General features: G+C 40.0%; 1 protein-coding gene across 1 annotated transcript; it reads left to right on the forward strand.

The window, feature by feature from the left end:
• Positions 1 to 4,764: 4,764 nt before the first annotated feature.
• LOC126420874 (zinc finger protein 585A-like) lies at positions 4,765 to 89,772 on the forward strand. The gene is made up of 7 exons (XM_050087233.1): positions 4,765 to 5,318; positions 11,408 to 11,601; positions 42,144 to 42,345; positions 45,346 to 45,507; positions 56,850 to 56,992; positions 81,364 to 82,944; positions 88,427 to 89,772. The coding sequence occupies exons 2-7, from the start codon at positions 11,594 to 11,596 to the stop codon at positions 89,622 to 89,624; spliced, it is 3,294 nt and encodes a 1,097-aa protein (XP_049943190.1). The 5' UTR covers positions 4,765 to 5,318; positions 11,408 to 11,593; the 3' UTR covers positions 89,625 to 89,772.
• The last annotated feature ends 17,205 nt before the right edge of the window (positions 89,773 to 106,977 follow it).

Below are 106,977 nucleotides of genomic sequence, written 5' to 3' on the forward strand. Positions count from 1 at the left end.
TTTAAGTAGTTCTAGGTTCTAGGGGACTGATGAGCTCAGAAGTTAAGTCCCATAGTGCTCAGAGCCATTTGAACCATTTGTGAGTGAATATTCAAAACATGTTGTTTAATAGGTAAAAACAAACTACCGCACATTGTCAGAGCAAAATGCAAAGAAAGGACTGACACATGCGAGAAAGAGTTAGCAGGTGACTTAGTTTTACTATGAGCCACCTATAAAGTATAAAAGGATATTTACAAGCTCGAAATTACAGAAGATTTACTTGCCAAACAAGAATATCTTCAAGAAAAGCAAATATGCAGACAAAATATTTTCTGGTACTCGTGCAGGCGTATTCCCGCTGATATTTTTTCTAATTGTTTCAGTTACTTTCAAGAGAAAAGGAGGAATTTACTTTCATGGCAGTAATTTTTCGCCGTCCATATTAACCGAAAATTTTTAAAAACAAGACGAAACCTGATAGCCCAAGCGCGTTTCAAAACCGGTAGCGCCTACGTGGTAACGAAAATCGATTGCGCAATTGAAAACCGGCAACCAGAAGCAGATTTCAAAACACGATTTTGGACCGTTTATATCGCAGTGTAACATAACAGTCGCGTATCTCACTACTGCGAAAGTTGTTGCCATTTTACAGCTGAAGCGACACTAGCTCTCCAATCGGCGACAAACAAGAACTTCAGATGCGTCGTAAGCATAGTGTTTGTTTTACATCATTTTACTATGTGATTTACAAAATATTGGATTTATTTTTTTCCTCCAAAAGTTTGTGTAATATCAGAAGACAGATGTTCCCAAAATGATTCTAAAATAAGTACAAGTAGAGATAAAACTCTTGAATCCAGTGGCGAGTTACAATACGTTCGTGAAGAAACACTTATGTCATTGGATAGAACTGTAGCTTATCACGTTGATATCAATGGAATATAAAAACATAGATTCACACATAAGAAGCACAGATATATACCTCTACATTCAAAAGGAATCGACTTTCCATTTGGTGTTCCATAGACCTACTGTATTTTAGTCATTGTCACCTGTTGCCACGAGTACGACCTAAATATTTGTATTATTCTAAGTGGGACAAGCAAGTGCTGTATAGTGGGAGAAATATACTGTGAGTGTAAACCCCAAGTCCTCAAAGTCAATAACATTGTCAGAAGTGCTGTCATATGTTAAATTCGCCATTAGAGACTTTTCATCCACTGACATATACACTAGTTTATCAGTATCAGAGAAGTGGAACATATTGTCACCTATCCCACATTTTATTTGTATGCCTTCCACATACCTCTGTAATGTACACACTGATGGAAACATAAAACATTCTGACAAAACGTGTATGCCTGAGTGCTGTAATATAATAACTTTAGAGCAAACAGCTTAGTTTGGTCTTTCCATCTTGCAGATGGCATGCTAATCTGGTTTAACAACAAGTCAAGAGCACCTTTTCTTAAATGTTGGGATGCAAAAGTCTTCAAAATTTATTTGTCCTTCTTCACTTGATCCTTCTGATAGTTTCTGTTGATATCTGTACTTAAAGTGATAGGCACTTTCCTTGTCCCATAACAGTTTTGCATGAAGTATAGCAATCTGCACATTCTGATAATCCACACACTTTTTCTAAACACGAGTAACTGCACTTAATTTTCCCACTTCATCGTCAAAGCAGGTCTGTATTGACGATTCAGATGAATCTGGCACTGATATATAGAGAGTTGAACTGGCTGCTTTTGTGCTGTAGGAGTGTTTTACAGCTTTAGACGGATTGTCCAGCCTTTGTGGCAGCTCCTCATCATTGTCAGTTGAGGTGGTGTATTTGGGTATTTGGAATGTAAAACAATGTGGTTAGCTGTATTCCACACTAGTTTATTATTGTCTGCATCCATGAACTGGTTTTCTTCGATGTATAATGAACAAAACTTAACATTATTATAAAGGTAAACAGGGTGTTTTTTCATAAGATCTTCTCGTCTGCTATTCACTAGCCATTTTCTACTCCTAAAACAAAACATTTATCATCAATATACATATAATTTGCAAGCGAATCTTGACGATGCAATTTAGTAATATGATGGTGTATACCGGTACCTCTCAGGGTACTTGTTGTTGTTGTTGTTGTTGTGGTCTTCAGTCCTGAGACTGGTTTGATGCAGCTCTCCATGCTACTCTATCCTGTGCCAGCTTCTTCATCTCCCAGTACCTACTGCAACCTACATCCTTCTGAATCTGCTTAGTGTATTCATCTCTTGGTCTCCCTCTGCGATTTGTACCCTCCACGCCACCCTCCAATACTAAATTGGTGATCCCTTGATGACTAAGAACATGTCCTACCTACCGATCCCTTCTTCTGGTCAAGTTGTGCCACAAACTTCTCTTCTCCCCAATCCTATTCAATACTTCCTCATTAGTTATGTGATCCACCCATCTAATCTTCAGCATTCTTCTGTTGTACCACATTTCGAAAGCTTCTATTCTCTTCTTGTCCGAACTATTTATCGTCCACGTTTCACTTCCATACATGGCTACGCTCCATACAAATACTTTCAGAAATGACTTCCTGACACTTAAATCTATACTCGATGTTAACAAATTTCTCTTCTATAGAAACACTTTCCTTGCCATTGCCAGTCTACATTTTATATCCTCTCTACTTCGACCATCATCAGTTATTTTGCTCCCCAAATAGCAAAACTCCTTTACTACTTTAAGCGTCTCATTTGCTAATCTAATTCCCTCAGCATCACCCGACTTAATTCGACTACATTCCATTATCCTCGTTTTGCTTTTGTTGATGTTCATCTTATATCCTCCTTTCAAGACACTGTCCATTCCATTCAGGGTACTTAGGAAACCTAAAATAAGACAGAAGTGGTACCTTCTTCTTCTTGTTGCTGCAATTTATTGCGCTACGCTACGCTCCTATTTGTAAAAACAATTGTGCAAACAACCAAACAACTACTATCTGCTTTCGCTTTCACAAGCGCCGAATTCAACAGTTTAACTTAGTGGCCACTTGGCGCACTGCTAGCGCATTAGGAAACAAATTGAGGCGAAGTGTCGCGACTATTTTGTTAGACTGTGCTTAACATCAAGGAGGTTCAAGAAACGATTTTGCATTGTTTTCATCAAGGAAGTTAGAACACCTCCTTTGTTTAGATGACCATCCAGAACCAGTTCTGAGAAAGTGGTTTAAGGGGCCCACACACGTTCAATATTTATTGAACGATACTGGTTTGTTGGAATCTTCAAAGTATTGAATCGGCCTCACACTATGAATAACGTTGACAAAACTTGGCAGTTGAAAGCGCAATTTTAGGTTAAGGTGTAAATGTCATGTTACTAGGGCCTCCCGTCGTGTACACCGTTCGCCAGGCGCAAGTCTTTCCATTTTTGGCCACTTAGGCGACTTGCGCGTCGATGGGGATGAAATGATGGTGATTAGGACAACACAACACGCAGTCCTTGAGTGGAGAAAATCTCTGACCCAGCCGGGAATAGAACCTGGGCCCTTCGGATTGACATTCTGTCGTGCTGCCCACTTTTTTTTCACATGACATCCGTTAAAGTTCGTTTGTTGAGCCTTCCACTCAGTTTCTTATCTCAGTTTCTTATTACAGTGGGCAACCAAATCTCTGACTGAACACGGTGACCTACCGTGCCAGCTACTACTCAGCTACCGGGGGCGGGCAGGTTAAGATGTCGAGCACCCAAAGAAAAGCGTGTGCTGCAATTACATTATGTACAGCTTGCAACCAGTAGAAAACAAAAGAGGAAATGGGTCCGACAATAGTTTAAAAAAGGAGCGAACAGTCACATGTTAATTTATTGACTGAAATCAGAATCACAGACCCGAAAGATTTCATAAATAACTTTCCGATGAGTTCTGCTTTCTACAACAAGTTACTAGTGTCGAAGCGACATAAAATAGAGAAGTACAATATATTAATGAGGGAGGCAGTCGCGTTCGTCAAGAGATGAGGAGTAACTCTGAGGTGTCTGACGACAGATAGGTCATTCTAATGCTCGAAGTTCTGTAATATCAGCTAGCACAATTAGTAAAATTGTACAGAAATCTGTGAAGCAATTGTGTCTGCCTGGCTAGGACTGTACACGCAATTAATATAAAACTTTTTTTTTACGCTTTGTGGTTATTCGATGGAATTGACATGCATTTCGTAAACCTCTTAGTAGTCATTGTAAATATACAATGCATTTTTCCAAATGGGAGTGGTTTTGAAAGGTATTGTGTAACAACAATCTGCACTATATTTTCAAATTAATGAAGTAAAAAAAGTCATAGAGAATTCTCCGAAACAATCCTGAAGGGCCATAAACAATAATTACCCTTGCGTAGGCCTATTAAAATTTTTTTATGTAGCTAAAAATTGAACCTGAGTTATGATATACACATCGGCGAATTGAAAAAAAAAAAAAAAAAAAATCCTGCACACTAGCGTGGTGTGGCTGGTTCCCGAAGGTCTGTCAACATCTGAATGGAGAATATTGTCAAACTGTTAATATTTGGTCACACATGTTCAGTGTGTGTTGACAATACCGAGAATATTTTGAGGTCTATCAGTGCTGTTCATCAATATTTCTAGTATTAACAGTATGTCAATACGCGCCCTCAGACGGTCAATATATTGACAATTTAATAATATTATTGAACGTGTAAGGTCCCCGTTACTAAATCCGATTTTGGGAACCACATGTAAACGGGGTGAGTGATATCTTTGCCCAAGTAACACTTTGGAACAACTGAAGTGTCAAAAGTAAGAGGGCAGCGGTATGCTCTTAGAACTGTTAGCTCCTTTGTAAACAACTACATGTTTTTGTTGATATGCGGATGTAGTTTGTGACAATGCACTTACCAACATCAAACGTACTTCCACGAATATTATAGTGGCTCCTGGAGAAATTGTGCCGGCAGTAATTCGCATAGTACCCGATGATAATTATTGAATAATTATTTAAATGTACTAAAGAAAATTGAGACTATATCGTATGAGAGAAAATTAAGACGCAAGTAATAGTTTTGTGCAGACTTTTTTTTGAAGATGTTTGGCACCATTTCAGCACTACGGCATTGCAACAAACCGTAACCTAAATTGTACTATTAAGACCGCTCACTTCTGTGCTACACGACAAGAGACGAAAACTCTCTTGTTAACTCTAAGCATTATAATGAAATTAAACACACAAATATCTCTGGTACAAATTCATCGGAGGCGGCGTCAGCAGGCGGCGAATATCTGCAGTAGAATTTTACAGCCGCGACTTTGAACTGTGTGAAGAGAGACCTCGGTAAAGAAATTCTGGTATGCGTTTATTTTATCTGTCAGTATCTAATTAAGAATTCTTAGAAAATCTCTTAACAATTGTCTGATTAACTGAAATCTGTAGTCAGTAAATTATGTGCATAAGTAAATAAATTAAGTGTTGTTTAAAAAGAAATTGACCTGCAGTTAGTTTCTAGTGAAACCAGAGTAATGCAAGATGTTTTATGCAATAATGAAGTAAATTCCTAAAACTAAGCATGAACCGCCTGTCTAGTTTAATGCGACGAAGTTTCCTTATTAATGCAAATGTTTTTGGATTCTTGCTAACTCTTTCTTTTGCTGTAGTGTGTGGTTGATGTTTTGAATCATGACAGAAAGACTCAGAAGCCATATCTAGATTCTGTAGTATCAAAACATGTTTGCATCAGAGCTCCTTGTTTATCTCTAATATGTTCCATGGATACAATGAGAATTGAAACTTCCTGGCAGATTAAAACTGTGTGCCTGACCGAGACTCGAACTCGGGACCTTTGCCTTTCGCGGGCAAGTGCTTCTGTAAAGTTTGGAAGGTAGGAGACGATGTACTGGCAGAAGTAAAGCTGTGAGTACCGGGCGTGAGTCATGCTTCGGTAGCTCAGTTGGTAGAGCACTTGCCCGCGAAAGGCAAAGGTCCCGAGTGCGAGTCTCGGTCGGGCACACAGTTTTAATCTGCCAGGAAGTTTCATATCAGCGCACACTCTGCTGCAGAGTGAAAATCTCATTCTGGACAATGAGAATTGATTAAAGCAGTGTAATGTGTCACCTACCAGTGTCCATCATTGATTGTAACAGCGTCGTAAACAATTAAAGAGAAACATGGCTTTAGAGAACAATAATATGAATGTAATAATAATCGCAATTGAAGTATTTATTGAAATACTTTCAGTGTAAGTTATCGTCAGAATAATGTAGCTGATTGGAATCATTAGTGTGGAATCATTTCATGTGAAGTATTTGGCAGGGAGGGGAGACATTCCTTTTAACCATATTGCATGCTGTCTTGGGCTAAATTCCAAACCACTTTGTAATGTGTGGCGCACGCACACACACACACACACACACACACACACACACACACACACACACACACACACCAGCCCTAAAGTAGCTGTAGGGCATAGCTACATATTCTAATGTGTCCAGGAACTACTATAAATTAGGCAGAACACTTGAATTTGAGTTAATACTTGAGAATATATGTTGCAGTAAACAATTGAAAAAGTTACATTTGATGCCAAGATTAAAAGTTTGCTGGTAAATTTTTGTCTGTTGATATTTTTTTATGCAAGCTCTTCTGCCGAATAATGTTGGAGACAAATCATCCGCTTTGACTAGTGGCATAGGAAACATGCGACAAATGCCGTAAACAATGTGGTGACTAGTATGTGATGTTATTGGCAACTCTTTCATGTAGACTGTGACAGATCAGCCTGTCACCACAATCAGGTTTTATGGTATCACATTCATTGGGTTTGCAAACTCTCAACCACACCGTCACATTCCCAGACCTTGGGCATAGCTACAGATCAGTCTGTCACCACAGCCAGGGTTTTTTAGTATCCCATTCATTGGCTTCACCAATTAACAACAAAACTATAAATATATACACTAAAAGGTGATGTGACAGAAGCCATTAAAATTAAGCCACTGGCCAAAGCCGATGACTTATATCAAGCATTCTTCTTGGCCTGTTTCAGCCTTAGGTAACAAAAATTCGGCAAAGACCAAGAAAGTTGCCTGTTTGTTTAAAAAATGTGTATAGTGGCTGAGGGTGCTAACTATTTTGTGTGAAACTGGATTCTCGTGTCACATCAGATTTGTTACAAATTCCATACATCATTTGGATGATTCCTTTATCTAAATGATATGGAATGATGAGTAAATTTACAGGATACGTACAAAATGTTTGAATTATTCAGCACAACATTTTGCAGTCTCTTTGTTAAGTATGACTCAAACCAGAGCAGTAGGGAAGTGTCCAATGCCACCCATCTGCTTTGACCTGTGATGTCATCAAGATGGCAGGTGCCCCTACTTCCCAGTTTATTTGAAATGGCAACCATAAAGTCACTAAATGCACCCATGAACAAAGGTATTAACCATGCAAAATTTTTAACATCAGCAATAAAATGAAACTAATGGTGCAGAAAGTAGAAACCGAAGCGTCCAATCCCGCTCGTCTGCTTTGACCCATGACGTCATAAATATGGCGGAAACGACCATAAACCACGATTCCAATATTGTGCATATAAAGTCAAATAGTTCAAATGGCTCTGAGCACTATGCGACTTTACTTCTGAGGTCATCAGTCACCTAGAACTTAGAACTAATTAAACCTAACTAACCTAAGGACATCACACACATCCATGCCCAAGGCAGGATTCGAACCTGCGACCGTAGCGGTCGCCCGGTTCCAGACTGTAGCGCCTAGAACCGCACGGCCCATATAAAGTCGTTACGTACACATTATGAAGACAAAAATACTTCCAAAAAACAAACACACACACGTTCCACAAAAAGCCTAATGACACTAACGGGACAGGTGCGGGAAATGGGGTTTTTTGGGTGGGGACAAACTAAATATAAACAAAAGCGCTGGCAGGTCGATAGAAAAACAAACAGACACATACATACACACAAAGTTCAAGCTTTCGCAACAAACTGTTGCCTCATCAGGAAAGAGGGAAGGAGAGGGAAAGACGAAAGGAAGTGGGTTTTAAGGGAGAGGGTAAGGAGTCATTCCAATCCCGGGAGCGGAAAGACTTACCTTAGGGGGAAAAAAGTATGGGTATACACTCGCGCACACACACACACACACACACACACACACACACACACACACACACACACACACACACACATATCCATCCACACATGCGAGTGTATACCCGTCCTTTTTTCCCCCTAAGGTAAGTCTTTCCACTCCCGGGATTGGAATGACTCCTTACCCTCTCCCTTAAAACCCACTTCCTTTCGTCTTTCCCTCTCCTTCCCTCTTTCCTGATGAGGCAACAGTTTGTTGCGAAAGCTTGAATTTTGTGTGTATGTATGTGTCTGTTTGTTTTTCTGTCGACCTGCCAGTGCTTTCGTATGGTAAGTCACATCATCTTTGTTTTTAAATATATTTTTCCCGCATGGAATGTTTCCCTCTATTATATAAATATAAACAAATTTAGACACCCACCCCCATACAAAACCACGCAAAACGACGAAAAAAAACCGACATCACAAAACTCCTCAAATACCACTAAACACATCATCTGGAATCGGACACTTCCCTAAACCTATATAGCTCAACAGTAGCTCCCAATCTCATAAATTGGGATTGAACACTTCCCTTGACTTATATAGCTCAACAGCAGCTCCCGATTCCGTACATTAGGACCTAACATTTCCCCGGACCTATATAGCTCAAAAACATCTCCCGATACCAATACCAACATTCACAGCCACACGTTGGGATCGAACACTTCCCTTGACGTGTTATCCTTACAACATCTCCACATACAGCCATCCATGGTCCAAGATGCCAGAATTTTAAGTAAGCCTCATTTCTTCACGACTTCATCCAAAAATCCGAATAGTTGAAGAAATTTTAGTAGAGACGATGCACTGTTCCCCATCATAGCCGACAACCGAAAACTGTTGACACACCACCAGAGAGCACCGATGATTGCATCAAAACAACACCTAGAAACACGCCACTCTCACAAACTAAATACCGCGGCGTCGTGACGTCACACACCGCAACAGCCTTACGTCACGGGTCAAAGCCGACGAATGGGATCGGATGCTTCGGTTGACCCTCCTCTAGATTAAACCAAATAAAAGACACTTCCCCCCCCCCCCCCTTTTCCACCCACACACACCAAAATAACCACTGCGGAAACCCACTGAAAATGTTGCCGCATACACTTGTGTGTGGATTGAGAAGCAGAGACTTGGCTCAGTGTCATAATTTCCACGCACTGCTGACACTGCACATTCCACCAAGTGGCCATATAACTGGAGAACTTTAATTGGGTACGCCATATTGTCAGCTATAACAGCAACCAACCAATGACTAGTAAACTTCATTGTAACATTCATAGATATAACAAAAAAAAGGTTAACAACACAATAAACTATAAGTTTCAAAACCATAAATAAATTGGTAGGCAATAACTAAAGATTTTGAAATAACATTCTGCCAAGGCAGCAAAAGATCAAACTCCCACAACATTGAGTAACAAGCAGCACTAAGGCCAATACCTCACTAACATCACCCACAAAAAATTTAGAAACAAACACTACACACTAGAGTGCACCACCAGTTACCCCAACACTCCCCTTTCACAAAATCCATTTCTAACATGTTATGCCTCAATGATGTCACACAACACAATTACATCATGAACCGAAGCAGACGGGTGGAATCGTACCCTTCCATTGACATGAAACCAATTGTGTGTAGACCCGTCAATACAATAAATCTTAAGTATCATGATCTGCACAATCAAACACATGGTATATGAATATATAAATTGCATTGTCAGTGAAGCAACCCTCCTGGAATCCAAACTGTGATATTCTAAGAAAATTGTTTCTGCTTAAATGTGAGACTATTCTTGACTACACTACTTTTTCAAATATTATGGAAAATATGTCAGCCAGGAAACTAGAACATAATTATTTAAGTGTTTCTTGTTACCTTTCTTATAAATATGTGTAACAAGCTCATACTTTAACCTGTCTGGAAAAAATCTCTGTGCCAGTGATGCATTACGTATATCTTTAAGGCTGTTACTTATTAAGTTAGAGCAACTTTTTATAATTATGTTTGAAATTCCATGACCACCATATGAGCTTTTGCTCAGTATTTTTTGTAGTATGTAAGTAATGTTGGATCTCAACTTATTCTGGCCCTTATATAAACTTCCTGCTGCTTCCATGAGGTTTTAATTCCCTTGGTTACCCATTACTTGCTTTTTAAGGAGTAGCTGGATAACTTTTTAGAAAATATGTGAGGCATGTTCAGAAAGTAAGTACTGTTTTGGAAAAAACTCATAAAAACATTTTTAAACAAAAGTATATTTTCACGGGAAGGAACATTTCTTAAACTATTTTTCTATGTAATTGCTACCATTGTTCAGACATTTGTTATAGCAAGAAACCAACTTTTCTATGCCCTCTTCATATGAAAATGCTGTCAGGTAAGACAGCTACTGCAGAACACCATTTTTTGTGTCATCGTTGCTGTCATAGCATCTTCTTCCAGAATCAGGCTTCAAGTTCACGAACGAGTGGTAGTCAGAAGATGAGAGATTGGGGCTGTATGGCAGGTGATCAAACTGCTCCCAACCAAATTACTGAAAAATTTTTGAATGACACCAGCAAATTTGGGACGTGCATTGTCATGAAGGAACACAATACCTTGACTGAGCATTCCATGGCTTTTGTTTTGAGTGGCACGCCAAAGTTTTCTCAGTGTTTCACAGTATCGTACCGCATTGATGATTTCACCTCTGGGAAGGAACTCAGCAAGCAGAATGCCCAGTCTGTCCTAGAACACAATGTGCACATGATTTTTTTGTACTCAAACATTGTTTTGAATCTTTGTTTTTTGGGGATCGTGGGTGCCTCCATTCCATCGACTTTTGTTTTGATTCTGGGGCAACAAGATAAACCCAAGTTACATCACCAGTCCCAATTCTGTTTAAGAATTCATCTCCCTCATAACTGTATTGAGTAAGAAATGTCAAAGCACTGTCAAGTCACTTCATTTTGTGGATATCCATAAGCATTTTTGAAACCCAGTGGGAACACAATTTATGAAGACTTAAGCAGTTTTTGGCATTTTCATGCAAAACAGTTTTCAAAATTTATGGAAACTCTTTACAAAGCATTCGTATCATGAGCCACCTGTTTCCATCAATTTTCTCAACCAGACAATCATTGACAATTGAAAGCTGCCCACTGTGTTTCATCATGAAAGTTGATTCGTACATCATTGAATTATCTCACCCATTTCCTCATCAGTCATTACATTTTAACCATAAACCACTACAAGTTGTTGATGAGTTTCAGCTGGATTATCTTCTTTTTTTCAGAAACCATTTTTCAGAATGTTCTTCACTCTCGTTTGGCTGAGAGATTGCCTTGAACATTTTGAACAACCACCAACAAATGTAAAAACAGCAGAATCTGGCTATAATGATGTTAGAGGAAAGACAACGAATCAGAGAGATGAGGGCAAATGTGCAGAACTGTGGCACAAGTGCTGTTGATGGTGATAGATGAAATGGTACTTACTTTCTGGCCACATCTTCTATTTTTAAATATTGACACAAATTCACTATGGAATAAATTGAATTTGGCATTAGCACTTCTTTCTGTATATACCTCATCCTGTTTCAGTTCTGTTAAATTACACTTAAACCATTGTATCCTGTTCTTGTTAGTAAGCCTCACTGCTCTGCATGAACCTGCCTTACCACTGTGAGATGCTAAATTTTTTATTTCCATTAATTGTGCATCATGACTGTGTAGTCCATTAACAATTGTGTACACATTGTTTCAGCATGAGTGCTGTTTGTAAATATATTAACAATCAGGTTCCTGTTATCTTAATGCCCATTAGTTGGAAAATTAGCCACTGAAATAAGATTGAAACACCCAAATGATTCCAGTTCATTTATCCTGTATGTACATTTTAAGAAATCTGCACTAGCTCAATAATGCATCTAGATTTTTCATAAGTACGTGAAAGTTTCCTAGAGGGGTTCTGTAGCATGTTAAAATTACCAGAGAAGTGTTCTGGAACAATAACTCACAATCTCGTGTCACTGAGTTCTGATCAACACAAAAACTGTCTTTTTTTTTTCCCCAATATTTCCGACTTTGTGTCCAACTCTTACTGATGTTGGAATCCTTTTTTCTATGTTAACTCTACACAAAAATTATACTGTTCTACAGGGTGTTACAAAAAGGTACGGCCAAACTTTCAGGAAACATTCCTCACACACAAATAAAGAAAAGATGTTATGTGGACATGCGTCCGGAAACGCTTAATTTCCATGTTAGAGCTCATTTTAGTTTCGTCAGTATGTACTGTACTTCCTCGATTCACCACCAGTTGGCCCAGTTGAAGGAAGGTAATGTTGACTTCGGTGCTTGTGTTGACATGCGACTCATTGCTCTACAGTACTAGCATCAAGCACATCAGTACGTAGCATCAACAGGTTAGTGTTCATCACGGACGTGGTTTTGCAGTCAGTGCAATGTTTACAAATGCGGAGTTGGCAGATGTCCATTTGATGTATGGATTAGCACGGGGCAATAGCCATGGCGCGGTACGTTTGTATCGAGACAGATTTCCAGAATGAAGGTGTCCCGACAGGAAGACATTCGAAGCAATTGATCGGCGTCTTAGGGAGCACGGAACATTCCAGCCTATGACCCGCGACTGGGGAAGACCTAGAACGATGAGGACACCTGCAATGGACAAGGCAATTCTTCGTGCAGTTGACGATAACCCTAATGTCAGCGTCAGAGAAGTTGCTACTGTACAAGGTAACGTTGGCCACGTCACTGTATGGAGAGTGCTACGGGAGAACCAGTTGTTTCCGTACCATGTACAGCGTGTGCAGGCACTAGCAGCAGCTGATTGACCTCCATGGGTAAACTTCTGCAAATGGTTCATCCAACAATGTGTCAATCCTCATTTCAGTGCAAATGTTCTCTTTACGGATGAGGCTTTATTCCAACGTGATCAAATTGTAAATTTTCACAATCAATATGTGTGGGCAGACGAGAATCCGCACGCAATTGTGCAATTACATCATCAACACAGATTTTCTGTGAACGTTTGGGCAGGCATTGTTGGTGATGTCTTGATTGGGCCCCATGTTCTTCCACCTACGCTCAATGGAGCACGTTATCATGTTTTCATACGGAATACTCTACCTGTGCTGCTAGAACATGTGCCTTTACAAGTACGACACAACATGTGGTTCATGCACGATGGAGCTCCTGCACAATTCAGTCTAAGTGTTCGTACGCTTCTCAACAACAGATTCAGTGACCGATGGATTGGTAGAGGCGGACCAATTCCATGGCTTCCATGCTCTCCTGACCTCAACCCTCATGACTTTCATTTATGGGGGCATTTGAAGGCTCTTATCTACACAACCCCGGTACCAAATGTAGACACTCTTCGTGCTCGTATTGTGGATGGCTGTGATACAATACGCCATTCTCCACGGCTGCATCAGCGCATCAGGGATTCCATGCGACGGAGGGTGGATGCATGTATCCTCGCTAACGGAGGACATTTTGAACATTTCCTGTAACAAAGTGTTTGAAGTCACACTGGTACGTTCTGATGCTGTGTGTTTACATTCCATGATTAATGTGATTTGAAGAGAAGTAATAAAATGAGCTCTAACATGGAAAGTAAGCGTTTCCGGACACATGTCCACATAACATATTTTCTTTCTTTGTGTGTGAGGAATGTTTCCTGAAAGTTTGGCCATACCTTTTTGTAACACCCTGTATAATACCTGATATTTAACTTTTCCACCCCTGTTGTTTCGTGGTGTTCAGAGAGCCACAGAATGTGTGTCACTTCAGAACTTTCCACATCTAGCTGTAGGAAAAGCTCATCTATCTTGTTTTTCGGCCCCATAACCTGACAAAACAAATTAGTTTTAGTTTTCTGGAAACTATTACATATATTGTGATCCTGTTCTGATATACTTTCTTTCAAGACTGTCTGTCCATAACCTGACCAATCTAAAAATTGTGCCTCTCTGGCTCCAGTAATCATTGGGACTTTCTCTTGTGTGCATGTACTGACGCCTCCCCCTTTTACGCTTTCTGCAAGATGCTCAGCTATTCCTAGTCAGGAAAGGCCATGATTTGTGTATACCCATCTCTTGTAGCAACAGGTACAGCACAGAAATGAGACTTTGTTTCAGTCAAAAGCAACCTACTCAGCTCCTTGTTTACACAGCTTACAGCTGCGTTAACCCATGGCTGGTCATGTCACTGCCAAACTTCAACAAACCCCACGAGTGTTTGCTGTTGCTGCACTTGTTTCTTCCAGGTCAGCTTTGATACTATACTCTATCTTACAAGCCAGGCTGTTTCCTACTTCTCATATGGGAAGTACCTGATCCTCTTCTGATTTGATCCATTATAAATGGTTTTTGAAAGCCTGTGACTGTAGAAACAATAGGTTTGTTTATAAATAAATAAATCTTCTGCTACCAGTCACAATTTTTCTTTATTTTACTTTTCGCACGGCGCGTTTCTAGAAATAATTCCCATTTTCAAGTGCATTTTTTGTGTGTATTAAGCCATTTCTTTTGATGTTGTCTGTGTGTGTGAGTGCTTCATTTCGTTGACTTTTACTGCAATACATAAGAAACACACGGCTTTTTAGTTGGGTATCAATTCTTTTTGTGAAGTTAGTGGCAAAATATAAAAGAATTTATACTTACAGTTTCCTAATGGTCCATTTGTGCAGAACCTCACACACACTAAACATCACACACAACTTGTTGTACACTTTACACATCGAAAATATCTTATATAAACAAAACAGTTACAAAGATCTTCTTACAGGTAGTCTACAGACTACCCTTGAGTGTTGTGGGTCAGTGATCTTCATGTCAGGATCCCGGGGAATGAACTTGCTGATAGTCTGGTCAAACTGGCTACCAGTAAACCAACCCTTGAGATCAGTGTTTTGGAAACAGACCTCTGATCCACAGGTAGTGCTGCAGCAAGCAACATCGAACCCACACTTTATGACACCATTTTCAGGCACATCCAAGACATAGTCAACAAGGAGTACTTGACCATTTGCAACACACATAACAAGAAACTACAGACGTTGACATCCAAACAAAATAAGAGATCCAACCTTGAAATAACTGACAAAAGCACACACACATTTTACAGTAGAGTGGTGAACAACACAGACATAAAGTTCAACCAAAGAGAGAACGATCTACTCCAAAAAGGACTAAAATACAATGTAAAACCTAACCTCAACAACCATACACTGAAAAGGTTATAGCTGCAACTAAAAGTGCAGCAGATGCTTCAAAATTAAATTCAAATACAAAAGCAGCAATAGGTCACAAAGTAAGCAGGCTTCTTGAGAAAGAAATGAATAAAGATAAGTTTAGATCTAAATTACAATAAATGATACAAAAACTTTAAAATCTATAAATAATAAACTGAAAAACAACCAATGCATAGTTGTAAAGTCAGACAAAAGCAATCCATTTGATGTGATGAAAGAAAAAGAATACATACACAAAACAAATGAATTTTTTGCTGCTAATAATATTCAGCACATTGAAAAAGACCCAACTAAACAATTTCAAAGTAAAATTAAGGAACAATTAAAGAACACACATTTCCTGTTGACAGAAACTGAAAAGAAATAGGCTACCTTACATGGATGAATCCAAAAGCACCACACCTAAGAGCACAGCCAAAAATACACAAAAATGGAAACCCGATACGTCCCGTGGTCATTTCTATAAATAGCCCAGCATACAAACTGTCACAAAAACTGAATAACATACTGATGAAAAATTGTACATATGAAACAACATATTCCATAAAAAACAGCATGCTTCTAGCTAAAGAACTAAGAACCAGATAGCTCCCCCAAGATGCATAGTTTATATCACTTGACATCACCAACCTTTATTCTAACATACCCATACAAGAAGCTCCAACAGTAATGCAACACAAGAATCTTTCATACACAGAGATTGTCAAATTTATGGAACTCCTTCAGCTAACCCTAAATTAGAACTACTTTACCTTTAATGACAACACTTATAAACAACCAGATGGTCTAGCAATGGGATCATGTATATCCGGTACCATAGCTGACATATACATAAATCACTTAGAATAAAAATCATTTGACAGCCAAGAACCTTGCCTAAAGGAAATAGAATTTTATAGGAGATACGCAGATGACACACTACTGTTAGTGAAAGGGGATACCAAAGACATCACAGACATCTAAATCATTTCAGTTATCTAAATGAGAAAATCAAATTTACAGTGGAACATGAACAAAATAAAAGCATCAACTTTCTGGACTGTGAATGTAGAAGAGGGTATCAGTGATCATAAGTCAGTGGTTGCATCAATGACTACAAGTGTAATAAGAAATGCCAAGAAAGGAAGGAAAATATATTTGCTTAACAAGAGTGATAGGGCACAAATCGCAGAATATCTGAGTGACCACCATCAAACGTTCATTTCTGAGGAAGAGGATGTGGAACAAAAATGGAAAAAATTCAGAAACATCGTCCAGTACGCCTTAGATAAGTTCGTACCGACTAAGGTCCAAAGCGAGGGGAAAGATCCACCGTGGTATAACAATCATGTACGAAAGGTACTACGGAAACAAAGAAAGCTTCATCATAGGTTTAAGAGTAGTCGAATCATAGCTGATAAGGAAAAGCTGAACGAAGCGAAAAAGAGCGTAAAGAGAGCAATGAGAGAAGCATTCAACGAATTCGAACATAAAACATTGGCAAACAATCTAAACAAGAACCCTAAAAAGTTTTGGTCATATGTAAAATCGGTAAGCGGATCTAAATCCCCTATTCAGTCACTCGTTGACCACGATGGCACCGAAACAGAGGACGACCGAAGAAAGGCAGAAATACTGAATTCAGTGTTCCGAAACTGTTTCACTGCGGAAAATCGTAACACGGTCCCTGACTTCAGCCGTCGCACGGACGCCAAAATGGAAAATATTGAAATAAACGATATCGGAATTGAAAAACAACTGCTATCACTTAGTAGCGGAAAAGCATCCGGACCAGACGAGATACCCTTAAGATTCTACAGTGATTATGCTAAAGAACTTGCCCCCTTTCTATCAGCAATTTATCGTAGATCGCTGGAAGAACGTAAAGTACCTAGCGACTGGAAGAAAGCGCAGGTCGTTCCCATTTTCAAGAAGGGTCATAAATCAGATGTGAACAATTATAGGCCTATTTCGCTTACGTCAATCTGTTGTAGAATAATGGAACATGTTTTGTGTTCTCGTATTATGACGTTCTTAGATAATACAAATCTCCTTCATCATAACCAACATGGATTCCGCAAACAGAGATCATGTGAAACTCAGCACGCCCTATTTGCCCAAGAAATTCACAGTGCCGTAGACACTGGCGAGCAGATTGATGCCGTATTCCTGGACTTCAGGAAGGCATTTGATATGGTTCCGCACTTATGTTTAGTGAAAAAAATACGAGCTTACGGAATATCGGACCAGGTTTGTGATTGGATTCAGGATTTCCTAGAAGAAAGAACACAACATGTCATTCTTAACGGTTCAAAATCTGCAGATGTAGAGGTAATTTCGGGAGTACCGCAGGGAAGCATGATAGGACCTTTATTGTTTACAATATACATAAATGACTTAGTTGACAACATCGGTAGCTCCGTGAGGCTATTTGCAGATGACACGGTTGTCTACAAGAAAGTAGCAACATCAGAAGACTCGTACGTACTCCAGGAGGACCTGCAGAGGATTAATGCATGGTGCGACAGCTGGCAGCTTTCCCTAAACGTAGATAAATGTAATATAATGCGCATACATAGGGGCAGAAATCCATTCCAGTACGATTATGCCATAGGTGGTAAATCATTGGAAGCGGTAACGACCGTAAAATACTTAGGAGTTACTATCCGGAGCGATCTGAAGTGGAATGATCACATAAAACAAATAGTGGGAAAAGCAGGCGCCAGGTTGAGATTCATAGGAAGAATTCTAAGAAAATGTGACTCATCGATGAAAGAAGTAGCTTACAAAACGCTTGTTCGTCCCATTCTTGAGTATTGCTCATCAGTATGGGACCCTTACCAGGTTGGATTAATAGAAGAGATAGACATGATCCAGCAAAAAGCAGCGCGATTCGTCATGGGGACATTTAGTCAGCGCGAGAGCGTTACGGAGATGCTGAACAAGCTCCAGTGGCGGACACTTCAAGAAAGGCGTTACGCAATACGGAGAGGTTTATTATCGAAATTACGAGAGAGCACATTCCGGGAAGAGATGGGCAACATATTACTACCGCCCACATATATCTCGCATAATGATCACAACGAAAAGATCCGAGAAATTAGAGCAAATACGGAGACTTACAAGCAGTCGTTCTTCCCACGCACAATTCGTGAATGGAACAGGGAAGGGGGGATCAGATAGTGGTACAATAAGTACCCTCCGCCACACACCGTAAGGTGGCTCGCGGAGTATAGATGTAGATGTAGATGTAAATATTACAAGACACAACAACACATGCACATTCAAAATTTATAGGAAAAACACAATGACTGACACCACAATCCCTGCAACCTCATGTCATCCAAGTATCCATAAACGGGCAGCATACAGATCAATGCTGCATAAGGGCAACAAAAATACCATTGAACCAAGAAAATATGGTTGACACAATCATAGACAAAGTGAAGAAAAACCCAGAAATACAAGCTGTACCACAGAAGAAAAAGAGAAAAACAAATTTATATCTAGTGTTCCATACATAGGCAATGTTTCACAGAATATTGCAAATATTTTCAAAAAACACAGAGTAAAAATTGGGTTTTTTACATCTAATAAGCTACAGCAAAAACTAATACACAATATAAAGTGTAATGATGATCCATATTCAGTCTCTGGAATATACAAGGTAACATGCCAGGAATGCTCCAAGTTCTACTTAGGACAAACAGGCCAAAATTCCAACACCAGGTACACAGAGCACATTAGAGCATACACACACAACATACACACTACATCAGCAATAGCAACACACACACACAATACTGGACACCCATTTGAAAAAATAGAGCAAAATGTCAAAGTACTCCACTAACTAAATAAAGGACATAAAATGGATTTGCTTGAAGAAGTGGAGATATATTCACATTACAGAAAATAGGAAGATAAAATATTAGATGACAAACCTGTAAGTGCATCAGTGAATTTCTTCAGATGTTTCAATAATATACATAAATAAAAATTGTAAAGCATAGAAATCAGCACAATTGTAAAATCAATATAAGTAATTTATGAGCCAAATTGTTAAGATAAATAATCTCTGTTCCAAAGCATGTCATAATCTGTGGAAGGCCTATAATGTTCTCTCTGTGGACTACCTGTAAGAAGATCTTTGTAACTGTTTTGTTTATATAAGATATTTTCAATGTGTAAAGTGTACAACAAGTTGTGTGTGATGGTTAGTGTGTGTGTGGTTCTACACAAACTGACTGTTAGAAAACTGTAAGTACAAATGAATTGATACCCAACTAAAAAATTGCATGTTTCTTATGTATTGCAGTAAAAGTCAATGAAATGAAGCAGACTCACACACACTGACAACATCAAAAGAAATGGCTTAATACACACAAAAAATGCACTTGAAAATGGGAATTATTTCTCGAAACAGGTCGTGCGAAAAGTAAAATAAAGAAAAATTGTGACTAGTAGCAGAAGATTTATTTTTTTATGAACAAACCTACTGACCCTCTTCATGCAAATCCCTGCACAAAGCTCCTGCATTCCCTGTTACCTGGATAACCCTGGCAATAGGTTTCACAATGCCTATGACCTGGTATTCTGCACCTAGCTTTTAATGTAACACTTGGCCTACATCCCTCCTGTTAATACTACCTAGCAGCAGGACTCTCTTCTTTGTTTTAAAGTTATTTCTATGAATCTGCTGCACCCTGCTGTGCTCAAACCTCTTAAGGAATTGAACTAATTGCAAACTGGAATCTGAAATGTGATTCCTGAGTGTCGTGTCCCCCCCCCCCCCCCCCCCCCCCCCCCGCCCCCTTACTTATCACTTGTCACCTTTTCCCAGCTCCTGCTGTCTCTTTCTTCCTTCAGCCCATCTAATTTAGAATATGCCATTTCTGGTTCTGCATGAAGAGCGCAAATCCTTCTTCCCCGTTCCATGATTCCCTTGTGTCAACTACATAATCTACAGTCCCATGGGAGAGCCTCATCTGTCATCTGACACTCTCTTGGCTTCCCAGCTACAATTACCACAACAAAATACCAACCTGCAGTCCTCTCCCACACTAACTAATTATGGCACAACATCACATTAATTGTTGCACACTGACAGTGGCTCAGAACAGTCACATAAACTGATTAAAACTATTCAAATATTACATTGCCATTGGTAATTTTATTAAACAACAAACATATTGTATATGAGAAGTAGCATTGGGATTTAAATGTTTACTTTCAAACTTCATTAACTGAAAGCAGCTACAATTGAAGGTAACTATCTATCTTAAGAGAAAGCTTCGTGACTACAATAGTGTCGCCTAGTGAATGAGCTAACAAAAAACACTCAAAGAACCCTGTAACTGATGTACACTATCACAATAATCAGATGTTGAACAAAGCTGATTATGTATTAATTAATAAGTAACAGGTAATGTATAAATATATGCAAATAATTATTTCTTTCAAATCTGTTCCTGTAACATCTTCAATGCCTTATAGTTAACTTTTGAGGTTTCACAGTAGTACTATTGAAATGGAGCTAGATTTGAATTCTAGACCAGCTATCTTGGTGTATTTGTGTTTTGTTTTCAGGAAGTTGCTCCACATTACTGCTGGAAATGTTTGTTCAGTGTTGGAGCAACTAGACTTCCCCTCATTGTTGAAAAAGTAGAAAACAATCTGCAGTCAGGAACCACCCTCTTGACAGGATGTAATGAATTTTAATCCTATTTTAATCAGTGAAAACAAGAAAGAACAACATGAATGAGTGGAAGAAAGTAATTATTTTTTGAGGAGTGTAGCACCTGCTTGATTCAGAGATTTTTTCATCATCAGTAGTTTGTTGTTACATTGTAAATGTTGACCCATAACAGATATTTTGTGGTAAACAGAAAGCATATACTGATTCCAAACCACAAGCTGATATAGAAATAAAATTGAAATAATGAAGTTGTAAGCATGGCGATTCATAAATACATTGAATTGAATTCCATTCTGGCATAAAATCCATACAGTTTTGAATTTCGTGCTTCTACTTACTTGACTACAAGTGCCATTTGTGGACTCGAATGTGCACTTTAACACTTTATTGCAAGATGATCATATATGCCATAACAAATCATTACAGATATTTAGTTTGAAACTGATGAGATTACTGCAGAACTGGAGAAAGTTCACATTGGTGCTATGTAATAAAGTCTGTGAAACAATTCAAAACCACTATAATCTACATGATAATTATAATTCTCATTATTGTTCCATGTCAGTTGCACATTTTTAATTAGATTACATGTTTTGATCACCCTGGATCATCTTCAGATGCAAAACAAAATAAAACTAAATGTGTACCATCTAATATTTTACAATAAGTATAAAAGGCAAGATTTGTAAATAAACATAGAATTTACCTAGGTAGTCATGTCAGCAACCAATCTTGTCTACTCAGAACCACATATCAGAGAACTGTGTTTTGAAGTTGCAGCCACTGTTTCAAATAGGTATATGTTGGAGGTAGGGTGGTGGGGGGAAGGGAAAATGGACTGAGGCTAATTGGGAGAGGGGAAAGAAAGCAGGGAGGGGCTGGTGGAGTTAAACAAGAGAGTTCATGCTAAAACTATAGAATGTATAATTATGTAAAAATACTCATTGAAATATTAATCATGTAGACCAATGGGTATGTAAAATGTAAACAGCATAAAATGATGATATTATGAAATTGGAGTGAGGGGAGCAGATTGAGAGTGGGCAGAGAAGGCAAGGGTTGGGGGAGGGAAGGATGGTCGCAGAGATGCTAATGGTTTTTGTACTAAAATTGCAAAAAGTTAATAATATAAATAAGTTTCTGTTGAGATATCAGAATGACTGTGTAAAATGAAATTAAAATTTGTATACAATTTTATTTTTATAATAAGAAAGTATGACTTTATACTTTCAGAGGTTCACACTTTGAATATCTTCGGATACTAATTCAATTTTCGCTACTTTATCTCCACTTTTATAATCTACTATTTTATCCCCCTTTTACAGTTTTACACAACCATTCTGGTATTGTAACAAGATTTTTTACATTATTGACTTTTTGTGATTTAAGTATAAGACGCTCTCTTGTTAAACACATAGCATCGCTGCCACTATCCCTCCCTCCCCCACCCTTCTTCCTTTGCCTTCTTTGCCCACTGTCAATGCCCAGATTTTGTTCCATTTCATAATTTAACTATTTTATGCTGTTTATATTTTATATACCCATTGTTCTACACTGTTAGTGCAGCAAAACACAGTGCTCTGATATATGGTTCTGAGTAATCAAGGTGGAGTGCTGGCACAATTACTTAGGTAAATTATACATTTTTCTACAGATCTTGTCTTTTCTACTTATTGTAAAATATTAGACTGTACATATTTAGTTTTAAAAATGAGCAACTGATGCAGAACAATAAATGAGAATTATTGTAACAATTCAAAATACTGATACAGATAAATGGCCATGAGCAATATAACAAATGATACAGTATGTGAAAGACAAACCCTCAAAAGTGTTTTACAATTACAGATTTTCTGTGTCCACTCTTCATCACATGATACACATCTAATGGTAATCCAGTTATGCTCATACCTGACCTATCATACAGGAGTAACAGAAAGAACAGCTGCTGCAGTGTGGTGTCACAAGTCTTCAAAGTTCTGTAGTAGAGGTGGACTTCGTGACGTCTCATTCAGGTAACCTTTTACACAGCTGGGAGAATGTAGAGTGACATCATCATGTTGAATGATGAAATCCCTTGTATCAATTTCAAGTTGTGGCTTGAGCCACAATTGCAGTGTATCAGGAGAGGTGAGACCAGTGACAGTTCTGACAGTAAAGGGAAAGGGCCCATGTACTTTCCTGTTGGGCCCACACAGAACATATTAACTTTCTCAGAATCTGAGGTGTGTTGAATAGCTACATATGGATGCTTTGTCCCCCATATACATGTGTTGTGTTTGTTGACTTTTTCCAAAAATTAAAAGTTGCTTTGTCACTGAAGATTAATTTACTTGTGAAGTCATTTTCGAGAACATTTTGCAATACAGATGGAGTATTTGGTTGCCATGGCTTACAGCTTGTAGGAGCTGCAGTTTGTACAGCTTCATCTGAATAACTTACATGGAAATTTCTACATTGTTTGTTGCTGGATAATCAGACTTTCCTCCTCATCCCATCCCGTCTGTCTCAAGTTTTCAAATCTCATCTGGTGCAGTTCCCTACAGCCAGTCTTTCATTTTCATTCCATAAGGTAAGTCTCTCCTGACCTGGGATTGTGGATGACAATTTCTAAACTCTCCCCATTTCCTAAATCTCACCAGTCCTTTTCCTTCACCGTTCTTCCTGGACTTCAACTCTTCTGTCAGAAGAAAGTGCCAGTGTCTCTGAAAATGCAGATTTCAATCCCCTTATATGTTTGTTCTTCTGCTGCCACTTGGTGAGTAGATTTTCATCCATTGAGTTGCTTTATAGTTTTTTAAAAAAATATTTTTTTTGTTGATACATTTATCTATACTGATTTTTTAAAAATGTTCCATTTATTTTATAATTACCATGTAGACATTGATATGAGGAGCACCATTCCTCTACATTCAGATGGTTTTCTTGGTGCAGACCCTCCTTGGACCTGATTTATGATTGGCACTCAAGTTTCCATTTCTGGTGTTCTCTACAATGTTTCATTAAATGAACACATGGTCTCCAATGTTGGGTTTCACCTGCCATTAATTTTCAAACTTCTCCATAAGTGTGGACCATGAAGGGAGGTTTTCCATGCAGTGTACACTCCATCTCTATGCCTTTCCATCTTTGCACCCTTCCCTTTAATAAATTAATATATCTCAAACCAGCATTGTAGCCATCCTGTTGTGAGACGGTCGTCAAGTACTTGCCAGTGGTAGCCCTTCGACCAAGCAGAGATTGCATTGTTGGTGCCTGAGCTGAAAACTCCTCATGTACGCAAGGAGAATATGCCCATCATGAGTGGGGCATAGGGACTCCAACCAAAGGATTACTGGCCAGGTAGTCATTACTGAGGCTGGGTGACACACATGAGGAGAGGCCCTGTTTGGAGTGGATGACACCATGGTGGTTGAGCTGCAAATGAAGTAGATGAAGTTATTTCCCACTGGTGGTCAGATGACCCCAGCAGTCTCTGTGGAAGGAAAGTCCTCTTTTAATGCAGTTAATGCTATTATGACACTGCCCACTTTGATGACGGTACTCCCACCTGTTACACCACCTACAGTGGGCCCTCAGGGTTGCTCAGCCATGCCTGTCCCTCTGATGTTTGGGGGCTCCCCTCTTGCTGCCTCCCCCACACTTGACCTGCTTTGAGATCAATGGCTTCCCATCCACCAGGGACGTTGGTCCCCACTTCTCAGTCAGAGACGAGTCACCTTACTCTGGATTCTCTTGCTAGGAAGGGGTCCCTCAGGACATTTCCTTCCAAGTTTTCTGCCTGTCTGCAACCGGACACCAACCAGTGGCTGAAGGAGCCAGAGGCTGCTGGTCTTAGTGCTTTGCTGTCATCATCTTTACCTGAAACTGATTCAGAGAAGGCTTCACAGTCATCAAAATCCTCTAAGGAGAGGAAAGACAAGAATAAGTCCTCCAAGAAGAAGGACAATCCGATAGTCCCCACACCACCAGATCCAGCTTGTTCCACTCTTGTGGCTGAAGCAGAGATTCTGGAAGCCCCTGAGGCCCTGGTTCGCACCACACAACAGAACCTGGAACCAGTATGTATTGAGGCCATAATCCCTCAACCAGTGTCAGCAAGTGAACCTAGGGCATAACCTGCCTCCTTGGTCCCTTCATGGCTTCACAGTATATCGACAGCATTATTCTCCAGTGGAATTGTACTGGCTTTTTAAACCACCTGGCTGTGCTATGACATCTTATAAGCACTTCCGCTGCCTTCTTCATAGCCCTTCAGGAGACATGGTTTCCAGCAACATGGACCCCGGCCCTTTGTGCATATAGGGATTATTATAAGAATCGTTTCACCTATGACAGGGTGTTGGGCGGAGTTGCACATATGTTCTGGACACACTATATAGCGAACTTGTGTCTCATAATACGAGGGGGGACCCAAAAGAAACTGGTCTCCGAGGGCGCTGCCACTTGTAGACGTAGTGCAGGGTTCTCACGGTTGATGGTGTTAGTAGAGATCTTCATGAAACAGATGTGCAGACAGCGCGGTGTAGAGCTGAACGTGCAAGTGTGGTGTTGTGTTTCTCTGACTTTTGGCAGGTTACCTCTGCGAAATCGTTATGGCAACTTTAAAAGAACATAGAGTATGGGAAATTTTGTTTCTTGCTTAAAAAAACTGCAACAGAGACACACCAAATGCTTCAGGAAGCTTTCCAGGAGGACGCTATGAGCCGCACGCAGGTTTTCGAGTGGTTTGGGTGCTTTAAACGTGGTGAGATGTGTGTTGAAGACCAAGCTCGTTCTGGACGCCCTTCAACATCGCGAAATGAGGAGAACATTGAAAAGGTCCACCAAAAGCTCAACGAGGATCATCGCCAAAAGATCGACCAAATTTCAGCAGAGACAGGAATCAGTTGGAGCTCATGCCAGCGGATTTTGAGTGAGGATTTGCACATGAGACGTGTTGCTGCTAAATTTGTTCTGCACCTTCTCACACAGGAGCAAAAAACCATCTGCATGAATGTGTGTCAGGACTTGAAAACAGAGATTGCACATGATCCAAATTTCTTGAACAAAGTCATTACAGTGGATGAGAGTTGGTGTTATGGGTATGACCCAGAAACCAAGCAAGCATCAAGCCAGTGGAGGACTCCCAACTCTCCCAGACCAAAAAACGCAAGGCAAGTGAGGTCAAATGTGAAGACGATGATCATTGCCTTTTTTGATGTTCGTGGAATTGTGTATCGGGAATTCGTACATCCTGGCCAGACTGTTAACCAGCACTTTTATTTGGATGTTTTAAGGTGTCTGCGAGAAGATGTGAGAAGGTAATGCCCGGAACTTTGGTGATCAGGTGACTGGTTTCTGCATCACGACAACGCTCCAGCACACACGGCCTTATGAATGACCCACTACTTGGCATCTCAGAGGCATCTGTCGTTCCCCACAGTCCGTATTCACCGGACCTAGCCCCGTGTGACTTTTTCCTATTTCCACGAATGAAAAAAACGCTAAAAGGGGAGCGTTATGATGATGTGGAGGCGGTAAAAACAGTTTTGCAAAGGGCACTGGACAATATCAAACTTGGAGAGTTCCAAACATGCTTCCAACAGTGGGAAAAGAGACTTGACAAGTGCATCACATGTATTGGAGAGTATTTTGAAGGTGACTGAAGTAATTTTGTAAAAAGGTTCATCAATAAATTTTTTATGACAACAATCCGGTTTCTTTTGGTTCCCCTCGTACACCTTAGGAGGCTGTGGCCATTCGGGTAACGGCATTTCAGGATATTACCATCTGCATGTTTACCTCCATCTCAGTGATGTGTCTCAGAACATTTTGTTTTCATTGGTTTTTCAAACCCCCCTACCTATCCAAATCTTGGGTGATTTCAATGCCCATAACTATTTGAGGGCTGAAACCATGATCACTGGCCACAGTAAAGACCATAAAACCTTACATGCACAACTTGACCTTTGCCTCTTGAATAACGGTACCCCCACACACTTCAGTGTAGCACAGGGGACTTTCTCGGCCACTGACCTTTCCATTTGCAGCCCTTGTCTTCTGCCAACCATCCACTGGAGAGTCCACAATAACCTGTATTGCAATGACCACTTCCCGATCTTCCTGTCCCTCCATCAGTGTCACTCCCGTGGATGCCTGCCAAGAAGGGCTGTCAACAATGAGGTGCTTTTGCCTCTGCTGTCACCAGAATACAACTACAGCCATTCTTTTGGCATCTGATTTGGTGATCCCCTGATCCTCAGACCTGTCCCGATGGAAGACAGTACTGTGGTGATCACCAGATATTGAAGAGGCCATTAGGGATTGTAGATGGGCTCTCCAGCACCATAAGTGTCACCCATTGATGGAGCACCTCGTTGTCTTTAAACCAGCTCCATGCCCAGGTCCACCATGTTATAAAACGATGGAAACAAGAATGTTGGGAACAATATGTTTCAACCATCAGCCCATGTACTTCCTTTCTTAGGTTTGGGCAAAGGGCAAACATCTCTACAGGTACCAGGTAGCTGCAGGTGTAGTTGGTATTAACTTGAATGGCACTGTCCATGCTGACCCAGATGCCACCGCTGAACATTTACTCTGCATTATGCTGAAGCCTCTGCATATGAGAATTAACATGCCCTTTTGTGTCCTATAACAGTGGGTGGAGTGAAAGCAACTACCTTTTACTGTATGCCACCTGGAGTCACATAAACCCCATTCAGTGGGTGGAAATTCACCAGTGTCCTAGCCAACTGTCCTGATACAGCCCCATGGCTGTACCACGTCCACAACCAAATTATCGAGCACCTATCAGTGGACTATCTATGTCCTGTCCTTGCCATCCTTAACCACATCTGGAGCGAGGGTGAGTTCCCATTGCAGTGGCAAGAAAACCTCATCATTTCAGTACTGAAACTGGAAAAGCACCCTCTGGAAGTTGACAGTTACCACCCAATAAGTCTCAGCAGTTTTCTCTGTAAGTTTCTAGAATGCATGGTGAGCCAATGTCTGTACTAGCTCTGTGAATCTCGGGGTCTTTTGGCTCCGTCCCATAGTGGTTTTCACCATGGCCCTTCCACTACTGATAATCTGGTTTACCGGGCACCTACCATCTGAACAGCTTTTGCCCATTGTCAGCACCTTATAGCTGTCTTCTTTGACCTACAAAAGTCTTATGACACCACATTGTGACATGACATTCTTATCACCTTACATGAGTGGGGTCTCCAGGGTCCACTCCCAGTTTTTATCTAGAAGTTCCCTGTTGCATCGTACTTTGTGGGTTCGAGTTGGTGCTTCCCACAGTGCATTGCCCGCCCCCTCCCCCAGTTCAAGGAAATGGGGTCTTGCAGGGCTTTGTACTGTGTGTCCCTCCCTTTCTCTCTAGTACCCATCAGTGGCCTAGGAGCAGCTGTGGGGTCCTCAATATCACCCTCCTTGTAAGCTGGTGACTTTTGCCACTGTTATTGCTCCTCTAGTGTTGGTCTCAGTGAATGTTTACTGCAAGGTGCCACACAAAAGGTGCAGGTGTGGGCCTTCACCCATAGCTTTTGCTTTTCAGCTATGTCTAGACTCATGTCATGCACTTCTAGCAATATCGTACCAATTGCCCAAAACCAGAACTTTACCTCGACAACCAACTACTCAATGTAATGGAGTCTTATCCCTTTTTAGGACTGGTCTTCGTTTCTCCCCATCTTCACCAGCCTAAGCAAAAGTACTGGATGCACGTTAATACACTTCGCTGCCTGAGTAACACCAGCTGGGATGCACATCGAACTACCTGTCTGCAGCTGTACAAAACCCTGATAAATCCCATCTTGATTATGGGAGTCTGGCATACAGTTTGGCATCATGCTCAGCATTATGGATACTGGATCTGAGATACCACTGTGGGGTTCGACTTGTGACAGGAGTCTTTCAAACTACACTTATGAACAGCTTACTTGTGGATTGTAGCCCTCCTCCATTGTGGATCAGGTGCCAACAACAGCTTGTCGAGTATAGTACCCAGTTCCCCTAAGCATCTGAACTACCATCTCCTCTTTCCATACATGGAGATCCATCTCCTGCAACGGCGGCCCAGATCAGAGATTACTATTGCAATCCATGTCTGGTCCCTCCTCTCTGAATTCGTTGTTTGCTCTTCCATCTCTTCTCAGGGCCCAGTCACTTATACCTGCATGGTACATCCTTTGGCCACAGCTTCGTCTTGACCTCTCACACAGTAGGAAAGACTGGGTTCCTCCTAAGGCCTTCACCATCATTTTTTCTCCATCATCAGTGCTTCTTGGGGGTCAGAAATAGTCTGTATTGATGGTTCGGTGGTTGCTGGTCATGTGGCTCTGCTTATACTCACATGTGACATATTGAACTGTGCTCCTTAGCAGGTGGCTGTATTGCTCTCACTTGGAGTTAGTAGCCATCTTTCATGCTCTTGAGCATATCTGTTCCTGCAACAGTGGGTCGTTTCTCATTTGCAGCAACTCCTTGAACAATTTGCAAGCTCTCAACTAGTGTTACCCTTGCCATTCCTTAGTCATTGCTATTCAAGATTCCCTGTATGCCCTCAAGCATTGTGGACACTCAGTGATCTTCATATGGGCCCCAGGCCATGTCAGGATCCTGGGGAATGAACTTGCTGATAGCCTGGTCAAACTGGCTACCAGTAAACCAACTCTTGAGATCAGTGTTCTGGAAACAGACCTGTGATCAGTATTATGCAATCAAGTTTGAGGAATATGGAATGGGTCATTCTGACTTCACCACTCTAACTACAGGTGATAAAGGAGACTATGGATCTGTGGAGGTCCTCCATGCAGGCCTCTCACAAGGACTTTACTGTCCTTTGCCAACTTTGCATTTGCTATGCATACTCCTCTGGTCATGTTTACTCATGGTCATCTCCTCCGTTGCAAGGACCCTTTCTACTGTTGTTTGCAGTTCCCATTTGATGGTGGTCCACATTTTGCTGAACTGTCTCAACCTGGTCGCCCTGCAGCAGACACTTAATCTTGCTGACCATGGAAGAGTCAACAACCGACTTAGTTTACATGAAGGGGGGCTTTCACTACTCTCTTTAAGGAAAGGCCACTTAACATTGTCGGTCCATTGAGGTGTTGGCAGAACACTGTTGCCTCCTCTGCCTGGACCGGGCTGCAGCTGTCTGGGCTTAGTGGTCCAACCCAGTCCTCACTGTGCCTTCTTGTCTACTCCTCTTGCCCCTCTTATGTGGTATGTTAGATTTGTTCATCTTTTGTCTCTCTTTGCTCCTCTTGCCCTGTCTGTGTTGCTAGTATATATTAGGCAATTTCTGATTGGTTTACCTCAGATAATGGCAGGGGCTGGGGGATGTGTATCTCCTCGTTGGACTCTGCTTTCAGGGGCTACTGGCTGCTCCATAGATGAGGCACCTTGCTTGCCTTTCTTCCTCTCTCTCCCTTTCTTCTTCTTCATTTTTATTTTATTTTTTGCCTTCGTTGACAGTTTTAGGAACATGAGGTGTTCTCCCCCTGGGTTCTATGTGGTAGGCTATCTCTGATCTACAGTCATGTAGACCTGTCTGTGCAAGGAAAAAGGAATTGATGATGTAGTTGTTTTGTGCCTTTAATCATCCAACCAACCAATCAGCAATGCAGTGAAATGATATTACATTACCATATTACAGTGTTGATTCTAATCATACATTAACCTAAAATATTAAATTCAAGAGTTTCTGTGATACTAGTCTTTAATGGAGTACAAGAAGTTACCAAATAGAAAGTTCTTTAATTTAGTCTTAATGCCACTACATCATCTGTATGACATTTAAAGTGCTCTGGTAGATTGTTAAATATCTGTGCACCAATGTTGCTGATTCCGTTCTGTACTAATGAGAACTGTTTGAGCTCTTAATAGAGACTGTTTTTGATCCTGGGTTATATTCATGATTTCTACTGTTTTTTGTGAAGAGATAAAATCTGACAATCACAGGACATTTATTAATATATGCATTGTAAAGTAATTGTCAAAATAGCCAGGTTTCTTCTGTTTTATTTATTTATTTTTCTTTTTTTAAAAAGACGTCTCTTCTCATTGTTCTTGACTTAACAACAGATATAATTTTTATAACACACTTTTGTATTATGAAAATACTATCCCTGTAACTTGAATTCCCCCAGAAAATGATTCCATAACTCGTTAGTGTGTGAAAATGTGCAGAATAAATTAGTTTCTTCATTTTTAAATTATCTATAGCAGTAATCATGGATACTGACAACCAAAATGCTTCAATAATTCCAGGCAAGGGCTTTTCCACGTGAGGTTGTAATCTAAGAGGGTCATCAAGAAAATAAAGACTTTCTAGCTATACAAAATGAAAAACACAATATTCATCGGAGAAAAAAAAAATTCTGTTTCATACATTAATCTTCCTCCACTTCTGTACATAATCACCTTCTACACTCAGAAACATTTCTCATATATGGTCATGAGCTTCAGAATTCCCTTGTTATGCTCTTCTGCTGCCAGTTAATTAAGCCAGGTGGTAACTGCATTCTCCAAAACATTTACAGTCCAAAAACAGTTTTATCATAGGGAAAAGGTGGAAATCACTAGGAGCAAGGTCTAGTGTACAGGATGGATGATCAAAAATTTCCCATCCAAATTGACCCAGCAAATCTTGAGCTACAGCAGCAGTGTGAGAGTAGGCATTGTGATGAAGCAGTGCAATTTCATCAGAAAGCATTCCTCGCCTTCTGTTTTGAATCGCTGTCCTTAGTTTTCCAAAGTTCAGAACAATAATTTGCACTGACTGTAGTGTCTTTTGGCATAAAATCAACCAAAAGAACACCTCTAAGATCCCAAAAGATGATTGCCATGATCTTATGTGTTGAGTGAGTCTGTCTGAATTTTCTTGGTTTTTTGGGTGATGATGGATGATGCCTCTCAAGTGTTTGGTGTGTGCTTTGTGAGTTAATGTGAGATAAACGGATCTCATCACCAGTCACAACCTGACCAAGATAAGCGTCTCTATCCCTCAATATGTGTGATGTTAAGTGAAAAATTTCAGTGATGACACCATTCTCTGAGTTTTGTGTTGCTCACTCAGTTGTTGCAGAACCCATCGTAACATGTTGCAATACAATGTCAGCAAGCAAAGAACAAGAGATGCCTGGAAACAATGTGCGATTCATTTAAAGTCACACACTTGTCTTGCAATGTTCTGTTTCCACTGCGGTCTTCAGGTCTTCTGTGCTGAGTATAGGCATCTTGGGAGAGTTTCATAGTGCACATTGTTGAAATTTCACATCTTTTCTCACATTTCTTTTATTCATTACATTATTACCATAGACTGCTTTCAGTTAGCAGTAAATATCTTCTGGTTGCACCTTTTGGGGGTTCAGAAATCAAATAATACGCCTTACCTTTGATGGTGAAATTTTCAGTTGGGGAGTTCATTTTGATTACTTAACAGCTGGACAAGGGTGACTTCTTGCAACCTCCACTCATAGCATCACGAGTACAGCTGATATGGAAAGTGGTTAACACTGAAAAGAGGAAGAGGAATGAAGTGCACGGCAGAAATGTGCAAGCAGTCTTGCTTTTGAATGCAGTGACCACCTCACATAATGAAGGGAGCTCCCTGTATGTAATGGAACTGTGTGTGGGCCTTTTTTTTTTTTTGTCCAGTAAGTAAAATGTTTTTCATTTTGTGTAACTAAACAACTAAACAGTCTTCATTTTGTGGATGACCCTCATATCTACGGCCTTAAAAACTTAATTCTTGTATTTCATTGCTTGAGAAACTTATTCTTACCTTTTGAAGTTGTGTGAGAAGCACTGAACTGTATGTACTGAGTCTTGTCAAAATTTAGTGATAATCCATCTGCCTTGAACCATCTGTTAGTGTTTTTGAATATTTCATTATCTACTTTTTCAGTGAGGGGACTAGTATTTTTTATTTTTTATTATTATTTTTTTTATACTTGTATCATCTGAAAAAAGTACAAAATTTGCATCTTCTGAAACTTTAAGTACAACATTATTTATGTCTATCAGGAACAACAGATAATCAAAAACCAAACCTTGTAGTACACTGGGTCTGATGGCTTCAATTTCTGAGTGCTTATGGTTAAGTGATGATATGGAACTGATACACATTGCATTCTCTCCGTAATATCTTAACACTAGAATGGTGGAAGGGGTCAAAATGACCCCTGTCATACTTTTTTGTACCTTGTCATATCCAATTTATTTACTTCGTTAATGAATGAATGACCTTTTCTAAATTTTTCTTCTCTTTCTGAATATGTTTCACTATTTACAAAATATTTTAATTTTCTTCGTCATTTCATTCAGTATACCTAGAACGGTGGAAGGGGTCAATTTGACCCCACTGTAATTTCTCTTCTGAATATAAGTAAATTGTCCAACAATACAGTGGCAACAGTGAGGAGTAATGCAGAGCAGTAGCTCCTCATTGTTGCAACATGGCATGTGTACATTCCAGTTTGCCACAGCTTATGTTGTGTCACTCAGGCAGTCTTATCTGTAAAACACATTTTCGAACATACATAGCCAGCGTGGACTTTCTGATGAAGAAGTGTTACATCTCCAAGAGAATTCCAAAGTTGAATCGGAAATTGAGTACACTGATGAAGATGATGATCATGTGTCTCACACAAGTGAAGATGAAGACATTGTGAATGAGGGACAATTAGCAGAAGAGAATTCAGATGCTGATATACATAAATCATCACCTCTTTCACTACAGCTGGTACAGTTGGAAGCAGCTACAAAGATGATTGCAAGGGATGGAACCTTGTTGGAGATTGGAAATTATTTGTCTTCTGGAAGGCAGTCAGCTGTGAATGTTCTGAAGGAGAGCGGTCCCACTGCTTATGCTTACCAATGAGTAGCCAGCTCTGTCATCAGTACCTTCTGTCTTATTTTTTTATGAAGCAATGCTACGTCTCATGAAGAAATACACCAAAATCAAATGCTCAAAAAGTACTAAAAAACAATGACTGGACTGTGTCACTTGAGGAACTGGAGAAACTGATAGCCATCATTTATGTTCAGGGTGTACTGTGCAGAAAAGGTATGTCTGTGGATGATCTCTGGTTGCACTCTTGGAGGCCTTCTTTTATAAAGGACGTTATGCCAAGGTACATATTTCAGGAGCTTCTCAGATTTATCCATTTTGATGAAAAACCAACCCGGGCCGAAGGCCTGGCAGCCAACAAATTCGCCCTTGTATCTGAAATTTGGGGAAAATTAATTGAAAACAGTATTATCAATTACTGCCGTGGAGAAAATATAACTATTGACAAGCAACTGTTGCCAAGCAAAGCAAGATGCAGGTTTACACAATTCCTGTCCAACAAATATGGTCTCGAATTCTGGTTGGCTGTTGATGTAACGACAAAGTATGTATGTAATGCTTTCCCATACCTCGGCAAAGAGGACATGCATAGAAAGAAACAACCACTTGGAGAGTACGTCGTTCTGCATCTCATGGAGCCATTTGTAAATCAAGGAAGAAATGTGACCACGGACAACTTCTTTATGTCTATTCAACTTGCTAAAAACACTGAAAGAAAAGAAAACTTCATTAGTTGATACAACAAACGAGATCTTCCGTGAAATCCCTGATGAAGTAACGAAGCCAAATTCTGAAATACACTCCACCACAATACTGCACAGTAATGGCAACATACACACACCAAGGGAAGAAGAATAAAAATGTCATTCTTCGTAGTACACTGCATTCTGAACTAACAATAAGCAAGGGAGGAAAGGAAAAACCTGAAACCGTAATGTTCTACAATGCAACAAAGTACGGGGTGGACGCGGTTGATCAAATGACCCATAAATATACTATAAAGGTTGCATGGAGAGGATGACCAATGCATATCTTCTACAGCGCACTGGACGTGGCAGCAATAAATGCATGTGTCATATTTAACATAGTAATAACAAGAAAATGGAAAGGAAGTAGTTCATACTTCAACTGGAAAATGAACTCAAGGGAACAAAAGAGTAAGAACATCAGGCAAAGGAAGAGGACATGGGACTGAAATCACATAGAAAGTGGAGGAAGTGCCAAATCAGCCTCTGCAAGGGCAACAAGACCAACAAAAACTGTGTAAAGTGCCACAAAGGCATGTGCAGAAAATGTGCACATAAAACAGAAATCACTTGTGTTAAGAGCATCTAGCAGCTTCAAATAACTTGAATGAAAAGTAATAAAGAGCTGTTTGTAAAACACATGTGAGAGTAAAATGGACCAAATATACTAAATTTGTCTAGAAGGTTGTATGAATAGGTATTAAATTAAAATCTATAGTTTAGAAACTTGTAGCAACAATAAATTTATATGATACGTTGTTATTCAAATAAATAAATAATTATTATTTATAATTGTAAATAATTGTTGTGATTACTAGAAATAAAGTATGGATTAACAAACACTAAAAAAAGTACTTATTTAAGTCAAATATGAAAATATTTTATGTGGTGTCAAAATGACCCCTTTCCGCCGTTTTAGGAATGTCATAAACTTGACCATTATAATGTTAACTGTTTTACACAATGAAAAACCTTAACCAAGTCACCCCATATTCTTAGTGGTAGTTATTTCTCATATACTGACTCGAGTGTGTCACCTGTCAAGGTGAATATACCCTGTTCAGCTGACAGTCCTTTTTGAAATCCAGATTCTTTGGAACTGAGTGTGTTTTTCTGTATTAATATTGTCAAAAGAAAAGTTGCATCTCACCAAAGGGCAGAGATGCTGAGTCGCAGGTAGGCTCAATAAAAAGTGATTGTCCTCTCCCTTCCAGTCTCTTCTCTGTTCCCATTCCAGCACTAAACATCCCTCATTCCTCCATTTCACCCAGTCTCTTTACTTCTCTCCTATTGTCAAAAGAAAAGTTGCTACTCACCAAAGGGCAGAGATGCTGAGTAGCAGGTAGGCTCAATAAAAAGTGATTGTCCTCTCCCTTCCAGTCTCTTCTCTGTTCCCATTCCAGCACTAAACATCCCTCATTCCTCCATTTCACCCAGTCTCTTTACTTCTCTCCTTTTCCACTATCCCTCCCACCCCTCCCCACTGCTCCGCTGCCCTCCGCCTAACCTCCCAACTGCACATAGCTGCCCTAGCCTCTTTCCGCCTCATCCCTGCACGGTCCCCAACAGCACGACACTGCCTGCCACTCGTACCCTACTATCCCTTACCCTTCACCTCCCCGCCCCAGCCTCCTCCTTAAACCCACCCATTTGCCACTCCCATCATGCACTGGTGCTGCTCGTAGTGTGGTCTCAGTTGCCTGAGACTGCAGTTGTGTGTGCATGAGTTGTGTTTGCGTGAGTGTGTATGTGTGTGTTTGTTGTCTAATTTCGATGAAGTCTTTATTGGCCAAAAGCTGCATTTGTGACAGTCTTTTTGTTGTGCCTAACTGTGACTCAGCATCTCCGCTATATGGTGAGTAGCAACTTTCCTTTTCACAATATTGCATTTCATCCTGGATTTTCCATTGTTTGATTTTTTCCTGTATTAAGGGTATATAATGTCTATTGTATGGTATTTTCTTGTAATTTTTTGAAAATAATGGCAATAATGCACTGAATCAGTAATCACTTTTGCTAACTTTTTGGCTCCTTTTTTGAGAAGTGGCTTGTCAATAGCATGTTTAATTCTCTCTGGAAAAGGACCACTGTGAAAAGCTTCAGCACTCAAGTAACTCAATGTATTCCTATTCAGCTGAACAGCAGTCCTTTATTTTACTAGTGATTTCGTCACAACCATGTGAAGATTTATTTTTAAGGGTGCCGATAACATTGAAAACTTCTTTTTAGAGGTGTTGAATACAGTTGAATTTTCTCAGACTTGTTTTGGGAGGCTATTAGGCTATTCTTAGGAACTGCAGGCTATCTGCTAAGGAAGTGTTCAAACCTGAATCATCTGCTAGGTAAAGAAAAAAATATTATCATCATCATCATCTTCTTCTTTGATCAGTTCATTGTCTACCTTTAAATTTTTTTGTGATTTGTTTTTCCTGTCTTATTTTCTAGTATGTTCCAAATAATTTTTATGTTGTCACTGGAGGAGTTTACTTCATGTCTATGGTAATGGCAAGTAGCCATCTATTGTGGTATCAATATTTATGTTACACAAAAGTCTGGAGAAGAATGTGACACAAAAATTTAACTTAAACTGTAATGTTCTCACATCAGATTTGTGCTGGATAGTGAAGCTTTGGGGCTCCTTTGTTTGTGAAACTTGCAGCACCCAGAAAAAATGGTCCAAATGAAACCAAACTTTGACAGTATACAGAAAATCGTATAATATAAGTGATGTGATTACACAGAGATGACAGATATTAAGTCCAGCAGCATCCCCTCTTGCTTGACCACGTGTGTTGGTGTTAGGAAAAGGTTAGTGTTGGAAGAGCTCTGGGAAAAATGTAAGTGTTGATGTGCTACTGTAGCTGATTGATCTCAAAGGATGCAGTACCAGAATGTGAATGAGTTTGATACATGCAGAAGGGTTTTGTCATACTGCGTCATTTGTGCTCATGCAGGTTATGCTGTTGTGTAGGCGATGTACATGTAGAACCAACGAATATGAAAGTCATGAGCAATAAAGATGTGGTATCGGATGACCAGTATCTTGCTTGCATTGCCATGACATATGCTACAGCTCCTTGTCTGTATTTGCTCAACAGTGAAGGACTACAATAGACAGGGACATGAATATGTTGAAGGTTCAGTGTCACATGCTGCAGGCTGGAATATGACACACATGTCATTGTGTTAAATTCTATTGTTCAGAAGTAGTAAATAATTCAGACTGTAATTAGCATGTAAACAGCATTACACTGATATATTCAGAGGTAAGATGTGGTGTTTTCAGATAAGCTCCTCTTTCACCTGTTCTTCACTGATTGTTGGAAGCGTTTCAGACAGTGAACTTGGGGGACTACAATCTGGCAGTCAACATTGTTTAGTGTCATAGCGCACAAACATCAGGTGTGGTACTCTGATATGCCATTAGATGTAATGTACACTTTTGAGTCTTAAAAGTTGATTCTCATGTGGACAGCAGTTACTGCATTGCAAAAGCTTCAGAGTCCAAGGCACTTTACCTGTTTCAGGCAAATCCACATGCCATATTTTGATAGATTAGTGTCCAGCTACATATAACGAGTACTTTTTATAAAATGCATTTTAACCATCAGCTGATGGTTAAAGCGCACTTTATAAAATACGTTACGGCTGTTGAACCTCACTGTATGGAAACATTGCAACATATGACGAGGATCGTACAAGCCATCTTTGAAGAACAGTGAGTACTCTTGCTTCTCAAGCATCAACAGACAACTTTAAAAGGACCCTGTTTCACTATCGCTTGGAGCTGAATATGTGTAGCATTGCATATCACTAATACAGGGTTATTCTAAATGATGGACCCATTTTCAAAACTTTGTATTTATTTAAGTACAAATCCAAAATGAACAATATTTATACCAGTGAAAAGAGGAAGTTTCAAGGGTTTTTTCCATAATGTTTGACATCAATTTAATAAATTTAATAATTTGTAATTGATGAGTTTTTAATAATTATTTAATAGTTAGAAATGTTACAATGTTCAGTGTGCCACTGTTGGCTGCACAGCAAACATTGACGCCGTAGCCAAACTCATCGCACACATGCGAAAGCATATCTGCTGTTACTACCGGTTCCGCAGATCATTCAGAGTGGTTGGTAGAGGCAGGATGTAAACAGCTTCCTTAACATAACCCCATAAGAAATAGTCACAGGTGTGAGATCAGGAACACTCTATGGCCGTAAGTGCAGAGTCAGGTCCCCAAATCCCTGCGACCGATCCAGCACTGAGGAAGGGAGTCATTCATAAAGTCTCATACATCACGGTGCCAATGGGGCAGAGCTCCATCCTGTTGGAAAATGAAGTCTTGGGAATCTTCCATAATTTGAGGGAACAGCCATTGTCCAGGTATATGATTCCCATTACAGTTCTTTCCGCAAAGAAAAATGGCCCATAAACCTTTGTATGGGATATGGCACAGAACACATTGATCTTCGGTGAGTCTCTTTCGTGTTGCATTGGTGAATGTGGATTTTCCATATCTCATATGTGGACATTGTGTCTGTTGACTTTTCCACTAAGATGGAACATCACTTCATCACCAAAAATTACATGCTGTAGAAATGCATCATCCTCCATTTTTGCTAACCCATAAGCACACAATGCGAGACCCTTTGCTTTGTCATTGGGGTTGAGAGTCTGCACAAGTTGTAATCAGTAGGGTTTGTATAGCAAATGCCTTCTCAGAACTTCCCATACAGTTGGGTGGGATATTCCAAGTTCTCGACTGGCTCTATTGGTAGACTTACTGGGGTTGCACACAGAACTTCCTTAAATCTGTCAGATATGATCCTCTGACATATGCGGTCTGCTTGTGCTTTTTCCTTTGCACACACAACCAGTCTATTTAAATTACTTAAACCAATGGCTAACACTTTTGCAAGTTGGTGGTTGAATACCGAATTTGGTACGAAATGCCCGCTGCACTGCAATTTACGACTCACTTTTCGCGAACTCGAGAACGTAGAAAACCTTATGCTCCAAAGTCACCATCTCACTCACAACTGTCAGTGAAATGGAATGATGGCCTTATTGCCATGCAAACTCTCCTGTCCACTTCTGAAACCATCACTGCCCACCTGCCACTGCCTAGCAAAAACTTTGAAACTTCCTCTTTTCATTGGTATAAAGCTTCTTCATTTTGTATTTGTTCTTGAGTACATAAGAATTTTTGAAAATGGGTTCATCATTTAGAATAATCCAGTATATTAAGTGCATTTCTGTATAAATTCCTTTTTAATTTAGCAACTGTTTCAGAATGGAAACTGTAGCACCTGACACACCCCAGGTTAGAAAAAATATGCTGTACAAACGGATTGTGATGAGGTCAAATGTTATGCATGACTAAGTAAAAGCTTTATGAATGCGTGGTGTTTTTTCCTTTTTTTGGACATATCTGAAAGGACAGACAGAAAGCGGACTCCACAGTTGTCATGATACATACTATGTAAGTTGTAGGTGGATGGGGGAGAAAGGAAAGGAAAGGGAAGGAACTAATGATATCAGCTGCATCAGGACTCTATGCGGAATCAACAGCGATGAGTGTAAATGTATGCCGGGCTGGGAACTGAACCTGGTATGTTCTGCTTACTAGGCATGCTTTAAGCACTGTGCCACCTGGACACAAGGGTTTATTGCAAATGTGCAAACTATCTCCGATGCTCCACCAGCTGATCCACACTCCATATACTCGAGTATGGATTGGCATAAATGTAGAAACAAGACTCTTAGCCTGTTAAAATATGAATTCCAGAAGGTATCATCCACTGACAATATAACAGTACTTAACTGACAAAACATTGTCATCAAAAATTTCCTGTGCAATCTGGCTACGGCATTCAGACATTGAAGTCACAGTCTCTGTTTGGATGAAATGACGATTACATATTTTGGTGCTCTATAAAGGATTAGGGCTGGGGCCCATGAATGTACATATTTTGAAACATTCTAAAACGAAAGCATATGTGTTTTTTAACACAAACTTATGTTTTTTTAAATGGACCTCCTATATTTTTTCTTCAGCAATCCATAGCATGACAAAGCACATACACAATGCCGTTGATTGCATCACAATATTCCCATTACATCCCGAGATATTAAGACACGAAGTTGATGCTTGAAACACCCGACATGCGCTGCTAGCGCACGTCCTGAGGCTCAGGCGTGAACCCCATGCTGCCCGTAATCGTGATGTGATTGACATGCGTAATCACACTTCCATACTTATCAAGAGGTCCGAAACGAATAATACGGTCTGCTGCCATCCTGCATTAACATCGTACATTCCAGCAGGTATTTATGCCATAGGCTAAGGGTGATGCGGTTCTGTAACATATCTGTGTACCGCAACGTTAGTCACAAAGTAACGGATTAACGATAAATGAAGTTAACTTTGTGACTAACGTTGCGGTACACAGATATGTTACAGAACCGCATCACCCCTATCCTATTGCATAAATACCTGCTGGAACGTACGATGTTAATGCAGGATGGCAGCAGACCGTATTATTTGTTTCGGACCTCTTGATAAGTATGGAAGTATGATTACGCATGTCAATCACATCACGATTACGGGCAGCATGGGGTTCACACCTGAGCCTCAGGACGTGCGCTAGCAGTGCATGTCGGGTGTTTCAAGCGTCAACTTTGCATCTTAATATCTCGGGATTTAATGGGAATATTGTGATGCAATCAACGGCATTGTGTATGTGCTTTGTCATGCTATGGATTGCCGCAGAAAAAATATAGGAGGTCCATTTAAAAAAACATAAGTTTGTGTTAAAAAACACATATGCTTTCGTTTTAGAATGTTTCCAAATATGTACATTCATGGGCCCCAGCCCTACATTGATACCGGTGAAAGGCGTTTTCCAATAGCTGTTATTGTTCCAGAGATATTTTGGGTGGACAAGATAGCTGGGACACCCTGTATAAAAGCTGTTTGTAGACCACCAAAGCAAAAGCAGAAATCACACTTAGATAGCTATAATAGAATAGTGCTTATATATGCAGTTTCAGTTGACGTGTACCACTACTGTCTACCTTCCACATACAGAATATTCTTGTTAATAATTGTCTTAGTAAAGCACAGGATTTTTATGTCAACTGTTGTATTATCTTTGCTGTAGTATGTGTGAATGCTATACTGAATCGTACTCTTTCTAAGTTAAGAATTTTGCTTTTACCTCTGAATTTTAATCAATATTATAATAATATTTATAGGAATTGATGCTATTAGTTACGCATAACCTTTTTCAAGTGTGCTGTGGAATACAGTTTCGACATAGAAACATTTTCTCATATTTCAAAATAAATCGGGGGGGGGGGGGGGGAGGGAGGGGAGAAGAACCTAAGAATATAATTGTGTTACTAGAAGACTGAAAAAACTTACACAGTTACTACACTGTTCATTTCTGTTTACAAGAATAATGTTGTTTACAGGTCAGTACAGCTAATCACCATGCAGACAACAATAGTCGAATGCCACAGATCTGTAACTCCGGATGAAGATGCAACAACAGATCAGTTTCATCAGCTCTGCAGATTTTGTGCAAAGAATAACAGCTGTATGATGCCCATATTCAGAGGACAAGGACTTACTGATGACTTACCATCAAAAATAAAAGCATATGTGCCAGTTGAGGTAATTATAAATGAAACCTGAAACAAGAGGGAAGAGTGATAGAGTAGCACTAAAAAAAGTATTTTGAGAACTTACGTAGTTCACAAGTGAAGAAAATCCTGTCTGTTCTTACAACACATTTGTGATTCAAAAGATTGTTATCTGGAAAAGATACTTCTCTTTATTTATAAGTTTTGCCTTAAAAGCTCAACAAAGTTATCTGTGCTACAATTGCTACCTTAAATTTTATATTCCAGAGTTTAAATAAATGCTTGCAGTACTATAGGAGAAGCAATAATGGAAGGACTCCAAAGTTTACTCATTATTTGAATTCAGCCAAAATTTTTTTTAAATTATATTTATCAGTTTGAAAGCCTTAGAGAAAAATTAGAAAGGGGAAAATTGTTTGTAAGACCTACACTATGCATCTCCAAGAAAGGAGAACTTACTTTCCAGATTTGCTTGATACCAATCACACTTACTTACAGTCCCTTCTGTTGTAGCCTACTTCTTTCAACTAAACATGGTGGTGCAGTGATAGGACACTAGACTTGTACTTGGAAGGGCAGCAGTTCGTATTCCTATCCAGACACCATAGGTTTTCCTTAAATAATTACAGGTGAATGCTGAGATGGCTCCTTTCCTTCCCCATTTTTCCTCAGCCTGAGCCTCTGCTCTCTCTCTAATAACTGTGTTGCCAACAGTATGTTACACTTTGAATCTTCCTTCCTGCTTATTTTTCACTTCTCAGGTTTCCAATATTTCCCAGAATATCTTTGTGTCCTGTTCCATTCATAATATGTTTTCATCTTTACTGGCTCCCTTTTCCTCCTTTGCCCTGTCCTTTATGTCTTAAAATTGTTTTGATCTGTTTCTGGTTTTCCTCCCTAGTACAGCTTTTTTTGCCACATGTTTCCAATTGTGTATGAATAGTGCATTTTCTTTTAAATTTTTCCAACTGTATCTCTTGACTGCATTATCTGTTGCTCATGAATTCTCTGGTTTCCTAATGTAAGCATTTCACTATGAATTGCTACCTTGTTCTATCCTTACTGTATCTCACTTGACAGATTTCTCCATTTTATTGTTACTTATCATTCTTTTCCAACTATTCTATTCCTATATCATGGGATTGAATGAATCCTTACTATAATATGTACACCAGAAAAAGGACACAAGTAGCATTTTTTGTCATATTTGTTCTCACTTTATTGTTCACCATATAGCGAAGATGCTGAGTTGCAGACAGGCACAACAAAAAGATTGTCAAAAATGAGCTTTCAGCCAACAAAACCTTCTTTGTACATACACACACAGGAGCGCGCACCCGCCCGCCCGCCTGCCTGCCCACGTACCCACCCACCCACCCCCACACAAACTCTCATGCACACACATGACTACTGAGTTTGAGTGTGGTCTCAGCAGCTAGAGACTGCCTGTCTGCGACTCAGCATCTCTACTATATGGTGAGTAGCAACTATCCTTTTCATAATATTGTTACATTCCATCCTGGATTTTTCATTTTTTCCATCCTCTCTCTCTCTCTCTCTCTCTCTCTCTCTCTCTCCCCCCCCCCCCCCCCCTCAAAAAAAAAATACTCTCTCCTTTAATTTTTCCTTTAATGCAGCAGGGACAAGTGATTTTGGATGGAATGGATGGGTGAGAAAAGGAGTAGATGAAATGAAGATAGAACCAGAGGAAGAGAGAGGCAAGAGCTTAATAGAGAGAGGCTAACAGAAGAAGGGAACAGAAATATAGTGCCCAAGAAATATTGTCAAGGTACTGGTGGAAGTTACCTGTGACAATTTTTAGGAGGGACAGAGACATTGGAGGATGGAGAATAGTAGGGGAGGTGAAGGTCTCTGAGTGTTGTTCAGGGTCGATAGACCTACACATCCAACTAAAGTTCAGGTTATAGAGAGGTCATGAGAAATGATTCAATCATCCAGCCATTTTTGGAACCCTAAATATATTGTAGTGCAAAAATGTACCTGTCTTGTGCTAAATAGGACATGTACTTTGCCATTGTACAACATAGAGCTGGTTCTGGATCACTATACTGTTGTTATAGCCAGCCTTCAAGTAAGGTGTGCAGTATGAAGATGTTTGCTTATGGAACCAATGGTTTCCTTGGCCATAGTGTCAAGAGATTATGTATCAATGTCTGTAGGACTAGATGTTACAGTAGGCGGGCAAAAATTGTAGAAGACTGAGGTTGAAATATATATGACATACAATGTAGGATTTTAGGTGTAAGTACTATTCCAAGATGGGAAGGATCAGCACAGGAGAGCAAATTTTGACAGGCCATATCAGAAGACTGAAAAATGGGTGTGGGAGTCATTCTCTGGGCCTGTGCTGTCTCTGTGATGTCCTCATTATTGATGGATCATTAAACTCCACCTTCCTTCCATTACTCAACTTGATGGGACTCTGCCTTACATAGGAAATATGCTTTGTAATGTTGGAACCATAATTTTCTAACTGATCAGAGAACAGATTTGAAGAGCTTGACATAGGGAAAGCTTTCTTTCCAGATGTTTCTGTTCTTCGATATTTTTCTTGTGTATCATAAAAAAAAAAGCTTTATCAGCTAGAAACCTGTGAAGAACAAATAACCTGTTACAGCTAAATACCTCACTGCTCTGCTAAAATATTGCTGGAGATATCTAACCATACACAACTACTTGTTACAACATTGTTGATCTGGTCATAAACTCAAGTATATGTGCTGAAGAAATTTATTGGAACAGTGTTCCATGCTTGAATCATCTTCAGTGTGTCCTTTTTTTTTCTTTAAAGTTGTTCGTGTTGGGTGTGCACATTTCTTGATAAGCATGTGGTCACATTACATTGGTGTTTTCTTTCCCCTCTTTTGTTTTCACCTCTCTGGTATAAGGCCTTCCTGTCACCACACCATCTTAACCTAAACTGCTATAGAATGGAAGGGTGTTTTGAACTACATGGATTTCCAGACCATTAGTGTTAATACCATGTTTTCTTTGACTATGTGTGTTGCAGGTTTCTGAGGATGACACCTTACCTTTACAAATCTGCAGTCCTTGTGTTCAGTGCCTTACAATGTGGCATGAATTTATCACTGGCTGTCTAAAAGCAGATGAAAACTTAAGAGTTACTTATCAAGAAATACTGAAAGCTAAAGCTGGTAGAGATGGTTCTAAGGTATGTTTATTGTGTGTAATAAAAAAACCATTTCATTTGCACATTTCTCCAGGAAAATAGTTGCCTTATAAATATGTCATATTGTTTTGTGTATGGATATATGATATTTGTTGCTATAGAAGAAATGATCAGAAGCTACTTACATTACCACTTCTTTATTTACATTAAAGAACAAATATTATTACAGTTTCTACCTTTGGATTCATTTCAAGCATATTTTATCATCTGAGTACTTAATTATTTGTTCTTTTCATGTGGAAAAGAATTTGCTTGTTAGAGGAAAATAACATTGTCAAAGAAGAAATTAGTGATTTTATAACATTTCAGCAATATTATTTACAGACACAATACCTTTCAAATGGTTGCAGCTTTTAAGTTTTGACCATCACTGGTCTTCTTCTTCAGGTCTAATAGTAACAAAATAAATAGAGAATCCTGTGTAACTACTTAAAAACAAATGTAATTTCACATGGGTGTTGTACACTTTTATAACAAGCAGTATGCTACAACATTTTGGGGCCTGCACTAGTCATGCATGTTCACAGTCAGTAGAGTTTGCTGGTTCTTGTACAGTGGAACCTGGCTGTAACAACATTCAAAGGACCGTGAACATTCTGTTGTTAAAAATGAGAGTATTTGTAACTGAGATTCATATTTTCAGTCTGTTGTGGTGTTAAATGGAAAACAATACATTTATTTAGCCATATTTTGCACAGTTTTCACTCTTAAGCTTACACAAATACAGTAAGTACAGCAGTATGTCGAGTATTTACGAGACTTCTTTACTTAGGAGTAAAGTAATCAGTCATTTTACTCTGCTTTCTATTTGCCCAATACACACTTTCTAAATTACAGTCTAGGTTCATTTTTCATTTGCAGTTTCACTGTTTGCTTCCCTACCTTCATAGACCATGTTCACAATTGTAATAGCTTCTAAAGTGTCACTCATAGCAGTTATAAGCTCTTTATTTCTTCCTTCTTCCTCTTCTTCTTCGCCTGCTTCACTCACTCCATGGTCACCGTGGCCCTGATTCTTCACTTCATTTGCAATTTTGTCTTCAGTTTGCACTTTGGTTGTAACAAGGTCATCATCTATTGTTGCATACATTTCATAGTTATGCTGTTTGAGAATATGACAGTTGATTTCTGGTAGCAATGCAGATAGCAACAAATCATCAGTATCACTGAATGTGTCATCCATTTCAGAGCATTTATTCTTTCATTTGTGTTTCCCACATGACGTAAACAGTTCTTGATGGTTTGTGTTGTGACCCGGCTCCAAGCTTTGGTAATGCAACTGATTGCATCCATCAGTGTAAGAGAGTAATCTGCTTTTTCTCAATGCATTGTGTCGTTTTCAGTAGTATGAGCTTACAATAGTGACATTGTGGGCTCATAGTCACTACTTGCTCCGTGGGCTGCAACAAGTGTGTCATATTTGCAGGAAGAAAACAAGCTTAATATTCTCCAGACCAGAGAGAGCCGGAGGCACTGGACAGTTGTCAGCAAGAACCAGTATCTTTCTTTTTTTTACTTCCAAGCTCCCGATACCCGTGCCTTGTTTCAGCTTCAAAGAGTTCGGAGGTTGTCTAGGACTTTTTATTAACATTTTAGTGCACTAGTAGATTTTTTACATGCTTAAAAAACATAGGATTTTTTTATTTACTTATCATGAGAATTTTTTTCTTCTCAGTTCCATCTGTGTTAGCACAAATCAGAATTGTTGTTCCTTCTTTAGATAACTGGCCACCAACACATTTTTTGCCCTTGAGTTTCAGAGTTTGTCAGGTTTCAAGTTAAAGAAAATTCCAGACTCGTCTGCATTAAAGATGTGACAGTGTGCGTATCATTCACAAATTGTAGGCCATACGGTAATGAGCCATTGTTGGATTGTTTCAGTGTTTACACTGTTGGCTTCACTGCTCACTTCGCCAAAAGTAATGCCGCCACATTGCTTGAATCCATAAATCCAGCCCTGCTGCACACAAATTCTTTATCTTTTAATTTTTTGGCAAATTCTTCTGCTTTCACCATAAGGAGATATCCACTAATGGATACATTGATGCTTCTCTGTTGCTTAAACAACTTAAGCAACACTTCATACACATTGCTCCACTCAGCTTTCCTTAACTGCTTAATTTTAGATCCATTTTGTTCAAACACAGTAGCAATTTTATTCTCGTTCTTCCAAATCGTTTGGACTGTGGAATTTACAAGGCCAAATTGGTGACATGTCACCTTTTTAGCTCCATTCTAGATTTCAAGAATCACTTTCACTGTTAAAACTCTTCTTTTATTGGTCGCACTGTTTTACAGTTTTATGGAGAGTACTCTGCTGCATTGGCTCCTTTCTTAGCTTGCATTTATCACGAATCTCTTGCCCAACGTAAAGTCCTGAGCAACTGGAAAAAAGCGCAGGTGACGCCTGTATATTAGGGGTAGAAGAACGGATCCTCAAAATTACACACCAATATCCTTAACATTGGTTTGTTGCAGGATTCTCGAACATATTCTCAGTTCGAATATAATGAATTTCCTTGAGACAGAGAAGTTGCTGTCCATGCATCAGCATGACTTTAGAAAGCATCGCTCCTGCGAAATGCAACTCGCCCTTTTTTCACATGATATCTTGCGAACCATGGGTGAAGGGTATCAGACGGATGCCATATTCCTTGACTTCCAGAAAGCATTTGACTTGGTGCCCCACTGCAGACTCCTAACTAAGGTATGAGGATTTGGGATTGGTTCCCAAGTATGTGAGTGGCTCAAAGACTTCTTAAGTAATAGAACCCAGTACGTTTTCCTCGGTGGTGAGTGGTCATCAGAGGTGAGGGTATCATCTGGAGTGCCCCAGGGAAGTGTGGTAGGTCCGCTGTTGTTTTCTATCTACATAAATGATCTTTTGGATAGGGTGGATAGCAATGTGTGGCTATTTGCTGATGATGCTGTGGTGTACGGGAAGGTGTCATCGTTGAGTGACTGTAGGAGGATACGAGATGACTTGGACAGGATTTGTGATTGGTGTAAAGAATGGCAGCTAACTCTAAATATAGATAACTGTAAATTAATGCAGATAAATAGGAAAAAGAATCCTGTAATGTTTGAATACTCCATTAGTAATGTAGTGCTTGACACAGTCATGTCGATTAAATATTTGGGCGTAACATTGCAGAGCGATATGAAGTGGGATAAGCATGTAATGGCAGTTGTGGGGAAGGCGGATAGTCGTCTTCGTCTTTTGGGAAGATGTGGTTCATCTGTAAAGGAGACCGCTAATAAAACACTAATATGACCTACTCTTGAGTACTGCTCGAGCGTTTGGGATCCCTATCAGGTTGGATTAAGGGAGGAGATAGAAGCAATTCAGAGGCGGGCTGCTAGATTTGTTACTGGTAGGTTTGATCATCATGCGAGTGTTACGGAAATGCTTCAGGAACTTGGGCGGGAGTCTCTAGAGGAAAGGAGACGTTCTTTTCGTGAATCGCTACTGAGGAAATGTAGAGAACCAGCATTTGAGGCTGACTGCTGTACAATTTTACTGCTGCCAACTTACATTTCGCGGAAAGACCACAAAGTTAAGATAAGAGAGATTAGGGCCCGTACAGAGGCATATAGGCAGTCATTTTTCCCTCGTTCTGTTTGGGAGTGGAACAGGGAGAGAAGATGCTAGTTGTGGTATGAGGTGCCCTCCGCCACGCACCATATGGTGGATTGCGGAGTATATATGTAGATGTAGATATACTTCATTACAGATTGTTATGGAAACTGACATCATGTGTACTGTTGATGAGTACTGTGATTGTCACTACTTCTTTGGTATGAATATGCTATGGTAACAATGCGGTGAGGAGTCTGTACTAAACTTGTTGTCGATGAAAGGGCTTTTCCTAGCTTGTCATATGAGAAGATGAAGGCTGGTGTCTTTGATGGGCCACAGATTCGGCAACTTATTAAAGATGAACGTTTCATAGAAACAATGACTGAACTTGAAAATTCAAAAGTATTGTCAAGGACTTTCTAGGAAATACACGAGCCCAGAATTACATCCGAATTGTTCAACAACCCTTAGGGAGCTTTAAAAAGCTTGGCTGTAACTTGAGTATCCAACTGCATTTCTTACATAGCCATCTTGCTAACTTTCCAGAAGATCTTGGTGCTGTTAGCGATGAACAGGGTGAGCAATTCCACCAAGATTTGGAGGTCATGGAAGCAAGGTATGAAGGTAGATGGGATGTCGGTATGATGGCTGACTACTGTTGGAGCATCAAGCGAGAATGTCCCCAGATGGAACATTGTAGGAAAAGTTATGAGCAAAAATTTGTACCCTAATATCTTTGTTTTTATTATTTGTACAAACACAATGTAACTTTGAATATTGTAATAACCTTTGAATGAATAAAATATTCTGATATTCTACTACGTATGGTTAGTACCCACTTTATTTTCCTTTGTGTGCCCAGTTTTAATGACATTTAGAGTAAAGAGAGAGTATCCTGTAGTTTAAAAACTTGACGTGATAGAGAAAAACTGCTAACAATTTTGAATTCAGAGACCAAAAATTAGTTAAGAACAAGTCACAGATCTAGGACAACAAAATAGCCGTTCCCCAGTGTTATTTGTGTGGGAGAACTAAGGTCTCCAAGGAGTTGTAGCAATCAGGAAGACAGGTGACATTCGTCTTTTTTGTCAGTCCTCAGCAAGTGAAGTATTATAACTGTTATGTGATCCGAAGACTCTTAGAGGCTGCTCGTGTCATACAACACCTAGGGTCAGTGAGTGTGAAAAAAGTTCAATGAAAGAAAAAGCATCACTCCGGAGATAGTATTAGAACCTAGGGCCGACATTTGGAGACATGTTTTGTGTAAGTTTGTCACTTCACATTGCCCCACATTTGTGTAGTCCTTCACAGTCAAAGGGTTTCTTAAATTAATCCTGGAGGGGATTTTTTATTCTTACCCGGTGCTCTGTATATCCACCCTGACCCTAAGGGGATTTTATATTTGTCAATTGCATTGTTTTAATCCTGATATTTTGGTGATGGAGTATGCCCCTGAAAAGCTTATTCCAATAATGCTCCAAAATGTAAGAGACAAGAACAGGAATGATGGGCGAGCTGGGAGCCCTTGCCAACAGGGTGGAGCTCCAAATTGACTGCCAGATTTTGGTATCCTCAACTTACTCTTGTACAGCTTGATGTAACTTGCCCTTTCCTTTTCAAATTTCAAGTTTTGGCATTCATTATGAAAACTTACCATTACTTTTGCAGTGGAGAGGAAGGATTGATGTATTGGCAAGATATGTCCCACCTCCACCTGTTTTTCTTGATATGTTCGCTCTTCTTGTTTCCTCTTAAGACAAAGGGGCTGATTTTATTAATCCCTTCTTCATCACATGTGTGTACTGTTCTTCCTCTGCTAGTATCGCAAGGGTAATGTCATCGTCTTATTGGAATATTTGATTGTCTTCAGGGCACTGGCACTGCCAGATCATGCTCCCTTGTCCTCTGGTAAGATAATTGGGCATGATGAAGACGATTCCTTGATAAGATTGCTGTGAATGGCAAAACAGAAATCTCACAGTTGATGGTCAGTTCGTGGTCCTCCCAGCAGCTGCAGCTCGGTATCACCTCCACCACTGCCGCTAACACGGTATCAGCTAGCTATTGCGTTTCAAAGTACCTGATCTAGGATTATGTTGCAAGGCTGAAAATATTGTGATCTCTGTGGGCCATCAATAACCATGTGCCCTTTTCTACTACATGCAAGCAAAATGCCTTGTTTCCGGTCATGTTCCCTAATGATAGTGTAGGTAGTAACATGCAGCTTGGGCAGACTGAGACATCATAAAGTATCATTTATGGGTTAGCTCCACACTTCAGAAAAAATATTCTTCCAGATTTTGAAAGAGACATTTCATTTACGAGGGCCGTTCAGAAAGTAACCTCCGGTTGATTTAAAAAAATACACCAAGTTAAATAAAAATATTTTAATATATACATCTTACAACTGCATCTTTGCACTATTTTTCTACATAGTCTCCATAGCGATTGAGGCACTTATCGTATCTCTTCACAAGCTTTGAAATTCCTTCTGTATAAAAATCACCCGCTTGTGCCTGGAGCCAGCCTGTGACCGCATCTTTGAGCTCTTCGTCGTCATCAAACCGCTGTGACCCGAGCCATTTCTTCAAATGCATGAAGAGGTGATAATCACTTGGCGCCAGATCTGGGCTGTAAGGTGGATGGTTGATAACGTCCCACTTGAAGGACTCAAGAAGGGCCGTTGTTCTGTGAGCAGAGTGAGGATGGGCGTTATCGTGCAAAAAAACGATACCGGAAGTCAGCATACCACGGCGTTTGTTCTGTATAGCCCGTCGTAACTTTTTTATTGTTTCACAGTACACGTCTTGATTAATGGTCGTACCACGTTCCATGAATTCAACCAACAACACCCCTTTGGCATCCCAAAACACCGTTGCCATCAGTTTTCTGGCAGAAAAATCTTGCGAGGCTTTTCTTGGTTTGGTAGGCGAATTTGAATGTGCCCACATCTTTGATTGTTCTTTTGTCTCTGGGTTCATGTACTTAATCCAGGTTTCGTCACCGGTCACGATTCTGTTTAACAATGGTTCTCCTTCGTCCTCATAACGTGACAGAAAGTCTAATGCAGAGGCCATTCTTTGAGTTTTGTGGTGGTCGGTAAGAATTTTGGGCACCCATCATGCACAGAACTTACGGTAACCCAATCTTGCTGTCACTATCTCGTACAAGAGAGTCTTAGAAATCTGTGGAAAACCAGTAGACAACTCCGACATTGAGAAACGTCGATTTTCACGAACTTTTGCATCAACTGTCTGAACGAGTTCGTCAGTCACCAATGATGGTCTACCACTCCTCTCTTCATCATGAACGTTTTCTCGTCCACTTTTAAATAAACGTACCCATTCACGGACAACTCCTTCACTCATAACTCTTGGTCCGTACACGGCACAAAGCTCACGATGAATAGCTGCTGCAGAATATCCTTTGGCTGTAAAAAACCTTATGACTGCACGCACTTCACATTTGGCGGGGTTTTCTATTGCAGCACACATTTCAAACTGCCACAAAAACTAAACTAGCGCAGGTACGACGTTCACTCGACCACGGCTTGATGCCGACTGACCTGTTGAGTGCGTGAACGCACAGATGGCGTCGCTACTCCCCCCACAACCCGCACTGTGACCAATCGGAGGTTACTTTCTGAACCGCCCTCGTATAATCTCATTTGAAGAGAGCCTTAACAAGGTGGCCGAGTTGCAGCCAATAGATATTGCACTCTGATATTGGCACAAAGTAAACAAACAGGTTGAAAGGCACTACTTTTCATCTACATTTTTAGGGCATACCACTGATGCCGATGTGTTAAGTAGTTTTTAGAAAGAAACTTCTGACCTGAATATTACAAACTTCTTCAGCTAAAAGTGGATGGCCAACTTGGGCATTCTTAAAGGACTTGCATCTTGATGTGAAGAGTATTCATGAGGACAGTACATCAGCTTTAATTGGTTTGAGATCTTGTGGTCTGAATATAGTTCACCAGAGTTTCAAGAATGCAGACTTAAAATTGGGGTGTTGTATTTTTTCTGAGAGCAATTTATAATGTGTTGAAGAAACCACCTGCACAAAGAGCTGATTATAAAAGATTTAATAAGCCCAAAAATCTTCCCTTCCCTAAAAGGTTTTGCTCTGTGTGCTGGCTTGAAAATGAGAATGTGGCTGATCGGGTTGTAAAAATCACCTCCTTTATAAAGATTTACGTGGACAAAGTAAAAGAACTCAACATTAAAATAGATACTTACAACTGGCAAATGATGTTGAAGTACCTCGAAGATCCTGCTGGCTAAAATATCTTTTTTGGCTTTGTTTCAGGGCAGGTCACACCCTTCTTGAGGGAATTCCATTGTAAAGTCCTCATGGCACCTTTCCTGTACGAAGCTCCTTGTCTTCTATTCTTGCTAATGTATTGTCCATAGCAGCTAAGCCTGATGTATTCTCTGCTGCAAAATCGGTATGTAATATAAAACCTGATGATGACGCTAGCCTAATTCCTGCCAAAGAAATTAACTTAGGTCTTGCTGTATGGTCTGATCTGAGAAATGTAAAAGTGCCTGCCAAAGATATTTTAACATTCAGGACTGAGTGCATGGACTTTGTGATCAAAATGTGCTCAGACCTCCTCCAAAAGTCATCTTTGAAGTATATCATTTGTAGATATATAACCTTTTGTGATCCAGCTGTGATAAATAGCAACCCAAGAACTAGCAAGAGTATAATCTCAGATGCCTTGCAGACATTCTCTTTATAGATTTGGATGGGTGTTAAGGACTGTGATGAAGTTGAGAGGGAATCCGTGTAACTCCTCAGGAAGCTAGAATATTTGGACCTCTGGGCAAGCTACAGGGGAGGAGAGAGTGAATCTATCACTTTTGGGGAGAGATACTGGATGGTGGTACGTCTGTTACCATTTGTATAGTTTCCTCAAAAGCTTCCTATTCTGACCCATGGTGAAGCCTCCATAGAGCAAGATTTCTCCATTAATAAAAAGTATATGACAGACAATCAAGAAAGCAAGATGTTAGTAGCCATATGTTGAGTATATGATGGCCTGAAATTGGCTGACAGTGTCTTCAAGAATGAAACAAGAAAATGATTCATGACTATTGCAATGCGTGAGATTAGTATGGTGAGGCTCTAAAGCAGGAACAGTGTGAAGGGAATGATGCAGCCATGAGAACTACATGGAAGAGGTCCATCGTCCAGCAAGTTAATGAACTGAAAGCCAAAAAGTCTTAGATACTAGCCAAGATGGCCACAGAACTGAGTGGAATTAATGAAGAGATTGCTTCTCTCACAAGGAGTTTTGACTGGTTTTCATTGATTGATTTTCATTGTTTGTCTGACTTTTTAGTGTTTAACAAAACACAGAATTATTTGGCAGAGAAAATGTCACCATATATATTCCCCAGTGCTGCCATGTTACTTTTGAAATTTAAATGTTATGTCATACAATATATTCCTTTTATGTTTCTTGTCCAATCTGATGCATTATATCACATGGAAAGTTCATAGATCATGTATGGGAGAAGGAGCAAAAACATGCTCTTAATTCAAAGTTTGTGTGGACTCATTAATAAACACATAAATCTTTTACCTAAAAATGGCACATTTTTATGCAACTTGCCTGTAAAGAAGGCAATAACTTGTTCATTCAAGATTAGATGTAAAAACATGTTCAGAAATATAGAAGTCCTTATATTTTTTTTGTGAACTTACCTGTTTAATTACCCTTCAGGTGTCAAAATTTGTCAGGGAAAAATGCTACAACTGTGTCTGGAAATCAGGTAATTTCATTTTTGGGAACTTGTGGTAACCGATTTTTCCAGGAAATCTGGCTTGGTAAAGTGATGTATTACTTTAGTCACAAATAAATAAATGATGATGTAACCATTGAAATAAAAAAGAAAAACTGTCAGTTTGCCAGGAAGAAAATGATGGATGTACCTGTCACCAGTGTGTGATTGTTGAAATCTGTGATATGTAAAACTTAAGAAACCAACTGGGAGTTTACTTGCTTAAATTCGGATGGCCTTTCAAACCATATGGTTAGTCTCAAAGGCCATACTATCATTACAACAGTAATCCAGCATACTAACCAAAAAGTTATGTGCACATACATATGCCCAAATTTGCAAATGATGCCAATTGTAAATATGTTCATATGTGTGTGCACTATTACAAGGGCCACTGATGCCCATGGAGTTTTCTGTAACATTTCATTTACATTACCGGTATGCTATAACATATGATATTTTAATGCTAGATTTATGTGCTTGTGCTCTTGAGAACAACAGAAAAGTTGAAAGTCACTAACTGTTTCAACCAAATTAACAACATCAATGAGGGGAAAAGTTTCTTTTAACTAATTTTGATTGATATTTTGGTAATACAGAGGCTTGTGAGCAGCTCTCATCTGAATGTGAAAGACTGTGCACTTATTGTGTTCACCTATTTTTCTGTAGTCTCTTTTTGGGGCAAAGCACTTTTTGAAATGTTTTCCACAAGTAGATTTCATTAATGGAAAGTGATTTTGAAAGGTCTGCAAAAATACTCACAGCTATCACAACCTTCCCATTGTGATTGGAGCATTTTACTGCCAAAGATATTAAATGTGGGAAACAGAGATGGCAGTCAGAAAGTGACAAATCTTTCTGGTCCAACGCTTTACTCATGAGCAAAGTATCTTTTCAAGTAGGTGTGTTGCCCTATAGAAATGATTTCTTTTTCTTTTCCAATCTAGGTCTCAACTCAAGATTTTTTTTTTCCATCCAGTGTGTCCAGCAGACCTGTGTTAGTTATTGTTATACCCATTCGAGATTATCAATAAGCAGAATCCCTTTTACATCCCACAAAACACTGGCTATAACCGATCTGGCAGATGACATTAGCTCCACCTTTTATGCTACAGAACTGCTGATTTCAACCCACTGCACTGATTACTGTTCCTTTTATGGAATGAAGACCTGTACCTCGTACATGCTAAGAAATTGTGCACCATCAGTTGTATTCTTTGTAAAACTATTTTTGAACAGTGCAAATAAAATTATTTTCTCATTTGCCTTTGATGAGAATTTAACAGTGTGAATGGCTGTTGTTGCAGTTTTGGACCACAGATCAAATTTCATTGGCTGTAAACTGTTCAAAATATTGAATTTAACAATTCCTCATTAACTTTTAACAACTTTGAATTAGTTATCATTGGCTGTAAACCATTCAAAATATTGACTTTAATGTCAGTTCATTAATCCAGTTTATCCATTTGAAGAAAGCACTGACCACATAACAAAATGATATTTTTAAAAACCATGTAAGCAGAATTATATTCTAGGCAAGAGGACACATCATTTTCATTATTGTGTAACATGTAACAGCTTGACAAAAATAAAGTTGCAATAATATTAATGCAATCTCTGTAAAGTGCAAGCACCACTCACACATTTAGACCTTAGGCCTATTCTGACCGACTGAGTGCTGCCTACAAGGCAGTATGAGGAATGATCTATGATTGTGGAATGTATGATCAACATGTCACTGATTCTTCCTGCTGTTATTGCCAGTAGATGAATCTTAATGGTGCCATTGCTTCTTTATTCATTTTCTGTATCAGAACATTTCACCTCACCCTGTAAAAATTTTACCTCGTCATTCTCATTCATAATTGGATAACCATTACACTGATATATTGATTTAGGATTTGTGTGTGTGTGTCCTTTTTTTTCTTCTCTAACATGACACTGCCATTTAGTCTGTTTCAGAAGAGAGAGATAATCAACAAATTACAGAGGCCAGGACTCCTGTCCAACAACAAGACAAAATGTCTCTCAGTACAGTGGAAATGGCAAATGAAAATGAGGCTGACGCTACTCCAGAGACTGGATCAGATGAGAGGTAATTCTCAAGTGCTGTGGCTATTTATCTTGTAGAAGCATTGTTTCTTGTTCCTGTTCTTTTCCATTTCATTAGTTTATTTATAGTCATTTAGTTTATTGTTTTTCTTATAATCAGTGGAGAAAAAACTGCAAAAAACTCGTCTTTTACAAGATTATTCTGCTTAGACAGTGGAGCAGAGCTATTGCCATTCTCGTATTTTATGCTTGTGTAGAGTTTCATCTCACGTAGTGGAATAAGTCGCAACCTTAACAGATCCAGTTATTGGAAAGATGGGTCCCAGACTGAGCTTTACCCCCTGTGCTATTGGAATTGGACAAAATCAGTTATTTGTGACTCTTTAGAATAAGTAAAAGCAACATAATGTAGAATAAGTAAATGCAACATAATGTAAGTTTGAAAATTAAAAAAATGAAGTGCTTCATGTGTCTTTCGTCAGTATGGCACTAACATACTTGCACATTTCTGTGGTTTCTAAGCAGGAAGAAAGAAAAACGTACACACCTGTTATGTATGGAAAAATATTGTTCAAGGTTCTTGCTGCTCTGTCCTGAGAACTGTATATTTTCATTGATAAAACAGAAATATATGGAATACATGAGAGTGAATCCTGTCATCTAGTACGAATAATGTTGCTATAATTTTCAGCAGCTTGAAATACAACATGTTCTGAGAGAAGTGCCACATCTAATGCAGAAAATGCTCTTGGATTTATCACGTAATATTCTACAATAATTTGGAGGACTTCTAATCATTGTACTGCACTACTGCTGTTGAAGAATCATATCATAAAATAACAGGTAAAAATATTTGAGATATACCTTTCTAGAATGAAATGATGGACAGGTAACTCAGGAATTAGGAAACAGTAAATTGCAAATTGATGATGTGCTTCCAGGTGTTTTGTTGAGTTGTTGTTTCCAGTTTATGCACAATATTTCAATGACCTACCCATCTGCCTTCTTCACGTGCTTTGATTTTTGCTGTTATGTGTACTCATTGCCTTGACTCCATCCAGACTGTGAAGTATTGTTGATATCTCGCTACTATTTATAGTCGAGTTCAACTTCTGACACACACTATGCCCTTTGATGGATTTTCGTTTTTCAGAACTCGCACTGAGTTTCCATGAGATGCAAATTCTTTCACTGTTTTATGACTAATGTGGATGTGATGGCCAGCAAAATTTTAATAAATCGAGTGTTAGGCCCAAGCAATATTTCAGTGGAAACAGGTTCCTTTGTTTTTCTGACATCTTTATTTTGATAGACTCCTTAGTTACGCTGTCCCAGAATCTAGGTATTTGCAACACAACACTGCTCTCATTGTGTTTCATTTCCTAAATAAATTTTGAGATGAACAAGTTGTACCTAATTTGCTAAAATCAAACATCACATTATCATGCCGTTGCCAAATAGGGTTATGCACTGTGTAACCCAGGCTCTTGTATGAGAGAGAATTTGCAACACCCAAAGAATGCTAGACGTCACTTCAAAAGAACTTCTTCATCTCTATCTTTACATGTTGATTAAACTCTTCGCAGATTCTAGGGCTGGGTTGACAATATGACATGGTCAAGCGGAATCAACGTAGCTGAAAATGTCTGAATGCCAGGAAGTGAAATTCACAAAAAGCCAAAACAAAATGCAGGCAGCTGTGGTATAGTTAATCTCACTGACAAACATTTGGACAAAGATACAGTGAAGATTCATGCTAAAGGGCTAAATATTGCACCCACTCCAAAAGGGCTACCAGTAGCACATTACATCAGCTCTGTGGAGCTTCTTGTAGTTCACTCCCACCAGAAGTAGCACAAGAGGTTTCCTGCAAAATCTGGAGAGTGCTCGCCAAGGCAACAATGCTAAGATCAAATATCTCCTAGGGAGAACAAGTAGCATTAACAAATCTGTGGGAGAACAAGGAAACTATAGTTCTGCCAGAATGACAAGGGCAATACTAGGGTCCTAAGGTCATGTATGGGCTACAATAAGAAGATTTTAAATCCCCTGAATGACATTGTATGCAGATAGATAGCAGTCAATCTTGTAAATAAAATCAAGAAGATTATACTGACTCTTCTTAATCAATATAGCTTGCCATGTAACATCATTAAGGATCTCAAAACAGGAACAGCAGTGCCATTGCAACTATAAGGCCTTCCTAAGGTACACAATAAAGGAATTCTTTTAAGACGTATTGTTACTATTCTTGACACACATACATACCAGCTGACAAATACCTGGAATGCATTGTCAGCAAATAAGTGGGAAAGTGCAAACAAGACATCCACAATTCCACTGACTTTGTATACCACCTCAGTCAAGTGCAACTCCAAGATACATGTTCAGTTTCAATGTAGTCTCCCTCCTTATGAGGGTTACACTTTCTGATTCCTTGGAACTAATCACAGAAATTTTTGACAGTTGTTTCACAGAACTTTTTACATCTATTTATTTCCTGTTCAACAGGAAAATATTATAAACAGATTGATGGCATGGCAGTGGGTAGTCCATTATCAGCTGAAGTGATGAACCTGTACATGAAGCAAAGGCATTAGAATCTGCCAACTTGAAACCAATGTGTTTCTGTCCGTATGTAGACGACACAATTGTGTTGTCACCATGTAGAGTGGAAAAGATTCAAGAGTTGCTGGAACATTCAGATCCATCCATGATAATATAACATTGATGACGGCATTTGAAAAATAATACTACTTATCTTTCCTCTAAGTTAAGAGAAGAATGGGCTGATTCCTGGGTCACACTGTATGTAGAAAACATACACACACTGACCTCTATCTCCGTCTTGAGGCATCATCATAGAGGCATCATCATCCATCGCAAAGAAATTCAGCACTGGAGGCTCTGATCTCTGGAGGTCAAACAAAGAGAGCATTGCAAAAGAATTGCGGCACTTACGAATAGTGTTCCAAAAGAATGGATACTGAGATCATCAAACTGAATGGGTGATGCAGTCTAAAATCAAGAACGCCTGAGAAAGAGGTTGAAGCTGAAACTGAGGGGGAAAAAAAAAAAGCCAAAAATTACTTATCTACCTTTCGCTGGCTCAATATCTGAAAAGATCGGTAGACTCCTATGGAAACAAGGCATCCAGCATATTTCACCCCCTTCACCTAAGCTAAGAAGTATGCTTTGTAATGTTAAAGGTGATCAAAGTGTATGAAAGCTGGGTGTGTATCACATTCCATGCAAATGTCTTACGGAGAGACAGATTATCAGAAAAGTCAGGATCAAATCTGTAATGTTTGGATACAGTATTACTAGTATGCTGCTTGAACCATACCAGGTCAGGTCGAAGGAAGACATGGAAGCAATTCAGAGGCAGGCTGCTAGATTTATTACCGGTAGGTTTAAACAACATGTAAGTGTGTTATGGAGATGCCTCGAGAACCCAAATGGGAATCCCTGGAAGGAAGGCAACATTCTTTTCAAGAAACACCATTGAGAGGATTTAGGGAACCAGTATTTGAAGCTAATTGCCAAATGATTCTACTGCTGCCAACATACATTGTGCATGAGGACCACGAAGATAAGATATGAGAAATTAGGGCTTATACGGAGGTGTACAGATATTCTTTTTTGCCTTGCTCTGTTTTTGAGTGGAACAATAGTGGAAATGACAAAGTAGTGGTACAGCGTACCCTCTGCCATGCACTGTACGGTGGCTTGTGGAGTATCGATGTAGGTGTAGATTCAAGGAACATTATTGACAGAGCCAACTAAAACAACCAAGTAAATCATCTGTTATCGAGCATGCCTCAAATATAATCATGAAATGAAGTACAATGGCACCAGTATCAAGGTGCAGATGGCTAGTCTCTGGAACAGCATAATTAAAGATTTTATTGAAACAAAGACATCAGGAAACCTAATAAACAGGGGTGGTGGTTTCAATTTAAATAATGCATGAGGTCCAGCACTCAATTTATTAAAATCTCGCTGTCCTTCTCATTCACCAGTGTAGGAACACAATGAGAGGAATTGAATTTCATGGAATATCAGTATGAGCTGAAAAACAAAGGACCACCCAAGGGCATAGTGGGTGTCGGGAGTTGAACTCTGCTGTAAATAGCAATGTGAGACCAACAATAGTTCACAGTCTGGTTGTAGTCAAGGCAGCAAGTGCACTTAATAGCAAAACTTGCTGCATCTGAATAAGATGGCTGGGTCGGTCATCAAAATATTGTGCATACAACAGAAACAGCAACTTGGCAGAATACACAGAAGCTCACTATTTATCAACTGTCCCAAGAAAGAGATCCAAATTGCAAGATGGTCATAAATGATTATTTCAGATGGTGCGAAGTCTTCAAAGGGCAATGCATGTGAGGCACATGATTGTGTTTCATGATATACATTTGCCTGCAACAATGATGTTAGTGGCACTACTGAGGGAAACAAGGCACAATCATCTCTGATGAGTCCGTAGTGGGATTTACCACGATTTACAGTTCATGGGTGGTTGTGAAAGATGGAGCATTGTTCTTTGTAGGACCACAGAATGAACAAACAGAGAAATGTTTCAGAACAAGCATAATCATAGTTGGAACAAAATTTTGAGAAATTAGATTGTTCAAACAACATATAGTTAGCCAAGGTTTTCAACAAAGAATTTTCCACAGAAAAATGTCTGAGGAAATCATGTAGGGGAAGATTCATCAATAAGCACTCATCTACTTGCAAGTGAAATGCAAATATCAAAGAATTCTGTGCCGAGAGTACTGGTGGATTAGTAGTTATGTTTCATAAACATTGTGTACAGCTGATGAGGTCAGATAATTGTGAATTCACTTCTCTCAGTGGATTGTGTTGAAATGAATGCATTGAGACTGATATTTCTCACTCTGAACAGTAACTACACACTTAAATTTCTAACTTACCATTTATAAGTTAAATACCTGTTGATTTTCTGGTCTCATCTGACACTGTTATAATATATCTGATGTGATCTCCCTTTATATCATTATTTTCATGTATCTATCATGTATTAAATGTATTCTTAATTGGTTTTCATTGATGTCATGCTTAAATTTTAATTACCACAGTGTACATCACTTTCAACAGTTACCTTGCAATAAAGAGCCCATTTAATGATAAAATAATAGGATATTCTCTTGCGTTAACTTTTTCACTTATTTAGACAAGTCAGCCATTCATAAAAGTCTGTAGATAATCATCCAGTGTATTGATTTGTTTTTCTTTATGTTGTCTTAGTGACCATGTAAACTATTGGGTAAACCTTGTAATTCAGTTACCAATCTGAATTATTAAAATTTGGTGCTGATAAGTGATATCAGTTATTAAGAAAACTGTTTAAACAGTGGGCATACACCAAGTAATTGGAAAATCAGTTATAATACAATTACACACAAGAAAAGAAAAAATGATGGTTGCAATACATACAGGAGTGTAAAAGTTACCAATATCCTCAGTAGACTTTATGGAAAAATTATTGAACATTTCTTAGAACAAGGATACAAAGGAATATGTATATAATTTCTTAGACATCCCTGGTGATTCATTATTATCATCTCATAGAATGAGGTGTACTGCTGGTATTCCACATCTTTCCAACACAATATTTTGAGATTGTAACTTGGTGTCTTCATTAGGTGTTTCCTAAGAATGGTCGCTTTACTACAAAGTCCCATATTCACGCCTGGGTGTGCTGAGTGTTCGTTATGATGTTCGCACATACTGCAGCCGTTGCTTGTGATGGTATCCATCTTCATGTGTTCCTTATTCTGTGTATGTCCATTGTGGCTGTCATCTGCAGTGATGGCCAGCGCATGGGATTCCAAATTAGGTTTGTGCCTACCAGATGCATTCCTAGCACTATCACGACACTCTAAGATGTTTCTTATGCTGTTTGCAATGGCTGCAGCTTTCTCTCATGGCCATGTCATCCTCCTTGTGTTCAGAATTTGGTACGCATGTGTGTGGTGCACTTCCTGTGGCATCATTCTGCTGTTGGTGTTTCATATTATGTCCACACACCTTGCAACAATCTCTTGTGGTGGTAGCCACCATCTGGTGTTCCATGTTGTGTTTACTCCCAGGTTGCGCAGTGCCTGGGATTTCAGATGTTGATGTTCCCTATCTTGTCCGTGATTGCTGTGGCTGTCTCCCTAAGATGTAGTTCCTGCCTGGTGCTCCATTGGAGGTCTGATCCTGTTAATTATGCCTCGGTCATCTGAGGTTCATTACCAGAGAATGGATCTTTTTTTCCACAGTTTCTATATAGTTCCAAAGCTATATTCCTTGCCATACTGAGTTGGTATCCTACTTCACAGCTTATCAGGTTCTCTGGCATCTTGATTTCAATAGATTCATTGATAGCACTATCCCACAATAAGGAGTTTGAGCCATGATCCTGGTTTCATCATAATTCATGGTGTGTTCAAGTTCCAGGCAATGAGACACGCAGGGCACAAACCAGAGCCATGCTGCGCAGAACTAACATCTCAAAAAACGGGAGGATGGTCCTGATGAGTTTGCGGGAAGATGAAAATTTAGTGGTGTTACTGGTGGATAAGGGAAATTCCAGAAGACTGACTATGACCAGAATATCTGTCAACTTTCAGAGGACCGTGCTTACATTCTATTAGAGAATGACCCCACGGATGAAGTGGACAGAAAACCAAGTCTCTTGTTAAGGGGATAGGATGTACTGGCAAAGTCAAGCATATCGAGATATGTGCTTACTGTAACAGTGCTCTTGGCAAAGAATGAAAAAAAGACCATACACCTTTTCCCGTGAAACTGCATGAAACACATTAAATTTTGGAGAGTCCCGCTCATGTTGTACAACTTCATGTGGTTGTTCCATACCTCATATTCTCACATTACATTTTAATGGATGTTGCTTCATCATTAAACATTAAGTGTGGAAGAAAACTGTCATCCTCCATCTTGCGAAGAACAAAATTACACAACTTCACACGTTGTTGTTTGTTACCTGTATGAAAAGCTTGCAGTAACAGAATTTTGTATGGTTTCATGTGTAAACGTCGACGCAACACACACCAGATGGACGTTGGGGGCATGTTGAGCTGTCGAGCTGCATGGTGAATGGATTTCTGCGGACTCTTTGTGAAATTATAGCAAATGCGTTCGACATCTGCATCAGACACTCAAGGACGGCCCAGTGATGTGCCTTTACACAATCAATTTGTTTCTCAGAATACCTCATGCCATCATCTAATGCTGTGTGCTGTAGGAGGATCCAAACCATACTGAGTGCAAAAGTCAATGAACCATTATTACTGACCCGCACTGTGCAAAATGTAGAACACAAAATGCTTTCTGTTGTTCCAACACCATTTTTACTAGAACTGAAGTGGGCACATGCTGCTGTATACCTAGTGGGAACCATGTAAAACTCAAGAGTTTGCTCTTCCCAACAGCTAGTAGTTCATGCACATATATCAAATAACGTAATAGTTATGACTTTTTTTAAAAAAATTGGATGATTCTTTTTGATACACCCAGTATTTTAACATCAACTTAGTTCCTATGTGGAGGCCAATTCTGTGATCAGACTGGAGGATTGGCAGTGCACAGCTCCTTATTTCTGATAATGGCAAATTTGGTTATGGAGAAATTCTAGGATGAGGCCCTTACAACTTCTGCCTACCAGCTGAAGTGTTTCTTCAGATATGGTGATGGGAGGTTCGTCATCTAGCCACACGGCCAGAAAATACTGGATGATCATTTGAACCATCTGAACTTAAGACATCCCAACTTTAAGTTCATTAAACTAGAGAATTGCGGTCATCTCCAGTACTTGAATGTTCTGGTGAAGAGGAAAGCAGATGCCACATTCAGCCGCAGTGTGTACAGGAAAGCAACAGACACTAACTTACATCAACATGCCGACAGCTGCCACCACTCACCACAGAAGAACTGGGTGCTCAGAACACTTGTACGTGTATCCAAGACACTCTACAACCCAGACAGCGTAACAATGGAGTTGGGCCATCTACAATAAGTGTTCACAAATAGTGGATATTCAGCCAGGGGCATCCACAAAGCATTACATCCCACCAGACTATCTGATACAACAGAACAGAAATAACAGGAAGAGACCAGGAAAATAGCATTTCTACTGTATGCAGTGCATATTTCTCACAGGATAGTGGAAGTGGAGTAGAGGACACAAAGAAAAATAGAGAAACTGAGAAGACTGCCACGTTCATTGTGACCTTCAATTCTCCAACACTGCGTGAATACGTCATGGGCAGGATTCCTCTGACATAGGATCAGCCTTATGTACCTAACCCTACGCATTGCTACAAATGTCAGCATTTTGACCATACCACACTGAAATGTGGAGGTGAAGCGACCTGTGGGAAGTGTGGAAAGGCAGCCCATGAAGCTAGGACTGACTGCCCATCTCCAGCTGTCTGCATTAACTGTTCTGGGAGCCATCCAGTCTGGAGCCGAGACTGCCCTGTTTTTGCTGAGGATTGCAGAATTACACAGAAGCCAAAAAAGAGTACAAGGTGACGAAACCCCTGTCTTTGCCAAATCTTGTTCTTCCATGGTGCAGAAACGTGTTCCCATGGTCAATGCTCAACACAAACGACATCCACCATCCCACTTTCCACCAACAGAACCTGTAGTTGCACCTGTACATGACACAGAAAAGTTAGTAAAGACATGGCAACCCTGGCAGCTACACCAGTAGACACAAGAAATATTTTTCGATCGAGCATCCCAAAAGCACACCGAAAGCAGAGTGCCTCTCAATGCCTCCTTTCCCTGTCATCCTCAAGAAGAGAAAAGGAGCCGGGAAAGGGTCTCAGCATTTGGATCAAAAGGTGTCCCAGGCACCATCAGACATCATTCTGGCTTGTCTGAATGATGATGAAGACATCGAGAAGTTTGATACCTCGTCATTGGACCCAGCAGCCCATTCATTCCCCTGCCCCTCTGCTCTACAGCATCATCACCCTGGTGTTCTTTGTTTGTTGATGACTTCCCCATCTTCTGTGCATCTTCCAACCATGCAGTGGCTACTCAGCAATTGCAGTTGACAATCAGATGGTTGGAGGAATGGTCTTACACCACAGGTTTTAAACCCTCTTTGGGAAGAATTGTTTGTCTTGATTTTAATCATTTGCGCTCAGTTTTTAATTTACAGTTTTTAAACAAGGGGATACCATTCTCACTTTTAACGAAAAGGTGAAATATCTGGGCCTCACTTTTGATGGGAACATGGCTGCCACATCTTAAATGACTGAAACTGATATGTCTCAAGGTCTGAAACATCCTTAAATGCATCAGTCATAGGTCCTGAGAAGCTAACAGGAACATCTGCTCCAACTTCAGAAGGCCTTTGTACGAGGGCTATCCACAAAGTACATTACGTTTTGGAATTAAAAATAAATAAAGTATTGGAAAATTTTTTTATTATACAGATGAAAGCCACACTTAAATACTACTTTTCTACATTGTTGCCATTTAAATTACGGCACTTATCGTAGCGATGGACGAGCTTGGAAATTCCTTCGTCGTAAAATTCGGCCGCCTGCGCCTTCAACCACGTGGTTACCTCTTTTGGGACAGAAAAGGTGTGATTTTTGTGGATTTCCTGGAAAGAGGCACTACAATAAACTCTCAAGGTATTGCCAAACTCTGCACAAGCTCAGAAGAGCAATACAAAACAAGCGCAGGGGAAAGTTGGGCTCAAAGATCTTGCTGATTCACGACAACGACCGGGCCCACACGGCAAATGCCACTCGTGAAGTTCTCGAGTCTTTTAAGTGGGAGTTGTTTCCTCATCCGCCTTACAGTCCCGACCTGGCACCGAGCGACTTCCACTTAATCCCAGCAATGAAGAAGTGGTTGGCTATGCAGCGTTTTGATGACGACGCACAGCTTCAAGAAGAGGTAACCACGTGGTTGAAGGCGCAGGCGGCCGAATTTTACGACGAAGGAATTTCCAAGCTCGTCCATCGCTACGATAAGTGCCGTAATTTAAATGGCAACTATGTAGAAAAGTAGTATTTCAGTGTGGCTTTCATCTGTATATAATTAAAAAAATTTCCAATACTTTATTTGTTTTTAATTCCAAAACGTAATGTACTTTGTGGATAGCCCTCGTACAACCATGGATTGAATACAGATGTTGGGTTTATGGGTCAGCAAGTCCTCCGTACCTCAGAATGCTTCACATTGTTCAGCCCAAGAGTATTAGGCTGCCAACAAGGACCTATTGCTACACCATGTGCAGAGGTTGATGAGCTTCCTCTGTCTATTTGATGTGTTCTTCTCATGATACACCAAGCCTATAGGGCTTTGTCTGTTCCTACATCACCAGCATCCAGCTACATTGCACAGTTGCCACTGGAATGGCTATTCAGTTACCGACAGTGGCAACAAGGCTGTTTGTGATACTTGCAAGGGATAGCCTAGAGCTACTATAAGTGGGGGGGGGGGGGGGGCATTAAATTCCAAAGCCAGAGGTGGAGTAGGGCATCCTCCTGGCTACTAAAAAGGACCAGATTACTTTTAGAATTGACTAATGAAAATTAAACTTAATGAGAATTTACCATGCGACTTGGATTTTGTAGCTGTTTACGCAAATGGATCAAAGCAGGGAAATTTTATTGATTGCTCTGTTGTGTTCCCTTACTTTGTCCTCATGATAGGGCTCTCAGAGCAGTTTTCAGTTTCTTGCACAGAGTCGTTTGCTATCCTGAGGGCAGCGGAGTAGATGAGACAGTGTCATGACAAGAAATTCCTCTTCCGTCCAGAATCTCATAGTGCTCTTCTCACTATTAGTCAGATGTACCCAGCAGACTGGGTTGTACAGGAAATGTAGGATGCTCTCCTTCTCTTGCAAAGGCAGGGCAAGGAGCTAATTTTCTGTTGGGTTCCAGGGCACATAGAGATTCAAGAAAACAAATTCGATGTGTAGCTGCCAAGGAGGATTGCTCCCTTCCACCTTTTGCTCGATGTTCAGCCCCCTGCAGGCTGTCACCTGTTTTGTGTCCAAGAAGACCATTTGTTGGAAGAAGATTCAGTAGCTGGAAGTGTGTAACAATAAACTGTATTCTGTCAAACCTGCAGTGCAGCCGTGGCTTATCTCCTTCCAACTGCAACAGGCTAAAGAAGTAGCCTTTATGCAGCTTAGAGTGAGACATTGTCCACTAACACGAGGCTGCCTCTTATGTCCCTAGTATCACTCGGTGTGACACAGATGTGGGACACAGCTATCAGTACGTCATGTTTTAATTGAATGTGTTTTATATGACAACTGGAGATTTGATATGGATCTCCCGCGGAACGTACCCTCTATTTTAACTGATAACTAGGAGAGAGTAGTTTCTGTTTTAAGATTTTATGTGATGTCCAGAATTCTTCCAACATATTGGGTATAAGATTTTAATTACTTTTTAATAGATTTTTCACCACGGTCTCCACATATCACTCATGCATGGGCACTGATGACTTTGCTGTGTAGTGGTCTCATCTATTAATTATCACCACCACCACCACCACCACCACCACCACCACCACCACCTCTGTTAAGGCAGCTACTTTGCCTACATCTGGGCGTGGAGGCCAATTCTATGAGCAGATTGAAGGGGTGGTGATGGTTACCCCTTATCTCTGGTAGTTACAAATTTGTATATGGAGAAATTATAGGATGAGGGCATGACAACTGCTGCCTACCAGTCAGTGTGTGACAACTGCTGCCTACCAGTCAGTGTGTTTCTTCAGGTTTGTTAATAACACATTCGTCATCTGGCCACACAGCTGGAGAAGTGGGGACAAGTTCCTGGAGCATCTGAATTCTAGACATCCCAACTTTAAGTTTATTAGACTAGAGAGTGATGCACAGCTCCAGTTCCTGAATGTTCTGATGAAGAGGAAGGCAGATGACACATTCAGCCACAGTGCATACAGGAAAGCAACACACACTGACTTACATTTACTCACTGACAGCTACTACCATCCACCACAGAAAAACGGGTTGCTCAGATTACTTGTTCACAGATCCAAGATACCCTCCAACCCAGACAGCTAGACAATGAAGTTGGAACATCTACAACAAGCGTTCACAGATAATGGTTATTCAACCAGGGACATCTACAAAGCATTGCGTACCACCATACTACCTGACATAATGGAACAGGAACAAGAAGAAGACACCGGGGAAGTAGCATTTCTACTGTATGCAGTGCATTTTTCTCCTAAGATCAGCAGAATCCTAAAGAAACAAATAATCAAAAGCATGTTCTGCCTACCCAGAAACATCAGGCCACTCCTTGGAACAGTCAAGGATGATCCGGGGTTAAGAAAACCTGGTGTTTACCATATACCTTGTGAATTTTGTGTGCCTTACATTGGTCAAACCACCAGAAGAGTGGACAAAAGATGTAAAGAACACCAAAGATACACCAGGATACAACAAGCCACTAAATCAGCTATAGCAGAACATTGCCTGGAACTTGAACACCCCATGAATTGAGACAAAACCAGGATCATTGCTCAAACCCTCTGGATTCTGGGATAGTGTCATCAGTGAATCTATTAACATACGTATAGCAGAGAACATGATGTACCATGAAGCGGGATACCAGCTCAGTATGGCATGGAATCTGGATTTGGAACTACTACAGAAACACTCAAAAGAAGTTTCATTCTCTGGTACTGAACCACAGGTGACTGGGGGTATAATTAACAGGAACAGACCTCGTATGGAGCACAGGCAGCAACTACCTCCTAGGAAGACAGCCACAGCGATCACGGATAAGATATGGATCAACATCAATCACTTGAAACCTCAGACACTGGACAACATGGAAGCAGACAGAATAGGGAACACGAGATGGCATCTTCCACCACAAGTGATTTGCTGCAATGTGTGTTGACATAATATGCAACTCCAACAGCAGCATGATGCTACAGGAAGCACACATCAAAAGTGTGTACAGAATTCAGAATGCCAGGAAGATGACATGCCACAAGAGAGAGCCACAGAGGTCATGAACAGCATAAGGAAGGTTCACAGCGTATGATAGAGCTAGTAATGTGCCTGGCAGGAGCAGACGTACTACGGAACGCCATGGGATGACTGCCACCACAGAAGACAGGTGTGATGGGGAAGAAGGTATGCCTGCAGATGGATACCATCCTAATACTAACCACAGCAGATGTGGACGGCATAGTGAACACCAAGCTCTGCCCAGCTATAAATATGGGACCTGGTCAGCAAAGCATCCAGTTTCAGGAAACTAACGAAGACATCGAGCTACAGTGTTAAAAGATGATGTTGGGAAAGGCTACCGGCAGTTCAGCTGTTTCTACAAGATGAAGGAATATATGCTGAGTACAAAGCAGGCTTTAGAGATGACAGAACAATGATTGTATTTGTTGCCTAGAACAGATAATTGAGAATATATTGAGGACAGCCTCTTCCTTTGGTGTTTGTCTATGTAGAAATATTAAACGGTAGAGTACCTTTAACCAATCTGTGAAAGAATTTAAAATCATCAGAAAGTAAACCCAGTTCAAAGATTACAAAAAAGTTCTATATCTAAAATAAAAATGGCCAAGCATTTATCACCTGCATCTCAAGGATTACATCTGGAATGTTTTTTTCATCCATATTTCATAAAATATACATGGAAGAAACTCTAAAGCATTTGAAGGAAATGTAAAAAATATGGCAGTGCTATTAAATGAAAGTGGAGTGTACTTATTCAAATTTGCAGATAACTCACTGATTTTACCCAAGACTGTAAGCAATAGAGTGTATGACTAAAAAAAATAATATAAGAGTATAAAATGTAAGTCTAAATGTAAATATCAGTAAAATGACATATTTGGTAATTAGTGGAAGGTACTTTATTTGCCCCTGAGGGGGGGGGGGGGGGGGGACATCATTCAGCCAAAAGAGTAGCACAGTGGTTAGCATAGCGGCTTCACAATTTTGCATCCCTTGTTTGAAACCCAATTATTATTTTTATTTTTGTTTTTCGTTTAGCTACCCTGTCCATAGAAGATTGCTGCATGAATGTTTTCCAGTCTATATTCAAATAAGGTGGTTCTTATTCACTTTCTAATGGTGTACCTGGTGAATGAATTAAAAAAGAAAAGAAAAATTAATGAAAGAATTACTTGAAATTGTTTTCAGTGAAATTCCTGTAGTGTATCTTGTTTCTTAATCAATTAAAAGCACCAGTTTTCAGAAAAGTGACCCTTTATGTGTGTTTTACTGTGAAATTATTGCCATCATATGGAATATTCAGCAATTTTAATGTTTCTTTCCCAAATGTGATTTGTACAAAGAAAAACCTGCCTTTGTGTGATGCTTGTGGTGTTCTGTATTTCTATGTGTCAAATGTTTCTACGATTGATATAATCCAAGGGAACGCACCAAATCTTCCCGAAGAATAAAAATAGGAATGTAATATAATGACAATATTATAAAAAGGATAGACTGCTATTCTCTATATAGTGGAGATTTTGAGTCATAGACAGGCACAACAAAAAGACTACTAAACACGTAAGCTTCCAGCCAGAAGGCCTTCTTCTGAAATAGACTATACACACACACACACACACACACACACACACACACACACACTCATCCAAACACATATTAAGTGATCAAAAGTATCTAGACACCCTCAAAAACATACTTTTTCATATTAAGTGCTCGTGCTGCCACCTACTGCCTGGTACTCCATATCAGCAACCTCATTAGTCACTAGACATTGTAAGTGAGCAGAATGGGGCATTCTGTGGAACTCACGGACTTCAAACGTGGTCAGGTTATTGGGTGTCACTTGTGTCATACGTCTGTATGTGAGATTTCCACACTCTTATACATCCCTAGGTCCACTGTTACTGATGTGATAGTGAAGTGGAAATGTGAAGGGACATGTTCAGCACAAAAGCATACAGGCTAACCTCGTCTGTTGACTGACAGAGACCGCTGGCAGTTGAGGGTTGTAATGTGTAATAGGCAGACATCTATCCAGACCATCACACAGGAATTCCAAACTGCATCAGGATCCATTGCAAGTACTATGACAGTTAGGCACGAGGTGAAAAAACTTGGATTTCATGGTGAGCAGCTGCTCATAAGCCACACATCATGCTGGTAAATGCCAAACGATGCCTTGCTTGGTGTAAGGAGCGTAAACATTGGACGACTGAACAATGGAAAAAATGTTGTGTCAAGTGACAAATCATAGTACACAATGTGGCAATCCGATGGCAGAGTGTGTGTATTGCGAATGCCCGGTGAACATCGTCTGCCAGCGTGTGTAGTGCCAGCACTAAATTTCGAAGGCAGTGGTGTTATGGTGTGGTAGTGTTTTTCGTGGAGGGGGCTTGCACCTATTGTTGTTTAGTGTGGCATTATCACAGCACAGGCCTACATTGGTGTTTTAAGCACCTTCTTGCTTCCCACTGTTGAAGAGCAATTCGGGGATCGCGATTGCATCTTTCAACACGCTCGACCGCCTGTTCGTAATGAACGGCCTATGGTGGAATAGTTACACAACAATGACATCCCTGTAATGGACTGGCCTGCACAGCATCCTCACTGGAATCCTATAGAACACTTTCGGGATGTTTTGGAATGCTGACTTCGTGCCATGCCTCACTGACTGACATAGCTGTCCTCAGTGTAGTGCTCCATGAAGAATTGGCTGCTATTCCCCAAGATACCTTCCAGCACCTGATTGAATGTATACCTGTGAGAGTGGAAGCTGTCATCAAGGCTAAGGGTGGGTCAACACCATATTGAATTCCAGCATTAACGATTAAGGGCGCCACAAACTTGTAAGTAATTATCAGCCAGATGTCTGGATACTTCAATCACATAGTGTAGCTCTCACACACTTGACCACTGTCTCTGGCTGCTGAGGCCAGACTGCAAGCAATTGTGGATGAAGGGAGAAGTGATCCGGGTGACGGTGGTACGGAGGAGGTTGGGATGGTGAGGGGAGGTAGAGCAGGATATGTGTTTGGGACAATAAAGTGCTGTTTGTTGGAGCATTTAGGGATGAGGTGGAGAGAGGGTAGGACAGCTAGGTGCAGTCAGGAGGTTAGATGGGGGGCAGGGTGGAGGTGTAAAAGGAGATAAATAAAAAGCCTGTGGCTGTACTTGTGGAACAGAAGGCTGTGGAATGGGAACAGAAGTGGATAGGTGGGTGAAGGACAATGGCTAATGAAGGATGAGGCCAGGAGTTAAGGCAACTTAAGATAAATTACAGGGAGGGATACCACCTGTGCAGTTCAGAAAAGCTGGTGTTGTTAGGAAGGATCCAGGGGCACAGGCTGTGAAGCAGTCATTAAAATGAAGAAGGGTCGGGATCAGGGGTTATGTAGGGATGGACGAGCATATTGCATAGGTTGGGTGGGTGTCGGAATACCACTATGGGAGGGGTCAGGAAAATAACGGGTAGGACATTTCTCATTTCAGGACATGACCTGGTCCTCCTCCAACCCAACAAGTGACCTTCCTCAATGTTGACCTCCACCTCGAAGATGGCTACATCATTGCCTCGTCTGTCTGCGGCTCTTGGTCTAGTGGCTAGCATTGCTGCCTCTAGATCACAGGGTCCAGGGTTTGATTCCCGTCCGGGTTGGGGATTTTCGTTGCCCAGGGACTGGATGTTTGTGTTGTCCTCACCATTTCATCATCATTCGTGACAGTGGCTAGATTGGACTGTGAAAACAAATTGGATTGTGTCAAAATTGGCTTTGTAAGGGTGCCCCACGAACCAAATATCATCATCTTATCATTACCTCCATCCACATCAAACCTACCACCCACCAGTAATAACTCTACGTCGACATCTGCCATCCATTTCATACCAAGAAGTCCCTTCCATAAAGACCAGCCACACATGGCCATCACATTTGCAGTGGTGAGCAGTTCCTCTTGAAACCTACCAAGGGTCCCAGTCTTGTACAGAAACAAATCTCCCATGCCTTCTCTCACCAGACACCCACTGCCTCTCAAAATCCCACTGTCCAGACACTGAGGAGCATACCTGTCGTGACTCGGTACCACCCAGGCCTGAAACAACTTATTCACATTCTCCATCAATGTTTCGACCACCCCTCATCATGCCCTGAAATGAGGAATGTTGTTCCTCACTACCCTCCCCACTGCTCCCACAGTGGTATTCTACCACCCACCAAACCTACCCAATATCCTCATCTGTCCCTACACAACCCCTGCACCTAACCCCTAGCCTCTTGGCTCATATTCCTGTAATAGACCTAGAGCGAGACCAGCCCCTTATATCCTCCCACAACCACTTACTCCAGTCTGGCCCAAGCATCCCCTATCCCATCAAAGAGATGGCTACCTGTGAAACCAGTCATGTGATCTAAAAGCTAAGCTGCAACCACTTTGCTGTGTTCTGTGTCTGAGTTTTATGTGGGGATGACAACCAACAAGCTGTCTGTCCGCATAAATGGCCACTGAAAAACTGTGACCCAGAAATAGCTGGACCACCCAGCTGCTGAGCACACTGCCCATCTCAATATTCTTCATTTTGATGACTGATTGATGGGAAGGATCCAGATGGCAGAGGCTTTGAAGCCTAATAGACATAGATGCAAGACCAGCCCCTCACATCCTCCCACAACCACCTACTCCAGTCTGGCCCAAGCATCACCTATTCCATCAAAAAGAGGGCTACCTGTGAAACCAGTCATGTGATCTACCCCATCAACACCAGTTTTCTGATTTGTGCCGGTGGAAACTCTCACTGCAATTTATCCTTCATTCCTGTAACTCTCCTGGCCTCAACCTTCATTAGTCATTGTTCTTCACCCATCTATCCCTTCCCTGTTCCCACTCCACAGCCTTCTGTTCCACAAGCACACTCGCAGTCTTTTTACTTCTCTCCTTTTCTGCTCCCACCGTCCACTCCATCTAATCTTCTGACTGCACATAGCTGCTTACCCTCTTTCCACTAATCCTTGTATGCTCGCGCTAACAGCACTTTACTGTCCCCCACTCATACTCTGCTCTCCCTCCCCCTCCCTGCCTCAGTCTCCTTCTTACACCCACCATTCAGACTGCTTCTCCCATCATGTGCAGTTGCTCACAGTCTGGTCTCAGCAGCCAGAGACAGTGGTCGTGTGTGTGAGCTGTGTTTTCGTGAATGTGTCTGTGTATGTGTCTGTGTATGTTGTCTATTTTAGAAGAAGGCCTTCTGGCTGAAAGCATACGTGTTTAATAGTCTTTTCGTTGTGTCTGTCTACAATTCATTTCCACTATATAGTGAGTAGCAGTTTATTCTTTTCACAGTATTTTCATTATTCTGTCCTAGAAAATAAGAATTAAGAATAGGTATAAGAATGAATTACAAGAGTATAAGAATTTAAAAAGATTGTAAGCCCTGAAAATACGAAACAAACACGTATTATATAATAAATGTATGACACTTGTTGTGAAACCCAGTTATAATTTTAAAATCAGTATAATGTCCTTGTAACCTGTAACTTGATAGGAAAACATTCATGTAGTAATTTTCTGTGGACATGAGTAGATAAACAGTAAAATAAAATAAAAACAGTAATTGGGTTTTGAACATGGCACACACATATGAGAGGCTGTGATGCTAGCCACTGTGCCACCAGTTGAACTGAGTTTATTGACTGCTAAGAGAGATCTAAATTACATTGAAAACTTCAACAGTTGTTTTCTCAGAAATGGCCAATTATCAATGGATAAGCTGAAACAAATGTTCATTTATTTTGTATACTCTTCCACTGAGTGAAGTTTCTGGGAAACTGGGTTATGGCACCAACCATGTTATCCTCATTGGTAGCATAATTGCTTATGTTTCAGGAGTCTGAACAATTAAATAGCAATTAAGTTCAGAATTATAGCTGCAGAGATGGATTTATCAAGAAATTCAGCAGTGAAATAAACAAATGCGAAAATAAGACATGAAGTACTAAGAGATATAGTGAATGTTAAAAGTTCAGTTACTAATTTTATTCAACAGGAACAGCTAAAATGGTATGGGTGTGTCAAAATAATGCAATAAGAAATGCTTCCAAACTGTGCTCTGAACTGGATACCAAATGGAAGAAGAAAATACTTATTCGGGGTACTGTCATTAATGACCAAACTTTGTTCAAATTGAATGTTAAGTACTTGCTGCTATAATTATCTCTCTGATGTCCAGGTTGCTTTGGAACTTACATGTGCATTAAAATCAATAACAAATGTACCTAGTGTTACAATTTTTTGTTGAGTGTACAACATTACTGGCAATATTTCCCATGCAAAATGCAAATCATACACTTTCCTACCACCTTTCTTCCATCTTACATCAAACAAAATAGTTGCCATCACATACCAAATAACTTGTTGGAGGGCCAGCATTAATTATCAGCTGATGTACAAAGATTATTCATTTTATTATCCCTTGATGACAAGAGAGAGTGCTGAATGTCCAGTGTCAGTTATACTGTCAATGTGTGGCAGCCTACAAATTAATGTGCTCAATGAAATAACAGTGTGAACATGAGGGCAGATTTCATTGAATTTGTGGGGTTTGTGACTTTTAATTCCAATCTCATAGAGTATCATTTGTGAGCTCTCAGCCCAGTAGCAATTTTGTTTCTTACACTCAGATGGACTTTAACCCATCCTCTTCACTTCATGACTCCCTGTGCCTCACTGAACATGGCATTGTTCTTCATCTCACTGAGTTTTTAACCTTCTCTCAACATGAGGGTATTTGTACTTCTCCATCTTACTCCGGTATTGCCTGAAGTGATTTATGGAAACTTACAACAATATTGCTGAAACATGGAGTAACTGTAAGTCTCAAATTATTTAATTAGAAACTAAATCACAGGAAGAAAATAATATATTTTGTTAGAAGTAATGATTGACTACAGTACAACAAACAACTTATGGAAATGCAGTCTTCCAGAAGACATTTGAACAAAATAGAAGTAATCATGCTACATATATATTCTTTTTGATGAGTTCATTAAGTTTCCTGCTGAGTATAAAACAAATGTAATACATGAACTTGAGCTTTTCTGCATACTTGTTGTTTTTTGATAAAGATACTGCCAACTAAAACTGTATAAGACGGTGTACTTTAGTAGACAACTCTCCGAATCACCTTCATGTTAGTGTTCAGTTATTTGAGTGTGTGAATGCCACGTTACTAGTTAGCTGTGATAGGCAGTCTGGTTGAAGAACCTACAAACATCTACATCTACATCTACATCCATACTCCACAAGCCACCTGATGGTGTGTGGCGGAGGATACCTTGAGTACCTCTATCAGTTCTCCCTTCTATTCCAGTCTCGTATTGTTCGTGGAAAGGAGGATTGTCGGTATACCTCTGTGTGGGCTCTAATCTCTTTGATTTTATCCTCATGGTCTCTTCGCGAGATATACGTAGGAGGGAGCAATATACTGCTTGACTCCTTGGTGAAGGTATGTTCTCGAAACTTCAACAAAAGCCCGTACCGAGCTACTGAGCGTCTCTCCTGCAGAGTCTTCCACTGGAGTTTATCTATCATCTCTGTAACGCTTTTGCAATTACTAAATGATCCTGTAAAGAAGTGCACTGCTCTCCATTGGATCTTCTCTATCTCTTCTATCAACCCTATCTGGTACAGATCCCACACTGCTGAGCAGTATTCAAGTAGTGGGCGAACAACCGTACTGTAACCTACTTCCTTTGTTTTCGGATTGCATTTCCTTAGGATTCTTCCAATGAATCTCAGTCTGGCATCTGCTTTACCGACGATCAACTTTATATGATCATTCCATTTTAAATCACTCTCAATGCATACTCCTAGATAATTTATGGAATTAACTGCTTACAGTTGCTGACCTGCTATGTTGTAGCTAAATGTATGGGATCTTTCTTTCTATGTATTCGCAGCACATTATACTTGTCTACATTGAGATTCAATTGCCATTCCCTGCACCATGCGTCGGTTCGCTGCAGATCCTCCTGCATTTCATTTCAATTTTCAAATGTTACAACCTCTGGATATACCACAGCATCATCCACAAAAAGCCTCAGTGAACTTCCGATGTCATCCACAAGATCATTTATGTATATTGTGAATAGCAACGGTCCTACGACACTCCCCTGCGGCACACCTGAAATCTCACTTACTTCGGAAGACTTCTCTCCATTGAGAGTGACATGCTGCGTTCTGTTATCTAGGAACTCTTCAATCCAATCACGCAATTGGTCTGATAGTCCATATGCTCTTACTTTGTTCATTAAACGACTGTGGGGAACTGTATCAAACGCCTTGCGGAAGTCAAGAAACACGGCATCGACCTGGGAACCCATGTCTACGGCCCTCTGAGTCTCGTGGACGAATAGCGTGAGCTGGGTTTCACACGATCATCTTTTTTGAAACCCATGCTGATTCCTACAGAGTAGATTTCTAGATTCCAGAAAAGTCATTATACTCGAACATAATACGTCTTCCAAAATTCTACACCTGATTGACGTTAGAGATATAGGTCTATAGTTCTGCACATTTGTTCAATGTCCCTTCTTGAAAACGGGGATGACCTGTGCCCTTTTCCAATCCTTTGGAACGCTATGCCCTTCTAGAGACCTACGGTACACCGCTGCAAGAAGGGGGGCAAGTTCCTTTGCGTACTCTGTGTAAAATTGAACTGGTATCCCATCAGGTCCAGAGGCCTTTCCTCTTTTGAGCGATTTTAATTGTTTCTCTATCCCTCTGTCGTCTATTTCGATATCTACCATTTTGTCATCTGTGCGACAATCTAGAGAAGGAACTACAGTGCAGTCTTCCTCTGTGAAACAGCTTTGGAAAAAGACATTTAGTATTTCGGCCTTTAGTCTGTCATCCACTGTTTCAGTACCATTTTGATCGCAGAGTGTCTGGACATTTTGTTTTGATCCACCTACCGCTTTGACATAAGACCAAAATTTCTTAGAATTTTCTGCCAGGTCAGTACATAGAACTTTACTTTCGAATTTATTGAACGCCTCTCGCATTGCCCTCCTCACATTACATTTCGCTTCGTGTAATTTTTGTTTGCTGTGAAGTTCCATTTGCTTCCGCAGCAGTTTTCTAACTCGGTTGTTGTACCACGGTGGCTCTTTTCCATCTCTTATGATCTTGCTTGGCACATACTCATCTAATGCATATTGTACAATGGTTTTGAACTTTGTCCACTGATCCTCAACACTATCTGTACTTGAAACAAAACTTTTGTGTTGAGCTGTCAGGTACTCTGAAATCTGCTTTTTGTCACTTTTGCTAAACAGAAAAATCTTCCTACCTTTTTTAATATTTCTATTTACGGTTGAAATCATCGATGCAGTAACCATTTTAAGAATGCTGATTCCCTGTTCTGTGTTAACTGTTTCAAATAGTTCGGGTCTGTTTGTCACCAGGAGGTCTAATATGTTATCGCCACAAGTCGGTTCTCTGTTTAACTGCTCAAGGTAGTTTTCGGATAAAGCACTTAAAAAATTTCACTGGATTCTTTGTCCCTGCCCCCCTTATGAACTTTTGAGTCTCCCAGTCTATATCTGGCAAATTAAAATGTCCACCCAGAATTATAACATGGTGGGGAAATCCACTCAAAGTATTTTCCAAATTATCCTTCAGGTGCTCAGCCACAACAGCTGTGCCTTAATTGAAAATTGTGAAGTGCGGTCGGTAATAAGGTTTTTGTTACCAAAAAACCATAAACTAATTGAAATTTATTGGAAACTGTGTGAAGTGCACAGAAACATTGTAATCATTGAAGATGAAGTGTGCCAATGGTGCATTAGGTTTAAAAGTGGCCAAACTAATATTCACAATGAAGAGCAAGATGGATGACCAACCGTTGTGACTGATGAACTGCTTGCAAAAGTCAACGGAAGATTCAAGAAAACCACCACTTAATAATGATGAAGATCTCATTTGGTTTTCCTCAAATTTCACAATATTTGTTGTATAAAATTTTTGTACAGAAGCTAGACTATCAAAAAATTTGTGCAAGATAGGTAAAAAAAAATTTGACAGAAAACCACAAGAACCAACAAGTGCCCATGTCACTGACATTTCTGGATTTTTATAAAAAGATTGTGATTCATTACTTGACTGAGTCATAACTGGAGACGAAAGTTGAGTCAAACAAGTGAACTGCACACCATATCTGTGGAGTGGAGGCACACAAAAACCCCCCAAAAATGAGAAAATTCTTGCAAACACTGTCTCCAAGAAAGATTATGATGACTGCTTTTTTGAGACAGGTAAGATGTGCTTCCTGTTGATTTTCTTGAGTGTGGCACAATAAAAAGCTCTGTGAGGTATTGTAAAGCTTTGGAAAACTTAAGAAAAGCGATTCAGAATAACCACAAAGTTAAGCTCAAAAGTTATGTTCTTGCACAACCATGCTTGACAACACAAGGCAAATAATGCTCGAGAGGTATTCAATGCTTTTAAGTGGGATATATTTCCTCATCTGCCATACGGTCTGGATCTTGCACCCAGTGACTACCATGTGTTTCCAACGATGAAGACCTGGCTTGCAACACAGTGCTTTGATGATGAGATGGAACTGCAGGAGGGCTTGTCTAACTGGCTGAAGTCTCAAACCAACTAGTTGAAATTTCATGCAGCTGAATTTTATGACAAAGGAATTTCAAACCTTGTTCACTGCAGTGAAAAGTGCCTAAGTTCGTGTGGAGATATCTTAAAAGCTAGTATTTAAGTGTCACAATTTTTTTCCTGTGCTTAGTTATACCAAAGTGTAATCTATTTTCTGAATAGTTCTCATATTTTGCTGCTTAAAATAGTAGAGTCATATATGATATATGAAGGAGAGGGATAAGAAGCGTAAATGACTTGAGGATGACAGATTGACAAGGCAATTGACAGAAAACAAGAAAGAAAGTTCCAAGTGTCTTACATTTCTTGTCCAGACAGGTAAATGCTGTTGTTCTGCAGTGAGTTCTCAGTGACAGTTACTGACATTGTTTAGACTCTCTTGAGCCTCGAAGAAGAATCCATGTTTTAATCCTCAGAGACTGAGCGTTTAAAGGAATTTGGGCCCTTTTCAATCAACGTTTCTGATAGGTAGAGAGTGTTTTTTTCTGAATGAACAGTAGCAACATGAGTGGTGGTGAGTGAGTACCTTAATAATTTGCTTCAGTTAGATCTTCTGATGATCTCAGTGTGTGTGTGTGTGTGTGTGTGTGTGAACAATGTGCTCATAAAGTATGATTTTCAGGCAGATAATAAAAGATGGTGACATTTAATGTAACATACGAAGTTAAAATTTTGTGCATTAGGTGATTTACCATCATTGTAACAGCACTGCACACCTTGTGTTGCAGGTCAAGAGAACTGAAGATACCAACTGTTGATGAATCTGCAGTAATCAAAGGAGAGGGAAAGGATAATGCAGCTGCTCAGTTAACTGTAGGAGAAAGTTCAGTGGTATCAGATACTAATGGAATACTTATTTATTCAATCTATGTTGCAACAGAAGGTGGAGAAGATGAATACTATCTATGTGATGTTACTGGGGAGAAAGGAGATATACACATCACAGAAAATGCAACATTGGCTAGAAAATGTGATGGAATAAATGCACTAGATAAAGTACTAATAGAAAATGGTACAGTGGCTACAGAGAATGACACTGCTATGAGTGATCACAACTACATAAAATCAGATTATGTGGTTCAACAGAGTACCAGTGAAGAAAATAGAGAAAGAGAAGTAGTGAGTCAACCCCTCTTTATTTTCAAATGTGTTAAAAGTCAACTTGGTAAAAGTGGTAGAAAGTGTCATTCAAAGTTAGTTCAAGTAAGGAAAATTATTTCATGTCCACACTGTGGAAAACAATTCAGAAATGAGGCTGTGTTTCTGACTCACATGAGAATTCACACTGGTGTTACTCCATTTTACTGTAGATATTGTGGGAAAAGCTTTCGGTTGTCACTGTCACTTAGAAAACACATGGACTCTTGTAAAAATGTGGGGAAAGGGCCATTTTCTCATCCGCTTACTTTAACAAACAACCGTTTTGTGTGTACACTTTGCAGAAAAAGTTACAAGTTGAAGTCAAGTCTTAAACAGCATATGAGAAGTCATTTTGGTACATTGAAAGCAAAACTAAAATGTGAAATTTGTGAAATGAAATTTTGTCGCAAGGCAGAACTTCTAGAACACAAGCGGCAACACCCAGAATCCCCTCCCAATATTTGTGAAATTTGTGGTAAGCTCTTTTTGCATGAGAAAGATCTAAGTGAACACCATATCAGCCATAGTGAAGATCGACCATTTGAATGCTCTCTTTGTGGCACCTGTTATAAACGAAAATCACATTTGTCTCGTCATTTGAGTAAAGGCTGTTCCCGAAAGCCTAACAAAAGGAGAACTCACGTGAAGAAACTAGGTAAAGAATTTATATGTGGTGTTTGTTTCAAAGTGTGCAAAAGCCAAAAGCTCTTGCTGCTGCATAATATAAGTCACACAGGTGAAAAGAGATGGCAATGCTCCCAGTGTGAGAAAAGATTTGCCCAGTCAGGGGCCCTACACCGACATATTCGTACTATTCATGGTGGTGTAAGGGATTTTATTTGTAAAGTGTGCCATCGAAGCTTCACTGCGAAAGCCACCCTCCTGAATCATTCTCGAATTCATACAGGTGAGAAGCCATTCCTTTGTCAGTACTGCCCAAAGACATTTCGGACACAACAACAACATAGGCTTCATCAAGTTGTCCATACAGATGCCCGGCCACATTCGTGTACATATTGTTCAAAAACTTTCCGGCGCAGGCCTCATCTTGTGGTACATATACGTACTCATACTGGAGAGAAACCTTATCCATGTCCAGAGTGTGGGAAAGCATTTGCTCAGAAGAACGACATGACGAAACATTTCAATACTCACAAGAAGTTTCAGTGAGGGACTTTGAAAATATATAAAAAACTATATCAATTTAATAAATATTGAAATCCCTCAGAATCAGACACAATAAAGAACAAATGTGAACAATAAATGTACAGACTGTTTATTTACCACAATGTTCATAATATGTAATAATACAGAATGACTTCTAGAATAGAATAAAATATACAGTCATACTCATTAATATGTAAACAATACAAGGACTGGATTATTAATAATTGATACATAGTTGTATTTTCGTTCTTACATATGTTGCACTAAAATATTTGTTAAAAGTGGAGATCTATGAAGCGTGTACAGTATTCAAACCCTACCTAATCTGGATGAACAGTTGGGCAATATTATTTTTTAGATTTCTGTACTGAATGAATTTCTCATTGCAAGATTTGGTTGCTTTTTTTGATTGAATAAAATTTTGTTACATCCTCTATTATCTTTAGTGTGAAAACTATAACTGCTTAATGACTCATAACTGGAGTTCACAGTTGTGTAAAATCCTTTAGAGGTCATCATGGTCAATAAATAATTTTATAGGCAAAGGTTATCATGCCTTTTGAAGATCTAGAGTTAGTTACATTTACTAGTGAGCTTTTAACTTTTGTGACAACCAGAAGAAGAACAGTGATGAAGGATTTCAGTTTGAGTGCTGTTGTTGCATCTAAATGTGATTTATTACAAAAATAACATTTAAAAGAGTCTCATAACAGCAATAATGGACTTTATTTGATATTTAAAATCAACAAGATGAGTTTTCTCAGACATGGGGAGGGTGCAGATGATCAAAAATTTCTTAATAAGTTGAAACAATGGCAAATAAGTTCAAGAGACACGTGAAAAACATTCCTATTGTATTCACAGGGCATTGTGTATGCATCTTTGGAAACATGTGAAGTGATGTATGCCAAAAGTTTGTATCTATCCTTACAGTAGTTGTATTAGCAATCGCTGCTTTGTTCGAGAAATTGTACTAGCTTGTCATAATGGTGACTATAGTATCACATGGATGGGATGTTGCCACACTTTCTATTGTGGATCAACATGACAATGAGTTAAGGATGGGCAAGACATTGTGATACCAATGCATTTTATTGCAAGTATATTGGGTATGCTAAATGCATGAAACACACTGTCTCCAGTGTTGGTTGGCTACCGGTTTTTCAAGTGCCTCTGCAGCCAGAGTAAACCAGGAGTATCTTATTCCAGAGAGAACTGTTGCTGCCATGATTAACTTTATATCATTCTGGCAAAGTGGATGGACAGGCCATAGTAGAGCAAATCACTCACCAATTCAGTGTTGGACAACCACATCTAGTGAGCAGCCTGTACGAAACAGACACTGCTGTTGGCAGCTTCAAATATTTAAAAAACCATAGGCTGATGACCCTGGTAGAATACACATCGATAACTGGGATCAAATACAGGACAAAGCAGCCAAATGAGAAGATTTAAAAAATCGCACAAACTGGAAATTTAAATTTTTTGCATGAATCTAGTGCACATGAGTGGAAATTAATAGTTTATGTTGAAAGTTATCAAATTTTGAATGTGGTATCACTCATTTTGCATACTTGGTTTTTCACATATTACCAGAGTCTGGGGATGAATCCACCCATGATGTTCCATAGTTTTCTGCTGGAATGTTGTTTGTTTCTTGGTGAATTGACCCTTTTGTATTGTCTCTGGTTCTTGCATGGTTTTCCTGGAAAACTCTTGACTTGATGTAACCCCAAAGAAAACTTCTGGAGCCAATAAACCTGATGACGAATTGAGAGGCCATGATGGAATATCACCATTTCTGCTGATGAGATAACCAGGAAACGCAAGTCTACTTACCCCATCCTACTGGAAAAATATTTCTTCATTTGGATCACAGGCATCAAGTTCAGCAAAAAAAAAAAGTTACGAATGTGTCAGCTGAGTGTTTACAATTTGCCATTATCATGTTCAAATTCAAAAGTCAGGTCTAATTATCGCCCAAGATGACATTGTGTACCAAACCATTACTTTTCCTGAATGGAGAGGGGTTTCATGGAGATGGTGTGGATTTTAATTGGGCCTGTATCAAAAGTTCTGCTCATTAAAAAATCACTAATGTGAAAGTGAGCTTTGTCCGTCACCAATATGTTGTGCTCTCCCTTCATTTTCTCCAGTAACATTTAACATCACTTGGTAAAAGCATAAGTGGTTACTGTAATTTTGAGGTTGGAGGACCTACATTTCTTGCATCTTGTATGGATGGTAGTGCAGATAATTCTTCACTAATCACTAATCGATTCCTGAGACCAAGTTCTGTGCTGTGCTGTCTAGCTGATTTTCATGGACATCTTTGTAAAGCTTGATACGTATCAATTTCTGTTGGATCTGGTTTGTTTTTACACTACCACCTCTCTTCTTTGTAGTGCTACTAGCAGCTTAAAAATTTTTCAACCAAAGATTGACAGCGGTGGCATGGGATCCTATGGGGTTAAATTAAACTTTTGATGGAAAGAATGTCAAGCTCCAACAAAATTATCATAATTTTTGTAATACACCTGTACAGTAAATGAACATTGCACATTAGACCAATGCTTCATGGCTACTGAAACTTCTACCTGTCTACAGGCCCAAGGCCAGTCCCCCAGTCCCATAACCCCCACCACAGCAGCCAGTCAGTCCTCAAATCTTCCCATTTGATTGCCTCACCCTGTACATTGAAAACAACATGAGTTAGTGAATCTCTCTTGACAATAGCACACAATTCAGGCAGGTTGTGGAGCATTCCCATGTGAAGGATGATTTCATGAGATGAAATGAGGTCATTGATATATTTTACTTTGTTTCTCAGCAGGTAATTAAATAGGAACCTATTGACAAATTACATTAAACTAGGTGACTGCGTACAACACCTCACAGTGTGTTTTCAGTAAGACAATGCACCATTCATCATTTCTGAATTGTGACAGAATTATCTGAGCAATATTCCATGGACATGAAGGTGCTTGTACCCAAGTGATTGAAGAATGTATCTTGTAAAATACAAAGAAAGTGTATATTGTCAAACAAACATGTCCTCCATTATCAGGTTTAATGGCTTGTTATTGAATGTTTATAAAATGTAATATTGCTTCGGATTCAGCCCTGTCTAGAGCTTGCAGTATGTTGTTTCCACAAATAAACTTCGAAAGGCTGCAGTTCCTTGATAGTGTTAGTATGTTTTGTGCTGTGTTATATTAATCTCATACAAGACAACAGTCCCCCCATACAAGACAAAAGTCCCACTATTTCATATTTGTAACAAATGACAGTATACATCTTTCCCTACCCCATGCCAATTTAGGTATAATTCAAAGGGCAGAATGGGGTCAGAATGTTAAAAGTGCTCTCTCTCTCTCTCTCCCTCCCCTCTGCTCCCCTCCCTATCCCTCCCTCTCTCCCCCCTCCCTTCCCTGCCCCCCCCTCCATGTGTGCCCCTCCTCCCCCCCCCCACACACACACAGAGAGAGAGAGAGAGAGAGAGAGAGAGAGAGAGAGAGAGAGAGAGAGCTGGGGGGGGGGGGGGGGGGGGGACACAGGGGAGAGCTGAGTACAGTCTGTCAAAGAAAGTATGAGGGGAAGGGAGCTGCTGAGGATGGCTAGTAAGAATGGAAGATGTGCTGGAGGGGAAGTTCCCTCCTGCACAGTTCAGAGGATCTGATGCTTAGGGAATGATCCAAAGGTACATGTATTGGTGTTACAGTGTGTAACATGTACAGCAACTGTGTGGTCAAATGTTTGTGGCTAACCACAGTGGCCAATCATACATTATTAGTTGTCACTCGAACTTAACAACAATAGTGAAACATAGCTGATGCATGATGGCGAACAAACAACTTTACCTCTGATTGGATAGGAAATCCCTTATAATGGCTGTAGCAGGAGATAATAGGTACAAGTATGTGACAGGTTTGGGACCTGGACCATCCACAGAGGAGACATGTAAGATGGAGTATTTGGATCAGGGGTGGCATAGAGTACAAGAAGAGACAGTTGAAATCCTAACAAAGGTTTTGTTTTAGTTTTTCAATGCCTTGCTAATATTTGATGATAAAGTGCTGGGTCACTGTGGTGACAGATTTGTCAGTATCATACAAGAAATGGTGCAGTAGGTCTGGATCTGTTATTTTGGCAGTCTTTGAACACTGTGGTAAGTTTATCCATATACTTGTATAATTAACACAGTGGAAAATCCAAGATGAAGTAATTGCGATAAAGACATATTATGAAAAGGATGGATCACTACTCACCATATAGATGAGATGTTGATTTGCAGACAGGCACAACAAAAAGACTGATATATTTGAGCTTTCTGCCAAAAGGCCTTCTTCTAAAGTAGGGTACACACACAAATTTGCTCACACTGAGGCCTCAGTGGTCAGAGGCAGTTGTTACATGTGTGAGTTGCCCTTGTGTGAATATGTGTGTGTGTGTGTGTGTGTGTGTGTGTGTGTGTGTGTGTGTGTTTCCTACTTTGTAAGGCCTTTTGGCAGAAAGCTGCTCCAGTGTATAGCAGTCTTTTTGTTGTGTCTGTCTGCAACTCAACAGTTTTGTATTAAGTGAGTAGCAATCTATTCTTTCTGTTGTAATGACTGCCATGTTATTGGGCAGTGACTTTTTGACATGGATTCAGGGACTGTGTCAAAGTGGAGGTACTGTTCTTTGGTGGTATGTCTGGTGTGGGCAGAGGTTTCCCTTGAAACATCGGAAAGGGAGATATCGACATCCTCATTGTTTTCCATTAAACAAGGTTTTCCTGACCATTACTGCACTCATTTCTTATTTTGCCACTTACACTGCAGTCATGATACTAAATATGCTCTGTTGTTATACACCTGATGATGATATTTTTTTGAACTGTACTGCCTCTGAAGACTGTTGTTACTGTAATTTTAATGATTGAAATTTTAAAATTGTATTTGACGTTTTTGCAGCAAGGCTTGCCAGTATGAGTTGGTCGTGTGTGGAAGGTATCAATAATTCATGCTTTTTATTATGAAAGTTGGAGTATTCTAACTTCCTGACATACATTTCTATTTTTGCACAACGTGACAAGTTATCTGAAACTTGCATAAAATCTCTCAAATGAACTAACAACGTCTGAGGTATCCTATAACCACACCTGTTTATTCCTCCCTGTTTTCCTTATTTTTTTATGTACAATATGCACTAGTTTCCGTGGTTCATCAGTTTTTACTTTAGCGTGTTCAGCTATGTGAGGTCTTAAGAATGCTTATGCACTATTTGTTTTATTTGAAAATGTTCATTGAAACTTGAAGCACTTAAAAGTTAAAAAAAAAAAAAACGAAGGTGTCTGACTAACTTCCAAGAGTTCATATTGTCAGTTACATTACAACTCCAGATTTGTTTCTGACTCCAAGGCATGATGCCACATATTCGTATGAATCTTGCGGTGAAGAAAATTACAATGTTATTGTAATATTTTTTATGTAATTTATCTTACAGGTGCAACACTTACCGTCCAGACAGTCATTCTTTTGAAGTGAGAGGAACAAATGTGATTAGTGATACGTTCAAGAAGAGGTCAAATATTGAAAATGAAAACAAAATTGCACTCGAAGGTAATGTGTGCCTCAGAAGACCTGTTGAAAAAGACAATGTTAAATCATATATTATGCAGAAGTCCTGTCACGGCAGAATAGAAAATAACACTGATATTATAAGTGAAACAAATAATGGTTATGAATGCCAGACGAGAAATGATGCAGTTCAAAATACAGGAAGCACTGTAGCTGCCACTGATTTTAACAAAATAAATACCTCAAACTCTGAATGTCCTGAAATGGGGATGGACATTCACCAAACAATAACAGAAGATTCTAGAGACAAGGAAATGCTTCATTTGTGCAACTCTGAGCATAATAAGATAGTAGAATCCAAGAAACAAAGGAAATGTGACAAAGGAGAAACCCCAGACATGGCAGCACCTCTGAACTTACAGTCTGATGCTGAAGAAGACATTTTAAATCAAAATGGTGCAGCAACAAAACAAAATCTAATTATAGGTTTAATAGAAAGACATGATGTGAAGAAGAAAGATAAAAAGTCCTTTCGTTGCAGTGATTGTGAAAAAGTGTTTTTCCAAAAAGATAGTTTCCTACGGCATTTGCGAATTCATACTGATGAGCGCCCTTTTACATGTCACATTTGTGGGAAAGGTTTCCGTGATTCAGGAGGCTTGACTCGTCATCTTAGAGATGTCCATGCACGTGTCAAGAACTTCAAGTGTGATATTTGTGGTACTTTGTTTGCTGCTAAAGCAACTTGTGATGACCACAGACGAACTCACACTGGGGAACGTCCATTTATTTGTGCTATATGTGGTAAACGCTTTAGTTCTAAAGCATCTCATTATATGCATGCCAAAACACATACTGATATCTTTCCATATAATTGTAATTTCTGTGAAAGACGTTTTAGAAGACGTCAGGAGTTACTCGTGCACAAAATGACACATACAGGTGAGCGTCCCTGTGTATGTGATATTTGTGGTAGAGAATTCCGTGTGTCTGGAGAGCTGCAGAGGCACAAATTCGTGCATTCGAAGGATAAGCCTTATTGCTGTTCAGTCTGTGGTATGTCTTTCAGACAGAAGCGTTATCTTGTCAATCATTTCAAAAAGCAACACAAGGATCAGTCGTAATGTACTAGATTTTTATTGTGTGTGTATAACAGATGAAAATTGTTTTTACATGTTATTAAAATGCAGACTATACTTATTAAAGGAGATTTATGTTAAAAAAAATGGTATTAACTAAGGAACATAATATGTTTCATAAACAAAGATATTTTGCTGAGCAATATTTGTTGAAAAAAAAGGGGGGGGCGGGGAGTGTGAGTGATATGATAGAACAAGTAATAGAGACGATATTTCATAATTTATTAATAAAATCTTCACATAAGAGAACAAAATCAACATGGTCTCCGGTAAGTTTTTAGCTGTTCATCACACAGTGTATGTTGGTGATATAATTGAGGAAGGCATGCAACATTTACATATCTTTATATTATTGGTTTCTATCACAGATGGGCATTGTCAGATCTAAAATTGAAAAATAAAAGGGTCAGCCTCTTTATAGTTCATACATTACTAGTAACTTAAGAGGTAGTTCTGCTAGATGTTATTTGTCAACATCAAGAAAATAAAACAGTTTTATTAGAACCATTTGGAAGTGGCTATAAACTAATAGAAAAAAGTCACTCAGCATGTGCTAAAATGTGTTATGCAAAGTGAGCAACCTTATTGAAAGTCATATTTTCTACACGTTGTTTTTAAAGATGTTGATGTGAGTACATATAGAACCCTTGTCACTTTCATGAAAATACATAGTAAGCTGTTTCATGAAAATGAGAAACAGCAGATCAAAATTTTTACTCAGTTGCTAAATCAATTACTTTCTTATAATACAGGTCCACAATTTCTATAATTTTTAAAGATGAGATCACTTAACACAATTACATTCCAGTTTTTATAAGTATAACAACATTCAAAACTGATTAAGTACTTACATGGGCTATTTTTAATCAGAACTCGAGCTTTCATTCTGCAACAAAGTGTGCATTGCTTTTTAAATTTCTTGTTTGATTAAACCAAAGAGCCAGGCCAGAACTCAGATCCAGAATCATACATTTTCCATGCAATAATCATACTGACTGAGCTATTCAGGCACAGTAGGAAAAACCAGAGCACATCCTGCAACATGTTTAAAGAATCAATATGAAATTAACCCCTTGTCTTTTCTAAGTCATTCCTCCTTTCTGCTTGGAGTGCAAGCCCAGTGAGGTATGCAGCAGATCTGTGAAGTCTAACAGGTAGGAAAGAGATTTTGACAAAATTGAAACTGTGAAGAGAGGCCACAAGTCATACTCAGATAAAGCCTGTTTGCAGGAGGCAACAGTCTAAGTTCAAATCCTGGTCTGGCATGGTGTTTTTGATCAGTTAGGCATCACTTTATATAATTTCCCAGTCTGAATAGTTATATTGTGATGAACCACAGTGACTGATATGTCACTCACATTTGAAACTGTTGATTAGATGAATCATTATTTGCTAGAACAATAGTATTGCTGCAAGCTACACTGTGTTCAGTGAGGTATAAAACTTTGCATTGCTGGCTGACATGCTTTAGGTTGCCACTTCAGTCCCACCATCAGGAGTTATTTGAAGTTTAGCCTTTATCATTTCTGGAAGTTTCTTGAAATTTCTCATGTTTGTAATTTTTGCATAATGTTTGTACAAACAACAGCACTCTCCCTCCAGGAGTTCAGTTCTGTCTGTGTGGTACTGTTCACAATGAATATGCTTTCAGTGCTAAGTGGTGTATTTCACTGATGACTCTGTTATCGGAATTGAACTTGATTGTGGCTATGATGTGACATTGTGTGGTGGATACATCAGGTATTTCAAAACACCTACATCACCATGACTCCAAATAGACCACATAAAAGCCATCACCTACATAGACTGGGACCAGAATACAAGCAATACATTGTTTCCTAGATCCATATATATTCAGAAAATTAGTAGATCGCCAGGCAGCAGCAAGTCAACAACACATTAGACTTCCTTCAGTGTTTTCAGAGACGCTTGTCAGGACCTCACAAAATGGCTGAAATAATTTGACTGAGTCACAAAATACAACAAGTGGAATGATATGACATGTTGTTAGCAAATGCGTACTTTTACTAAAGCACAGCCCACCAGTGGTTCAAGAACAACAAAGAGAGGCTTGATAGCTGTGACAAATTCCAGGGCAAACTGAAGGAAACATTTGATGACAGCAATTCCACTTAGCAGAGGAACAACTGATGAACAGGACCTAAAGTCATGTCATAATAGCACAGTCTTAAGTACAGAATGTTTTGGCCCTATGCCACATTGTGAATCCAAATATGACAGGAGCCAATAAAATATCACACTTTATGATAGGAGTCACTGTACCAAGCTTTTCTTGTAAAGGATGCCACAACAACCAAGAAATTCAAGTGGTGGCAGTGCATCAAGGAAATGCAGCAGAAAAATAGTTGGACAAAAGAGGTGTGACTGACTCCCAAATGTGGTCCATATGGCAGTGGCAGAAGACCACCATGACCTCATTTATCTCATATACCATGTAATAAAAGCTAGTCTACACAATGACATTTTGTTACATCACTCATTGTGTGAAATGAGTTTCATGCAAATAGTTTCATATGTGACTAGACACGGTGACACCAGTGTACACTTCAGTTTGGTTGTTTTGTGAGTGCCGTAGTCATGTCCTCAGTGAAAGTTCTGACAGCTGCATAAGTTGTGGTGAAGTCAATGCCAATTTGCATGAAATTTCTGTGGAAGAAAAGAAATAAAAGTGCATTTGAGCTCATGGCTGGATTAAGAAAAGATGCCAGCAACAGTAATGAAGAAAAATATTATTATACATGAAGCATTATCACCATAACCGATATTACAAATCAAATGGTGTGCAATGTAAAGTGCAGAACTCACCCTGTTAGAAGGTGTGATTTTAGTTGATGATGAAGCATATGTATTAAGTCTTCTTCAGAGCTTGATCCATTGAGTTTCAGTGAAAAATATAGCTCACCATGTTGTGGAAAATGCATTTGGAATTTGCATTCCAAATTTCACGTGTGTGTAAAGCGAACACTGCTAAGCCTGGAAATAGTTGACGATATTGTCAGAGCTATATGTATGTTTCATAACCATCAGAGAAAAACAGCTTCCCAAAAATATGCACAACCATAGCTAATATACCAGGGGCTTGTTGATTATGGAATTTACCAGTTATGAACAAGAGTAAAGATAAATACAAAGCTGCAATAATTATTTGAAGCAGTTCACATTAAGGAGAGAATGTTCACAAAATTTTACTTCAAGTGCCATGGCAACATTTCAAAATTTAATGATATGTACTATGATTTCTGCATGGGAAGCACTGTTGTGACTTTTAAGTAAATGAATATTGAATAAAGAATTCAGCTTTCCAGATATCGACCAACTCAAACTATGAAATTGTTTTGTGGAAGTGGGCTGTTTCAAAGCCAGATATTTTGCATGCCTGTATTTTTCTTAGTTCATATGTATATGTACTTCTAATTGTATGAATGTTGCTCTCCAGCTCAGATATTGTCAGTCCATCCATGTTCAGATCACAATGACACACTCAAGTGTAGTATCAACTATGCATAGCAAAGATATCTGAAAAGCAAACAATTTCCTCCATTCCCCACTTGTATTTCAGTTTGCTTACACTCCACCAATACAGCTAACCTTAAGACTCAGGCAACTAGTCTTGCAAAAGTTGGAACAAGCCAAAAGTGTTTAATTTCACCAAAGGGTTGTGCAAACCTGCACCATGTATGCCCAGTGGTTGTTAGTGTAGTTGCATGCAACCCAGTTTCATCATGTAAGCTGGGCTTAAGAGAAGAGGTACAGCAGCTTAAGGCATCCAGAGCTGTTGGACATAGTGGTCAAGAGATAGCCATGAATGTTGACCCCCATGTCAGAAGGTAATAGAGAACATTGCAAGAGAGATGTATTGTTATTTAGCACCAATCTCTGCCTCTTATTGAACACACCAGTAAGAATGGACTTGGCCAACTCGGACTTATGCCTCATCTGTCAAACTACCACCCGGCATCTGATCAATGCAGATACAAGCAACTCCTCCACCGACTGTAATACCCCACAGATGAACCAATATTTGGAGAATGGAGGGCAACACGCCAGTATGTTTTCACTGCGGATATGCTGTGAGCTAGTGTAGAGAAAGAAGATTGGTGTTCAACAACTAATACACTGCCAGACATCAACTGTCATGACAGTCTTATTCATGGCAGTTAACTGTGGAGGATTGTAGTTGACCTGTCAGACAAATCGCCTTACTATGGACAAGGTCACTTCCCAGACCTGTTGTAGCTGTTGAAAATCACCAGAAAGAGGTAACAGATGCTTGTTTAGCAGCTGAATTTAGGAAAACTAAACGAGGTGATCATCTATGGAGATGAGGCTGCCACAGATGAAATCCTCCATGTACAACAGTCACCAAGTTGTCAGGAAATCTCAATGATATCACTGTTGATGGCCAACCTGTCTAGGAGCTAGTCAACTTTGTCTTTACATTCAGTAATGTCAGGTGCTTATTGTCATCAGGTAAAGAAGACGATATTCCATGAAAGAAAATTGATTGTGCTGAAAGTTGCAAATGGGAAATATGAGGGTTGTCCAGAAAGTAATGCAGTGCATTTTTTCCTTCAACAATTCTTTATTGAATATAATGACAGTTACACACACAAAAGAATAGTGTTTTATCTACATACTCCATGTAATCTCCACCCAGTCCTATGGCCTTCCTCCAGCATGAAACAAGGGCACGTATGCCCTGTCGGTACCAATCCTTGTCCTGGCGGCATGCCAGAGAGTGTGAATCACCTCCTCATCATCCTCCAAATGCCTTCCACGAATAGCATGCTTTAATGGCCCAAAAAAGTGGAAGCCCTGCAGAACTGCCTTCTGATGACTTCACCCTCCGTGCCCAGTGACTAACTGTTCTTCTGTCAACAGCAGATGCTCCATAGACTTTGCACAAGCATTTGTGAATATTCCCCACAGTTTCTTTCTCTACAGTGAGAAATTCAATTACAGCATGTGGCTTGTAATGTACATCACCTACAGATGCCATTTTGAAACAGTGCTGCAGCTACACTATCTGTCAGAAGTGATGGAAATTTTACGCACTCACTCAAGAGACTTCAAGTAATATACCCGTAATGTTTTTTGGAGCATTGTTTTTGGCTGAGGGAAAAAAATGTGATGCATTACTTTTGGGCAATCCTCATATGTCCAGCTGAGGAACATGTATTGCAAAAAACAACTATCAATTACAGAACACAGCCCTTCAAATTTGTAGTTTCTATAGAATGTAGTTGTAGTATTATTTTCAGATGAGATTTCATGCAGACATCACAAAGTCACAGACTATGGAAGCGTGGAGCTCCAGACTGATTAAGCTATTCTAACAAGAATTGTTTGTTGTTGAAGAACTTTTTACCCTGCAGTCATTGATGAGATGAGTACCAATCATCAATTTAGATCTAGATGTGCAGTTAAATGGTGAAACTTGTCTATTTGCAGAAAGCTGTTCAGGCTCACAAAATAAATCTACATGTCAACGACAATTGTAGACAATGTGAGTGGTAAAGGGGAGCTATGAATCCCTAAAGGTATGTGCATAGGAACAGCCTAAACAGTTTAGGAATGGCACCTCCACTACCAGCACAAGCAATGCAGAAGAGGATGCTACTCTGAAGACTGCCAATAGAATCTGGCCTGACCAAGGAACATCGTCAGCGTGTGTTAGCTTTTTGCACTAATTTTCAGGTGCAAAAAGCATACCAAATGGCCCATAGTAAAAAACCATATCAACAAAGGGGATCATCCATCAATTATCCAGCGCTTGTTTCAGTTTCTGACACTAACATAATGCAGGAAATTCTGCTGTGGTTTATGTTCACAACTATCTTTAAGAAATTTTAACAAAAGTCAGAGGCAGTATTCACATAAGGTATTAATTTACTTTGCAACTTACGTTGCAAATATTCATTGACACTCATATCTCCTCATAAAATACACCAAAATACCTGTACCAGAGTAATTTCACTACATAGAAGGCTGATAGTGGCATTGCGGCTCCTGTCGACAGGAAGAAGCTACAAAGATTTAGAATTTTTGACAGCAGTGTCCAAACTAGACTCAGTGGAATGATACTCAACATGTGCAAATCTGAATACACCATCCTGAAGAGGGCTTTCATGAAGACAAGTCAGGTATCTTGATTATGCAACATTTAGATATAATATGTTACATATATTTTTTTTTTTACATTTTTGAGGCATTTTGACCTCCATATGTTCTAATAAATTATAGGAATGGCTAATGAGGTCCCTTTTACTTTGTTTCTGACCATAATGGGGTTTTCAATTCCCTATCTGAAGTGTATCAGCAACCTATCATAAACTTTTACACCAGAATATAAAGCTCTATTCTGAACTCTAGATAGGAATTCAAAGTCTATATGAAAAGTTTTACTTTTCATATTATGGTAGTAAATTGCACAGTTTCCCTTTAATTCACTCTTTGTTATGAATCATGTTTACCATTAGGCAGTACAAGTATTGACACACACATATAGGGATCCATATGTCCCTGAAGACACTACTCCAAAATGTTCCTTTATCAATTTAACACAATATTCTGACTGCACTCTTCTGAGGGATAAATACTTTTTACAGGGTGTTTAAAAAATGACCGGTATATTTGAAACGGCAATAAAAACTAAACGAGCAGCGATAGAAATACACCGTTTGTTGCAATATGCTTGGGACAACAGTACATTTTCAGGCAGACAAACTTTCGAAATTACAGTATTTACAATTTTCAACAACAGATGGCGCTGCAAGTGATGTGAAAGATATAGAAGATAACGCAGTCTGTGGGTGCGCCATTCTGTACGTCGTCTTTCTGCTGTAAGTGTGTGCTGTTCACAACGTGCAAGTGTGCTGTGGACAACATGGTTTATTCCTTAGAACAGAGGATTTTTCTGGTGTTGGAATTCCACCGCCTAGAACACAGTGTTGTTGCAACAAGACGAAGTTTTCAACGGAGGTTTAATGTAACCAAATGACCGAAAAGCGATACAATAAAGGATCTGTTTGAAAAATTTCAACGGACTGGGAACGTGACGGATGAACGTGCTGGAAAGGTAGGGTGACCGCGTACGGCAACTACAGAGGGCAACGTGCAGCTAGTGCAGCAGGTGATCCAACAGCGGCCTCGGGTTTCTGTTCGCCGTGTTGCAGCTGCAGTCCAAATGACGCCAACGTCCACGTATCGTCTCATGCGCCAGAGTTTACACTTCTATCCATACAAAATTCAAATGCGGCAACCCCTCAGTGCCGCTACCATTGCTGCACGAGAAACATTCGCTAACGATATAGTGCACAGGATTGATGACGGCGATATGCATGTGGGCAGCATTTGGTTTACTGACGAAGCTTATTTTTACCTGGACGGCTTCGTCAATAAACAGAACTGGCGCATATGGGGAACCGAAAAGCCCTATGTTGCAGTCCCATCGTCCCTGCATCCTCATAAAGTACTGGTCTGGGCCGCCATTTCTTCCAAAGGAATCATTGGCCCATTTTTCAGATCCGAAACGATTACTGCATCACGCTATCTGGACATTCTTCGTGAATTTGTGGCATTACAATCTGCCTTAGACGACACTGTGAACACCTCGTGGTTTATGCAAGTTGGTGCCCGGCCACATCGCACGGCCGACGTCTTTAATTTCCTGAATGAATATTTCGATGATCGTGTGATTGCTTTGGGCTATCCGAAACATACAGGAGGCGGCGTGGATTGGCCTCCCTATTCGCCAGACATGAACCCCTGTGACTTCTTTCTGTGGGGACACTTGAAAGACCAGGTGTACCGCCAGAATCCAGAAACAATTGAACAGCTGAAGCAGTACATCTCATCTGCATGTGAAGCCATTCCGCCAGACACGTTGTCAAAGGTTTCGGGTAATTTCATTCAGAGACTACACCATATTATTGCTACGCATGGTGGATATGTGGAAAATATCGTACTATAGAGCTTCCCAGACTGCAGCGCCATCTGTTGTTGAAAATTGTAACTACTGTAATTTCGAAAGTTTGTCTGCCTGAAAATGTACTGTTGTCCCAAGCATATTGCAACAAACCGTGTATTTCTATCGCTGCTCGTTTAGTTTTTATTGCCGTTTCAAATATACCGGTCATTTTTGAAACACCCTGTATTTTCCCTACACTACCACAAAAGATCTGTCTCGCATCTTTTATAGAGATTAGTGGCTTGTCTTGGCTAAAAGTAATGAAGCACTCTATTAATTCAGAGCTGGTCTCTGCAGCAGCATGAACAAAAGGTGTGGTAGGACTTCCACAAAACCTCAGGCGTGGGTGAGGATGTTCTTCACTTTTCAAGAAACAAATACAATGTGGCCTTGATGATTGACTTTTGTAAACATAATGCAATATCTGGAAGAACTTTTACATTTTTGTAAAGTACTCAACAGTAGGTGATCCTTCAAAATATCCTTAATGAGACAATAGCTGCTTTCTGCTGAAAATTCTTCTTTAGACAGAAAAATGGTGGGTCAGCCATAGATTCCAACTGTGTCATCAGGGCACATGAAGTTTGCAGTGATACCTGCACTGATTGATAGGTGCATGTTCGACTGGCTCTCGAGTAGTGCAGTGAAGTCTTGGGTTGTGTGTGTCTGTTCAGAAATATATAATGTAACAAGAATGTTTTCGAACTTGAACATGGCTGTGGAGTACTTTCACCAAACTTTGTTACTCCTATCATAATTTAAACCATAGCTTTTCATACAATGGGAAATCCAGGATGGAATGAAACAATATTATGAAAAGGAAAGCTGCTGCTTACCATATAGCGGAGATGCTGAGTCACAGATACCTCAACAGGTTCTTCCCCCTTTGCTTCACCTGGTCCTTCTCAACCCACCAAACCAAGTTCATAGATGTTGACCTCCACCTCAAAGATGGCTAGATCAGTACCTCTATCCATATCAAACCTACTAACTGCTTTGACAGCTGCCATCCATTCCTTACCAAGAAGTCCCTTACATACAGCCTAGCCCCACATGGTCCACATTTGCAGTGATGAGTGGTCTCTGTTAAAATTTACTGATGGTCTCACTGAGGCCTTCACAGACTGTCTGGAAAAAAAAAAAAAAAAAAAAAAAAAAAAAAAAAGAGGTGCTGTGCCCTATCTTTCCTGTCTCCCACAACCTCTGTAGGTCTCACCGTCTGCCCACAGAGGAGCATTCCCCTCGTAATTCAGTACCACTCAGGACTGGAGCTACTGAATTACATTTTCCACAAGGATTTTGGCTACCTCTTGTCATGCCCGGTAACGAGAAATGTCCTGCCCACTATCCTTCCCCCTCCCACAGTGGTATTCTGTTGTACACCAAACCTACACCAAGTACTCTTCCATTCCTATACAACCCCGGCTCCCAATCCTTTACCTCATGGCTCATATCCCTGTAATAGGCCTAGATGCAAGACCTGTCCCATACATCCTCCCACCACCACCTCCTCCAGTCTGGCCACAAACATCACCTATCCCATCAAAGGCAGGGCTACCTGTGAAACCAGTAATCTACAAGCTAAGCTGCAACCACTGTGCAGCATTCTATGTGGGCATGACAACCAACACGCTGTCTGTCCCCATGAATGGCCACAACAAACTGTCACCAAGAAACAAGTGGACCACCTTGTTGCTGAGCACGCTGCCCAACACGAGATCCTTCATTTCAGTGACTGCTTCACAGCCTGTGCCATAAGGATACTTCCCACCAACACCAGCTTTTCTGAATTGCGCAGGTGGGAACTCTCCCTGCAGTATATCCTATGTTGCTGTAACCCTCCTGGGCTCAACATTCATTAGTCATCTTTCTCAACCATCCACTCCAGCACTACACCGCTCTCATTCCACTTATGCACCCAGTCTTTTCACTTCTCTCCTTTTCCACTACTCCCCTCCCCCAACATCTCCCCCTGCCCACCTGCACGTAGCTGCCCTATTCTTTCTCCACATTGTCCTTGTGTGCTCCCCATACTGTAACAGTCTTTTTGTTGTGCCTATCTGTGACCCAGCATCTCTGCTATCGGGTGAATATCAACTTTCCTTTTCATAATATTGCTACAAACCATAGCTTTTGATCAGTATGGGGTATGTGAACCTATGAGTGTTACTCAGTTCACATCCTGAAAAAAATTGGTGCTTATACAACACAATACTTTTAATTAGCTTTAATAATAAATGTTAAATAGTTATACATTTCTGCTAAAAATAAAAAAGTACAGAGAGTAATGAATGCCAATGGCAGTTCTGAAGTTCAATATGACCTGTGGGGGCAACACACAATTAAATTACGTTTCATGTAGCCACTTTTCCTGACATGGTAGTTAATTCCAAAATTTTGGGTCTAGTAACAGAATGGATGGTGGTCATCAGAACGTATTTTTTATAGTGAAAAGGAAAGAGAGCAGCTTCGTAAAATTTTCACTTTTCTGTATTCAAAAGGGGTTAGAGGGCATTGTTGGCAATGTAAAATCAATTAAGTGATTGCACAATGGGTCACTGCTGGTAGAAACTTCCAGTTCCCAACAAGTTAAAGTTTAGCCTTAGGGAACACACCCTCAAAACTGAGCTGCATGGCACCTTGAATTGCAGCAAAGGTGTTGTGTCTTGCAGGGATCTGGTGGACATTCCTAAGGAGGAACTAAAAGATGAGTGAGGCTCCAGATGGTATAGTCAATGTGCAAAACATTGTGAAGAGGATGTATGGGGATCTTGTAAAATGTGATTCCTTTATCCTGACATTTAATGGCACATAACTTCCTGAGCATGTTAAACCATGTTTCCTTCTCCTAAGCATACGGCCTTATGTCCCCAACCCAATCTGCTGTTTCAAATGCCAGAACTTAGGACATACTACTCTTGGGTAGTACGGCTTGTTCATCTCTGCTGAAGTGTTCGTATTTCTCTGGAGCTCACCATCTATGGAGTTGGGACTGCTGTGTATATCTGGAAGGAAGGAAGATACAACTTAAGACTATGAAGCAGCATATCACATAGTGAAGCCAAAAAAATGTATAAAGCTATGCTGTTCCCAGTGTTCGCTTTTTCTTTTGCCTCAGTTCTTAAACAGCTGGTGCATAAATCTGAAGCTGCAACACAAGTGAAGATTGGTGGTCTCAGCACATTTACCTGTGTCTGTCTATGCACTTGTGCTGTTGCAGTTATTTCAATGCCTTTTCCCTCCTTCCCAGAACCATAAGAAAGGCCAAGGTTACTGACACAGCAGAGCTCCCTACCCCTCCAAAGATTCAGTCTAGCACACCATACAGTGCTGCCACAACCACAGCCATGGTTATGGCTTCAAAGGCAAAAAATCAAAAGTAAAGTGGCCACCACTGATGGAGTCAGGAAGTAAACAGACTGGTAATGTCAACACCATAATGTGTTTCCAGGAAACACATGTTGAAGCATTTGGTGCACCAGTCCTATGGCACTGTACACTCTATGGCAGGGATGACCCGACTGTAGAAAGGTCTGAGGGAGGACTTGCTGTGTTTCTCAATAACACACCATTCCTCGCAGGATAACAGTTTGTTCACTACAGTTACCTCCACATGATGCAATTGACTCTGAGGCTCTAATGGGTATTACAGAACATCGTCACACAGACAATGGCAGAGCATTTTGTGTTGACTACAGCCACTGTCAGCCAGGATTCAGTGTTCCATCACGACCATGCCACCATGGAAATGGGTGAGTTGGACTTCAGGTCTAACAATTTGGAGTCTTGTAACTGTTGGCAGTAGTTACTGGAGCATTTCCTTCACGTGCTGCGTAAGAAAGACCTTGGAGCGAATAGTTACCCATTGTCTGCCTCCTAGAGGTGACTATTCAGTAGGCTTACCTGTGTCAGCAGCATTGAATACGTATATTTTTTGATATCAGTAAGGCGTCTGATACTACTTGGCAACACAGTATTCTAGGGCAGCTCCACCAATGGAGCTTCCATGGCCATCTCTCCATTTCCATTTGGTCCCTCTCATAAAAGTACTTTTTATGGTACTGAGTTCATGATACTATGTCGAAAAGTTTCAAACAGGAGAATGGTGTTCCTTAGGGCAGTGTTTTAAGTGTTACCCTCTTTGCCATAGCTGTAACAGTATCATGTCTACAGTAAGGAGTCCTGTGCAATGCACACTTATTTGTGGATGATTTTGCAGTTTTCGTTCCTCCTCCTGTATTGCACCAACAACCTGTCAGTTGCAATTTACAGTAGAGAGGCTGGAGGAGTGGGCTGAAGAGACTGATTTTACAATCTTGTATGTGTTAATTTCAATCATTCTCACCATATTTTTTTTATTTAACTGAACTGGGTATGTGGAACACCCTGAGATTATGTAGCTGTATACATGGACAGGTCTAAACAGGGGGGACTCCATTGGTTGCTCTGTTGTTTTTCCAGAATGTGTCCTCAAGATTTGGTTGCCTCTGGAACTCATTGTATTCAGTGCTGAACTATCACTATCTTAAGGATGCTGGAGCAAATGAGATGTGCCATACGTGCTAAATTCCTTGTCTGTTCCAACTCTGCGAATGGCCTTCAGCCTCTGCAACACTTTATCCAGTTGATAAAGTAGTCTGAGATATCCAGAAAACCCTCCTCCAGCTACAAAGGCTCAGAAAGGAGGCATACTGCTGGGTGCCAGGGTACATGGGTATTCCAGGGAATGAAAGGGCAAATGTAGCAGCCAAGGAGGTGTGTCACGTTCCTTGGTTAGTTCTGTGTGTCATCCACTTGCATGCTATCATCTCACTGTTGAGGTATAGAGGCATGCATTGATGGTAAGATGAGTGACTGGAAGTAACAGACAATGAGCTCCATCCCGTTAAGCCCAAAATGCAGCTGTGGTGTACTTCTTCCCAGCCACACAGGCTGGACGATGTCCTCCTTACCCACCTTTGTGTGAGCCACAGTCCTATGATGCATGGCTTCTTGCTACAGTGAGGGGACCATCCAATGTTTGGTGCTTGAGTCATGTAGATCTCTGTGTGTCACATTTTACTAGACCATATTTTATTTTCTGTCCAGTGGGTAACAGCAGATTTGTTGACAGATCTGCCCTCTAATTAAAGTAACTTTCAAATTAATGTGGTGAGAGTTTTAAGGTTTTGTGATTTGTCCAATTTGTTTCCAAAAATTTTGGTGAAGAGATTTTAATATGTTACAGTGTGAATGGCTCACCCACATTTTTTCAAGTGGTCAGCCAGTCACATTTTCCTGTGCCTTTCTTTTAACTCCTCTGTTGTTTTATGTCTGTTTTAATCCTAGGTATAGCACTTTACAACCTTTTTCTATTTTCTTAAGGTGTTTGAGATAGGGTGGTGGTGTAGGTCGAAGTGAGCGAGGTAAGAGTGAGTACATAAGTGTCATTTTATAGGTTTCTCCCTCACTGTATAACAACTATTTTCATAATTTTTTACCGAGCGAGGTGGCGCAGTGGTTAGCACACTGGACTCGCATTCGGGAGGACGACGGTCCAATCCTGCATCCGGCCATCCTGATTTAGGTTTTCCGTGATTTCCCTAGATCACTCCAGGCAAATGCCGAGATGGTTCCTTTGAAAGGGCACGGCCGACTTCCTTTCCCATCCTTCCCTAATCCAAGCTTGTGCTCCGTCTCTAATGACCTCGTTGTCGACGGGACGTTAAACACGAGTATCCTCCTCCTCCTTCATAATTTTATCCACATTTGTTTCTGTTAATGTGTGTAAGGGTGCTGATAACCTCACTATTGTTGTAGTGTTGCCACTCTACATCACTATGGGAACTGAGTAGCTGAGATGACAAAATTTTCAACTGTGATGGTGCCACTACTCAAATGGTGCTTGTCGTTGGAAGTGCACTCTGATGGCATCACGTCAAACTCCTGTATGTAAACTGGCTCCGGGCCAATCTAAGCCAGCTGTAATGCAATCGGTTAAGTGTGTGATGACTGGCATATTGGTTTGGTTTCTGTTATTTACATTATGGGCTCTGGTGGGTTTTGGTAGAACTCTGTTTGGAATGATTACTTAAAAAAGCTTTCTCTGTTTGGAAAGTTTTCCATAATAGATCTCATCTTTATAAAAGTGGTGGTGATTTGGAACCTGTGAGATCTGTAAATCGGTCTTCGAACTTTTTTTTTTTTTTTTTAATAAAAGGGTGAGAATTGTTTTCTCAGCTATTGAGGAACTACAGCTGCTTCTAATGCAAACTGAGCCAGATTATCATATGCAAATGGCAGCAGTATTACAAGCAGTGCAAGCAATAGTGCATGTAACAGGTGTAATCTCTGCATCATGAACAAAGTGAAAAGTAGGATACTACTGCCGATGACTACAGTTTTATTTTATGGCTTGCCAGATTTCCAATGTGGAAAGAGAAAACATCATGCTCTTATCAGGAAATCCTGAAATATATCATCTAATACAGAAATTAGAGCTGTTAAGAAATCTGGCAGAACTCGAATTGCCAATAATATTTTCCCTATTTCAAGAACATTTTTTAATAAAGAAAAATGGTATTGCACCCAGGTTAGAGGTTTTGGCAGCAGAAAAATGGCCCCAATCAATATCCATAGTCTGGTCCACCAACTTGCAGGGATTAAGTAGAAATTGCAATTTAAATGTTTGTTTGGGCAGAATTCCAAGTACCCTCTAATCAGGGACAGTATTGTGCATCTTTCTCCTTATTTGGAAGTGAGGAATTTGCATTAAGGAAATCAGGTCCTTCTCTGATGGAAGCAATGCAAATAATTCAAGGCTATGAACCTGCCCACACAACCAAAAGTTTGTTTATAATGGAAGAAGACTTCGTTGCAGTCAGCTCTCGGACACCGATAGTGCAGGACATCATGCCAAGTGCAGGAGAGCCCTCACCTGCACCATGGCCCAGGCAACCCCGTAAACAACTACACTAGTAGCAATGGACTTTCTCAGTACCTGTAAACATTGGTTCCTTTGTTATTCACGCAGAGTATGCCCCTTTCGATGTGCAACATGCCACAGGTGCAGCATAAAGGGACACTTGCAAGAGGTTTTTTTTAGCAGTTCCAATGAAAATATGTGCCAACTTGTGGAAGTGAACCAACTGGGGGTAAACCTATCGAAGTGCATTCTCCTCAGAATGGAACACAGCAAATATGCTTAGATGGATTTATACACTCGGTGTAGTTGCTACATGACACTGATGCCCCTGTGCCCTTGCAGGCTACCAAGTTAAACCTTTATGCCTATGGATGCCATCATGTGTGCTTGTTAGGAAAACTTCAAGTTTTGCTCACAGCCAAGTCACCCAAGTCACTTGTCCTGTAAATTTTGTTATTTTAGATCATCCCGGTGTGGATAATGTTCTCAGTATAGGCTCTTTTCACACTGTAGGATTTACAGTTCGTGAAACAGTACATGCCATGCAATCTGAAAGGCCCTGTGCTGCTCTAAAGACTGTCTATGATGGATACCTACAAATTTTCTTGCAAGGATTAGGGAAGGTGAATAATCTTGAAGCCCACATCACATAAGGCAATGCAGCACCACACTTTTTTAAGCTCAGCTGGTGCCCCTAGCTCTACGGATTCCCCTTAAAAATGAACTGGACACACTGGCCAATCAAGATGTATTAATCCCTATCGTTTGTGGGCTCTATGATTATATCTGTCCCTTCCACACTAGAGCATATTATCAGTAGCTGATCATATGATCAGATACTACAAGTATTCCAAACTGTGCTGAATCCTTGGTTGTCTCTTGGCTACAGACACAATTTCAAAGGACCATCTCCATAACCTTGAACTCTTGTTCCAGACACCGGCAGCAAGTGTTCTATCATGCTACTGCCCTTGACATATTTGGAGTTCAGCCTCTTGGACAACAGACCTCTTGGACAACAGACTTGAACAAGCAGAACTTTATGTTGTAGTTACCACCCACAAGGAAATGATGTTCGACACCATACCTAAATTCTTCTACAGTTTTCTAGCGACTTACGGGGCCACCTAACTGATTACCACAACCCAGTGGAGTTGCTTTATCGCCACTCTCTCACCACTCACTCAGATGCATTGCACCTGTCCCATGGGCCTGTGTCATCATTGAGGCCTCTTACTTCTGGCTGGTGCCCGCAGTGGGGCCCATGAGTTATGGATGCTACCCAACTGGGATCCTTGGGATGTTCTCTGTCTGCCGTGGGCCCATCGTGTACACCATGATCTTCACCCATAGACTTCTGTGGACTATGAGATTCTGGGGAGACTCATGCAACTTCCATCAAGCCTTATTCAGCCCTATTATGTAGTGACACCCACAGACATTGGTCTGCCATCCCTCCCAGTGGCAGCTCCTCCAGACCATGCACCACCTATGTTTTTCTCACAAGAGAGATAGGGGGTGGAGAAATGATGTAGAGTCACTATCTGGCATCACTATGGGAACAGAGTAGCTTGTGCAACATTACTGTTGTCTGTCATGTTGCCACTACCCAGATGGTAGTTGTCATCAGGAGCACTTTCTGACAAAACTACATAAGACTCCTGTGTATAAGTTGGCCTATGGCCAGGATTAGTTGTAATGTGTTCAATGAAGTGTGCTAGGACCAGCATATTGATTTGGTTGTGGTATTTACCTTGAAGACTCTGACAGTTATTGGGCGAACTCTGATGGTGCATGAACTGGACTTTGTTTGGAATGCTTATTTAAAATAGTGTGCATTGCTTGGATAGTATTCTGCAACAGGTCTCACCTTGCCAAAGAAATTGGGGTAAGCCCCCATTAGTTTTTTGCAAGACTCACCTGTACAAAAATTTTATTTGTTTGATCCATGTGCTTTGATATATAGTGTACTAAAGATATTAGCCAAATATGTTAATATTTACATTGGCAGACAATGGTTTAAGTACATTACAACAATTTTTATAAGATTTGTTGCATTGGGCAATTAAGTGTTGTATTTTATCACAACCGGCACATTTTCTGTTGTAGGTATTCCTTTATAGAGAAAAATAGTGACACAGCAAATAATATGTCATGGATTTACAGAATTGTGTATTGTTTTCAGTAGGGTTTGTACCAAGACATAGCAGCCTGTACTTATATTAGCATTTATTTGATCAATGTATTTATTCCATTTTACATTATCTTATATCCAAATATTCAGTTGCCTATTAACAGTTACAGATGACTGAGATGTTCTGTGTGGTGTAGAATCTCTTGGGTACAGTTTTTCTGCTGTTCATGCTTCATCTGTTGTTTGTAGCTCTTGTGCTGAGATATTCAGCGAACAAATTTACCACTTTATTTATGACCTAGCAACTTGG

The sequence above is a fragment of the Schistocerca serialis genome, chromosome 1 (assembly GCF_023864345.2).
Source record: "Schistocerca serialis cubense isolate TAMUIC-IGC-003099 chromosome 1, iqSchSeri2.2, whole genome shotgun sequence".
Lineage (NCBI taxonomy): Eukaryota > Metazoa > Arthropoda > Insecta > Orthoptera > Acrididae > Schistocerca > Schistocerca serialis.

Bases quoted from the DNA above. Each gene is read 5' to 3' on its own strand.
- LOC126420874 (XM_050087233.1), top strand. The intron at 42,346-45,345 runs GTAATTATAAAT...TGTGTGTTGCAG, and splicing joins AAGCATATGTGCCAGTTGAG to GTTTCTGAGGATGACACCTT. The intron at 56,993-81,363 runs GTAATTCTCAAG...CTTGTGTTGCAG, and splicing joins GAGACTGGATCAGATGAGAG to GTCAAGAGAACTGAAGATAC.